At 43.2% G+C, this 121,896-nt stretch overlaps 1 protein-coding gene and 1 long non-coding RNA gene across 2 annotated transcripts; one reads left to right on the top strand and one right to left on the bottom strand.

Moving 5' to 3' along the window:
* Positions 1 to 16,322: 16,322 nt before the first annotated feature.
* On the top strand, positions 16,323 to 100,315 carry CDCA5 (cell division cycle associated 5). Its single transcript, XM_069207975.1, has 7 exons — positions 16,323 to 16,473; positions 34,503 to 34,573; positions 37,227 to 37,283; positions 62,685 to 62,723; positions 65,848 to 65,886; positions 78,797 to 79,378; positions 98,574 to 100,315. The coding sequence occupies exons 1-7, from the start codon at positions 16,431 to 16,433 to the stop codon at positions 98,652 to 98,654; spliced, it is 912 nt and encodes a 303-aa protein (XP_069064076.1). The 5' UTR covers positions 16,323 to 16,430; the 3' UTR covers positions 98,655 to 100,315.
* LOC138259964 (uncharacterized) lies at positions 37,723 to 108,009 on the bottom strand. Its single transcript, XR_011198779.1, has 3 exons — positions 107,941 to 108,009; positions 89,498 to 89,579; positions 37,723 to 41,912 (listed from the first exon to the last, which is right to left on the bottom strand). It is a non-coding gene; the product is annotated as an uncharacterized lncRNA (long non-coding RNA).
* Between the last annotated feature and the right edge of the window lie 13,887 nt (positions 108,010 to 121,896).

Below are 121,896 nucleotides of genomic sequence, written 5' to 3'. Positions count from 1 at the left end.
TGGCAATACCCCCACCCTTTTTTTGGAAAAAAGATCTTCTCTGGTCTCTGGTGGGCTTTCGGCCCCCCCTTGGAGGCAGATGGGCCTTCCACAGATCGGCCAAATTAAAATAGGCCGATCTGCCCCCGAGGGGGGCAGAAGTAGCCCAAAATAAATTTGTCCCCCAGGGAAGTGACCCTTGCCTAAGGGGTTGCTCCCCTTGTGTGTAACTGACATAAAAAAAGATCCCCGGTGTACTGGCCTAATAAAAATAGGCCGATCTGCCCTCAAGGGGGGCAGAAATGGCCTAAAGTTAATTTTGCCCCCAGGGGAGCAGCCCACATGTAAAAAACATTAAAAAAAAATAAAAAAAAATCCCAGGTGTCTAGCGGTTTCTGTTCCCCCTGGTGTCTAATTAGTAAAGGCCGATCTGACCCTGGAGGGGGGGGGGGGGGGGGGGGGGGGGGAAGGGGGGGGCAGAAATGGCCGTAAAAAAATGTTTTCCCCCTGGGTGGCCCTTACCCAAGTGCCGCTCCCCTTATGAGTAAAAACAAAAACAAAAAAAAATCCCTGGTGTCTATTGGAAATTTCTGCTGTCTGATCGCGATCGGGCAGCAGAAATGCCCAGAAAGACATCAAAGGAAAGGAAAGGCCTTTCCTTCCCTTTGATGCCTCTCTCGCCCACTCCACGTGATCGGAGGAGAAATGCTTTTGCGTTTCTCCTCCGATCCGCGCTGGAAGCTGAACTTGAGGTCAGCACGCAATCGCCCACTGATGTCATCAGACGCTACGGGGGTTGGGGGTGGAAGAGGAAGCGATTCCCATTCCATCCTTGCCCATGGGAGTGGGGTGTGAGGCCACCGGGGAAAGCGCTAGACTTTCCTAGAGTTTGCCTACTTCAAAGACAGAAAGGGGATCAGTAGTGGACCCAAAACCCCAGACTTTTAGAGTTATTCTGGCTCAAGAGGAACCTCTGCTAAGGGGAAGAGCTGAAGGAGGAGTACTGCCCCTTTTCTGTGTTGCTTTGCTGGGTTGGCCTGCAGTTGCTGCTTCTGCCTTAAAAGAGAGAAAAGAGTGAACTTTGCTGTGTATCCTGCTTGAGAGAGTTCTCCAAGGGCTTGGAGTAGAGCTTGCTTCCTTTTGGAAGTCCCAGAGACACCAAAGTCTTCAGTTTCATCTGCCTACAGCACTGAGGACTGTGTGTTTTGTGCTGTTCAAGAAGAAAAACCACTGTGACGGCACCAATGAAGCCGCTAGCCTGCACTATGACCTGCCGCCCCCTTGTGGAACAGCACTGCCCTGCTTCACTCCGTAACCATGGTCTCACTGCTGCCGCCATCTGATGCCGCTACTGAGCCGCTGCTTGCACCGTGACCTGGGCATCCCCAACGACGCCGATCCTGCTGACTGCGGCGCCGCTGCCTGCACCGTGTCCTGTGGACACTGCTCATGAGGTACACGAAGCACCGTCCTGTCCAGGTCCACCGAGTCAGCACCATCGACTCCAGTGTAGTCAACAGATGTCCCTGTCTGCACCGTGACCCGTGGACGCCACATGGAGCCCGTCCCCTGCGCGCACCACCGACTTGGGCCTACCGATGACAACGCTTCAGCAATGACGCCGCCGCAGCCTGCATCATGACCTGCATCATGACCTGGTGACACCGCTCGTCACTCCGCCCCACTTCACACAGCAGCCCTGGTCTCACCAATGCCACTGGATGCCGTCACCGAGCCTTTGCCTGCACTGTGACCTGTGTGCACCACACGTCGCATCATCCCACTTCGCACTGCAGCCCCTGATGCCATCCACAACAGCACTTCTGACTTCATCAACCCAGAGGTCGATCTGCAATGTGTGTGACAACCCTCTGACGACCACCGTACTGGCCTCCGGAACCGACACCACAACGTCAGCGACGCCGCTTTCCAGTTCTCATTGTGAGGATCACGACGCCCTGCAATTCCAAAGGTATGTTTTCTGGTCTTTCCGACACCGTAGCTGGCCCATGACGCCGTGTCCGGCCTGAACTGTTGGTTTAGTTGATTGTGACACTGTGATCGTCCCAGGTGGAGCTATCGACAAAATTCATATCTTATTTACTGTATGTTGGATTTTTATCGCATTTGGTCTTGTTTTATACAGATAAATATTGGCTATTTTTCCAAACCCAATGTGGTATCCATTTGTAGTGTTTACACTTATTACTGTGTGTTATGTGCAAACGCTTCTGAGATAAGCCTGACTGCTCATGCCATGCTACCAAGGGGGCCTAGCAGGGGTTATCTGAGCGGGTAGCTCCCATATCCTGACTAGAGTGAGAGTCCCTGCTTCGACAGGATGCAAACCGACTGCCAACTAGAGACCCCATTTCTAACAGAAGGCATGAAATAAGGTTTTATGGACAACCCTTACTTAAAATAGTGTATTCCATATAAAAATGCTAATTGGATTATCACGCACTAGCAAGCCAAGGATTCTCTTTCAACTATGGAGTAGCTGATTTCTGCTCCTTTGATTGGCACCAGTGGCCAACATTCAGATTAGTGTCATGTTACTCAACATCATTACCATTGATACGTGTGTCATCTTGCAAGAAGCATGCTTTATTAATTTCATGAGAATTTCCTGCATTGAAAAACAGCAGCTGTGAAAGCCAGGCTAAATGACATCCTGCAGGATCTATGATCTGGAAGGGGAGGGATGAAAGAAATTCGGTATTGTACATCAGGATACAGCTCAACCTCGTGGTAGGTAGCTCAGAGATCAATATCAGTGAAGTAGCTGGCTTCATGTATTGTGCGCCATAACTTTTAAATCTTTTGTAAGGGATGTCTGTCAGCCAATATTGTGGAATTAAGGTCCCTCAATTCGACACAGAGATGTAGTCCTTCACTGTTAGAAAATGACTCTCTCTGAATGGCCACCCTAAACGTTTTGCCTTCCTCCTCTTTTTCTGACCTAATTTTTGTTTTGCTTTATGACTCTGAGCACTTTAGCATGTGCTAAACGTGGTAACATTGGCTCATACACAATTGGCCTATGTAATTTACTTATACGTCCCTACTAATGTGCATTACATGTGCCCTGGGCCTCTAAATTAAATGTTACTAGTGGACCTGAAGCACTGATTGTGCCACCTACCTAAGTAGCCATGTAATCACGTCTCAGGCCTGCCATTGCAGAGCCTGTGTGTGCAGTTTTAAACTGCCATTTTGGCCTATCAGGTTAAACCTCTTGCCAGGCCTACATCATCCTTTTTACTACATATGTCACCCCTAAGGTAGGCCATGAACATCCCATGGGCAGGATGCAGCATATTTTAAGAGAAGAATGTGTACTTTAAGTTTTACGTGACATGGTGATGAAAAAACATTAAATAAATGTTTCACTACTGCACGGTTTATCTCTCCCATAGGATAACACTGGGATTACCTTGTTACATTTTATAAATGTAATTCACAATCTGGAAGAGATAAGTTTGTCAAGTTTGGTGTCGTTGGATTCAAAATAAAAAATCACAGCTGATGGTGAAGTTGGATTTTAAATTTCTGTGCTGAAAATGCCACTTTTAGAAAGTTGGAATTTTCTTACTTTAACCATTTGGTGCCTTCTGCCTGCCTTCAATACACGTCTAGGTGGGCGACAGCTGGACTTTGTGCATTCCTTCTAGGCAGCCACACACAAAGGAAGCTTAGGTGTGACTGATGGGCCATCAGCATCCTGATGGGCCATCCTGAGCAGGATGGGAGGAATAAGCTGACACACCTGAAGAGACAGTGTTCTGTCCCCACACCAAGGGCTGCATAACCCCTGTACTGAGTCTGGAACCAGGGCAGGAAGAGAAAATCTCTGTGCACTTGAAAGTTCTTTTTTTAAAGTCTTCTCCCACTTCAGAGGCACATCTAGGTTTAAGTACTGGACCTCTGACACCACCAACTCAGTAAATGTCTGGACCTGTTGGACGCTCTGTCTGGAAGAAGGACTGATGTGCTGCTACAACGACTTCTACTGTGCTGGACTGCTGCTCTACAAGAAACTGCTGACCTGCTGCCCTCTTGCCTAGGGAAAGAGAAATGGACCTGCACTTCATTGTGAACCCAGGACCACAAGAGTGACACAAGGGCTAGTCCGCTGGCCTCCGGATCTGAGCCTCAGGGACATAACAGGCACCCCACATGTCCTGGACCTGTATTCAATGAGCTCATAACCCCAAAGAGGTGCCTTTCAGGTCCTGGACCCTTAGAAGTGGTTTTTCGGCTCCTGAAAGCAAGCTTTTGAGCTCTTCGCGAATGGGCCCGTTCACTTCAGAAACACACAGCCCACATGAAGAATCTACCACCGCAGGTTTGTCTCTTTGCGCCGCATGCATCTCCGCTTGTGACTGCGAGTCTCCAGCTTGTCCGTCTGCAATGCCCGTCCAACTCTTTACACCTGCTGACCACCACCAGTGACGCTTTCATTGCTCCCGGCAATATTCTTCCCTGTGAATGGGACTCTTGGCTCAATTCTTGAGAAGGTAAAACTTCAGCAGGACTTATCAGGGACTGTATCCAACCTGCGCTCCATCACGGTCAGCCTGAACTTTGGGATTTAACCAGGTCTAGCATGACCAGCTATATCCAGGTTGGGGTTTATGCTTTTAAGCACTATATTGCATTTTAATCTTTAAAGATTCATAACACAATTTCTACTAATTATTGGATTTTGGTCTTTTTGGTCGTTTTGTTAATTAAATTAAGCTCTATTTGTCTAACGTGGTGTGGATTATTTATGTGTGGTCTTTCTCACTGTTTTACTGTTTGAAGTGTTGTACAAATACTTAACATATTGCCTCTTAGGTTAAGCCTGACTGCTGTGTGCCAAGCTACCAGAGTATGAGCAGAGGCTAACCTAGGGTGTGTTGTGACTTACCTTGACTAGGATTGTGGTTCCTGCTTGGAATGGGTGCATACCTCTGCCACTCAGAACCCCAATTTATAACACGCCCCATTAGGGCATTTAACCAAAACTATTATAGCTAACCACTGTGATGATTCTATTGGTTTAGTTACTCCAATAACTTCCCATCCTTAATGGCTTCCTCAGTATATATGGTATGGAACACACCTCACGTACAACAGATGTATTGTTCTATTTTTATTTAATTTTGTGTTAGAAGCTTTTCAAATGACCTAATTGTTCTGGAAAAACTTCAGGGAACTCCTTACAAATGTCGTTCAACAATACAGGTTGGGTCTGATCTCTTGGGATCAGGTTTTATCCCAAGTGTTTTTTAAGGACCCAAGATAAAAGTTTTGAGCCTGTTTTTGCTAAGTTTTCACTCCCCATAGTGTTTTTTTTCTTTAATGTAAGTATGCATGCGGACTATACCCCTCTAAAGAAATATAGTCTTTGTTGCATCCACAAGGCTTTATGTTCCAGTTTATATTAATCTTTGTCAAATGTTCCAAAAACTCTTCAAGGTCTATTACTGGGAAAGTATTATTTCAGCAAAATATTCAATGCATGATTCTCGTTATATGTTTCACAGCAGGTAGTCTTTGTTAGTGCTTTCCACTTCCATTTAAACTATTTGGAAAAAATCTTGTTTAGCTCTTCATCAATGTTATCTATGCAATTGACTTGTTTAATGTCTCTGTTCTTGCAACTCCTAGCAAAATGCACAGGATTTCTGCATTTATGACAGAGAGTTTTTAGATATACATGCACTACTGTTAACTAAAAAAACTGTGTTTTAACATCGGAACATTTTAAATGTGGCACTGTCATTTATACTTGTTACAATGTGTAGGTTATGTTCCCCAACTTTGGAGTGATCTTTAAGTATTTTATTGTCTTTTACTTCATATACAGGTTGTTCAAAATGTATTTTAATCTCTTTGTCACATTTAGTTGTTTGGATTACTTAATAATAGTTTTTCTTGAATACATAGATTGTTAGTATATCTAAGAAGATGATCTGTTATCAATGAGTCACACACATTGCTGAATTAACATGCATTTGATAACCCTCTTAAGGATGCTATATATGAAACAACATGTTACTCCTTACCTTGAGCACAACTAAAAAACATATGCCACTCAAGTACCACTTTAACTTTGGGTAGTGGTGATGGGGACTTACCTGAAGGCCTGGACCTCTTCACGCTTCAGCGACAGGACCCAGGCACCTCAACAGCTGAATAACAAACTGAAAGCATCACAATAATGAAGAAAGCAGAAAAGGGACAAGTAGTAGTATTAATTCATTTATTAGTTGATAAAAGCCATAAACATCATGAAAAGGATGCAGTTCAAACATATAAATACATTAAAAGCTTGAGAAAATAATCATTCATGTATAGTCAATGTGAACAAGTTTGTGCAAAATGTGCTACCATGTAGATCTTCTTTTCTTATTTCGTCAGTCTATGACCATAGGGCAAGTCAAGCTGGTTAGTTCTAATCCTAGCTAGCATCCCATAACAACCTGCAATGGTACAAAGCAGCAAAGGACATACGATGTGCAACGAAGTGCAAAATTTATGCAGGGGGAACATAGTTAACTACTTCTGTTGTTAGTAACACGTGAAAAATAGAGCAAAAAACCTCCTACTAATTTAGACCATAGCGGTTAAGACAGAAATTGCTGGAGCCTACACAATGAGCATAATTACACAAAAAGTGTAAGGAATGCTAATACTTAATGTATAAAACTGGCAAAAGCCTATAAAATCTCTATTTTCGATATACCCCTCCATGTAGTCTTTTATTTTGTGGTGTTTTCACTGTAACTATTACCTGGGTGTTGCATGAATACTTTACACAGAGAAACATCACTTGCAACGCGATGAATGCAACAAAATGCTTTTACCACAATGCATTTACAACTCATACGTGTTTAACACGCATGGCTTTACCACGCATGCCTTTACCAGGAATATACCTTTACCACACATGCCTTTACAACAAATTTCATAGTAAAGGCATGAATGCTAATGGTGTATGCGTGGTAAAGGTTTTAAAGGTAAGTACAGGTAAGTATTAAGTGGGTTGAGTGAATATATATATATATATATCATATTTAGGGTGGGTAACAGTTATTGGTGGTAACTGCATTTCTAAGTTTTACGGTGGGTATGGGTTTTGGGGTGGTAAGGGCATTTTTAGATTTTAGGGTGGGCATGGGTTTTGCGGTGGTAAGGGTATTTTTAGGTTTTAGGGTGGGTATGGCTTTTTGGGTGGTAGGGCATTTTTAGGTTTTAGGGTGGGTATGGGGTTTTAGGGTGGTTAGGGCATTTTTAGGTTATAGGGTGGGTATAGCTTTTTGGGTGGGAGGCATTTTTAGGTTTTAGGGTGGGCATGGGTTTGGGGTGATAAGGTTATTTTTTAGGTTTTAAGGTGGGTTTGGGTTTTGGGGTGGTAAGGTTATTTTTAGGTTTTAGGGTGGGTATTGGTTTTGGGGTTGTAAGGGCATTTTTAGGTTTTAGGGTGGGTATGGGGTTTTTCAGGTGGTAAAGGTATTTTTAGGTTTTAGGGTGGGTATGGGTTTTGAGGTGGTAAGAGCATTTTTAGGATTTAGGGTGGGTATGACTTTTTGGGTGGTAGGGAGTTTTTAGGTTTAAGGGTAGGTATGGGTTTTGAGGTAGTAAGGGCATTTTTAGGTTTTAGGGTGCGTATGGGTTTTGGGATGGTAAGGGCATTTTTAGATTTTAGGGTGGGCATGGATTTTGGGGTGGTAAGGGTATTTTTAGGTTTTAGGGTGGGTATGGGTTTTGGGGTGGTTAGGGCATTTTTAGGTTTTAGGGTGGGTATGGCTTTTTGGGTGGTAGGGAATTTTTAGGTTTTAGGGTGGGTCTGGGTTTTGAGGTAGTAAGGGCATTTTTAGGTTTTAGGGCGGGTATGGGTTTTGGGTTGGTACGGGCATTTTTAGGTTTTAGGGTGGGTATGGGTTTTGGGGTGGTAAGGGCATTTTTAGGTTTTAGGGTGGGTGTGGGTTTTGGGGTGGTAAAGGCATTTTTTGATTTTAGTGGGGCATGGGTTTTGAGGTGGTAAGGGTATTTTTAGGTTTGAGGGTGGGTATGGGTTTTGGGGTGGTTAGGGCATTTTTAGGATTTAGGGTGGGTATGGCTTTTTGGGTGGTGGTGAATTTTTAAGTTTAAGGGTGGGTATAGGTTTTGAGGTAGTAAGGGCATTTTTAGGTTTTAGGGTGGGTATGGGTTTTGGGATGGTAAGGGCATTTTTAGGTTTTAGGGTGGGCATGGGTTTTGGGGTGGTAAGGGTATTTTTAGGTTTTAGGGTGGGTACGGGTTTTGGGGTGGTTAGGGCATTTTTAGGTTTTAGGGTGGGTATGGCTTTTGGGTGGTAGGGAATTTTTAGGTTTTAGGGTGGGTATGGGTTTTGAGGTAGTAAGGGCATTTTTAGGTTTTAGGGCGGGTATGGGTTTTGGGTTGGTACGGGCATTTTTAGGTTTTAGGGTGGGTATGGGTTTTGGGGTGGTAAGGGCATTTTTAGGTTTTAGGGTGGGTATGGGGTTTTAGGGTGGTTAGGGCATTTTTAGGTTATAGGGTGGGTATAGCTTTTTGGGTGGGAGGCATTTTTAGGTTTTAGGGTGGGCATGGGTTTGGGGTGGTAAGGTTATTTTTTAGGTTTTAAGGTGGGTTTGGGTTTTGGGGTGGTAAGGTTATTTTTAGGTTTTAGGGTGGGTATTGGTTTTGGGGTTGTAAGGGCATTTTTAGGTTTTAGGGTGGGTATGGGGGTTTTCAGGTGGTAAAGGTATTTTTAGGTTTTAGGGTGGGTATGGGTTTTGAGGTGGTAAGAGCCTTTTTAGGATTTAGGGTGGGTATGACTTTTTGGGTGGTAGGGAGTTTTTAGGTTTAAGGGTAGGTATGGGTTTTGAGGTAGTAAGGGCATTTTTAGGTTTTAGGGTGGGTATGGGTTTTTGGATGGTAAGGGCATTTTTTGATTTTAGGGTGGGCATGGGTTTTGGGGTGGTAAGGGTATTTTTAGGTTTTAGGGTGGGTATGGGTTTTGGGGTGGTTAGGGCATTTTTAGGTTTTAGGGTGGGTATGGCTTTTTGGGTGGTAAGGAATTTTTAGGTTTTAGGGTGGGTATGGGTTTTGAGGTAGTAAGGGCATTTTTAGGTTTTAGGGCGGGTATGGGTTTTGGGTTGGTATGGGCATTTTTAGGTTTTAGGGTGGGTATGGGTTTTGGGGTGGTAAAGGCATTTTTAGGTTTTAGGGTGGGTGTGGGTTTTGGGGTGGCAAAGGCATTTTTTGATTTTAGGGGGGCATGGGTTTTGAGGTGGTAAGGGTATTTTTAGGTTTGAGGCTGGGTATGGGTTTTGGGGTGGTTAGGGCATTTTTAGGTTTTAGGGTGGGTATGGCTTTTTGGGTGGTGGTGAATTTTTAGGTTTAAGGGTGGGTATAGGTTTTGAGGTAGTAAGGGCATTTTTAGGTTTTAGGGTGGGTATGGGTTTTGGGATGGTAAGGGCATTTTTAGGTTTTAGGGTGGGCATGGGTTTTTGAGGTGGTAAGGTTATTTTTGGGGGTTTTAATGTGGGTTTAGGTATTGGGGTGGTAAGGTTATGTTTAGGTTTTAGGGTGGGTATTGGTTTTTGGGTGGTAAGGGCATTTTTAGGTTTTATGGTGACTATGGGTTTTGGGGTGGTAAGGGCATTTTTAGGTTTTAGGTTGGGTCGGGTTTTGGGATGGTAGGGGGGATTTTTAGGTTTTACGGTGGGTATGGGTTTTGGGGTGGTAAGGGTATTTTGAGGTTTTTAGGGAGGGTATGGGTCTTGAGGTGGTAAGGGTATTTTCAGCTTTTGGGGTGGTAAGGGAGTTTTTAGGTTTTAAGGTAGGCATGGGTTTGGGGGTGGTAAGGGTATTTTTAGGTTTTAGGGTGGGTTTTGGGGTGGTTAGGGCATTTTTAGGTTTTAGGGTGGGTATGGCTTTTTGGGTGGTAGGGAATTTTTAGGTTTAAGGGTGGGTATGGCTTTTTGGGTGATAAGGGTTTTTTTAGGTTTTAGGGTGGGCATGGGTTTTGGGGTAGTAAGGTTATTTTTAGGTTTTAAGGTGGGTATGGGTTTGGGGGTGGTTAGGTCATTTTTTGGTTTAAGTTTGGGTATGGGGTTTGGGGTGGAAAGGGCATTTTTAGGGTTTATGGTGGGTATTGGTTTTTGGGTGGTAAGGGCATTTTTAGGTTTTATGGTGACTATGGGTTTTGGGGTGGTAAGGGCATTTTTAGGTTTTAGGTTGGGTCTGGTTTTGGGATGGTAGGGGGATTTTTAGGTTTTAGGGTGGGTATGGGTTTTGGGGTGGTAAGGGTATTTTGAGGTTTTTAGGGAGGGTATGGGTCTTGAGGTGGTAAGGGTATTTTCAGCTTTTGGGGTGGTAAGGGAGTTTTTAGGTTTTAAGATAGGCATGGGTTTTGCGGTGGTAAGGGTATTTTTAGGTTTTAGGGTGGGTTTTGGGGTGGTTAGGGCATTTTTAGGTTTTAGGGTGGGTATGGCTTTTTGGGTGATAGGGAATTTTTAGGTTTAAGGGTGGGTATGGGTTTTTGGGTGATAAGGGTTTTTTTTAGGTTTTAGGGTGGGCATGGGTTTTGGGGTAGTAAGGTTATTTTTAGGTTTTAAGGTGGGTATGGGTTTGGGGGTGGTAAGGTCATTTTTTGGTTTAAGTTTGGGTATGGGGTTTGTGGTGGAAAGGGCATTTTTAGGTTTTAGGGTGGGTACGGGTTTTGGGGTGGTAAGGGCTTTTTTAGGTTTTAGGGTGGGCATGAGTTTTAGGGTGGTAAGGTTATTTTTTAGGTTTTAAGGTGGGTTTGGGTGTGGTACGGTCATTTTTTAGGTTTTAGGGTGGGTACGGGTTTTGGGGTGGTAAGGGCTTTTTTAGATTTTAGGGTGGGCATGGGTTTTAAGGTGGTAAGATTATTTTTCAGGTTTTAAGGTGGGTTTGGGGGTGGTAAGGTTATTTTTAGGTTTTAGGGTGGGTATGGGTTTTGGGGTGTAAGGGGATTTTTAGGTTTTAGGGTGGTTATGGGCTTTGGGGTAGTAAGGGCATTTATAGGTTTTAGGGTGGGTATGGGAATTGGGGTGGTAAGGGGTGTTTAGGTTTTAGGGTGGGTATGGGGTTTGGGGGGGTAAGGGGTGTTTAGGTTTTAGGGTGGGTATGGGTTTTGGGATGGTAAGATAATTTTTAGGGTTTAGGGTAGGTAGGGTTTTTGGGTGGAAAGGTGTGTTTGTGTGTATATATATATATATATATATATATATATATAATAATTTTATATATATATATATATACACACATCTATATATATACACACACACACACTTATATATATATATATAATGTATGTTATACTTACCTCTAGTTTTTACCATGCATATGCCTTTACTACGAAATTTTCGTGGTAAAGACATTCGTGATAAAAGCATATGCATTGTAAAAACATTTTGTGGTAAGTGCATGCGTGGTAATGGCCATGCATTGTACCTACCGCATTTTAAACGCATGCGTTATTCCATCATACATCCCTTTACACATTGCCTCTTTAGTTAGCCTGCCTGCTGTGTGCCAAGCTACCAGAGGGTGAGCACAGGTTATCTTTAGTGTGTAACTTACTTACCCCGACTAGAGTGGTGGGTTCTGGCTGGCTTAGGTGAAGACCCTATCCAACCAGAAACGCCATTTCTATCATTAGTGATCAGCGGTGGGGATAGGTCTTATGTTTGTGCAGTACCACATGGTGACTCTGTGTATATTAGAACTCCATACTTAGACCTACTCTTCCTGTTTTTGCCTGACCTACACTAATTGGCATTTTTCCTTTTTGATTTTTTTCTTCAGTTCTCCCTAATTGGCCTTTTGGATTTTTTTCTGCTAAATTACGTCTCGCTCTGGAGAAGCTATACCTGCACATGCAGTAGTTGACTTTGAGCTGACCAGGTTCGATTCTTACAATGTGCAACAGCTAAAAGACTTCTACAAGGACTTTCTAATGTCTATAAAGGGTTTCACAAGGAAGGTGGAACTACAGAAAGCCTTAAGAGCCTCTGAAGAGGCCCAGGTTACATAAGAGGAGATCCCAGAGTGAGAGCAGGAAATCCTAGAGAAGGGGGAGGAGGAGGAGGAGGATGACCTTATCCTGGATCCCCATGAAGAAGTGAAACCTCCTATGGAAAGCTCCAACAGTTTGCCAGAAGCAAGAGTCGTTTCCAGAACAGGGAGCAGTGTCTCTTCTAGTCACCTGTCACCGGAGGAGCTGGCAGACAGGAGGGAGGAAAGAAACACTGAAATTGGAGCTTGCCAGATAAGGGCAGCCCCGCAAGGAGCGAAAACTGGCTCTTAGGGAGAAGAAACTGGCCCAGGAGCTCAGTTTAAGACAGCTGGACATAAGAGCTCTGAAAGCAGGGTCCAGGAATGGAAATGGTGGTAGCATACCAACAGTGCCTGCAAATGAGTCCAGAGTCCACATTCATTTCCCCTGACTCTGAGCATGGCTGTAGGACACCTTCTCACTTTGTTGGCCGTCCAGTTTGCCATACTGCTCTCCCGGCAGGGCTGTTTTTGAGTGTCAGAGAGCAGCTCACACCCGCCTCACTCTACAAGTTTCTGAGCGCAGCTGCTAACTCACCTGACTTCAGGCCGCTCCGCGACAACTCCAGTCACCAGGACTGTGCCCTGAGGATCGGGTGGCCCACCGGCATCCCCTGATCGAGGCGAGGTGCCTCCAACTTACACCAGGATCATGCCGGGGTCACTGGCAAGGGCCGCTGCCCACACGGACCTTAGAAGCCTGGACATGGTTAGAAGAGCCATGACTGCACTCCGTGAGCTACCTGGGGCTGGACAGTAGTTTCACTAAGAGAAGTGCCCACAGATTTTTATTCCAATACTTTGCGATTAGCCTCGTCACACCGGAACAGCGCAAGGCCCATAAAGGGACGTTACCATGGACACCCAGAGATTTCCCACATAAGAGCATAACGAATGCCTGAAAACAATACTTAATACACTTAAAGTGCCTAATTCCTTTCTAAACTCCTTAACCTTTATTGTCTGATTGGAATATTGTCATTTTTACCTTATTTAAAGATGATAGAAAATCTCTAGTTTTGATATACCCCTACATGGAGTCTTTTTATTTGTTGTTGTTTTCAATGTAAATATTACCTGAATGTTGCACAAATACTTTATACATTGCCTTTTTAGTTAGCCTGACTGCTCTGTGCCAAGCTACCAGAGGGTGAGCACAGGTTATCTTTAGAGTGTAACTTACTTACCCTGACTAGATTGGTGGGTTCTGCCTGGCTTGAGTACACACAATAGCCAACCAGAACCCCCATTTCTAACACCGCCCCACTTCAATCCAAAACAATCTGTCCCATTCCAAAACAATTAGCCCCACTCCAGTTTGCCCCACTCCAATCCAAAATAATTTGCCCACTACAATCCAAAACAAACTCCCACTCCAATCTAAAACAATTAGCTCCACTCCAGAACAAAACATTCTGCCCCACTCCAACCCAAAACAATCTGCCCACTCCAATCTGTCTCACTCCAACCCAAAACAATTGGTCCCACTCCAATCTGTCCCACTCAAATGCAAAACAGGCTGTTCCCCTTCAATCTGTCCCACTCCAATACTAAACAATCTGCTCCACTCCAATTCGCCACACTAAAATCCTAAACAATCTGCCTTACTTGAATCCAAAACAATCTGTCAGTCTCCAATCTACCCCAGTCCACTTCGAAACAATCTGCCCACGCCAGTCCAAAACAATCTGCCCATGCCAATCCAAAACGATCTGTCCCACTCCGATCCAAAACAATCTGTCTCACTCCGATCCAAAACAATTTGCCTAAATCCGATCCATAACAATTTGCCTCTCTCCAATCCAAAACAATCTGTCCCTCTCAAATCTAAAACAATCTGCTCCATTCCAGTCCAAAACAATCTGTCCCACTCCAATCTGCCCCACTCCATTCCAACACAATCCACCCCACTCCAATCTGACCCACTCCATTCCACTCCAGCAATCCAATTCACCCACTCAAATAAATTCCACCCCACTCCTTTCTAATCCACTGCAATCAAACCCACCCCACTCTAATCCAAAACAATCTGCCTTACTCCAATATGCCCCACTCCAATCCAAAGCAATCTGCCTGTCTTCAATCTACACAGTCCAATCCAAAACAATCTGCCCCACTCCAATCCAAAACAAACTGTCTCACTCCAATCTAAAACAATCTGTCCCACTCCTAACCAAAACAATCTGCCTCACTCCCATCCATAACAATTTGCCCCTCTCCAATCCAAAACAATCTGCCCCACTCTAACCTGCCACACTCCAATCTGCCCCACTCCAATCCAAAACAATTCACCCCACTTGAATCTGCCCCACTCCATTCCACTTCAGCAATCCAATCCACCCACTCAAATACATTTCACCTCACACCTTTCTAATCCACTACAACCAACCCCACCCCACAAGAGTCCAATCCACTCACCCACCCCACTCCAATCCATCCAATCCACCTTAATCCATCTCACTCGACTCAAGTCCAATCTTCCTTAATCAACCCCACTCCAAACCACCTTAATCCACCCCACTCCAATCCAGTCCACCCCATCCCACTTCATACCCCCCCAATCCAGTCCACCTCAATCCAGTCCACAGCATCCCAATCCAGTCGACCCCACCTCAATCTGATGGACTCCAATTCACTGCACCTCACACCAATTCAATCAACCCTACTGCAATTGTCTCTTCAATCCACCTCACCCCAAGCAATACAATCCACCGTACTCCATTCCACTCCACTCCAATCTAAACCACTCAATTCATTTCACCCCACTCCAATCCTTTCCAGTGCCCCACCCCATTTCAATCTACCCCATTCCAATCCAGTGCATCCCATTCAGTCCACCCCACTCAATCCAATCCCACTCCAGCCTAATCCACCACAGACCAATCCACCCCACTCCAATCCAACCCAACCCACTCTGCTCCAATCCCCCCTCCAGTCTAATCTATGCCACTCTAGCCCACACCTCTCCACTCTAATCCAATCCAATCTACCCCACCCCTATTACTCCAATCCAGACCACCCGCCCACCCTGGTCTAATCCATCTCACCCCATTTCAAACCACTCCACTTGAATCCAATCCACCCCATCCAGTTCACCCCACTCTACCCCAATTAAATACACCCCTCTATATGCCACTCCACTGTATGGCACTGAAGTCAACGACACTGTCACTGAACTCTACTCTCCTCTACTGCCCCTACTCCACTCCCTGCTACCAACTTTTAGACATGCTGGTGTATAACAGGGTAAAAACACATTACCAAGGCCAATACCTCTTGTATAGTCGAGACCTACTGGCCAATGCTTGTCCTTTCCTGCTCTTGACCAAATTGTGTCATCCTCGGCAAATCTCTCTGTCCCCTGCATCGGGAGTGCTTACTTGCGATTTATTTTGCAGATTACACTCTCTAAAATAAATAAGTCTGTAAGTGCTGCAGCTGTAACAAAATGCAATTAGGATTCATTGCGGATTGGCCCGCAGTTGTCTTGCTGCATAATTAAAAAAGTTGTATTTCTAGTTCCCAAGTATGTATCTTTGTCAGTTTTTGTTCCAGCAATATGCACGCACGGCTACCTCACTTTTGATGCGATTGTGAATAATAAGTCAGCACTCTAGTCTTAGTGGGTTTCGATGACGCTGCTTTTTCAGCTAAGCAGTCTCGGCAAATGAAGTGTTCGCCTCGACAATGGTGTGGTGGAGATAGAATTGTAATTAAACCAGTTGACTTTCTTTAAACGCCTATTGTGATAACTGAAAATGACATTGTAGGTTGAAATGTTTCAACCCTGAGAGTTAAACAACGCTTCAACAATCCGGGGGAGGGGAGCATTTTTTCGGTCAACTTCTTATGTTTTTTATAGTTTGAAAATTAAAGTCGCTCGCAGTTGCCCACACAGACCGTTCTCTTCTTACGCTCCACTGAGGTGTGTAGTTTGAATGCGAAAGGTCATCATACCATGGTGGGTCGTCGCTACTCTCGGGGGTATATCCTCTAAAATGCCCGACAACGTATTTACGTTTAGCGGAATCCGTCTCAAGAAGGTACTATTACGAACAACAGGCGTAAAACATGTACACTTTCTTGGTCCCAGACAATTTGCTTACAACACTAAATGCCATCGCTACACCCTTAACGTACGAAGCTCTAGCATAAATGTAAAACGGTAGATACAGAAACCCTGGCCGCCCGAAGACAGTAAAATATTTTCCTGGTTGGTATACACCCCCTGTCAGACTCAACATCAAGTCTTATCGTGCGCGTCACTTCCGGCTCTACATGGGCGGGTAATTTGAACTTTCTTCCCGGCATGCTTTTTGTGTGCGAGAAAGGTCGGCAGAGCTGGGTGGTGAAAAGACAACAAACTAAAAATGCTTGGCTTCAGGAGCCGCAGTGGCGGCAGCCAAACGCCAGGTATGTAGGGAACCACTAAACTTGTTGAAGAATTAGTTAGGGGTGATGTCACGATGGATTTGTTAAGACGTATTAGTGCTGCCGTATGATCTTATAAAGAACCCTAGTTGGCATAGTGTAACGACATGACATCCTTGAATTTGACTGGGAAGTAGACGTGCACAACTGCTGACATAGAAAGATTGCGTGTGATCCCGCTGGTCTTTGATGTTGGTAAGATGGCGTCTTCTGCTTTTGCGACTGGGGAGAAAGGTAAATCTACACCAGTTAGAGCGTAGGGGTGCAGGAAGGCACTGTAGTAAGGCCGATGGCGTGACGCATGAAGGGGTGTACTTTCCCGCATTATCCACATGAACACATGGTTGAGGGTTCACTGGGAGGCGATCTGTTCTGTGGCTGTCAGATTCGATCCGACATTGGTGGTTTTGGATTCCTGGCCTGAGCCTCAGAATTACGCCATCATTATTTAGTCGCAGTTTTATCTTGATCTGTGTCACTTTGTCACAGGTGAGTTGACTCGGAGGATGTAACGGTGTGTACATAACATCCGTCCTTTCTTTAATACACCCCACTCTATTATTATAATAATAAACAGTACAACATTTTTTTTTTAAATGGGGGATTCTGGTCGGCTGGGGTATGCGCCCAAGCCAGGCAGAACCCCCCCCCTCCACCCTGTCCTAGTTAGGGCAAGGGAGTTACATACCTGAGATAACCCCCGATCAACACCTTGGTAGATTGGCACAAGCAGTCACGCTTATCCCAGAGCCAGTGTGTAAAGCAATTACACAACACCTGTGATGCAATAAATACACCACAAAGAAAATACTACAGCCTATATGAAAATGAAACTGTATTACATAAAATATCATTAGATCAAAAGCGACATGTATCTATAATACTCTACTACAAAAGCAGTTGTCAACATCATACAGGTTACTAGTAGTCTGCAAAAATAAAGTTGTCTGGTAAACACATAGGTTACTGGATATTCTGCAACACATGCCGTAGTCAGGTTGTCATTATCACCCAAAACGCACATATGGTGATAAACACATCACGACTGCCTAGGTACCATCATGGATGTACATAGGAGAGGAACCTTTCCCAATGGCGTAAGTCATTTTGTCAACCGCAATGCCCTGCAAACCTCCAACTTTGCTTAAAGTTACACATTTTCCATACATTTCTGTGCTGGAATTTGCAGGGATACACAAAATTAATACCACCCAGCATTGCCCCACATGTGCTGATTTAAAAACTCTTCCCCACTTGTGTGGCTGGTTCTAGTGACCGGAACAGAACCAACCAAGGTCAATAGGAGTCTCCACGCAAGTGTTCCCGTTGTCCTTGGTTTGACCTGTTCCTGTCACTGCACTAGGTCCAGCCATACAAGTAGGGCAGCGTTTGTATTGGCACGAGTGGGGCTGTGCTGAGTGGTAATTTGGTGGATTCCTGCAGATTCTAGAAGTTTCCAGCACAGAAAAGTAAGGACAATGCAGGATTCTGGGGTAAGTTTGATGTTTGCAGGGCATTGTGGGTAAGAAAACCTAATGGGATCTGCAAAAGTCACACCATCCTGGATTTCCCGAGGTGTCTAGTTTTAATTTTTTTTACAGGTTGGCTAAGTTTCCTTAGGTGCCGGCTGAGCTAGGGTCCAAATTCAGAGATGTACAACTAACCACTGCTCCTAAACTCTATACCTTGTGCCCATTTCAGAAATATGTTTCCTTGATACTCATTTTTTTACTCTGCCTATTTTGTTAAAAGTGTTGGTATATACTTGGTACTCAATGAAAAAACATTTTACTATGCGGCTCCGCTGTTGGCTCTGGGTAACTTGGGTTTCTGGAGAACATATAAACCACATATATATAAAAAATATGTTATGGTATATTGTTTTTGTCAGTCGGCCATTGTGACAAAAAGTTACAGATGAAAATATCACAAATGCCACTTTTTTTTTTTTTTTTTTCTACTCAATTTCAATATTTCTTTATTTCAGCAGTTATTTTCCTTGGGAAAACCTTGAAGGATCTACAGATATGACCCCTTGCTGAATTCAGAGTTTTGTCTACTTTTCAGAAATGTATAGCTTTTCTGGATCAACCATTTGCTTCACACTGTTTTCCACCACAAACTAGAAGTAGGTTGAGAGCACAAACAATAGAGCAAATAGGCTGCCTCTTAGAACAGTGCTAAAACTGTGGTACAAAAGCCAGTTTTTTTATTCAGATTTGCATGTTCCTGAAAACTGGGAAGATGGCGACTTTAGCACAGTAAGTAGTTTATGGATGCCATCTTAGGGAAAAAAACAGACACTTTATTTTGTTACTGGAGCACTGTTTCCCTATTTTTCTCAAAACCTCAAAATTGTGCTTATTTTTTCAGTCCCCTATGGGGAATCCCCAGGACGTTTTAGGGGGGAAAAAGGGTGCATATTTGGTGTGGATAGATAATGTGTACAGAATATTATGGATACCTAAGGACAAACTACTCCAAATAGCCAAAAAAAAAGGCCCAGCACTGGGTGAAAAAGGCCTAGCAGCGAAAGGGTTAACTTCGTCAAGCAATGTTTGGCAACACTGATGGTTTAGTCTCCTAGAACTTCCCATGGTCTAAACGAACGTGATGAACTTTTTGGTCATTAATCACAATCTAAGCGTTTCATTACCAGAGCATCTTTTCATGCTGTTTTTTGTGTGACTACCCCCGACTTGTATAGCTGTATCTGTGTGCACGTGGAAACGTGGCGCGCTGCCGGACATTTCCAAACGTGAGAGCCGAATGATCACTCCACTGGGGGCACCCGAGTCCTAACACGATTTGTGGTTTCACTAGGCTTTTGAATCTGGGAGTATTGAGTGACTGGTCACACCTAAGGTGAGGAAGTCCTGACCCTGATGATATGATCTCCCAATATAGCGTTCCGTATGCAGCTAATTGTAATATTCTTGTATTACTTGCTGTGCAGATACAAGAGATAAATGAGAGCATTGCACCTCACATTGGGGATCCCAGGGGCATGTCCACCGATGTCCAGGTGCACGTGAGATACTTAATGTGGACGTGAGCTATTATTTATATCCGCTTGTGGCGGTATGCATGACTTGCTGTGGCCTCGTAGTCTCTTCAGTTGTACTGCGAGCACCGAAGCTGATCAGGCTATGCCACCTGCGGTGTCACCATCTGGATAGTGCAAACTGATTTTTTTGTCAAATTCCTGAGACTGACTCGTGCACCACATCATTTGTAGCTACATTTATACAACACACTTGGAGGTGTCTTGTGGTCCAGGGCTACGTTTTGTAATTGGGGACTGTATCTATATGTACCTATAAAATTATATCTGTGTTGTACATTGTTTCATGATTATTGAATCATGATGTTTTAAAAATATTTTTTCTTTTAAAGTGGTTGTACACACCCTTTTTTGTCTTGAGGACGCTTTGAACAAATGGGCTGAAACACGCCCACCATACGGATTATTAGAAGTCCATTGTATTAAGATCCATAGGAATCAGTTGGATTGTGGACTGTTGCTTTTGATTCATTGATGTTGGACATTAAACTCTTCAGCCGGTCCTTTATGTTGGGCAGACTATCGTTTGACGTTTCATAATTGAAAAACCGGGAATGACAGCCACTGGTTGGAATTATGCTTACACGAGGATTGTGTAGCAGTGACGTAATATGATGGAGAGATTTGATTAGCAATACATTTAACATTTATGATAAACGTCATAAGAGCTCTGTTACATATATTAAATTAGTGCATATATAAATACATAACTTTATAGAATTATTTTAAAATAACATGCTGGAAAGCAATGATACAGCCGCTAACAATAGTGTTATTGGTGATAATGAACGTCTTTGATCCTGATAGAGCTCTTTTGTGTTTTTTTTTGTCTAATTGTTTTGGATGCAGATGGAATGTAAAATGACAAAGGCCTATTGCCTGCACTTTACTTTTCAGATTGAAAGCAGACAGTGTGCAGGTGATACAGAATCTGTCAGGGTGACTGAAAATTACGCCTGGAGCAGTTCAGCATATTTCTGTTGTGCCCAATCCTTGACAGGGGGGATTGCGTCCACTCTGTAAAAAGAGTGGGTCGATGCCGCCTCTGCCTACATGTCCCCGCGACTTGTTCCCAGCTTATCCCTGTCTTTGGGCAGGCTGTTTGAGTGGCAGAACGTGCTCTTCTGCTGTCTCTGTCTGCAATTTGAATGGATGGCTTTGGTTTGCTGAGTGCCTTGACAGGTAATCTGCAGGCTTGTTAGTCTTTGTGATATGTCAGGTAGAATCATATTTCCGTAGGCGAGGAATTTATTTTTGATCAGCTGGCCGAGAAGGGTGAAGGGCTGCCCCAGCAAACGGAAGTGTCAGACGTTTGTGATCGGTGATGACCTACAAATTCTATCCGCCTGAGTAAAGAAAAAGGACAGCGCTCAACTTCAGAGCAAGAGCTTCTTTTTAAATTTGGGAGTGTATTTTTGTGTGTCTAACAGCACCTTGCTTCCAGACTAAATTGTGGCCATGTTGGCCCTTGTTCTGTTTTTGAAGGAGTATCACTCCGAGTCCGTCAAAGCTGGCATCAACAGCCGTCCATTGTTTCCGTTTATGTCCAAGTCGATCATTGTTGAGTTGTGAAGGAGCCTCTCTTATGAGTTAAAACAAGTGTTGGTGTTCCTCCCCCAGCTCACAGAGAGCCTTTGATTTCGCCGGAAGTCTCAGGGGCTCCAGTCTTGCCAAGTTAGGGATACATCTGCTACATTAGTTCACCATCTCCAGAAAACTGAGCTTCACATTCTGGGGCAGGCTTACTTTTTTTTTTTTTTAAATTGTCTGAGGCTTTTAGTGGGTCAACGTTTATGCCTGCATTGGAGAAGGTGTAACAATAGAATTGTCTGCTGATTCTCAAGCACTCGCCCTTGATGCAGTGTAAGAGAAGGAAAGGTTTGATGTGATCTGCAGTGGTGTTCTGCAGTGTTGTTGGTGAATATCAAGATGTCCTCACTGGCACTAAGGACTCCGTCCAGGCCAGAAAGTGCTTCCTTGATGACGTTTTGAACACTAATCACGTGATGCCAACGTTTTGTCTTTTCTAATATTTTGTTTCCCAAATTGTGGTTTGTGACCCACTGGTGGGTTACAAGAGGACTTTCGGTGGATGGTGAACGTCCAAGAAATAAATAACAACGCCATTAAATTTTTTATTTGTCTTGTCACATTTGCTGCGCTTCAAAGACGAGGGTCAAATGGCAGGCGATTCTTCTGACAAACTGCTGCTTTTTGGACATGTGGATTGGTTTTTACAAACTCTTTACACTCTAAAGCCAGACAAATAAAAGTGAATTATGTGACAATCTTGCTAAGGTACATAGAGTGTGAAATGAAAGGCTGTGAGATGTCATTTTTTGTGACACAGCAAAATGTAAATGAACTGCATACATTCAGCAGTTTCGAAAGCAAAAAATGAAGTATATAATTTTTTGTAATTCTGAAGTGTGATGGAACGATTTTAATAGGAAACACATATCGAGACACTTTACCTGATGGTGCACAAATTATAACTATTTAATGAAACCGATTTTCATTTGTGTACAGTATAGTTTTATGTGTAAAACTATACACCTGTGCAAATTTAGGGGTAATTTCAATGTGCTGTCTGTAAAAGAGTGCTCTGCCACAGGATGATTAACTTGCATTAAAAAATAATCCGCCCCATTCCCATTAATTGGATTGTGAAAGTTTGTTCTTGTAAAAGGTTTGGGAAACATTTTTCTAACTTTTCAATTCCACCATACGAGATGAAAATGTGGTGATAATATTTTCACACCCAGCAGTAATTGATGATAGCCAAAATTAAGATCCACTTTAAAAATTAATTCAGCTGTTTAGGTTGTTGTTGACCATCTATGGTTGGCGCCAGGCGCTTGTCTCATTTCATGGCTTTATTTGGTAACTGCAAATTGTGAAATGGATGAGTCCCAGCTCGTAAGCTCTGGCACAGCTGAGTAAGGTTCGGTCCCTGTCTTGGTCACAAAGATTTTGCGTGGCCCGATTAAGTATCCGTGTTTGATGGAGGCCCTGAATGTCTCTGCTTGTGGCAAGGGTGAGTCTTCCATTAGACATGATACTTGTTCTTCCGGGTAGTAACTTCGGACTGTTTTCATTTCAAACACTGTTATAAGTCTATGATGTGCAACAACATACTCCCATCTTGGCAAAGGCTCTGATAGTCAGCCCTGTATCTGACCATTGCACTTAGTCTGCCTTGTATTATGGATTGGAACTGTCGATAGCCCAAATGGGCCATATGGGTTGTCTGCTCTGGGATTACTGCAGTTTATAACTCCAACCCAACCCCCTACACACTATCAATGCAAAGTGATCATTCTGCTGCAGTTCACGCATGTCCTGTCCTCTGCTGCAGAGTGAGGTTCAGCACATCAGTATCTGCAGCTTTCTTTTTCTAGGACATATCCATTTCTTGCTGTGATACCTTCACTTGATCTTGATATGACAAGGCCCCTCCAGTTCTGTTTTTACAGAAAGTTTGGCCAATGCTGATTCCCACAGATAGCTGATGTAGGCTCTTGTAAGGCTAGAATTACATCCAAGGTCATACAGGCTGTATGGTTATCTGGTAACGAGAACTGATAAACACCCCTGTTCGTTTTCCCCTCTGACTTCTTTGTTAGGGTTGGCTTCTGTGCTTGTAAATGTCTTTAGTCTGGCCTACAAGCAACCGACTGATTCGTTTTTATGGTTTGGCTTGACATCACAGCTGTGAGAATCACCATGAAAGGGGCTTTGGCTCCACCCAATGGCCGAGAGCCAGGAGTTTGTTTTGATTGGGCAGCAGTTGTGTGCTTCCACAAAAAAAGTGCTCTCCCCATAGCTATAATTATTTTGTTTATTTATATAGCTCCCTGAGATTGAACTTCAAGGGCGCACACATGCCATTGTAATGCTATTAAAATGTTGTAGATAATTAGAACATTTATGGCAGTAGCACAGATGGGCAGTCCTTAACGTTAATGGATTTTTGGCTGTAGGTTGACAGTGCGTTTATGAGATGACCTATTGGCATCACCAATGCTTGCTTTATTTGAAGTACTCAGTCTCGAATTTGCTGCATGTTGATATGAGCATCCAGGGCCCTGATGGCTCTATCATAGTTCTTTTCACCTCCAGTTTCGGGGTGGGAGATTTTAAAAAAAGTTTGAAGACTTCTTCTCCAGCTTAGTGCAGGATTGATTGTTTCCCCGAATTATTTGTTTTTTGTTCATGACTTTTTAATTGTTCAGCCTTTTTACCCATATGCACCACTGTGGTGCAACTGTGGGGATAGTGACAGGCTCACTCTGTAGCATCTACAATTTGGCTATAGCTCCCACATAGTGGTTAGGAGTCCTGGGGAGGAGCAAAACCCCTCTGCCTGAGGTTCTGCTAGGGTGTTATTGTTGTCTTGCCATTGTCCTCCTTGATCAAATAGATCATGGCAGGCCTGTGGTGTTCTCTCACCTTAGTGAGCTCTATTGATTTGAGGAAGCAGTTCTTTGTCTTGTAGATATCCTTGATGAACCCAGATAGTCTGTGGGATGTAGCGCCTTTTTGCCTCAGTTCTTTTTTAAAGGATAGTACTATATACGCCTTTAGTAATGAAAGCGAATACACCAGTTTGTTTACTCTTTTTTCGCTACCCTTTCTTTGTCCATATTCTGCACCATTTACTTGGTCTCAAACACTAATTTCTGTTTTCCTTGAAAATTCCCTTCCATTTCCTATGAGGTGCAGTTACAAAAAGCAAGAGAGACCCTTATTGGCAACATCCTTCTGTGCTGTTGTGTTGACTGACATGAGCCATCGTCGGGTAGGTGTAAAGGAATGAGGGCCATGCCTGGCTGCTGCATCTGCTGCTTTGGAGCTGAAGCTCAGACATGCACTTTCTGATGCAAGGCGATGGATGTGTCGCCTCCAGTTGTACCATCCTTGTTGCCACTGTAGTGAGGCATCTCACCCAAGAGGTATGATGCAGGCAGGAAATGTGTTCCAGAATGATCCACTCAAAAACTTGTTTGGGGCTAACTAGGCCTGAGCTCATGCTCTCTGTGTGCTTCTATTTGTCCTTGAAGGGAAACAACCTTTTCAACGCGGTTGTTACCACGCAGTGTCTTTACCTTAAAATATATATTATATATGTGTGTGTGTATGTATGTATATGTGTGTGTATATTTATATACACACACACTCCAACACAAGCTCCATCGACGGGGCCCCCAACCCTGCAGGGCGGCTTCATAACAGGGATGGAGCATCCTGTTATATTCATCCACAAGAAAAACGATATTGAGAGCCTTCCAATTCCAATCTGGCACTAGTTTATTTCATTATAAATTGGCAGCAAATTATTCATTCCTTTCCTGACTCGTTTCGGCAAGCACCCTTGTTCACAGAGAGCAGTTGCATACAATCACAGATGTTTCGAATTACATTTATACGTCACGTGATTCTATGGCTGAATACTTCAACCCCCAAAATGCATCCTTTTTATCATGTATCACATTGTGGCATATTTTCATTGTTCTGCTTAAATAGCGTTTCTTAACCACATTTCATATTTAACCTGGTGCAATTTAAAGTGATCACATAGCTCATTTTATTTTTGAAATAAATTGCAATCAAAGTCAAGCAACCCTCATTATCGTAGATGCTGCCATGAACAGTACTTTAGGGTCTCTTACTCATGAAAGTTCAGAATTTTCAATAACGTCCCTGTAACCTTTTTGTATTTCCAGTGATTTTTTTATTTTTAAATGAAATATTTAATTGACATATGTTAATCCAACTCAATAGAGATTGGCCGCGTGCAGCCAACCCCCTTAAAGACAGTCAGCCCTGAATGGGAGCATGCAGCCCACAGTCCTGTGCTGATTTGGGCCCCGGGTACCCCATCTCGTCCAGGCTCCATTGCTTAATTAACGCGGAAGGGGGGCACACTGCCCTCCTCCCCTGGCCAATATTGGATCCCGGAAAAAAATATATATATGTGGAGGGGCCACTCAGATCCTCTTGCCTGGGCGAATATTGGCACTGAGGGCCCCATCCCCTGGAGCCCTTTTAAAATAGTGGGGAGGTGGCACGCAGCCCCTCCCGTGCCGACTTTTGGTCACATGGACCCTCTCTCACGGGGCCCAGACAATTAGTGTAAGGGGAGGAGGGCTGCACCCCCCCCTCCCCCACCTGTTCTGGGTATCTGCTTGGCCCTGTGGAGGTGGTGGTCCTTGGGGCCCACAGTGGCCTGTGTGTGGGGCTGTGTTGCCTACCGCCCCCACACATTATATTGCGTGCCCAGGGAAAGGAGCTGCATACTACCCCTCTCCCCTTATAGTCAGTCAGTCAATCACAAGTGCTTTAGTCCACTGGTCACATTTAACTTACAGCCTTAGGTAACCATAGTACCATCTGCTAAGTGCTTAGAAGTTAGTTACCTCATACCAATCGGGTGTAAACAAATTAAATATATACCTTTTTAAGGAATAGAGCACATTCACTGAGGCCTTATCAGCAGGCACCAGTACACTACAGAGTCATTACACTAGTACTAAATCCAGCAACCGTATGGTAAAAAAAAGGGGTGGCAGTGCACAAAAGGCATTTCCTCACAATAGCAAAATAAATATTCCAAATCTGCTGCTGAAGATTTGTGGAGTTTCTTCTGCCCTTGCCACTTTGCAGCATGGGCTAATGCTCCTCAGCCCTCTCAATAACTGTCAGATTACCTAATTTTGAGAGTCTAGTCCTCATTTTACTAACTGGGAAGAAAATACAGGATTCCTGGCAGTTCAAAATAATTTTGGATGACTCAAATGCACATCAATGGAAAGCACAAGTTTGGTGAGCAGTTCAATTTTAGACAGTTTATTACACTTCCAACAGGCTGAAACCTATTCTTTTCCCTAAACTAGTCTAGCAACTTTGAGACCCTCATGGGTGATTTTCCACGATGTATTGATTGGTAACTCCAGATTAATTTAAACCTACTTTACCGACTTTGAGTATCCACCCTGCTTTTGGCCCCCTCATGGCGCCCCTCTCTAGCTACTCCCTCTGTGTGTGCCCTAACACTACTCTCTTGTCATGCCTTCCTCCCTTACTGCATTGTCTATTCAACCAAATTCATGAGCGCTCTCAAATTACCATAATTCGTATATTCCAAATGTAATTTCACCACAATGCTAGCCTTAAATTATCTTGTGGCCTACCATAATATTTGTATAATGAATTTAAACAAAGTTCATTTTGGACCACCACCAGCCAATTATGGCTTTTCAGCCAATAGAGTTTGAATTTAGGGAGGTATCCCCTTCTGTGCCCTAGAAAGATGCTTTTTAGGGAAAAGCCCGGTCAGCCAGAAGGGTTATATATCATATGGGTCTCATTGACATCTGATGTGTCTGCTTGCCCGCACAGGTAGATGCTAATCTTTCGAGAAATGGGTTTGTGTCCACATAGTCATACCAGAGAGTTCCTAGTACTGTACACATAAGGGACATGCCCACCATGCTACTGTTGAAAGTTCCAGTATCCACACTAAACATACAAATGATTGTATAGCCAGCAGTTATAGCGAAATGTGAACGTTTCTCGCTTCAGAATTGACCATGAAGTCAGTGACAAGGCACGGAGAATTAGGGAGCTGTACATTATAACTAGTATCATACTGTGTTGGCAGTTCAATGCTGTATTGATATTTAGATGGCATGATTTGCTACATGTGCAATACAGATTTCTTTTTAAAGTAATTTTTCTTTGCAAATTACATCATGATTGAAGTGCTTTATAGGACGAATTAAAAAAGAAAATGTATTTGTACTTAATACAGCCATACCTAGCAGGCCCATCGGACCGGGAACAGTAAAAGCAGAGATGCAACGAAATATTATGCATTAAGGCGGCACCAACATAACACAATCATTGTGCAAATATAATGTTGGAACTCTAGTACCATAAAGTATCTTGCGGAAAGACCCTGCAGGTGTAACATGAGCATGTGCCATGCAAATTGGGTATTATGACCATGGAACAGCCACGCCTGGTGAACCCTGGTGTACAGTCGGTTGATGGACAGGTGTGGTGTCCACTATTATGGTGTGTTGTGTGTCCAGCAGACCGCGGTAGGCCCTCCGGGGCCCCAAACCTTATTGAATTTCTGTGAGCAGCCACATGCCAGGTAGTTCCTTGCCTGCCATCATTTAGAGATCCATACCCGCCCTCCATTTTGTCACTGTGGGGGGCTCGGAGAATCCCCAACGTTTAGCTATATTTCTCTTGGCTACCACTAATCCCAGGTTGTTAAAAAGAAGCTTGGGGCATGGCAGGTCTACATCTGCGGAAATACGCAGCAGCTCGTAACGTGGATCAGTCGGGATTTGTGTTTCTAGCACCTCTCCAAATTCCCTTAAAATCCTAGACCAGTAACTTTGGATATTCGGGCATGTCCGTATCGTGTGGATGAAAATCCCCACCCCTTCCACCCTCCCATCTTTCTTTCAGATGCCCAAGTTTATCAGGCATACTATTGTTCAGGGTTTTATATATTCAGGATATTGCCTTCTCTTCTGTTCGGCCCATGAGAAGTGTCCCCTCTAATGGGGCATACTCCGGGAGTCCCTCTGTGTCTGGATTTTCTGTCTGCCTTGAGTGCACTAAGCAAGTGTAGTGATTAGCGTTGCGTCTGTGAAAGGTGGTACTCCTGCCTCAGATTGGATAAGGTCTTGAGCATTACACTGTGTATAAGGTTCCTCATTCTAGGGATACCTATTATGTCCCACGCCTGAAATCCCTTAAGTTTACACAGCTCTCTCAGGTAAGTGCCCTCACGCAGCAGGGTTGTCTCATAGGTTTTGCCTACCAGCCTATCCTCCGTGTTGCCTTATACCATACTTCTATTATTAATTTTGTGGGGAGCAAGAGTGATTGCATTTCCTTCCCCCATATAAGTAACATAGATGTGATTTACGTGTAAACTGGGTCCTCTCTAGCATATACATAGGATGTCTAAAGCCTTTTGAGCTTCCAATGTTAGTAACAGATGAGGGTCGTCCCGGTCTTTGACTTAATCAATCCGGGTGTCAAGTCGATGGAAACTCAGTCCTGACTGCTTGGGCATGAAGTCCATTTGTTCTTGGTGGACCAGGGATGGTATGGTGGCTATTAAGCACGTGGCAAGTACAGTAGCGAGGTTTTTTGCTTCAATATTCAAGTGAGATTGGCCAATAGGAGTCACATTTCTCTTTGGGTTCCCCTCCCTTGGTGATAACCACTATTGTGGCCATGCGCAGGTCCCACTGAAGTGAAGCAACTGGGGGACGAGGATATATATATATATATATATATATCGCTTCAATTTCTGACAGGTCTATGTCTTTATCAAGTGAGTGTCGCCTCTTGGAAAGCTCGTTCGGGGGATCTTAGTCCGCTACTGCTCAATTAACAACACATCCATGTTGTTATGCGTTTGGTAGGGATCTCTGTAGAACTTTTCCAATTCATTAGTAATCTCTAGGTCTGTAGTATAGTGGGAGCCCTCCTTCCCTTTGATGGTGTGTATCCAGCACACTTCCATTTCGCGCCTCCCCAGCCAGACGAGAAGTTTGCCTGCTCTTCCCACCCCCTCAGATAACCAGTGTTGCATTGCTTGGTCTTGGGCTTTCGCCTTTTGCTGCACCAGCACACAGTACTCTTTTTGTCAGAGTATAAGATTACGTTGGGTCTTTGGATTTATCAAGGCTCCTTGGTCTCTCTCTAGGTCTGTCGCTCTATGCGCACCGTTTCCTGCCACTTTTTCTTACGTTTGTGCGCAATTATATTTTGGGCTCTGTCTCCAAGTACTGCCTTATATGCCTCCCAAAGTGTAATTGCGAAGGTCACAGTCTTTATTTTCCTCTGTTGCCACCCGCACCTCGTGCTGTTGCCTTGTCTTTTAGCTCATAAGCATTCAACCTCCAACTACTCTTTTCTTTGCGGGGTCGGGTCATTATTTCTACCCATAGGGGGGAGTGGTCTGACAATCCCCTCGCCAGGTATTCCGCTTCCCTCATCACCACTACATCCCTGGCACGGGCTAGGATATAGTCTAGTCAGGAAAAAATGTTAGGTTCCCCGGAGAAGTAGAACTGGCGGACTCCTGGGTGTTGGTGGTGCCAGAGGTCAGACAAGCCCAAGGAGGACACCGGGCCGGCCAGAGGGGTCACTGTGAGGGGCCTACAGTTTGTCGTGATCTATATAACTCAGGGTTGATGGCCTCGTTGAAGTCCCCTCCTATCAAGTGAATGGGCGATCCCGACTCTAGCAGTACCCCTGCCACTCTGGTGTCTGTCTGCTGCTGAAATCGAGGCGGGTCATAAACACCGTCGTCACCTCCCGCCTGCCCCAGTGTCCCTGCATCGCAATAAATGTACCTGGGGGATCTCTTGGAAGTCTAGTGATCTGAAATGGAGGGGAGGGGGTGTACTTCTTTACCAGGATTGCCACCCCCTGGACCCAGTGGTGAATCCTTCATGTGCTAGCACAAAGTACGTATCCCTGCCAAGGAAACTACAGTATGGGCCTTTAAGCTGGGTCTCCTGAAGGAAAACTATGTCCAGCCTGCGGCTCTTAATATATGTCGCCACCAGCCCTCTCTTAATTTTATTGCTTAGTCCATTGACGTTCTGGGGCAGCATAATGTATCTGCTACTCTCACCCATTATGTGTGTACGGCTGAAGTCTATAGTACCTGTCTACCCTAAACCTGACTAACAGGTGTTTTCGCAGCCTGCTGCTTCTACATCTTGATTGTTGCATTGCTCCTGTCCCTGTTTCTTCATAGCCAAAATGATTATAAAACATATAAATGCCCAATTCCCCCCCTCTGTTCTTTGCAGATTTTACCATACCAAATCAACGAACTGTTCCACAGAGACCACGGAGAGGTCTGTATTCCTACACTTCCCATTGAATTTTATATCTACTTTTTGGGCACCAGGCGGCCAACCTGGCCTCTGCTCGGTTTGGGTGACGGGCTGATCAGAAACTGGGTCGATAAGACGAGCAGGCACTGATGCACGAGCGGGAGGGGTCTCAACTCCATTCCAATGCCCCATGTTCTGTTGGTTGGCAGTGGATAAGGCCAATCCTCCACCCTATGTGAGAGTCTGTTAGGTGGATCCTGCCCAGTCTTGGGCCAGCGTTCCCTCCTCTAGATTGGCTATGACAGATTCCAGTGGATGTAGAGATTCATGGGTTTCCGTCTCGTTGGCACCACCTGAGTCGTCAGTCCCTGATGCGTGTTGGGGGGCCTCTTTGCTCCTCTACACGGTTGCGTGGTCGCCCCCCTCCTGAGTCTGAGGATTGCTTGGGAGAGCATGCCAATGGTTTCGACTGTTGCCTCTGGGATGGCCTACGCCTTCTGGTTGGGTTGGCTCTTTAAGTTGGTGGGGTTGCTGAGACCCATAGTAGGCACCTCCTGTACCACAAGGCAGATAATCTGCTTTCCTTTTCGCTACCTTGTCTGTCAGACGGCCTCTCCTCGAACCACTCCCAGGTCTTCTCTGGGGTTTGGAAGAAGAGTGTCTTCCCCGGGAAAATTACTCACATTGGCCTGGAAGAGAGCATATATTGCAATGGAAGTGTACAAAGCTGTCACAGTGCCCTTTCCTCTGGATCTGCACGATGCTGAACAAAAGGTCCATCTCCCGGCGTCACCAACTCAGAAAGCTATCAGAGCACAGAGTTATGATGAAGCCAGGCAGGGGAAGGGAATTAGGGTAGGGAACTGCAGGGAGAGGGATCTGAAAAGAAACGGTTAGAACAAATATGCATATGCTCATTCATAACAGTATAAACTCACCAATAGCCTCTTGAATAAAGGCGTCTCCATGATATCAGATTGAGACTCTTTGTGAATTGGGCGTGGCCCCTTCTTTGAATCATGCAACAAGAACAAACTGCAACCTCTGAACCTAGAGATGGCAAAAGCTTTGGACTATGGTCATACTCTGAATATCAATCATGTAAAAACTACGTATTCATAACATAAATGTTTGATCTCAGCCTAGAAATTCTCAGACTTAAATATGTATCTCACATATTATGCTTCCCCCCCAAAAAAACAATGAAACTATAATTTGCTTATCTCCAAAACGTTTTCACATTTACTACTAAGGCCTGAAAGTTTTACTCCTTGACCTTGAAGCGCTTTGTTCGTTGGGCAGAAGCGCCTTGTTTGTTGTTCATGAAGCGCTTTGATCATCATACATGAAGCGCTTTGATCATCTTACATGAAGCGCTTTGTTCATTATGCCAGAGAGCGCTTTTACTTGCTTTGTCTGAAGCGCTACGCTCTTTGTGCTAAGGGGCGCTTTACTTATGTGGCCTGAAGCGTATTGATCCTCGTGCCAAAACCGCTTTACTCATGTGGCCTGAAACACTTTGATTGTCGTGCCAAGGGTGCTTTACTCTTGTGACTTGAATCGCTTTGCTCGTTGTTCTAAGGGGGCGCTTTACTCATGTGGACTGAAGCGCTTTGACCGTCGTGCCAAGGTGCTTTACTCATGTGGCCTGAAACGCTTTTGATTGTCGTGCCAAGGGCGCTTTACACGTGTGGCCTGAAGCGCTTTGCTCGTTGTGCTAAGGGGCGCTTTACTTTTGGAAATAAGAAACTCCCTTCAAGGTTGGGCTCATCAAGACCTTACTGCTACGAGTACGACCTACTCTTATCTGAATTCACCATGGAAACAAGGATACTCAGATTTGCTGTCAATCTGCTATGCAGGAAATCTGCTCTTCTTCAGAGGAACCCCCACGAGGTCTGACTGCATCGAAGGCCTTCAAAATAGTGAACAATGTGCTTGGGTGTGGCTGGGCTTTATAGGCTTGCCACACCCCAAGATGGCCGCTGCCTCTAGAAACCTGGGAATTGTAGTCCATTCATAGAATAGCACTGATAAGTGTATCTTTTCCACCAATGTCCTGACCCTGCAGTTACATGAGCTTTACCACAGGGCAGGCGACGCTGATGACCCCTTCTAGAACAAGAAGGGATGACAAGTGCTGGGCATGAAGCACCGCAAATACACGCAGCGGAGTTTCGGGCGGGACCTGGACCGCGCACAGCCTTATTCCTGACAAAAGCTCAGTTTTCACTGCATCAAAAGGGCAATGTTGTTTATGGACTGTCCTGGTGTAGTCAGGGAAGATTTGTATCTGTGTTTTCATGGCGCACCTCCTTCAATCTCCTGGTTTCTGATAGGATTAGGTCCCGGTCTTGGTAGTTTAAGAATTTCTCTATCACTTCTCTCGTTGGGGCCCTGGGGAGCGGTCTGTTACTCTGGGTCCTGTGGGCACACTCAATCACGAAGTATGATGAGCAAATCCCTCTCTGTATCACATGGGTAAGCCAGTCTCTCAGAAACTTGATTGTGTTGGTGCCTTTTGCCCACTCTGGGAAGCCCACAAAGCGTAGATTATTTCTTTGCGTTCTATTTTCAGCATCTTGAAGGCGCCATACCACATCTTTATTAACTGTACAGGCCTCCATGACCTCCTTTCGAAGGGTGTGGACTGCGTCTTCAGGTCTGAAATTCTTGTCTCGATGGTTGTCACTCTATCTGCAACGTTCCGTAGGTCCTGTCTAAGGAGGGATACCTCCGACCTAAGTTCACCGATTCCACCCTCCAGGGCCACCTGGGAGGACTGTATGACTAGCATCAGGGTGGCATTGACCAGGATGGGGATTGTGGGGGACTGGTTCTCGTCCCCTGCACTAGGGACAAGCAGATTTGTCTAATTTCCCTTGACGAGAGGGGAGCCAGCCGCTGTCCTTCGTCATGGCTACCAGGTAGTGTAGAGTGCATCTTGGAATGGGGGGGGGACCCATGTCGCTCGTGGAGGATTCTGCGGTTGTTTCTCCCAGGCAATTTCTCTGCTACACTGCCAGTCCTGTACATCGTGAACGGGGAGCAACAGGAAGAAGGTGCAGCTAATGCTGGTCTCTCGTCCCAACTGACAATTCAAATGAACACTTGTGACGAATTTCTAAACTTGAATTCAACAGCTATACATTCTATCGGACCACACAATACTTTGTAGAGCACTCTATCCCCGATGTGAGTAATACCACAACACTACAGACATCACTACTGATGTGGGGAGGTGATTACAGTCCAACTGGTGACATGCTAGAGACGTGTCAGGTACTTGTTAGTAGTTTGTGAAGCTTGTTTCATAACCATTTTTATTGCACAGCATTGTATATTTACATAACTCTCCGCACATTAAGAGGCTATGTTTTGGTTGCAAATTTTCCCCATGGAACCGGGTGGGGAAGAAGGGTTTGAGCCCTTCTTCTTTACCCCTATCAGTGCATTCATCTAGTCTGGTGGTTCAGTTTTGCTTTGAATGTCAATTTCTCAGTGTCAAAATTAGCTTTTTCCTAGTGAACATGTATTTGTAAGTGTACTTTTGTGTCTGTTGCCTTTGTGTTAGTTAATTTCAATATGCCTGTTTGTCAGCCTCATCCTAGTTTTCATTTGGTCTTCCCATGCTGTTCAGGATATGGTAAGTTCCTTCACATTGGTTTCTGATAGGCAAGCAAATATCACCAAACAATATTCTAACGTTCAAGCATGACTGACTTGGTCAGAACCTTATCTAGGTGCAAGCTAAAACTTCTCTGGATAAAATGCCGAAGACAGTAACAAGGAAGCATGGACTTTAAATCTTTCCGGAAGGAAACCAGGGAGTGCTTTTCTCTCTAGGGAAGCAGGGGTTGTTGAAATGTTCTTTAAGCAAAGTGTTTGACATGATTCGGTATCAACATTGTATCCAGTAGTCATCATGAGACATCTTATCACTGGGTCATACCCAAATTGGACAGTATTAAATTTTTGTAATCTGCTGGTCTGATTGTAAACTATAGCCACTGCAGCATACATGAGGACTGCATATACTCACTGCATTTGGTGCTATTTCCTAGGTGTGGATACTCCACTCAAGAGAAGATCTGAACGCAAATCTGGCAGTGAAAAGCGAGTCCTTGATAGCCCGGTGAGTACAATACCCTTTTCATGCTGTTACTGGGCATCTATCAGTTAATTATCTGCTAATATGTATTTTTAGGTGACACCATTCTGTATTTTTTCTTTTACGAGTTAGAGCAGTGTTTGACTGTGTTCTTACCGAAATTAATAAGTTTGGAAAAAATGATTTCCGAATGTATCTACTCTGCTTCGTTCTCTTCCTGGGTATTGGACATTCTACATTGGCGCTGCACTTTGTAGGGAGTGGGCAAGAATGGTCACAGCATCAAATTTGCTTTAAGTCCTCTGGGTACAGACACCGTGATAATAAATGCTTTTTTATAAAGTACTTTTAAAATTGCTATTAATACCAGTTAATGCAGTTAGCGTTTTTATGGTACTCAATTTACCACTGTCGGAAATGTAAAAATTGGAGTCTACCTTTCCAAAAAATGAATTTATGACCTTCAGGTCACTGTGTCAGCTGCAAGTGTTAAGCTAATTGAGCCATCCTGCCACCTTGTCAAAATTGTAGGATTCTGAGTAAATGTTGTTACCATGCCAGTCTTGGCCAGACTCCAGAATCAATTGTATGGTGTATTTGAACAAAGAGCCATGCTACCAAACGTTTCTAAGGCAGTGTGCGGAATTAAATGGTGGGCACTCGTTAGTAGAGCTGCCAATGTCCTAATACTCCGCTTTCCTAATTCTAAAATAGTGCACAGTTATATTATTATGGGATTAAACCTGTGCCAGGAAATGTATTTGATTTTTGTTTTGAAGTATGTACACACTGTTGGCAAATAAAAATTCCATGTTTAAAGTATGTTTTTTGTACTGTGTTCCTTTAAGAGAAAGCTTAATCCTTTAGGGTACTAGTGTACCGATAATTACAATGTACGAGTTGTTGATGAATTAATTTAATTGAATGCTGTACACCCAGTATGGAATGGATATTTTATTTCTGTTTGCATAAGTACTGAATGTTCAAAAATGTACAGAGTAGTGTGCTGCCCATTTACGTAAGGCATTTTGGTGCCTTGTCAAGGATTTGAAGCAGTACATTATGGTGTTTCAAATCTTTGAAGTGCATGCTTTACTTTTCTTTGCCTGTCATTCTTTCCAGCTGCTAATGTGAAGGGGGAAAGTAGAGACACTATTACATTTTGAAAGGAGCGTACTTAACCATTTATTAGCACCCTAATGTGTTATTTTAATAGGAATGACAAAATACAAGATTGAGGTTGACTTGCTGTCAATGAATTTGTGAGAGAGACGCCAGCATCTGTTCCTTGAAGCGTGCTTTGGTATTGAGAAACCCCGAATGTGATATTTGTTCGTGCTTTTTTTATTTCATTTCACGCTTCAAATAATTTTTTAAGTGGACACTTATAGCGTAAGTCGGATGTTTATCTTTCGGGGTTAGTTTAAAAACCAATTCACTAAATAAATGAGTGCCTAGATTTTCGCAAACACCCTAAACCCACAGTGCCTGCCGTTTTGCTTCTGATATATCTTACTAAAGTTGCTGTGGTACATGTAACATTGTTTTTCCCTCAGCATTGGCCCCATGGTTTGCATCTTGTTTTTATTCAATTTCACACTAACTGGCTTGAGCAGTTTGCTTTAAATTCTAGTGACTCTAGAGAGGCCAAGGAGTGTTTCTTCTCCAGAAAAAACAGTTCAGTACATGGTCCAGTCTGAAGCATCTTGCCCAGCTTAAGCTTCTTTGACTGATGACCTGTCTTTTTAATTCCTTTCCAAAGAAGGTCTGCAGATATTAAAAACAGTTGGTTAGCATGTTTCTTCTTGTACAGTACATTATTGGCCTCTGGTACCTCAACTTGGAGATGGCTCCACCATTTTAAAACTTTGCACTGTTGTGATAGATAATATTTTGCTGAAGGAGTGTCCACCCCCCCCTCCCCCTTTTAAGACAATTTACACTTTGGTAATAGATTTGCCACCCATAGTATTAGCCAAGGATGAAATGTCTTTAAAAATGAACCCATCTTTCCTTGTTCCGCTGCATCTGAATTTTTTTTTGAAGCAGTCTATTCGATTGCCAGTACTCTTCTTGATGCTTCATTGACTGAAGACCGGTTTGAGATTGCATACTTTAAAATTTGAGAGTTCTCAGTCATGTATCCAGATTTGATGAATGCAGAATGTGTAGGGGCAATACTCTAGATTATGAAAGAAGCTTACACCTCTTAAGTAACACTGGTTCTGATGTATGGTGTTTCTGTTAATTCCTTATTTCCTTTTCTCTCCCGTCATAGTCCCATGACCTTTTTCACATCTGCTGAGCATGGAAATTCTTCGAATAAATTTAGTCAGATCAAATGTCATCAGTTATGTACTTGTGTATTATTCTGTCTGTTCTGTTGTGTAATGCCCTAGTGCATAAAGTGCTTCGCGAAAGCATGTGAAATTTTTTGGGGGGTGAGGGGCGCCATCTCTATTTTAGTGATGAGTGATCCGCGGATAGGACACAGTATCCATCAGAACCAGCATTACAGAAGGTATGTAACTTTTTTTTCTAATACCTACTGTGATCAATGGGAGAGGGAAATGTGGTTTGCTTAAGTTTTCACCAACTTATTTTTGCTGAGAACGTTATTCTACAGCGTCGATTCATTAAAAATAAATTTTTCAACATAACTATTTCATTTCTTTAGGCTCCGTTTGTAAAGCGTTCCATAACTGTAAAAAAGATACTTCCTCGTAAGACGCTGGTAAGTGAGCTATACGGATTAAGACTCGCTATTTTTTTTTTTTTATAAAAAAGTTGTGTAATGAGTATTTACTTCCCTGGTGTCCATACTTCCCTAAGGTCAAAATTCTGTATGACCTGGGGATGCCACCGAACCATACTTTAGTGAAGGCAAGCAAAGCTGCATGACCTGGCACTATCATACAGATAAGTTTGTTAGTATGTCAGTCCTTATTTGGTCCTTTTATTGTTTAATTTATAAGGGGACGCGTTAGAGGTTCGATAGACCTTTTGACTATGCTTAGAGTGGTTCCACCATAAGCCCTTAATTCAATGCAATTACAACATCATTATCAATAAACATCACGTATATCTGGAATCCATTATCTTCACACACCATGACCCATTTGGCCATGAATGACCACACCTTTTTAGTAAAGTTAAAATATTTATTTCCTTAGATTAACAATGCCAATATCATGTAAATTAGTCTCAACACCAAATGATAAACATATATAAACAACACTGGTTGACCAAATCTCGTAAAGAATCTCAATTTAGCTAAAGCATTGACTATTAGGCTTTCAAGAATCACAGTACAGATTAATAGCAAGAATAACTGCACAATAGAAATGGCATATATCTAGATTCAGCAAAGTAACGATATCCGCTTTTTATTATTCACAATTTTATTAACACTTCTGGATCTCCTGAACTAACCTGATTAGAATAGCATGTTTGGACTTCATGCAAAACCGTTTTAGTCCAAGTTAATTTGGAAGAGCATCTAACTCTGGCTCTAACAAAATAGCGGATGGTACTTGGAAACAAAGATTAAAATCTACAACCAAGACAATAGCATTTTGCTATACCTCTCCTCAGTATGGATCGACAAGCTGCGATTCTCTTTGTCAGTTGGACATCCATCTGGTCAACTCCAGCAAAAGGGCAATGGAAAGGAATGGCTAAGACACAGCAGTCTTTAAGCAAACTAAACTATTTATGAAGCAATCTCTTAAGAACAGCATTGACCATTAACAATTTAGCTTTAAAGTAAAAGTTTACAAATAAAGTCATCAGGAACTGCTCAGTTCTTCAAACTACGGGGAAAATCAAAATAGAAAAGGTGCCCTTCTCCTCTGTGCATTCGGGCTAAGTTACAGTCTCCTAAAGAAATTCCCATGTTGCCATTGGTCAGGAAATCGTACATTTACAGTCAATCCAATGGAAATTAAACCCCAAATCTAAAATATAACGAAACTATCTTTCACATGTCTGATTGGCTCCTGTTCTCCTGTTCCATCGTCCGACTCGTCAGGTAACTTTCTTGTAACAATCAGTACACCAGTCAGTGCATGGGAACATCGCTGTCTCACGCATCAAAAACTACAAAGTTGCAACTTCTAGGACAAGACATTTTAGCAAAGCAGTTCTCAAGCGAAAGTTAGACATCTGCTAAACGTTTGGTCAACACAGTGTGAACAATAAATCAGTATTTCTCTGGACATGAATTCCCACAAATTTTATTCACACATTGCAGCTTAATATGAGTAGGCCCAAACCTCGTTAACTTAAGGCCTACGATTAATAAGCTAATACATAACATGAAATCATTAATGTAACATACTAATGAAATCTTCTCTACACATGCACTTTGAATAATAATGAATATGCATTCTCTAAAAGCATTGGGTTTTTGACGGCCACTCAAGTGGGCACATTTTCCAAGTCGCACTTTATTTTCTCTGTTGGCCTAATTCTATGCAAATTCTTAACCCTTAAAACATAAAAATCAGTAATAAATTCAGCGTTAACAATCCCTCCTCTAATGATTAAATGTCATCAAACTTTATATCATTTCACACACATTTTTGTTCACCTAAAATTTACATTCCCTATAACTTTTATTTCTTCTACCCCATTTCGATTTTTCCTTGAAGAACTTTTCCATTTTAATTTCTTCCCTCCTCTGATCCTTTTTCAATTTCTTAATTTTAATCACATGACACAATTTATAAATTCCCCATGTTCTAATTATGCAAATCACAATAATCAATATTATCTGTATTATTTTCAGAATTATTCCTTTCCAAATGTTGCCAAGCCAATTTCCCACAGAAACAAAACCCTTGCCAATCTTTTCCCCAACTCCAGGTTCTTTCAGCTCATCCAAACTAGTGCTTTCATTAGTTAGATTAATTAAGCCTCTAATTTCTTTACTATTATTAGGTATAAACGTGCAACAATGTTGCGTTTTCAGCATTTTACAAACTCCGTCCTCCTTTGCTAAAAGGATGTCTAACTCAAGGCGGTTTTGAACTCCTAGATCTTACCACAGCCATGTCTGTATCCATTAGGATCATGGCTCCTGAAAACTTTGTCAGCATGTTATCCACAACTTTTATATTTTCACTGAATTCAAAATGACTCCCACTGAAGGAATCCTTGCTCTCAAAAATATCTCCCACTGTGCCAGAATAAGATTTTCGCTTTTGTCTATCATGATGCAATTCAGTCATTTTAGGTACTTTATTCAGGTTCTAAAGCTGAAAAATCTTTGGGAAAACTATCCCTAGGTAACATGTGCCATACCATCCTCTTGGAAGGCTATAATAGGCATTTGATCCACAGATGTAACAAACTCAAGGAATTGCTGTGACTGGTCCATTTGACATGAAAGTCCATTTATTCTGAAACAGAAACGTGTCTACATTCACTCGTTCCCACAAACAATGAGTCAGTTTTAGATTTAGGCCTATATACACAAAGTTTCCCTACGTATTATTCACCTAAAGCAAATTTTCCTTGCATCTTTATTTCGCTAAATGCATGATTATTTCTAAATGTCCTTTTCTCTGAACCTTTCTCTAACCTCTCCTTTTGTGCTTTTCTACTATCAGTCTGAACTAAGAAACTCTTTTCTGTAGGTGTCAGCAAGTATGTGAGGTTGTTTCTGTGCGCGTAAGCTGTGCTATATGTCAATGTAGGTTCAAAGAATTCTCTCACTAACTCTCTATTATTTTCCTTAGCTACTCTACTCAGGTACTTAATTATAGGAACAAACGAAAACACTACGTCCTGGTGTGAGTAGAAATACTGAATGCATTCCTGGTTATAGAGTCTTGTTAGTAAGAGATTACAGCTTATTCCATACGTAAGAGGCAAACTATGGTAAGTAATACCTTCCTCTACTGATGATGGAATCTGCATTCACACAACATTCCTTCGCATTCATCGTCTCAACATATTCATGCAATAGGCGATAAAAAACATTAGAAGAAAGATCTCCTTGGTTAGTATCTATGTGCAAGTATTTCTCATCTAACCTAAACTTATCTAATTTTGTAAGTGTAGTAGTTGTTTCTAAAGCAGCGGTATGGTTTGCCACAATCTTGGTAAACAGTCATACTCACAATCAATACCAAACACCCTATCATGCATGCATATAATCGCCAAACCAATACCTATGTAATTACAGCACCTATTGTTCCTAACCTGCTGATTTTGGTTATTCATAATCTGTAAAGAATCAGAAAGTAAAAGAGAAAAATTATAGCTATGCAGCAAAAAGCCTCCAATTGTCTTTAGCGGTTATTTACAACTCTAACTTTCTTCCAGGACCCTTTCTTTAAAAATATGTAGCTTGTCAAAATCGGCAATTGGTCAAACTCGGTCTAGCAGCTTGTCAAATCAGGTTATTTCAAAATGTCTTTCGGTTATCTCTAAGTTGTCTCTTTTCCCTAGACTCTTTTCTTAATTTCACAGCTTTACAAAGTTCAGTTCATTGTTCTTCACGTGCCAAAATATTGACCTGGTATTTCTTGATCAAAACAAAAGGACAAAAATTCACTTGCCGTTGCATACGCCCTTTCAGGACCTGCGTATCTTCGATCTGCAATTCGCTTTCTTTTCAATCTTCGATTTCCATTTAACTCTCCGTCACTCAAATCTTCTTTTCTTGTTGTCTATTTCTTCTTTGATTTGTTGTCACTGTAATTGCTTCCTATCTCTTGGACTTGCGATTTCTTCCACTTATCTCCTTTCAGTGGAGCATTTGTCAATGCTCTTTTCAGTGTTGGACTAGTAACTTCTCTCTGTCCTGCAGGATTTCTCTTGATGTACCTGCGACTGGTTCAGGAGGAGTCGGATTGTTCTGGGTTTGATCAGCCTCAACTCCTTACCCTGAGGGTCTGTTTGCTCTGTGGGTCTTTCAGGACTGTCTGCTTCTGGGAGAGCCCTTCCCTGACTAGACTCTCCTGCTACCTCAGTTGAGGTTGGTTCACTGTCACCCTTCTGTATTTCTTGTACTTCCTCTCTCACAGGACTGTTTGAACCGCTTTCGGTTTGCTCAGATTCAGTCTCTGATTCTCCTGCTCCCCTCTCCGATTCTGTAGTTGGTCTGGAAGTTGTTGGTACTCTCAACAACTCTTCATTGTTCAAACGACAAGGTACTTTCCGAGTATGGCCTGCATGAACTCAGTTCGGAACGCCGGTGCACTTCACAGCTGTAATAGTAACCAGTACTACTTGGTATGGGCCTTTCCACCGGGGTTCCAAGCATGTCTTCCTCACGTTTTTTCTGATCGCAACCCACTCTCCCACTCAGGTTGTTCCTTTGATCTTGAGACAGTTGCAGTGTGGTGGCTCCCACCTGATGAGAGAGAGTAAACCACATCAGCCAGACCTTTGCAGTAGTCAAACACTATATCATCTGTTATGTTCACAAGAGCACTGGCAGGAACCGCTGGCAATCTCATTGCTTTGCCCATGAGGACCTCATGCGGTGACAGTTCAGTTTTCATGTCAGGTGTGTTTCTCATACTCATCAGAACGAACGATAGTGCATCTGGCCATTTCAGATTCACGGTGTAGGAAGTTGGCTCTGTATGTGCTATTTCAAAGTAAGGAATAGCATGCACAGAGTCCAAGGGTTCCCCTTAGAGGTAAAATAGTGGTAAAAAGAGATAATACTAATGCTCTATTTTGTGGTAGTGTGGTCGAGCAGTAGGCTTATCCAAGGAGTAGTGTTAAGCATTTGTTGTACGTACACATAGACAATAAATGAGGTACACACACTCAGAGACAAATCCAGTCAATGGGTTTTGTTATAGAAAAATATATTTTCTTAGTTTATTTTAAGAACCACAGGTTCAAATTTAACATGTAATATCTTGTTTGAAAGGTATTGCAGGTAAGTACATTAGGAACTTTGAATCATTTCAATTGCATGTATACTTTTCAAGTTATTCACAAATAGCTATTTTAAAAGTGGACACAGTGCAATTTTCACAGTTCCTGGGGGAGGTAAGTTTTTGTTAGTTTTACCAGGTAAGTACGACACTTACAGGGTTCAGTTCTTGGTCCAAGGTAGCCCACCGTTGGGGGTTCAGAGCAACCCCAAAGTTACCACACCAGCAGCTCAGGGCTGGTCAGGTGCAGAGTTCAACGTGGTGCCCAAAACGCATAGGCTTCAATGGAGAGAAGGGGGTGCCCCGGTTCCGGTCTGCCAGCAGGTAAGTACCCGCGTCTTCGGAGGGCAGACCAGGGGGGTTTTGTAGGGCACCGGGGGGGACACAAGCCCACACAGAAATTTCACCCTCAGCGGCGCGGGGGCGGCCGGGTGCAGTGTTAGAACAAGCGTCGGGTTCGCAATGGAAGTCAATGAGAGATCAAGGGATCTCTTCAGCGCTGCAGGCAAGGGGGGGCTTCCTCGGGGAAACCTCCACTTGGGCAAGGGAGAGGGACTCCTGGGGGTCACTTCTGCAGTGAAAGTCCGGTCCTTCAGGTCCTGGGGGCTGCGGGTGCAGGGTCTTTTCCAGGCGTCGGGACTTAGGTTTCAGAGAGTCGCGGTCAGGGGAAGCCTCGGGATTCCCTCTGCAGGCGGCGCTGTGGGGGCTCAGGGGGGACAGGTTTTGGTACTCAGTCGTAGAGTAGTCCTGGGGTCCTCCCTGAGGTGTTGGTTCTCCACCAGCCGATTCGGGGTCGCCGGGTGCAGTGTTGCAAGTCTCACGCTTCTTGCGGGGAGATTGCAGGGTTCTTTAAAGCTGCTCCTTTGGATAAAGTTGCAGTCTTTTTGGAGCAGGTCAGCTGTCCTCGGGAGTTTCTTGTCGTCGTCGAAGCAGGGCAGTCCTCAGAGGATTCAGAGGTCGCTGGTCCCTTTGGAAGGCGTCGCTGGAGCAGAGTTCCTTGGAAGGCAGGAGACAGGCCGGTGAGTTTCTGGAGCCAAGGCAGTTGTTGTCTTCTGGTCTTCCTCTGCAGGGGTTTTCAGCTAGGCAGTCTTTCTTGTTGTTGTTGCAGGAATCTAAAATCTTAGGTTCAGGGAAGCCCTTAAATACTAAATTTAAGGGCGTGTTTAGGTCTGGGGGGTTAGTAGCCAATGGCTACTAGCCCTGAGGGTGGGTACACCCTCTTTGTGCCTCCTCCCAAGGGGAGGGGGTCACATCCCTAATCCTATTGGGGGAATCCTCCATCTGCAAGATGGAGGATTTCTAAAAGTTAGTCACCTCAGCTCAGGACACCTTAGGGGCTGTCCTGACTGGCCAGTGACTCCTCCTTGTTATTCTCATTATTTTCTCCGGCCTTGCCGCCAAAAGTGGGGGCCGGGGCCGGAGGGGGCGGGCAACTCCACTAGCTGGAGTGTCCTGCGGTGCTGTGACAAAGGGGTGAGCCTTTGAGGCTCACCGCCAGGTGTTACAGCTCCTGCCTGGGGGAGGTGTTAGCATCTCCACCCAGTGCAGGCTTTGTTACTGGCCTCAGAGTGACAAAGGCACTCTCCCCATGGGGCCAGCAACATGTCTCTAGTGTGGCAGGCTGCTGGAACTAGTCAGCCTACACAGACAGTCGGTTAAGTTTCAGGGGGCACCTCTAAGGTGCCCTCTGGGGTGTATTTTGCAATAAAATGTACACTGGCATCAGTGTGCATTTATTGTGCTGAGAAGTTTGATACCAAACTTCCCAGTTTTCAGTGTAGCCATTATGGTGCTGTGGAGTTCGTGTTTGACAAACTCCCAGACCATATACTCTTATGGCTACCCTGCACTTACAATGTCTAAGGTTTTGTTTAGACACTGTAGGGGTACCATGCTCATGCACTGGTACCCTCACCTATGGTATAGTGCACCCTGCCTTAGGGCTGTAAGGCCTGCTAGAGGGGTGACTGACCTATACTTGCATAGGCAGTGAGAGGCTGGCATGGCACCCTGAGGGGAGTGCCATGTCGACTTACTCGTTTTGTTCTCACTAGCACACACAAGCTGGTAAGCAGTGTGTCTGTGCTGAGTGAGAGGTCTCCAGGGTGGCATAAGACATGCTGCAGCCCTTAGAGACCTTCCTTGGCATCAGGGCCCTTGGTACTAGAAGTACCAGTTACAAGGGACTTATCTGGATGCCAGGGTCTGCCAATTGTGGATACAAAAGTACAGGTTAGGGAAAGAACACTGGTGCTGGGGCCTGGTTAGCAGGCCTCAGCACACTTTCAATTGTAAACATAGCATCAGCAAAGGCAAAAAGTCAGGGGGCAACCATGCCAAGGAGGCATTTCCTTACACACGGATGTACACATTTTCCCAATTCTTGACTTCAAGGTACCATTCATTTGCTCAACAAGTCCTGAGGCGTCAGGGCGGTAACTACTATGCGACTTCGGCTCAAGTTTTAAAGCTGATCATAGCAATTTAATTACTTCATTGTTGAAGTGACTTCCCCTAGCTTATTATAAAGAGAAGGGAAAACTAAAACGAGGTATCAGTTGTCTATGCAGTAATTTTGCTACTGTTAGGTTGACATTTCTTTGTGTGGGGTGAGCTTCAATCCAATGACTAAAGATACAATCGCAACACATATCTCAATCCTCCACACACGGGCATCTCAATAAAATCCATCTGCATTCTGCTAAATGGACCTCCCCCTCTTGCAATGTGGCTCATAGTGACCACAGTCCCTTTACTCAAGTTCATCTGCTGACAGATGACGTAATGATGGCAAACTGTTTTGGCAACCTGTCTAAACTTTGTATTGAATCAAAATTGCTTAAACGTGCAAATCATGGCATCTCTTCCAACATGTGCTTGACCCTGATAATATCTAGCCATTAGTAGTCAAATTGTTCGGTAAAACCACTTGTCCCTCCACGGACACCCATAGGTCGTCCTCACGCTGAACACATTTTAACTTTAACCAATTTTTCTTTTCTTCCCTGTCAACATTATCCTGAAGCGCTTTCAGTTTTCCCAAGTGTCAATTAGATGCAAAGCATAATTGGTACAATTTTCTTGCTTAGGTAACAATTCCGTTTACCTTTGAATGTTATACAGTTCAATGCGTAAAACCTTGCACCTTGATCTGCATATCTATTTCCCATTGACACAAAATCTTTTGATTTCAGGTGTGCACTGCATTTCACCACAGCAATGTTTTCTGGCATTTGTAAAGCTTGTAACAAACCATGTATTCTTTCACCATTTCTTACTGGTGAACCAGAAGAGGTCAGGTCTCTCACCATAGCTGGCCAAAATCATGGGCTATTCCAAATCCATACTGGCTGTCAGTATATATGGTAACTTTAAGCTGTGCAGAAACATGGCATGCTGTCATCGGGTCTACCAATTCAGCCACTTGTACAGAATACACTCCTCGAAGCCATGAAGCTTAGAGTATACCAGATATTGTGCACACAGCATATTATCTCTTAAACAGGAACCATCAACAAAAACAACTTGGTTGTTTTCTTCCAGTCGGGTATCTTTAATGTCAGGTCTTGGTTTTGTGTACAAATCGGTAACCTCCAGACAGTTATTTTCAACTTGTCAACTTCAATATTTTCTTTTGTAAGCAAAGTTGCTGGGTTAAACACTGCTCACCTTTTCAGTGTTACATTGGGACAACCCAGGATAACAGTTTCATTGCGCGTCAACCTGACGTTCGTCATGTGTTGTCTTTGTTCGGGCAAGCAAAACGTCAGTGGAGTGAGGGACCATTACAGTTAAAGGATATCTCATCACAATGCTCTCACTCCGAGTGAGGTTCAATCCAACTATGGCTACTGTCTGTAGACAGCCAGGTAAAGTTGCTGCAACGGGGTCCAAAGTAGCTGACAGATATGCCACTGGGTAGTTTACACCACCATGGACTTGTGTCAAAACAGACAAAGAACATGCATCACGCTCATGGCAAACCAACATGAAGAGTTTTGTGAAGTCAGGCATTTCCAAAGCCGGTGCTTTGCACAAACTCTCTCAATTTAGTAAGGGCTTTCATACCAGCTTGATTTAACATTAAGGGATCAGTAACTTCTTTGTGAGTCAGCTTCTGCAAAGGCTTTGAAATGATTGACAAGTTGGGAATCCACTGGCGACAATATCTCACCATGCCCAAAAACATTCTGACATCTCTCTGTGTGACTGGGGGATGCATCTGCAATATGGCTGTAACCCTTTTTCTGGAAATCTTTCTAGCTCCTTTTTCAATTTGGTGTCCCAAGTATTTCACTTCTTTCTGACAGTACTGTAATTTCGCTGGGGACACTTTGTCAATTTTTTCCCCAAGTGATTCAGTAAGGCAATAGTATCGTACTTGCATGCTTCCTTTGTTCCTTTGTCTTGGACGCAACCAACAAATCCTCAATAAAATGGACTAATGTTGATTGGAAAGGCAATTCCAATGACCCCAGATTCTTTTTCAGGATTTGGCTGAAAAGGGACGGTGACTCTGAAAGCGCTTGAGGAATCCTGCACTAACTGTAGACTCGATACAAGAATTTGAAACAGAAGAGAAATTGTCTATCCTCATGAAGAGGTACAGAAAAGAATGCTTGAGACAAGTCGACTACGGTGAACCATTCAGCATCGCATGGGATCTGAAACCCTATCACTACTGGATTTGGCACTATTGGACAACAATTAATCACAATATTATTCACTTTCCTCAAATCCAGAATTTCCCACATTGCTTTCCCATCCCATTATCGGTGAATTACGTGGGCTGCTCAGCACTTCTTTTAAAACACCTTGGTTTACGAATTCTGCAATTATGGGAGCAATCCTCTCAATTGTGTCCTGTGTCATGTGGTATTGAGGTCTCTGGGGAATATCGCATTTGGCTTGGCTGGGACCTTAACTGGCTCAATTCCTTTGATTAGGCCAATGACTTTTCCTGTAAAATGCCACACTTTAACTTTAACTGTTCCCTGTAAATCAAAAGGATGATCTTGTATTGTAAATACTGGAAAAAAAACTCATTCACTGTATCACAATCTGTTTCAGCAGGCAAGTCATCTTCAATATCACTGTCTGAATGGCAGTTCCATCGTTCGAGCAAGTAATCGAACATCATGTTTTGCATAGCAAGTCTCTCCCTTGTGAGGATACTGGACTTGAGTCAGACTATGAATTTGTGTAATCCTTTAAAATTCCCAGTTTTAACCTGAACCGGTTCTGTGATCGGATTTGTCAAATACTGATTGGCAACTCCTACAATCTGCACTGTTTTCCGTGAAAGTGGCAAGTTTGGAACTTCTGCAGTTCTCACTCTAGAGCGTGAAGCTCCTGTGTTAACTAAATATGAGACTTTGTAACCCATCACTTTTCCCTTCACGTATGGACCCTTCTAATCTACTTCTAACAAAGCTGCTAACACTCATTCCTCCTCATCTGAACTCTTAATCACCCAATCATCATTCGCTTCATCCTCCCTGTGTAGTGGATATTGGTATATTGTGCTATTACTCTGATTAAACCTGGGACCTGTGACTTGCTGAGGAAGCATCACCTGCTGCTGCTTCAGCCAGCTTGAAGTATTTGAATTTGTTGCCTAGGTACTATTTGCGCTCGAGGTTACATTTGTTGTGACTGGGGCATCTGCAAAAGTGCCATTTGTACTTGTTGCATGGATTGAAAACTTTGTATCGGGTTCACATTATTTTTGAAATTTAGATTTTGACCTCTCATTCTTGGTCCTCTCATATTTGGGAAAGAATTGATTTTTTTTTAAATTGATTTTTTTGCTGAATAACACCTTCTTGACCCAACATCGGACACTCCTGTTTCCAATGTCCGAGGCCTCCGCAAACATGACATGGTAACAATCTCTTCATTCCTTGCACACCCTCCTGAACAACAACTGTACTCCGATCAGGACCACGGTGCACATTTCCAATTCCACCACGACCTATACCTTTCGCCTGATTCTGCAACTACATGTTTCCTTCTACTGCTGCGGAAAATTTCCCTGCATTCATGATTGTGCCGCTTTAGTCTTCATCACCATTGCCTTTTCCTTCAACTTTCTCTGCTTCAACTCAGTCTCGTCACTACAGTACTTTGCATACTGCAATACTTTGTCAATCAGCTTCTCTTGCCCACAAATCAAATGACTCTTAATCATCTGGCTAATTTCAGGTCTCAATCCTTCAACAAATCTGAACACAAAATGAATCACGTCCTTTGGCTCATTTGTTTCTGTGCTAATGTAATGTTTGAATGCCTGCAACAATCTCTCATAGTACGCATGTATTGACTCTTTCCTTCCTGAGCTGTCCTGTCTATTCTCTGCCAATTGATATTCTTGGGCGAAATTCTAGTTTTAAAAATTCAATCACCTTATAGTAATATTTCATTACGTCAGCAGATGGTGCACCTGTGGTTGGATCGCTCTGAGGTTCTCTTGTTGGCCAGTCTACACTCCTCTTGCATTCCATCCACAAATCTGCTTGAACTACTATTTCTAACATCGTATACAAGTCCTCCCACAGCCATTTTGCGAGTTTCACAAACCTATCTGTTTTCTGGTACCTTTCCACTGGCTTCTGTCTCAACCTGGGATAATCATTAGTAAATGACAATATGTCACTTCTGCTCCAAAGGACATGGACAAAATTCCCTCCCGGAATTTCTCTCATTGGTCATATTTTCACAGGGTCTTCAACTTGCTGCACATTAACAGTAAGATTCCCAGAATCTCTTTTCCTCTTGTCTCTTTTCTTCACCCGTCTGCCTTCCCACTTGTCTAATGCTCCCCATGTTTGAATGCTCTGAACTAGTTCTCTAATGTGAATTTTCATTCCCAGTATTCTCATATTCTCAAAGTCCTTTGAGTCAAATTCTAATTGGTAACTCCTCTTAAAGTGCTTGTTTTTCTCAATTTCTACGTCCTATTTGCCTGCCAAATCTGCTAATTTCTGATGTAGTATTCCTGCTTTGTTGCTGGTCCATTTGCACGCGTAACGTAACTCATCTTCTCTGTATGAGTCAATTCTGTCTAACCCTCTGCTTCTAGTCTTATCCTGGTTAACTTCAGGGCACTTCCTCTACTGGAATCACCTTGGGTGCTACTCAACTTCTCTAACCATTCAGTTAACTGCTGAGCGTTCAAACCTTGTAATGAGATGTTGTTATTGCTTACACTGGGCACTTGCTGTAACGTTAGGCTCAGGGACTCTGGTGTCATTGTGCTTGGATTGAAACCCATATAGAAGCTCCACTGATTAGTTGGAGGAGTTCTAAAAGAACCCAAATCAATTAACTGACCTTTTCCATCAAATGACGGTCTCATAGCTGTCACCATTCTTGCATTTTCATTGAATCTCTCCCTCTCTACACTCGGATTCAGGATTTTCTGCTCACTGCGCCTGTTATTTCCATGGGGAAACAATGGTATGACCGGACCTATGGTAACCAGTACTGACACTGCATCGGGACTTGATAGGGCATTTTAATCTCTTGGGTATATTACTTCTGTATTCTGCCTTATCAATGCCGACATCTGTGTCTGAGATCCTGTTATGGGGCTGTATCTCTGGATTGTCTGAGCTTGCATTGGGGACATTAAATTCAGTGTGGACTCTATCCGGATCAGAGCTGGCTTCTGATAAACTTGTCCTGTCAGCACTACTAAGTTTGTTGCAGTATCTACAATAGGCACATCTGGGTAAATTCTGGTTATGTCAATCTGTGGCATAGGCATTTGAATCGCAGAAATGTTCGGAACACTGGCTAACCTGTATCTGGCTCAGTGTAGATTCAATTGGTATCAGAGCGGTAGGATCTACACCAGTACTTAAACCCTTCTCATGTGCTGGGGGACGATTTCTCAGTAACTGCAAAATAAACTCATCGTCTGAATCGTCATTTCAAGTCAAAGACTTCTTAGACTCTGTGGATTTCTGCTCTTTCATCAGAAGGATATGAATCCTGTTTCTGAGTACTTTTTCTATTCTCACTCTCGTTCTCTTGTGTAATTGCAGGAAACAACTTGATTCCCTGTGAAGTGTCAGTTCTCCAAAATTTCTGCTCACTATCCCATCTCGCCTCAGCTAGAGTCTTCTCAGCTTTCCTCATTCTCCTCTCAAACCTCAATTGCTGTTGCTGTCTGGCTACTAATTCCCAAATAGCTAATGCTTCAAACTGTGCGGGGCTCCGAGAAGGTTTCAAATCATACAGTACTTTCCTCAAATTCTTAAATTAAATGTTCCATGGGCAAGAAATGCTAAGCTCCCATCTCTTTCTGTTCCTTTGCACCATTGTTTCAGCCAAAGACATGGCGCAGCACCTTGTTCTTCAAATACAATATAGACAGGTGTATAGTCTCCTGTTCTAGTTGGAATAAATGTATCTCCCCTTAGGGCACTTTTTAAAGCTTTGAAAAAGTTAATGTCCAGTAATTTACTACTTTCAATCTAATCAGGAAGTGTCTTCCAATCCCAAAATCCTTTTCGCCTACCCCCTCAACCAACGACACTTCACGGTTGTCCACCAATCTGTTTGCGGCCCTTCTCACTAACCAACCTATCCCAGCGCGGCTCCAATGCTGTCACACTCACACCAGCTGACAAAGCTCTTTGGCTTGCCGTCCTAAACTCAGATCCTCACGACAATAGATGCAAATATTGTGAGCTCTAAATAAAATCAATACACAAATTTGTCTATTTACTACAGGTAGGTAACACAATTGCTTCAGAAACCTTACTGATTTTTCTCTTTGGCATGTCTCTCTGACAGCTACTCCTATCTGTTTCCCTAACTCGCAAGCAAAATTCGACCAGAAAATTTCACTCTTAACTGATCATTGGGTTATCCTGGTGCACATAAGACTCGCCAAATCTCAGTCGAAAAACCTATCATTCAGTTTAACACGCACTATTGAGTTTGTCAACCACGCCCGATTGATCTATTAAATGGACAAATTACAACATAAACCAAGTGTCTCATACACTTATTCAGTACTCTGAAGTCTTAGACCACAAAGGGTCCGTATAAAAGCAACCACATGGGCTATTTTTGAACACAAAGTGCCACACATGGGGAATTCGACGATTTCCCTACTCTCACACTTTGGAGTATGCAAACCCCTTAGACAATTTCATCTGGAGTACGCAAACTCCCTAAACACTCTAAAACATCGCAGTTCACCTGCGATTTGCTTAAGCTGTGCAAGCGCAAAACCTATTCCATTCACACAATCACTAAAATCCAGAGAACGTCTTCAAACAAGTATTGGCAAGCTCCAAGGAAAGTCATGGTAGGTTCTTAGGAAGACATAACTTTTCACTTTTGTACCATCAAATCTGGAAATGTTAACCTTTACCAACTTCTCTACCAAATCTGTGAATTATATTGATCTCTTAAGAAGACTACCCATCCGATTTTTCCAGCAAGATGTAGGGAGAAAAAGGTCCTTCTGATGGCCTCTTAAGGAGACTCACCATCCTACTCTGCTACCATTTCTGTTAGTGTGTCAGTCCTTATTTGGTCCTGTATTGTTTAATTCATAAGGGGGCGCGTAGGAGGTTCGATAGACCTTTTGACTATGCTTAGAGTGATTCCACCAGAAGTCCTTAATTCAGTGCAAATACAATAATATCAATAAACATCATCACATATATCTGGAATCAATAATCTTCACATACCAAGACACATTTGGCCATGAATAACCACACCTTTTAGTAAAGTTAAAATGTTTATTTCCCCAGATTAACAATGCTAATATTATGTAAATCAGTCTCAACACCAAATGTTCAACATATATAAATACTGGTTGACCAAATCTTGTTAAAAATCTCAATTTAGCTAAAGCATTGACTATTAGGCACTGAAGAATCCCAGTACAGATGTCAGAGTCACCAGATCCTCTGGGTCTGCGTACGTTCCCAACATGTCCACCCACTGAACAGCTCCAAGACTCTGATAGATAAATCACAGAGGCTAAGAGTTCAAGAGGGGATTAGGAAGGGAAGGAGACCTGTAGTAAGAAAAAGGTTAGAACACACAATATGAAAATTATATCTCCTGAAATCAATACTAGACTATGATTCTAAGCATAGTCATTCTCAAAACATGAACAATCTAAGAATGAAGTTTAAAATTACTAAGATTCAGGATGGCCGGATACCTGTAAGGGAATCATGATGGATTAATTGAAAACTTTCTTATTCAAGTACTTTCCTTTACATGAGAATCAGAAAAACGTTCTGACTAAATTTTAAACCAGTCATATAAATCCGTTTTTGAGAATGCATACCAGGACCATGCAATATTGCATCTAGACACTCTGATGATCTTCTGTGTACTCTTAAAATGTTTCAACACAAATTGCGCATATTGTAGATTTTTATACATATATATAGTAAATACCATAAAAGGATTGTACACCATGAATAACACAATATGGATTCAGGAAAAACAAATCACATAACTTGTCAACTCGAATATTACATGATAAATATCTTAGAATAGTGGCATACAATAAACAACATGAATTAAACTCGAGGAGAGAATCGTGCGTCTTGCCGATTCGAGTGTCACCATGTAAAAAGCCAAGAAATGGTAGTACGCAATGAATATCAAAGTCAAATCATCATTAAACGAATCGCGCGTCTTGCTGATTCGTAAACCACGGTGTAAATGCCAAGAAATAACAGCTCACAATGAATAACAAGATCAAAGTACAATGAAACGAATCGCACGTCTTGCCGATTCTAAGCCACCATGCAAATGTCACAAACACTCAAGCGCATATTTCACACGCGCTAAGTACTCTGTCAAATTATAAAAGAATTAGGCCCAAGAACATGAGAGTTCTCGATAACTGAGTCAGGAGGCCAGCCCAACTACCGGGACAGGAGCTCAGGAAGTAGCTGCTGCTCTGCACCGGGACCTCTGAATAGTGAGCACTTGGAGCTGGGCTGGCTCCTTTTTATAGAGTCTGGCCCAGCCCACAACCACACCCAGGCATGTTGCAGGGAAAGTCTCTAGAAGGCCCTCGAAAGGGACCACACCCTAACACACTCTGAAAGCCAGCAGCAATACATTGCAAATGAACATTATTTGTAAGCACATTAAAAATAAGTCTTCAGGATTGAACTCTGCAATGCAAAAGGTTAAACAACAACATATCAGCACAATGCATAAATTACGTTGTTTTGGGAGTGCTGAGTTTTTGCATTTTAGTCGCCAATAGAGTGCGCACTGCCCTGCTGTTGACAACAGGTTAGTATCAAGAATAACTGCACAATAGAAATAGCATATATATTGATTCAGCAAAGGAACGATATCTGCTCCTTATTATTCATAATTTATTAACACTTCTGGATCTCCTGAACTAACCTGATTAGAATAGCATGTTTGGAATTCATGCAGAACAGTTTTAGTCCAAGCTAATTTGGAAAAACATCTAACTATGGCTCTAACAAAATAGCGGTTGGCACTTGGAAACAAAGATTACAATCTAAAACCAAAACAATAGCATTTTGTTGTGCCTCTCCTCAATATGGATCAGTAATCTGCGATTATCTTCATCAATTGGACATCTGTCTGGTCAACTCCAGCAAGAGGGCAATGGAAAGGAATGGCTCAGACACAGCGGTCTTCGAGCAATCTAAACCATTTATAAAGCAATCTCTAAGGGAGAGCATTGACCATTAACAATTATTTAGCTTTAAAGTCAAAGTTTAGAAATAAAGCCTTCGGGAACTGCTCAGCTCCTTCAAACAGGAAATCGTATGTTTACAGTCACTCCAATGGAAATTAACCCCCAAATCAACTAAACTCTTTCCCACATCGATGATTGGCTCCTCTGCTCCTGTTCCCATCGTCAGACTCGTCGGGTAACTTTCTTGTAAAAATCCGTCCTCCAGTGCATCCATGGTTGGTTCTTGAGAACATCGCTGTCTTATGCATCAAACTCTATAAAGTTGCAACTTCTGGGACAAGACATTCTAGCAAGCAGTTCTAATGAGGAAGTTAAAAACATCTGCTAACTGTTTGGTCATCACAGTGTGAACAAAAACTGTAAATTTCGTACTTGTATAGCGCACTACTCACCCGTTAGGGTCTCAAGGCGCTGTACGCATACCGCTGTGGAACCCCTCCTGGCTTTGCCCCATGAGGTGCCCACTCCTGGGCAACCTCCAAGGTGAAGCCAGGCATCCCAGTGCTGTTGGGGCCGTTGTGGAGATTAAGCAAGCTATTGCCCAGAGTTACAGAGTGGGACCCATAAATTAGATTAGGCACCAATGCGAGAATTATCAGGTCCGAGGAAATTGAGCCCAAGACCTGCCGAGGCGGGAACTGAACCCTGGTCCCGGGCCAGATTTCTGCATCAGGGTCTGCCGCTCTAACCATTGAGCCACACTTCTCCACCAATAAATAAGTATTTCTCTGGACATACCTTCCCACAAATTATATTCCGACATTGCAGCTTAATAGGAGCTTGTGCAGAGTAGGTCCAAACCTCGGTAACTTAAGGCCTATGATTAATAAGCAAATACATAACATGAAATCATTAATTTAACATGCTCCTGAAATCTACATGCACTTTGAACAATAATTAATATGCATTCTCTTAAAGCATTGCATATTTTGCGGCCACGTTCTCCAAATCGCACGTTATTTTCTCTGTTGGCCTAATTCTATGCAAATTCTTAACCCATAATACATAAAAAATCATTAGTAATAACTTCAGTGTGTTCACAAGTTCTCCCTCCTACATACCCTATAGAGAGAGAGAGAGGAGTAATCCCACTATTCCACTAACTCCCTAACTATACTAAACCATCACTTCCAAGGTCAAAGTCACTGCAAGCTTAGCACCTGTGCTTTTTTTTTTGGTTCTACATTGAAAGATATTCTTTAATGGATTGGGAGGCCTCGCCCACATAATAGTGGCATGCTTCATCATTGGTTACCCCAACCTGCCAAACCAAGTTGATACTGGCTTGGCAGTGTCAACCTTAGTCCCACAGGAAAACTAACTCCTATTGGGACACGGAGATCAGAATAATTCTTGTTCTGGTCAGTGACAACTAGGGTTCTAGAAGGATAGCCAAAATACCTTTTGTGCCTGTCTAAAGACAATACTTTAATAATGACGGCATGAGGTAAGAGTAAAAACAAGTCTGTGGTGCAACAATGGTCTCCATAAACCAGTACACCAAAATCAATACCTTATGAAAATGCCAATATGTTTCGGCCTCTTTACAAGTACTCACTTGGGAAAATCTTTTCTCCGAGAAGTCTTGTGGCCTTCGTCGGGACAAATGTCTAAGTCTCATATTCTACTGTCTGTTACATTTCATGTTCTCATATATGCAACTAGGTGTCTCTGCAAATGTCAGGGCAAGGCGTCATCAGTCACTAGGGGATGGGGTTGGTACCACTAGCGGCAGCACAATGTAGGGGCCCTAAGCAGGTGTGAGAAATGGAGCACCTGATTTTACGAATTTGTGACAATAAGTGGTACTCCATCCCCTAGTCACTGGTATAGAAGTAAAAGGATGTCACCTGACAAAGCAAAATTTGTCAAAGAGAAATAACAAACAAAACACAGTCATGGCGATTAAGAGAAGCAAACGTTTATTTGCTTAAACCCAAGGGAGAAGACTCACACAGTGGTGCACTGTGGGGTACTTCAAGCTTATCAAATTGAGAGGAACCTTTTATAAGTTTCAGCACTCATTGGTTTGCATTACAAGCACTATTTCATCGTCTACGAGATGCTTCAAGGCGTATAATTGACTGAAAAATAATTATATTTTAAAGAAAAACAAGCTTATCAGAGTATTTTATGACCGTTTTGACATCTCAAGTCTCCACATACTCGCCTCTTATCTCCGTTTCAATACCCCTGTTTGGGGCAAATTGCATTTCATATGTAAGCACCTATCCTCCCTAAAGGTCACATTCCGGTTACATGGTGTAAAAAGCTATAATTTTGGAACATGTCACTTATCTTAACTAAAAAATACTATTCTCACAAGTGAGTGCTCTTGCAGGATTTGCATTGCAAATTAGCTAATTATGTTCTCAGGTTTCTTAGAGTTCAGGGTTACAAAGCATACACAGAGTTGAGATAAGGCCTTGTGTGCCTACTCTTGCACCTGCATTTTATGATCTATTCAGCATGACTAAAGCTTTGCATCCTATCTTAAGTGGCCATGTTTTACAGGAATGTGAGCATGTCTTTCTAAACTGTTCTAAAAGCACAATTCAAAATGGAGAATCTATTGCTAATGTTTGAACAATAGTTCAAATCTATAGGTCTATATTTTTTTTTCTTCTTTTCACACCCCATAATGAAAAAATTGGGAGAGGATGTAAGTTGATCCATGATTTTCAACTCTCTGGTCCTCCATAGTTCCACATCAACTCTCTAGATCAGTTTTATTTATATAACTCTATGTTCAATGGCATCTGTCGCTGTAGATACACATGGTATGCATTAGCTCGCCATCTGGTGTTGGGTCGGAGTGTTACAAGTTGTTTTTCTTCGAAGAAGTGTTTTCGAGTCACTGGACCGAGTGGCTCCTCCTTCTGTGCTCATTGCTCATGGGTGTCGACTCCATCTTCGATTGTTTTCTTTCCGCCATCGGGTTCGGACGTGTTCCTGTCGCTCCGAGTTTCGGAACGGAAAGATAGCTGAAAACGGAAGATTTTCGACGGTATCGTTGCGATCCGGTTCGAGATAAACACATACGACAACGCATTGAACATCGAAGCGCTTCGGTGCCCTTCGGGGTAGATTTCGGCACACCGTCGGGGCCTAGTCGGCCCGACCGCGTGGAGAACAACGCCGATGGAACGGACCCCGTTTCGATTCTGCCCTGAATGCCACAACAAATATCCTTATATGGACCAACACTCGGTCTGTAACCTGTGCCTGTCACCCGAGCACAGCGAAGAATCCTGTGAGGCCTGTCGGGCGTTCCGGTCCCGAAAAACTCTGCGCGACCGTCGAGCGAGAAGACTGCAGATGGCGTCCACGCCAAAAGAACATCGACAGTTCGAGACAGAAGAGGAACAGGAGGAATCCTTTTCCATCCAGGATTCAGACTCCGACGAACTCGACCATCCAAAAACAGCGAGTAAGACGTCGAGATCAGAAATTAAAAAAGGCAAAAAGGCCCAGGGGACGCCACTGCCAACCGGCCATGGCTCAACCCAAATTCACGGTGACCAACAATCGGCACCGAAAAAGGCCCATTCAGTGTCGAGATCGTCCGACTCCGGTCGAGACACCGGCACGCAGCCTCCTCGGGACCGAGAGAGTGCTAAAGAGAAGCATCGACACCGAGAGTTCGGTGTCGACACGGATCGACGCCGAGACAGTGGCGCCGAAGATCATAGAGGCCAAGATTTTTCGGCACAAAAGAAGAGGAAGGTTACCTCGGAGCCGAAAAAACAAACAACAGGGTTTTCGGAGCCGAAAAAAGCACCAACAGACCCAGTTTCAGGCTCCTATACTGAAGAACTTTCTATGTCTTCACAAATGAAAAGACACAGATTCGAACAGGAACTGCAATCCACTGAAGTGGATCACACGCAGAAGTGTATCTTTATTCAGCAGGGGACAGGGAAAATCAGTACCCTTCCACCTGTCAAAAGAAAGAGAACACTTCAGTTTGTAGCACGAGAGGCTCCTCAGCAACAAACAGCAAAGACGGTAACACCACCTCCCTCGCCTCCACCTGTAACTCCGGCTTCACCAACTTACACCCCGTCACATTCGCCAGCTCACACCGCCATGAGCCACGACGACCAAGATCAAGACGCGTGGGACTTGTACGATGCACCAGTGTCTGATAACAGCCCAGACACATACCCAACTAGGCCATCACCACCTGAGGACAGCACAGCCTATTCACAAGTGGTGGCTAGAGCAGCTCAGTTCCATAATGTGGAACTACACTCTGAACAAGTAGAGGATGACTTTTTATTTAACACCCTCTCCTCCACCCACAGCTCCTACCAGAGCCTGCCTATGCTCCCAGGCATGCTTCGCCATGCAAAGGAGATCTTCAAAGAGCCAGTCAAAAGCAGGGCAGTAACGCCTAGAGTGGACAAAAAATATAAGGCGCCTCCTACGGACCCTGTATTCATCACCTCTCAGCTGCCACCAGATTCTGTGGTGGTAGGGGCTGCCAGAAAACGGGCAAATTCACACACTTCTGGGGATGCACCTCCCCCAGATAAAGAAAGCAGAAAGTTTGATGCAGCCGGGAAGAGGGTCGCTGTCCAAGCAGCAAACCAGTGGCGCATCGCAAACTCACAAGCGCTGCTAGCGCGATACGACAGAGCCCACTGGGATGAGATGCAGCATCTCATTGAACATCTCCCAAAAGATCTACAAAAAAGAGCAAAACAGGTTGTTGAAGAAGGTCAAAACATTTCCAACAATCAAATACGCTCCTCTATGGATGCAGCAGACACAGCCGCAATGACCATTAATACGTCGGTTACCATCCGTAGGCACGCATGGCTCAGAACGTCTGGATTCAAGCCGGAAATTCAGCAGGCAGTACTTAACATGCCAGTAAATGAAAAAATGCTGTTCGGTCCGGAGGTCGACACAGCCATAGAAAAGCTCAAAAAGGACACTGACACTGCCAAGGCCATGGGCGCACTCTACTCCCCGCAGAGCAGAGGATCTTATACCACCTTCCGCAAAACACCTTTTAGAGGAGGGTTTCGGGGTCAGGCCACACAAGCCAGTACCTCACAGTCCGCACCGTCCACCTACCAGGGACAGTACAGGGGAGGCTTTCGGGGCCAGTATAGAGGAGGGCAATTCCCTAGGAATAGAGGAAGATTTCAAAGCCCCAAAACCACTACCAACAAGCAGTGACTCACACGTCACTCACCCCCCCCCCCACACAACACCAGTGGGGGGAAGGATAGGTCAATATTACGAAGCATGGGAGGAAATAACTACAGACACATGGGTCCTAGCAATTATCCAACATGGTTATTGCATAGAATTCCTGCAATTCCCTCCAGACATACCACCAAAATCACAAAATATATCAAAACACCATTCACAGCTTCTAGAGATAGAAGTTCAAGCATTACTGCAAAAAAATGCAATAGAATTAGTACCAAGCACACAAATAAACACTGGAGTTTATTCACTGTACTTCTTGATACCAAAAAAGGACAAAACACTGAGACCAATTCTGGACCTCAGAGTAGTAAACACATTCATCAAATCAGACCACTTTCACATGGTCACACTACAAGAAGTGTTACCATTGCTCAAAAAACACAACTACATGACAACCCTAGACCTCAAAGACGCATATTTCCATATACCAATACATCAATCACACAGAAAATATCTAAGGTTTGTATTCAAAGGAATACATTACCAATTCAAAGTATTGCCTTTCGGTTTAACAACCGCTCCAAGGGTATTCACAAAATGCCTAGCAGTAGTCGCTGCACACATCAGAAGACAGCAAATACATGTATTCCCGTATCTAGACGACTGGCTAATCAAAACCAGTTCGCTCACACAATGCTCAAACCACACAAATCAAGTTATACAAACCCTCTACAAACTAGGGTTCACCGTCAACTTTGCAAAATCCAACATTCAGCCAAGCAAAGTACAGCAATATCTAGGGGCCATAATAGACACGACAAAAGGAGTAGCAATGCCAACTCCACAAAGAATTCACAATTTCAACAGAGTCATTCAACACATGTCTCCAAATCAAACAATACAAGCAAGAACAATACTACAGCTCCTAGGCATGATGTCCTCATGCATAGCCATTGTCCCAAACGCAAAACTGCACATGAGGCCCTTACAACAATGCCTAGCCTCACAGTGGTCTCAAGCACAGGGTCACCTTCTAGATCTGGTGTTAATAGACCGCCAAACTTACCTCTCGCTTCTATGGTGGAACGGTATAAATTTAAACAAAGGGCGGCCTTTCCAAGACCCAGTGCACACCTACTTCACACTCTGGGGAACACCTCAGATAGACTTATTTGCAACAAAAGAGAACGCAAAATGCCAAAACTTCGCGTCCAGATACCCACACAAGCAATCCCAAGGCAATGCCCTATGGATGAACTGGTCAGGAATATTTGCTTACGCTTTTCCTCCTCTCCCTCTCCTCCCTTATCTAGTGAACAAATTGAGTCAAAACAAACTCAAACTCATTTTAATAGCACCTACGTGGGCAAGACAACCCTGGTACACAACACTGCTAGATCTTTCTGTAGTACCCCACATCAAACTGCCGAACAAACCAGATCTGTTAACCCAACACAACCAACAGATCAGACACCCAGATCCAGCATCGCTGAATCTAGCAATCTGGCTCCTGAAATCCTAGAATTCGGACACTTACAACTTAGCCAAGAGTGTATGGAGGTCATAAAGCAGGCCAGAAGGCCGTCCACTAGACACTGCTACGCAAGTAAGTGGAAAAGATTTGTTTGTTACTGCCATCATAATCAGATACAACCACTAGACGCAACTCCAAAACATATAATAAATTACTTGCTCCATTTACAAAAAGCAAGGCTAGCCTTCTCTTCTATTAAAATACACCTTGCAGCAATATCTGCATACCTGCAGACTACCTATTCAACTTCCTTGTATAGGATACCAGTCATCAAAGCATTCATAGAAGGTCTTAAAAGAATTATACCACCAAGAACACCACCTGTTCCTTCATGGAACCTAAACGTGGTCCTAACAAGACTCATGGGCCCACCTTTCGAACCCATGCACTCTTGCGGAATACAATTCCTAACCTGGAAAGTTGCCTTTCTCATCGCCATTACATCTCTGAGAAGAGTAAGTGAAATTCAAGCGTTCACAACACAGGAACCTTTTATACAAATACATAAAAATAAGGTCGTCCTACGACCTAATCCAAAATTTTTACCAAAAGTTATTTCACCGTTCCATCTAAATCAAACGGTAGAACTACCTGTTTTTTTCCCACAGCCAGATTCTGTGGCTGAAAGAGCACTACATACATTAGATGTCAAAAGAGCATTAATGTACTACATTGACAGAACAAAGAACATCAGAAAGACTAAACAGCTATTTATTGCATTCCAAAAACCTCATGCAGGTAACCCAATATCAAAACAAGGTATAGCCAGATGGATTGTTAAATGCATCCAAATCTGCTACCTTAAAGCAAAAAGACAACTGCCCATTACTCCCAGGGCACATTCAACCAGGAAAAAAGGTGCTTCAATGGCCTTTTTAGGAAACATCCCAATGCATGAAATATGTAAGGCAGCCACATGGTCTACGCCTCACACATTCACCAAACACTACTGTATAGATGTGCTATCCGCACAACAAGCCGCAGTAGGTCAAGCTGTATTAAGAACTCTATTTCAGACAACTTCTACTCCTACAGGCTAATCCACCGCTTATGGGGAAATAACTGCTTACTAGTCTATGCATACCATGTGTATCTACAGCGACAGATGCCATCGAACTGAAAATGTCACTTACCCAGTGTACATCTGTTCGTGGCATCAGTCGCTGAGATTCACATGGGCCCACCCACCTCCCCGGAAGCCTGTAGCAGTTCAGAAGTTACCTTCAATTTTGTACATTTGTATATATATTATTTAAACCTTTAATAGGTACATACTTACACACTTCATTGCGCGGGCACTATTACTATAGTACAACTCCTACCTCACCCTCTGCGGGGAAAACAATCGAAGATGGAGTCGACGCCCATGCGCAATGAGCACAGAAGGAGGAGCCACTCGGTCCAGTGACTCAAAAACACTTCTTCGAAGAAAAACAACTTGTAACACTCCGACCCAACACCAGATGGCGAGCTAATGCATACCATGTGAATCTCAGCGACTGATGCCACGAACAGATGTACACTGGGTAAGTGACATTTTCATTATGGTGTTTACGTTTTCCAAAGAAAATTAGACAGCACTCGCTTTGTTCGGAATAGCCCAGTGAAAAGATATGTTTTAAAAGAAGTAGATGATGTGTTAATTTTTTTTATTTATTTTTTTAAGGATTTGGTCAACAAAGAGATTCTAGTCAATTAGCGGGATCAGATAACTGAAGTGATGTGTGCTTTCATCAACCAAGATTCGTAAGTCATCAGTAAAGCATAGAAGGGGTGTTCACTTTGTATCTCTTTCTGTTACAGCCATCTCATGTTGTGGGTGAGCCTCGATCAAGTCCCAGAGTAAGTACATTTGGCAACCTGCATTTTCTTTTTTCATTCATATGGAAGGATGCTGTTTGGGAATGAAGTCTGTAGCAAACGTTTTCTATAATCAAAAAGAATATGGAATCAGTTTTGATTTAAAAAAAAAAAAAAAACTTGTAGCCTGGTTGCTTCTGTATTGGGAGACTTGGCTTAGCACTAGTTGCCCTTTCAGTTGCACATTATGGAGGAAACTTTGATGTTGTGGGCTTCACAAATGTTAATATTAAAAAGTGTTCCTAATTTCAATTTTTGGGGATAGTTATTGAATCTAATGCATCTTTGGCTACTAACCTCGCTGTTGAAAATTTACCCAGGCTAATGGTGATAATTTGAATCTGTAATTCCTTGAGTGACAAGCCAATTACCCCCTTTCTGGAGATTTACAAAACTCAATGTGCACCGACTGCGACCTATGGAAATAGACTTTGGGTTTATGCAGATTGCAGTGAACTGCAAGAAGAGGACAACCGTTTTGCTGGAGTCTTCTTTCCCTCTCCCTCACATTTTATCTGCCATAAAGAATTAGGTTTAGCCTAGATATAGAATTATGTAAAACTTGTCCTCCTAATTTTCACCCTGTCCTAAATCGGGGACCATGGAATGAGAATACCTTGGTTTGCATATGTTAAGCAGAACCTAAAAGAGTTGGGCAGGTTCTCCTTGTTTGAAAAACCACTATCTATGTGGAAGGGGAATAAGACACATGTTAAGCATATGTTCTGGGAACAAAGGTGTCCATTGAATTAAGGTGCAGAGCTGAGCGATCTATTATTGAGGCAAATATATAATTTTACAATCTTGCTGTGGTACGAAACTGTATCTGACCTTTGTCACGTGGTAGTTGGGAGAGAGCTCGGTTACCGAGGTTAAAAGGAAGAATGGTTTGTCATCTTTTACGCTTACCTCTGGGTCAGTTCAGTAGTCCGAGTGTATGTGTAATTCCTAGTGTCAGCGTCTATTTCCAAACTAGTTTGCATTTGATCTTTTTCTGTAAATTTTCTGAAGTTTTTTAGAACATAATTTCTGTGCCACCTTTAAGAGAAAACGAATTTACACAATGCAGCCTTCAGTTTTTACAATTTCTAATTAATGAGAATGTGTGCTACATAGAAGAATGTTTTCCTAATTCAGATGTTTACTGTCGCAAATATATGCATTTTTTAAAAACATTTTTGTCTGTGGCAGTCGTTTTTCTGTGTTTTGTATTTTTATGGTTCTACTATTGATTGTCTCTGACTTAGAGCAAAGTTCTTTATAAAATGTAAAATTGTTGTGAAGAAGAGGCCTTTGTGACAAATGTAAGCTGTGGTGTGTGAGATTGCAGCATTTACGTAGATCTGTTTTTGGTGGATCTATTTTTGGTGTTGCTACTTGTAATCTCGCTGTGCCTGTTTACCTTCACCCTCAGTCATATTCTGAAATATTGCTTGCTAATATTCACTGTAGAGTACTTCCACCCAGGATGCCTAGGGACGAAAAGAAAACAAACCTGTATGTGTGTGATTAGAATCCACTTAAAGTATAAGATGGGTGTATGTTATGTGGGCCTTTCATTTAGTACAGCAGTCCACTGCCTTTTGACTAGGTTTGCACTATACAAATAGCGCACATATATAGATACATACATACAATGCCCTTGAAGTGGCTTCTCTAGCAATCCTGCCCCTTATTCATGCACCACCTTGGTATTTGTTGGAAATATGTCCCCTAAGAAGTGGTTGTTTTGGATTGTTTTTGTCATACAGTAAACAGAGGAATGTTTAATTTGAAGCTTTTAGTGTCTATTTTTAATTAGTTCTCTTATTCTGTCATAGTTTGACTCTTGCTCTAGGCAAGACTGCTGGTTTAAGGATGACAGTACTTAGGTTTGTAGGTGACTATGCCTGACCTACAACAAGTTGCAACTGTCGTCCCAACCCTCCCGGCTCACAAGCAGAACCTCACCAAAAACCCAAACAGGAAAAGGTGATTTGTGGCAGCCTTTACGGATGGACTCGAGTGTAACATCTCAGGGAGTGTCTAGGTTAAACGGAGAGTACCCCTTTCTCACGTGAACAATGATGTCTCAATCAAACACAATGAAGAAGATTCAGTAAGGTTTCCATAGGTTTTATTTAACAAAACTGCAATCTACGATAAGTTGCTTTGGCTGCAATTATTAGGATGATGAATAATGCAAGAAATGGAATGGTAAAGACCAGAGTCATTAATACAAAGACCCCCACCATCTTGCAATGACATGAAATTACATAAGATGTGAAATATGTCCCAATACCCTAATAATGTGAACCTAATATCTAACCTAAAAGAGAGCTAGGTGTGTTTAAACCTAATATGCCAAGTCCAGGAGAAGAGCCCCCCTCCCCCCTCAAAACCCCTCGTTACCATGGAATGAGGCCTCTAGCTCAGATTCCATAGGGAAACGAAGACTGGGATAGGCGTTGACTATCTGTCGAAGTGAGGCACATTTATACAGATCTGCTCAGACCCCTGAAGTAGGTCTGTTCACAAACAATAGATAGCAAGACATGCTTGGTATGGTAATTTATATCTACAATTCCCTCGAAGGTGTGTAGAGGGAAAGTACCTAATGTGAACACCTACAGTTTGTTTCTTTGTCGCTTGATATTGACGCCTTAGCGCTGTGGCACTGATAACGTGAAACTAAAACATAGGCCTAACTAAAAACAAGGCAGCCATCTTAAAAGATATAATTAAATAAATGCGCTAAAACAGAGCAAGCTAAGTAGGTTAAAAGTCCCTAGGTGATGGGGCACGAGTCTACAAGCCAAAGGCTAAGCTATCTCCTGTTTCCTACTAAAACAAACTAGGATTTACTACAATTCTATGATGTTTTTGTGCAATGCGGTGCTACTATTGCTTTGATATAAAATGTGTGCTGTTTTGTAAATTGCTTTATGTTTCTGCCTTGTTCCTTTTTGCCAATCCAGTGTGTGTTGCATTAGCATATGCTACCTGGAGATAGTACCCACTGTCTGTGCTGCTCATGTCATGTTGATTCCATCGTCAGTTTCCTTATTATAATGTGCCAAAGTTTTTATGAGTATTGATATTGGGACACTTTTTACCTTCCTGACAGGTTTCAAATTCCACACCGGCCTCAAGATGCAGTCCACGGGTAAGGTCATTTAATCCGTGTTTGTATAGTGCTAACATCATAACGAGGCAATGCTTCAGTGTCACTTATACTAGCTGAAAAGCAATAGGAAGAAATTATGGCCTTAGACTCTGAATTTAGATAGCAGATTCACATGTTTGTGGGGCTTGGGTGGGGATATTGACAAAACCTTATTAGTACCCTCTTGGCCGTGTCAGTTCCTGCATAGTGAGCCTTTGGACCCAAGAGGCTAATTAGCTGGCTTAGATGTGGTTTCCTAGGTTGTTAAACCTCTCACGTTGCATTTGACTATTCAATTGACATATATAGTAACAGAAGAAGGATTCATCTTGTGGCAGAGGTTCCTTCAGGATGAGAATATGGGCCAAAGAAAGCACCACCCACTCCCTTCTCTCTTTTCCCCTTTCCTTGTCCTATTTTTGAAACTGGGGTGAGGCACACTGGTGAGATGGATCATTTTTGGTAAGCATTTCCTTTCCTAGTAAAGAAAACCTTGTATGTCTTCAGTCTCCAAAGCAGACTGTGTTCATGTGGCGCAGACAGCAACCTTCTTTCCTGAACAGTGACTGCCTCGCAATTGCTGCTTCTCTCGCCTATTTGTGCAACTTTTTGTAGCCTTTTATATGGAGAGTCTCAAATTCTTAAAGAGTTTATATGAAGTGATGTCTGTAATGGTACATACATGTAATTCCTACTTAGGATGGAATCTAAAAATAACTATAATGGAAGAAAAATAATATCATTGCAATTTCATAATTTGGTATCATTTAATGTCAATCTGAAGACTAAACAACTGTCCAATAAGAAGGCATTTGTAGCTTCTTCCTGGTTTAAAAAAGTGATGAGGTGATTCTATAGTTGGGCCACTGGAATTATGTGGCATAATGCACCACTTTTATTGATAGCATTTTGTTCATTATTTTGTCACTTGTACACCTGTTTATCCCATCTGTGCATTGGTTCTACCTCATTAGTAACAGTTTAATACCCAAATACACCAATGAGCTACCGAAAGTTGATCAGTCAACCTTTGCAAATGCATTCCACTGCAAGTTGTTGCATTTTTAGTAACGTTTGAACTAGAAACAAAACATTTTTTGTCAAAATCTGCAGATTATGCAGTAGATGGATTGTTTTGAATGAGGCGAATCTATAATTATGCGAAAACCACTGTGGCCCCACAATCGCAGAATTCCAATAGAATTCTCTATAGTACTTGTAATTAATTATCTTATAATCTTAACACCGATAAAAGGGGCTAGGATTTATTCACTGTTAACGTTTGTAAGTAGTACAACTCTTTTGAGTTTTCTAAGAACAATGTGGAATGGACAAATATATTACCACATGATTAACGAACGTTTATAGGAATTTTCGCCAAACCATGTTTGTATTTTGGAAACATTTAGCTTATCTATCAGCACTGTCAAGCCAGACCTAAAATACATTAGATCATAGACAAGTTACACCATTGTATTTATTTTTGCTGGATAGTTCTAACGGCAGGTTCCTCGCATTAGAGTACTACCCAAGAGCCAAACCTAGACCAAGAGATTGTGGCAGTGATCCCATGCAACTCTAGGCAGTGCCATACAGTTTGGAAGTGATGGAAAAGGGCTGCTCATAAACGCCACTCCTGTGCACTGACATCAGTTCCTTTCTATAAGCACCTTCTGACACAGATCCAGAACTCCGCTTTCAAATTTGTTAGGTCTCCCAACGACTTCCAAACTTCTGAGTATGCTAGGGAACGACGTGCCCAGGTAAAATGACAGGATTTGAAGCTGTGCTGCGATTGCAAAAAAATTTATGCTGGTCACAAATCTGCACCATGTGCCTGATCTTTGAACTCTAGTTGAAGTTGTGTGATAACTGCACTTTCATGCACCTGAAGGAGATTCCAGAATGGGAGGAAAAGCTATATGTTGCCAAATGATAGATGTCCGGGCCTTCCCATAGATCTAGCTCCCACCCCAAGACACGAATCTGGACTTGGTCCTGGTCATTGGGCCATTCCTGCAACCGATGCATTTCCTGCTTGCAGTAGTCTGGTAAGTTCAATCTTGAACACCTGGAGAAAAAAGCGAAGCAGTACTTAACAACATCCTGACACTCTGATGACCAAGAAGGCACCAAGGTGTCAAGATTTAAGCTTCACTCCATCAAGGTCACCAGTCACTGAGCCAATTTCTCAGCTAGTTTCAATGCATTCAGAGTTCCCCAGGACATCGTTGATCTTGCAGCATATTATGACGGCCATATTGAAAAAATTCAGTGCACTTCTGGCTTCTTCTGGCTCAATTAAACCACAGATGGACTCCAGTCTGGTTATCACTAGTGGAACCCTCAAAGTTGCAGTCTGTACACTTTAGCCCAGTTACCAGGCCTGTTTGTACTTCTACTCCTGCCCCAAGAGCCACACTGGTTCCTGAATCCCCACCACCATGAGAGGATGACCGTGTTGGAGTCTGAACTGACGTTTGCCTGAGCTCCACCTGTGTGTGCTTCGAATTTACAAAAGCACAACCAGTTGTCTTGGAGCCTGACTCTAATCATGTACGTCTGCCAAGTTGTAACTGTTAGCAGAGCCTCCATTAACTTTTTTCCTCCTATTCTGAGCCTTTGCCAGAGAAGGAGGCATCCCAGAGGAGGAGGAGGAGGAGGAGGAGGAGGATGGTGATGGTGATGGTGATGTGAGAGACGTCTTGTCCCTACCTCAATATCCTGATGATTCCTTGTTATGTAAGGCAGAATTGTAGAGCAAACTGTTATTCAGGAGGGAATCCTGGCGCTGAGTAGGTGTGAGCCTAGGCATGCCTACTGCAAATACTCAAAGCCAGGTCTTCAGTTTCTTGTAGTAAGCGAGGAGGAGGAAGTTATGTGTAACAGTAGGTAGTTCATGCTTTAGGAGGGATGTAGGAGAAGGCTGGATCTCTAGGTGTGGTTTTCCGTATGCATGGTATTTGTGCAAGTAGAAGTCAGGACGAATGGAGGTGTCTGGATGGTTTGTGAAAGCAGATGCGATTGTTGAGGTAGCTGAGCTAGAGTTATGTAGTTCCTTGAAAGTGTGACAGAAAAGTTTAAATTGTGTTCGTATGTAAATGAGGACTCAGTGGAGCACCTTCAGGTGTGGCGTGATGTGACTGCGACATGGGAGATTGAGACACTCTGGCTGCCGAGTTCTGAGGCTAGTCTGAATCTGAATGGTCTGCAGCCTTCTGGTGAGTTTTATTTGATTTTTTTAAATTTTTTGATCCCGGAATATGTGGTGTTCTCGTAGTTCATCTTGCTTCTGATTTGGACGTTAGTGAAATTTTTCTGGGTGCAGATTGGGAGCCATTTGAAAATCTTCCTCAGTATCTTCAGGTTATGGAAGTATGAATCATAACTGAAATGACACGGGCGGTGATGTTGAGTTTACTGTTGGTGATCCTAAGGTTCTTGGTGTGTCTTGTGAGGGTGGGTGTTAGTCCTAGCTCTGTTGCCCACTAGGTGGAGACCCACTATGATGTGCTCTTCCAGAAGATCACAATTTGTCTTGTCAGTGTTCAGCTTTAGTCAGTGGGTCTTCATCCAGTGGACTTTTTCAGTCATTCAGGCACTGAACTTGAACCTGGTTCTGGTGCCTTGTCCGTGAGTGAGAGGATGAGTTGTGTGCATCGGTGTAGCAGAGGACGTTGATATTGTGAGAGCGGATGATACCGACCAAAGGCATCATATAACCATTGGAGAGAGTAGGGCTCAGGCAGGAACCTTGCAGAAGTCCGCAATGAGGTTGCAATCATCCAAGGTGTACAAAGCCAGGCTGACTGACAGAGTCCTTCTATTTAGGAAGGAGTAGATCCATTGGAATTTTTGTCCTTGGATTCCGATGTCGTATAAGCGTTGGATGGAGATGGGATACTGTAGGATCCTGCGGGGGGGATGAGGGCTGCCGTGTCTCTTCTGTCAAGAGTCATCGCAATGTCAATCATGGCGACGATGAGGGCAGTTTCTATGCTGTGGTTGGACTGAAACCAACCTGAGTGGCATTGTGGGAATGTTAGTCTTTGAGGTATTCGGTGAGGTGTGTGTTGATGATTTTCTCGAAGACTTTGTCTGGAAATGGTACCAGGGAGATCGGTCTGTAGTTGGTGAGCTATAAAGAGTCCGCAGAGGATTTCTCCAGCAACTGGAGGACAGTTGCATGTTTCCAAGCATCTGTGAAATTTGCGGAAGAGCAGGAGGAATTCAGAATCGATGTGAGCTTAGTGCTGATGGGTTGAGGTCCTGTGGAGCAGGAGTAGTGGAGGGCAAGGGTCCAATGAGGCTCCAGAGTGGATGGACTTCATGTTGGTGGCGGTTTCCTCTGGGGTGGTAACAGGCCATGTGTTTAGCACTAGTTCTTTGGATAAGCTCGGGAGGCGTGTGGCGAGGTCAGTCGGGTCCGTTTGTGGGCTGCAGTTAATGTAAATTATGGTGATTTTGTTGCTGAAGAACTGAGAGATTATTTCCGATGTCCTTTGTGGGGGTGATTGACTTGGAGGTGGCCTCTGGTGATGTGACATTTTTCAAGGTGGCGAAGATTCCTTTGATTCGGTTGGTGCTGGCACTGCTGCAGTCCACCAGAGCGAGGTGTCTGGTGGTCAGGATCATTTGGTGATAGTGCCTTGGGGTGTATTTGAACGTGCTCCTTTCTGCATTGTCCTGGTTCATTCCCTATTTGCACTCAAATTGTTTACAGTAGAATTTAATCAGTCTGAGTTCCTCTAAGTAGCAACTGGCCTGGGGTCTGGATCTTGTGGTATTGCTGTGTTTAGGGGTGGGAGGGTGCAGCACGTTTGCATAGGAGGTGATCCAGTTGTTTGAAATTCTTGATGGCTTTGACAAGGCTGCTGTGTTTGTGTTGGTGGCTGTTAAAAAACTGGGTTCCAGATCTTGTCAGTGATGCTGTTCCAGTTTCGGCAGGCTGGTCTGACAGTGGTGTGTATATTTTGGGCTGGGATGGTGATGCTGAACATTACAAAGGTGTAGTCTGTCCAGGGACTGGTGTGAGCTTGTTCACTTAGATGTTGGTGAAAATATGGTCTAGGAGGTGTCCAGCGACATGCATAGGTCCCTTTACACGTTTGGTGAGGCCCATTCCTTCTAAGTCTGAGTCTATTGAGTTGGGAGTCTCTCTGAGTAGGATATAGTTGTGGCTGTAATTGAGGATGAGGTGACCATGGATGTGGTGGTGCAGATGGTGTTCTTGTGGATGATGGCAACTGCGCCTCTATGCTTGTGAATTCTGTCTTGCATGGCAATGTTGTAGATGGCTGTAGCAGTGTCTGGTACCGATGCATTGTTCAGCCAGGTTTCAATATTAAAAGGTTGGTAAGGAGCATTGTTGTGTGGCATGTCCCAGATCTCTGTGGCATGTTTGGCAAGTGAACGGGTGTTGAGGAGCATGCGTCTGAGTACAGACTGTTATGTGTGTATCTACAGGACTGCGTTGCGGTGAGTGTTGGGTTTGAGTAAGTTCATAAAAGTTTGCAGAAACCGCAGGAGAATGCTCCATCAGTGTTGTGTTATACTTGGCTATACAAAGCAAGCTTGACAGCTTCCCATACAGAGCTTGACTCACTTCATGGGCTTCCAGCAGAAGAGTGCCTCATTCGCAGTGTGGTTCAAGGGCAACTTAGGTGGTAGAGTTACAGCAACCTTTCATGTAGAGAACACCCCCCACCCTCCCACCCACAAAAAAAATATATATCTATAAATATGAGGACCGGCCATTGACCGTAATGAAGTGACTATGTGATATTCCTGTGCCAATTTCAGACATTTTGGGGCTTCAGAGTTCGGCCATATAGACTGAGACAGCCTTCCCATCTTGTGATTCAACAGACAACCTAGTCCTTTTGGGCTCGCCAATGTGAGTCTAGCAGGCAAAATGCGAGCTAGCAGGGCCTCCAGTCTTTCAACTCCTCTGTCCCTGCTACAATGGCAAACAGACTGCTTTATTTTGCTGTCTGTGGAGTGTGCCCATCCAGTGAAAGGCAGAATCTGGTACTTCCTTCCAGACTGGTGATTAATCACGTCCAATAGATAGGTTGTGCAAATCATCCAAAACTGTTATGGCTTCCTTTCTGCAGAGCATAATATCCCTCCCAAACCAGGACGAATTTCAGAAGAGTAAATGTCCATCCTGCTCCAGGAAGCACACACCTTGATCTCCTGAGGTGACATCGAGAGGGTAGCAGACTCCGAGAAAGATGGTGGCTTCTCTCGCTGTTTCCTTTTCCTGAAAAAGGATGGTGGCCTTAGACCTACCTTGGAACTCCACGCCCTCTGTCTTCCTATGGAACTGCAGATTTAAAATACTCAAAATGGTCCAGATCCTGCGTTCGACCCAGGCAATTGGATAGTGTCCTTGGACTTGCAGGGCACTTATTTTCATATATCTGTCCTCCAGTCCCACAGGCGTTAGCTGCGGCTCAAGGAGGGCCTGGAGCATTTTTTGGAATTAGCCTTACCAGCTTTCCTCAGAAAAGGGAAGGCGGTGGTTGCTGCCCATCTTTGGAGGTGAGTAGTTGCTGTATTCCTGTACCTCTGCAGCAAGCTAATCTTCAGCAGCTAGTTGCAGTCAGTTGTGGACTAACTCTGGACCTTTCAACTGGCCTTGAAGGCATTCCTGCCTTGCATTAAGGAGAGGCTGGTGCAGGTTCTCTCAGACAACTCCACTGCAATGCGGTACTGCAACAACCAGGGTGGAGTTGGGGTCCTGAACCATATATGATGAAGTTGTGTGGCTAGAGCAGCAGAACATCTTCCTGAATACCAGAGTGGACATATTACACAGGAGTAGTCTGGCAGATCAAGAGAAGCATCTGCATCCCAAGATAGTGCAGGAGTCTTCCACTGGAGTTAAGACTTCTGGCTAGATGTTTTTGCCACCATCGAACCCGCAGTGTCAAAAAATGTGTATGTTGGAGTTTCTTCAAGAATGCTTGTTAGACTCATTCCGGCTGGAATGGAGCATCAGAGTGGTGCACACCTTTCCGCTGCTCCCTCTCCTGCCTAGAGTTTTGAAGATCAAGAACGACTTAGCCCAAGTCATCCTTGACGACAGCCACAGATTGAACTAGGAGGGGATGGTACCTGGAACTCCGGAGCCTGAGGAATAATCTAAAGTGAGGAATCTGTGGTTAGTGTATCCACCAAAAAGAGCAATACTAAAGGTAAGAAATGTGTTTGTTTTTGCGTTTATGATCCTGTAGCCCAGGCCTGGTTGAGTCTGCCAACTTTATTCGCATTTGTGGCCTAGATTGCATGGTGAAAATATTCAAGGCTTTCTACCACTAAATGCCACTCGGAGGGCTGTAGGCATAATTTCACCACTGATCTACTGTTAGGATACCAAGCATTGATGCAGTTTCAAATTTATGAGAGCCAGAGTCCATAAAACAAAAACTATTCATTTTCGTCGGCTAGCGGACTACCAGTGGATATGCCTACATTTCACTAATTAGGATCTTGATTTTTAACTAGTTTTGTTTTTCTGGGCAAAAAAAAATGTCCTACAAGATATGACAAAAGAACAACACCATGGTGTCTGCAGTCTCTCCACTGTGTGTAGCCCCCACATCAATGGTCTTTAAGCTTAGTGCTGCAAGATGACTTGGAATGTACAGTTTGTATGTGTTCTCCATTTGTTAGCAATACAAAAATAACTTCTTGGCTCAGGTTCAGATGTTTCTCTGGGAGGAATCTGGGGTTATGCAACTGAAGTGTGTGGCTCAGTTCCCCTTAGGATTGTGCAAACTGGGAGAAGATATGCAGTCCAGAAAGTTGTAGAGGTTGAAATTGACTTTTTTTTTTTTTTAAGACATCTCATTATAGGTTGTTACTCTACTGAGACAGGTAGCCATATTTGTTTGTGATTTTAACTTTGAGAAATGAATTGACTTTGCTGTATATACTGGAATCACTGTTTCAGACAAGTTAAAGACTTGATCATAAGAGGAAAAGTCTCTGGAGAGCTGTATGTCTACAGCGGGCCAAAGTATGAGGTATCTTGTCCTCTATCATGAAATATGTTTTAGTGATTTGAGGATTGGTTTAAAGATCAGATTGAAAGGTGATTTTCCACTTTGTAAGTACACTGAGGCCACTGTTTGGTGCTTAGTAACACTTTAGAAAATTCCTAAATAAATACTAAGATTGCTTTGAGTATCATAACATGACATTTGATGTGAAGAGCAGTTCCCCATCACTTTATGGTAGTTATGTCTCACAGGTAGCCAACACGATTTACAGTCTTTGATTTGTGTCCATTGCTTGTCCTTTGCTTCCCACTTTTTAAGGGCAGCCATCATTTGTGAGGCAAAAAAAGAACGCAATAAGTCTGGCCCCACTGGAGTACTTGTGTGGGGGTATTGTAAAGATTTTTTTTCTTGGAGATCCTCAGTATTTTACCAGCCTACTTTATATTTTTTTGTCTCCATTATTTATATAGGTTTTTATAAAGTGAGCAAGATGGCAAAGCAGCTGCCCATTACAAATGGTATTTGACATGCTGATTCAGAAAGGCAAGGTTCTGGGTAATACAAATTTTCACACAGCGAGCAGTAGAGAAGTTTCGAACTCCAGTGAGGTTTGGGAATATGTGGCCTGGTATCGCCCCACAAGAGAATTGTGCAGATGATGATCCAGACCAACAGAAGCTGCCGAAAATTAGTACGATCAGCACAGAGAAAATGGATCAGTGGAATTTCAATGCAGCGGCACTGGGCCCCGGCCGCTGTTCCCCAGAGTAAGGGCTAACAATGTATAGGATGGTGACATAGGGCTGAGCTGAACTGGATTTGGGAGCAGCAGGATTAGAATGGGGACTGGACGAAAAAGATAGAGGGGGAGACTCGCGCTTTGAAGAGAGGGTGGGGAGTGGAGAAGACAGAGTGAAGGTCTACATATATGATACTGTGGGTGGGGGGGGGGGGGTCAGATGGAGTGGCTCCAGTGCCCAAGACGTGAGGGAGACCAGGGACATATTTGTCGCACCACCTTCGAAGGACAAAGGGTGACCGCATTGAGCAGCCACAGAGCCTCGTGGTCTGTCACAGTTCCTTGTGATTGGCAGGGGTCCGGGGATCTGTCAGGCCAGACTGTGAATGCCATACGGGATTGTAGAGGACCAGTTAGTGCTAATCTGGGTCAAGGAAGGGGGACCATATGGCAGAAAAAAGCTCCATGCCGTCTTGGGGTCAGTATATAAGCTCCTCATATGATCCTAGTTTGTACATTGCTGACAGTCATTTGTTGCAAGAGAGCAACTTTGGCAACCTCTAATGTCGTAGGATGCAGAGTTTGGTTGTGGGCATTGCCGTGGTGAGAAATATGGGTGTGGCCTAAGGCCATGGATGTCCTTTGTGTCATGCAACATGAAAAGTGCGCATGGTAAAATATGTGGCATGTCAAGTAGATTGAGTATGGATCTGACATGCGACCTCAGCTGGAGTACTTCCAGGCAGTCCTATAGGATGTATTTTATGTCAGTCAGGTGCGGCCCAGCACCAACAGCGGGAGTGGTGATGGAAGCCTTAAGTTGCTAACTTCTGATGTGTTAAGTACCAATTTTGAATTGTTGTAGAAATACAAAACTTTATCCTGGTCTCTCGTGGGTTCCTCTATCAGCTCTTCCAGTTCTGATCCTCTAATTCTGTTTGGAGTTGCCTCTGCCGTTTGGTACGGAGGAGGGGCTGTGAGAAAGGGAGGTGAAATTCCTCCTGTAGAGTCTTGAATGATTTCATGTCTGTGTTTACCACAGTGATTCAGGGACTTGTTCCCTTGGTCTGCTAGGCTCTTTAAAGCATGGATGCACATGTGTAGCTGGGTTGCTGCATAGAGGGCATGACGATGTAGCCATACATGGCATTTCTGCAGTTTGTGGACTTGATTCCATAGCTCCTCCATGGCTTGTATGATGGGATTGCAGGGTGATGCTGAGGGGGTACAATTGTGATAGAGAAGGTCTAGGCCAGCCACAAGTCTTGTCACGCTCAAATTGCATCCATAGGGTTAGGTCCACCACACTGGGTCTCGTGGAGGACAGCTGGGCAAGGTTCAAGGCCATATGATAATGTTCAATACTGGGTAGGTGACATGCCCCAGCTGCATCAGTGGACGATCAGCTTACAAGCATCTAAGCGGGGACATACTGTGCTCCACACAAAGGTACGTATGTCCTTGTTGATACAAAAGAGTGTGGTGGTTTGCACCAAAATGCCAGAGACACAGGTGAATTGGGGTGCACCAACATTTTCAGCACCTGTAAACACTACCCCATAGACAGGTTAAGATGGGTCTACTTGGCGTAGTGTGTGGCGGTCTTAGCAACTACCATGAGCAGTTTCAGGTTGATAGAGACCATCACGTCCACGCCTGTGGGGACAAGGATATCTAGGTACTTCAGGTGTTGTGGTGCCTATCGTATCGTAATGGAAAGTTCATGAAGGCTGCTTCTGTTGTGTCCGTGGACATGAACATAGCCTCACTTTTGTCCAAGATGGCTGGGAAGTCTGCATTGAGGGACTTAAGGGCCAGTAGGGAGTTGTCAAGGCCTGTGATGGTGAGTAAAAGGTCAATTGCATATAAGAAGACTTTTGACTGTCACACTGGGGTGGGGATGCCTTGCCTAAGTTAACTTTGATGAATGGCAACTGCCAGGGGTTCCATTGCCTGTAGGTGTCCCTGCGGACAGGGAATGGATCCGAGAGGAAAACCCTGCAGTTAACTTGTGCCATGGGGGGATGAATACAACCACCTTACTTTCAAAAGGAAGTCCTTGCCAATGCTAAGCCGCCTCAAAGTGCAAAACATGTAGTCCCATTCAGTGAGGTCCCACACCTTTTCTGTGTCTAGTAAAAGAGACACTGTCTCCTCCAGAAAGTACTTGGATATCCAGAGTAGGTGTGCCAGGGATCGTAAGTAGTCTTGGGGCAAATGGCTTGGTATGAACCTCTCCCAAGACCGATGTATCATGGTGGGGGGGGAAGCACCCACTTGAGGCGTGCCACTTGAATGCTTGGAGTATCTTCATGTCTGAGTTAAGAAGAAAAATGGGGTGGTAGCTACAGCAGAGTAAAGGATCCCTTCCAAGTTTCAGGATAACCGCTTTGTTGGACAGGTGTAAAAAAGAGCCTGTGATGTTGGCCCCCTGAAAGGCTGTATTTGAAGACGTTTACGGTCTCCTCAGGAAACAATCTGTAAAAGTCACCAGTAAAGCCGCCAACCCCGGTGCCTTGTTGTTTAGAAGACAGGAGATGTGTGAGGTATTTCATCTATAGAGATCTCCTCATCCAGGAGTGCCCACCCATCGGCGCGGAGGCTCTGCAAAGGCAAGGCAACAAGGAAGGCATTTGCCCTATGTCACCGTCATTTTTCTTTCGGTTCGATGTAGGATGTCAAGCCATTGACGTTAAATGTGACAATATTTAGGGTTCGTGAGGTCAGGGTGACAGGTGGTGAAGGACCAGGCTAATATGGCGTGTGGTGGTAGGGTGGGGAAGAAGGAGGCTGAGGTGGGAATGTGGAAGGAAGTGTAGCCTACCTAACCTTGAATGTTCTTGTTTGCATCTGTTTGATGGGTGTGAGAAGAGATTTTATTTCTAAAGATTGTGCCACTGACCGCAGTACTGGCAGTAGATAAAAATTATCAAACCTACCCAAACATGTTTTCTCTAATTCTCAACTTCTATCAAGGTCTTTAAAGCGTGTGCATCAGGTAAGGAAAGTGTTATTTATTAAGGATTGTGTGAGATTAGTTTGATAAACACCAAAATATTTGATCTGCAATTGACTGGAAAGAGATGCCCTTTGCAAGCAAGTTATTTAATCAGCCAGTCCTCTAGTGTGAACCTGTAGTTTTTAGACTTTGGTGGTTATTAAAACTTTGGAGGAGGTGTTAATCCGTCCCAAAAGTGACGGATATACCACCAGCCGTATTACGAGTTCCATAGGATATAATGGACTCGTAATACGGCTGGTGGTATATGAGTCACTTTACCGTCACTTTTGGACCGGATTAACACCGCCTCCAAAGTTGTAATAACCCCCTTTGTGTTCAATCTGATTCTCTTTGACACAGTTTTCATTATACCTGTGGAAATGGCATGGGCAGATGTAGCCATGATATGCTATACAAGATAAAGTTATGGGCTCAATAATTGTTTTTGATTCCTTTGTACAACCTAGATGTAGCCCCCTGAATGCCGAAGGCCAAATATGAGGTAATTTAGTTTAGCAAGATTCCACTGGTGTGGATCCAGAGGCAACAATAATGAAGGGCTGGCTGTCCTGAAATTCCCTAGGCCCAGGTAATAGGTTGGCCTGCCCCTGTCCTTTAAAACAGGCTCACCACCCTCCCCACAGTCATATTAAGCTTAATAAGTTGGTATGCTGAATTCCTGCTCTTAAAAGAGTAATATTTAATCCTGCTTCAGAAACACCAGTGTGTCTGGTCGCCATCAACTCACCCATTAGTCTGCTTTTATAAGGCAGCGAGATTGCGATGCATTGTGGTTACAGTTGAGATATTTCAATTTCTGTACGCAGGAATGCAGTCTTGCTGCAGTTTCAAGATACAACCTAGATAGGAAACCATTTCAAGGCAGGACAGGGGTGGTGGTAGTGGTGGTGGGGGACTTGAGCCTTGTGGTGGATTACAAAATGGGTGATCAGGTACTTTATACAATTTGTAGACCCTCAAAAGGCAAGGTTTAATCTTAAATACTTCCATTCCTATTGAATGAAAGTTGTTGAAGCATGAGCTTTGAGAGTGCCTGCAAGTCTGTGACGACACGAGCTCTAGAAGAAAAATGCAGCTATTTCCCTCATTTGCTAGGCCATTTATCCTTTATAATAGTTTAAAATATGTATTTGATTGCAGGTTTCTTCAAAGGCTGGGAAAGAAAACACAGAACAGAAACCAGTTAAATGTGGAATTGGCAGTAGGGAAACTGCCCGTGCTTCTGTTGTGCTGAGTACAACCTCATCTTCTCGGCAGAATTCAGCTTCCTTCCCTGATCCGCTTGCAGAGAACAGCAGCAATAATGTACTGTCAACTACCCCTGTCCATGCCTTGTCCTGCTTGGGAGAAGATGACTCTGTCATGGCCAAGAAGGTGCGAAGATCTTACAGCCGACTTGAGATGTCACTCTACTGCAGCTCATTTGCCACAGAAAGTCATGCTACCTCCCAGGATGATTCATCTGATACCTCCACACCAAATCAGTCCAGGCTTAGTCGTAGGTCTTTCTTTGGATTTGATAACCTCCTTTCGCAGGATGTTTTAGCTGATGTCTCCCCTGTGACGACAAAGCCTGGAGTAGGGCGAGAATCTGGACCTTATAAGCAAGTGGAATCTTCAGTGATGATGTCACACATTGCTGAAAAAGAACTAGACACTAATATTCCTGGAATTGCTGTGGCTAAAGAGAAGAGAAAAAGACGAAAGATTCCACAAATTGAGGTGAGTGCAATGGAGTGTCTGTTTTTGTGGATTTATTTTTATTTTTTTAATCTAGTTTAACATTCGAAAATGGGAATTTTTCAAGGAACTCGAAGGATGTGGAATACTGTTAATTCCCCTATTGGGTGGTGGTCCATTGGATTCAGGCTTCTAGGTTTTCTTGTTTATCTTTGGTTTAATTTTTTGGGGGAACCTTCTGGTAGATATCTTCAGTGTTGCTTTTTGATCCTTTGTTGCATTATGTCTTTATGTCCTGTGTCTTGTTAGTTTCAGACTTATGTTTCCAGATTACTTTCTTATGTGCCTTTCTTGGTTGTATATCTTGGTATTACAATGGGTTAAAATTTTTTAGACAATTGGGATCTTCGGACTGGGTTTAGTTTACCCTTATCGTGGGGTTTGTTTCCCTCATGGGTTATCTTTTACTGAGAATAGAAATGTAAGCTGTGATGCCAAGAGAGGTGCATCTGCCAACATAACTGAAAACCTTCAAGGTAGATGGTTATCCTCAAGCTAAGCCTAAGCTGCTAAATCTGACAAGATAGTACTAAAGCAAGTGTGAAAGTGAGATGTGCCCCTAAAGGCTTAGAATTGTATCTTCACTTCCAAGTTGTATCTGAAGTTAAAATAGATTTTTCCCCTAGAATGTGATTAAAGACTGGTCTCTGAAACTTTACCTTCTCAAAGTCTGTACCAAGACTGTAACAAACTGGTGCCTGTTCATCCTTGTTCATTCCTGCGATACCTATTACTTTTAGGAGTTCCAGCCCATTTGTATAGGTATCTGAACGAGGATCACCAGGTGCAGCAACATTTTTGGTTAGGCCCATTTGTTTGACACCTAAAGGAGCTGAGACTTCAAAATGTTCTACAGATTACTTACCTGACACAAATGTGTACGTTCTTTACTCTGTATCCATCGAGCCACCAAGCAAATATTTTATCACTCAATTACATTCTTGGCCTAAAATCCGTTCCACTTGTCCCACTAAATTATGTTTCTGATCATTTTGCTGTTCTGCTTGATGAGCTGCTTTTGCGCAGGTTGTTTTGAGATTTCTAAGCATAGTAGACCTATGTACCAAATTCAGAGTGAAATAAAGCAGTGTGAAATTTCAGCGGAGTCTAAAAATAAATTGCCTGTCTTGATAAATGCCCAGCAGCAGTGCAGCTCTGACCTAGTTTTTCTCTTCACTGTTTCTGCAGTCCAGCCAACATTTTGGTTGGTGCCATTGAAAGTAGTGTTAAAGAACAAAATATCAAGGAGAAATTCAAGAGTGCTGTTAAAATTATCCATGTCTGAGATTTTTATGCAGCATTCACCCAAGAGGAATTTAGACCCATGGTTACGTGACATTAGGTGAAGAGTGCAGTACACATAAAATAAGTGAATGTCGGCAATGACCAAAAGCTAAATTCTTTGTTCAAAAGTAATTATGAAAGAACAAATGGATCAGTTAGGGTATTGTTAGACTGCTGGCGTACGGGTATTGTTACAGACTGCTTCAAAGTGTCTCCTCATAAACTTCCAGTGTTCTTTTGAGTACTTGTTTTGCTTCACCAGTGACTGAGCTGAAAAACTCATGCACTGACAAATATTTCTGGAATGCGCTTCTTAGTCTAAAGAAGAGATTTATTAATTCACTTCACACGGTTCGTAATGTAGATTAGCATGCTGAAAGCACAAGTTTAAAAATTGGTCACAGCAATGAAATGAAAACCTATACAAATGATTCTCCACTGTAATATACACTGCACATATATGTATCTATATTATAATGCAAAGCAAATAATGAATTAAAAAATATGCATCACCATGAGGCACGGGCACATCTTCATCTCCCTTCTATCAGCATCAGATCGCCAGATCCCAGAATCGATCGTGGAGAAAGAGTGATCAATTATCCTCATGGGAAGGATGACACACTTCAGCATCCTGAGCATGTCTGAGATCTGAATCACTCCCCAGTCCATCTGGTCTCGGCCTCTTATACTTTGAACAAACTAGAGAGGAAAATTCTAGAAACTCCCTCTCATAAGTTTATTATTAAAAAAATACTGAATACTTTAGGCCAGCTTTGAAAAGAACACGTCGGGACTTGGCCAAAATCCCAAGGTGCCCCTTCAAAACAAAACCGTTCCCTGCCGTCCTAGTACATTCTTATCAGCCCAAGCTCTTGGTGGGAAAGAACACGAAAACAAGCAGAATAAAAACATGACAACGTGGAAAACTACTTGCTGCTTTTAAAGTGGTGGTGGCTAATGCTAAAATAAAGTCAATAGGCAAAATGAAGCTGGTGGTCATTAATGTGACGGTGTGCTTCTAGGCTAAGTGCAACGTGGAGTCTGTGGTCCAAACACAAATATAATTAGTTACTGGATGGAAGCTGCCACTCCAAGCTAGCTATTGAATAGTTAGACTGTTTCAACTGGACAAGCTATAGCTCTCTACATTGCCAGATGCATCAAGCTACCAGTTCTGTCTTGCCTCCCAAAGTCCTTGGCATGAAGCTGGCAATCTGAATTGAGCTCTGCAGCCACTCAGAACACTGAGTATTCAGTAGATCTTAAAACTGCCTAGTTGAAAGAATTCCTCTAGATAACTTTCGGGACTATAGATAAATATTCAAAGTGCTAGTCTTAGAAAAGCTTGTAATGTTTGTGGTTTCTACAGGTCTTATTCCTATCAACTGCTCATTTCCTTTCAGAGCACTTTTATAATGCAGCATGTAGATTTGATTCCGGGTTAGACAAGTATTTTAATTGGGGTTGAAGGGCAAAAAACAGGATTTATACATGCTCTGTACGATTGAACAGAAATAAGTGGGTAGATGGCAAAACAAACCGCGTCCAAAGCAAGCATTGCGAGTTTTAACAGCTGATGACATTAAATACTCTATCAATTGTATTGTCTTTAAAATTACTGAAAGACTGTGGAAAAAAATGATAGGTGAATTATGATCAAAAATGAAAATTCATAATGAAGATTTGGAAAGCCTCTACTTGGTTAAAAGGCAGATTTGACCACGATGGGGCAGAGTCTCATCTTTAAGCAGAAGCTGCTATTCTCAAAAGACCCAATTAGCTATTATGCGGCTAAAACCCAGTATATCTATCCTATGACTGTGGTACCCATGTTATAAGCACTGTTAACAGGAGGAGCCTGATATCCAGAAAAATGAAAAAAAAAATGTCTGCATGGCCTGTCTGCCTACTCATTCTCAAGGAAATACTTTAGTGAGGTAAAACTTTAAATGCAAATAAAAATAGTATCTATACTTTTATATAGGTAGTACAGTTCACATGCAGCCCTAGAATAGTAAAAAAGTAACCCCAGTCCTGTGGTATTAAATATATATCATCCAATTTTGGGTAAGCATGTCCAGTTTTGTGCATATTTGTTTCAGGGCGGAGATGTGTTTATTTTAGTATAAATCTGTTCAGTAATTTTTGGGAAATAATTATTACAAAAACTTCAGGTGAGCTTGGAAGTGTTAATTGTTGGAGATACTTGGACCATTTGCCCTCAAACCTATTGATGGCTGAAAATTTTAAAAATGAAGAAACTTCTTTGGACAAGTGTGCATTTTCTCTCATAGTCCATTTCAGGCTCCTAGATATGAACCCAGAATCAGGAATTCTGAGCCCCCCTGGCTGGCTGCAATCCAGAAAAGTTTGTTTAAGAAAAACTGATTTATGATGTAGAGTTTCTGAGCCCAAAAACAGACTTTGTGGACATGAAATGGCCCATTTAGATCCTTAAGTTGAAAGAGTATACAATACAATACAATACAATACAATACAATACAATACAATACATGGGCCATGGCCTTTATTAATGGATGGTTGGTCAAACAGCTTGGCAAGGCCAAAGTCATGTGCAGAGGCGGGTGACTGGCCCGAGTTTTGGACGCAGGCACTACAACCTCGGCTGCATTTGGTTGTCCACAGGACCTGACCCAAGGCTAGGCCCTGTGGTCAGCCCTGCTACTCACAGCTAAAGGCTGTACGCAGTGGGGTTGTTTGAATGCAATAGACGGCGGTATAGGGTCTAGCTGCAGGCCTTACAATGCAGCAAGTGGTGGCCATCAGTGACAAGTTGGAGTCCGGGCCTGGGTGCAGAAGGTGCACTTAATATTATGATTTCAAACAGAAACCTTGAAGTTTATTGCCGAGCTTCACAATTTATAACTGCTACGCAAACCCTAACACACACACACACACACACACACACACACACACACCAAACGCAATTCTTATGATCTTGCAAACTTTATACCAATAAGTCACCTGACATCACAAAATATTATATACCACATTCCTAAACAGACCTATTCTATTCTGTATTCATTCACAATTCACTGATGATGTTAATGGCAGCATCATTTGTCATTTCTCCTATGAGATCATTTGTATGGGTGAGGTCATGAGCATGTTGTGCAAATTATGTCTTAGAGGATTTAGCCTGTTGACATCGGAAGCTTGTGAGCACTGGCCAAGCTTCATGCTAGATTCCAAGTTGCAAGTAGCCTGTGAACAACATGAAATGCCATGTGCCTCAGTGGAATCGGTCTCCACTGAGGCCCTGCGTGCCTGCACTCTTGTTTGTGGACTGCCTTCTACAATGCCATGTATTCACTTAGGCCTTGTGCCTCCACCCCTGTATTGCCAAAACTTGTATTCTGCTATGATCAGTGCTCCATCCCTGCGTTACTATGGGTCAAATCTAATGCTAATGTGAATAGCATGCTATTCCCCTACATTGCAAAACACTTCTTTTTTTGGGTCGAAGTCTACAAGACTGCAGAGGTATCTGGTTTGCTAAAGGCATCTTGGGGACATTCTGAAAGCTTACCTGGGAATGCATTCTGCCTGTTGCCTACTGTTAGAAATTAGGTTGTTGGATGACTTTGGTATGAGCCCTGGTCAAGCAGCAACCACTGTCCTAGTCTGGGTAAGGTACAGACAAACCCTAAATTTAACCTTTGCTCACCTTCTCGTAGCTTGGCACAAAGCAGTTAGGCTTAACTTGGAGACAATGCATAAAGAATTTGGGCAACACTTCAAACAGTGAAAACGCCACACAAGTCATTCCACAACAGGTTGGAGAAATGGGACAATATTTAATAAATATATATATATATATATATATATATAAGAACAAAAATCCAATAAGTAGAACTGGAGATATTGAATTTCAAATTTTTAAGGAAGAATAGCACCAAGAAGCACAAAGCGCTATTTGGGATATTTGGTCGCACCGTATCGGGACAAATTCAAAAGATCAGGCTGAAATGGAGTTGTGCAGTGACGGTTCCCAAGGCAATGTGTCGAACCTAAGATGCGGCAGTGATTCAAGCCTTTTGTGACTGGTCCTAGCCATGCAGTATTGGTAGTGCGGCGGTTCTATTCCAGGATATGCTGCTCAGCCGAAGAGATGTCTCTCATCTGAGGATGCAGCGGTTCCACTGAGAAAACACCTTAAGTCCACTTCCAAGGGTCCAGGACTGCGGTGGCATGACTTGTTAGGCTAGACTCCCAGATGGCAGAATCCAGGTACAGAAGTAGGATGGTTGGTCTTTTATGTCCCTGAGACTTCAGATCAGGAGGTCAGTTAGGTAGCTCTTTAAGTCACTCTGAGTTCAAGTGATGCAGGTCCAGTCCTCCTCACCCAGTCAGTGAAACAGCGAGCAGCGAAGCAGCAGTCCAGCAAAGTGGCATTCCTTCAAAAGCACAGCAGTCCTTTCTGGCAGATTATTCACAGGTCCAGAATTGTGCTGAAGTAGTGGTGTCTGAGGTCCAGTACTTCAGAGACTTCAAAGACTTTGAAGTGCACAGAGGTTTTTCCCTTGCAGACCTGGAACCATGCTCACTAGAGATGGGTGGAAGGGGGGGGGGGGGAGGGGGAAGAGTCAGAGTCAGAGTCCTTTGTGTGGGTACAGGACATAGCCTAGTTGGGTGTAGCTGAGGCTGGGTTCAGCAGGGGTGTGGAATTTATTAAAATATCTACTTGTCCAGGTGACAGGTTGCTTCTCAAATCTACTTGTCCTGTAAAAAGATCTACTTGTCCCTTTGGTGCCATGTAGTGTGGCGACAAATTATGGCAGCATTAATAGCCTCTCTGATTATGCCAGGGCTACTACCATAGTAGGGCTTGAATACTTGGAGTTTCAATCCCTACTGTAGCAATTTCCTTATTTTGCCACCTTTCTGCAGATCTGCATACTGGGGCTGGAGGAAGCAGTAAGCAATAGTTCCAGGGCTGGAATGCCTTTGAGTCTGCAAACCTACTAACCTGCATGATTTTTACCAGCTTCTCTCTAATATTTTCCCATAATAAGAAAGGTTGGACATTTACTCCTGACAATGGCAGAATTAGAACTTCTTCCAGGGTTGGGAAGAAAGTGGCTGGAGGCAAAATGAACTTGCAAATGCTCAATAGATTTTCACATGAGCAAATCTACACATCGTATTTACCCACGCTAAAATACAGTTCACAAATATTTTATAGGGGTACGACATATACCATGGGTGCACTTTTGTGACTTTCTTTAAGAATTTGGGGCCACAAGTAGGTAGGTTCAGATTTGTGACCTGCAAATTGTGAGTCGCAAATCCGAATGTAGGATGGTGTCCTTGACACCATCTGTGATTCGCAAGGGCTTCGCAAATGCCCACATCATGAATAATCATGAGGTGGGTCGCAATTTGCGACCCCCTCACGAATGGTGGCCTGCTGGAGACAGCAGACCACCATGTCTGTGACTGCTTTTCAATAAAGCAGTTTTTTTTGTAATGCAGCCCGTTTTCCTTAAAGGAAAACGAGATGCATAACAAAAACGAAAAATGAAACGTTTTCGTTTCATTTTTTCAGAGCAGGCAGTGGTCCACAGGACCACTGCTTGCTCTGAAAAAATGTTTACAGTGACATTCACAATGGGAAAGGGGTCCCATGGGGATCCCTTCCCTTTTGCGAAAGTGTTAGCACCCATTTGAAATGGGTGCAAACTGCGATTGGTTTGCGCCCGCATTCGCGGTCACAAAACAATCCTACATTGCACTGCGAGTTGCAATTAGGAAGGGAACACCACTTACTAATTGCGAGTCGCAAACCCGTTTTGTGATTCGGTAACCAGGTTACTGAATCGCAAAACTGGGTTTGTGCATCGCAATGTGCTTTTTGCACGTCGCAAACAGCGAAAGTCGCTGTTTGCGACATGCAAAAAGCTACCTACATGTGGGTCTTGGTCCCTAATTAGGTCTGGTGTTAACAAAGACATTTTGTTTTTATTAAACTTCTATTTCTCTCTCTTTCGGCTGGCTTTACTGTGAGTGATCGCATTCTGCTCTTCCACAAGGAGCATATTGCCACACAAAGTAGTTTTGTTCAGTGTCAGGAACTACAGTGGCAATCAGTGACGTAACGAAACTGGAGGGTGCCCCTTTGCAAAGAACATGGAGGAGCCCCCTCTCCAGACTCACTCAGGGCAGGTGCTGTGCTGACGGGGCCCCCTGGAGGGCGGCTGCGGTGCCTTTGTTATGCCGCTGGTGGCAACGTGTGCTTAAGAGTTCAAAAACTTTTTGGGGGGGTTTTGCCAATGTTTGTTACAATGTTGAGGGCCTGGTAGCTCCCACAACAATAAAGTGTTACAAAAGCCATGTCAAAACAAGACACGCATTGATGAAACTAAAAGACTTATAAAAATATGTCAGATCAGTTGGCTTTGTCAGTGTTTGTTTATTTTCATGCTTCCCATAATCGTGTTGAAAATGGTTACACTGATTTTCCATTAGAAATATTTTTGGGAAATACTAGCATGCATCAACACATTTTACTAAATGACACTTCATTTGCATATAATCAGAGAGCATGCTGGGAGCATTATACTTAGCCTCTTAGCCTAAACTTTTCAAACATGTGTGTACACGTTTTTTTTTTGTACTGGAACCAACGTCAGTAGTGAAGTGTGACCTTAAAACATTTATTTACAGCACGCACCCTAATAATGAAGGCTTTCAAATAATGAACCATAAATACAAGTCCGAACAGCATTATCCTTTGGAAACACATTACCTCAACTGCAGAGAGTTCAACTCTCTGTAAACAGGCAGCCAAAGGGTTTGTGCTGCAGGGGGTTGGGCCTACTTGTCCCAAGGACAAAGTAAACATAAAAACTTGTTGCCCTTGACCCCAAACAAGATGTCCACATCCTCCACCACTTCTACTCTAGGAACTCTTGCCTGTTTCACCACAACAAGGCTTTCTATCACTGACTCCTGAAATTTAACAAATGTCATCCTTGACTCAGGGAGACAATCCTTTAACACAATAAAAGCATTAAAAGTTGCTAAATGGAACAAATGTATAGCCAACTTTTTATACCAAACGTAAGACTTCCAAACAGCAGTGAAAGGTTCCATCCTCTGATTGACACCACCCGTGTGCTTAATGTAGTCCAAAATGCACGCTGGTTTGTGCACTTCAGCAACCTGGCCCCAAACAGTTACAGGGGAAATACGCTCATCATGTATGGTAGTCGGCATGTAGACATCCCCCCTGTCTGCAAATTTCACAGCTAGCAGCTCAGAATGCAAGGCACTGCACTGTTCCCTCAAGTTATTTTTTTATTTTTTTATTTTTTTTACACACAGGCTTCCTTGGATAGCCTTTACGGTTAGAGCGGATTGTGCCACAAGCAACAGTGTCCACTTTGAACTATTCCCTGAAAAATTGCACTCCAGTGTTACAAGTTATCCAGGTAAAAATGATGACCTTTGTTAAACCCTCGTCTACCAAGTTTCCACACAATTTTCTCACTAACTCCAAATGTGGGCGGACAACCAGGGGGGTCAATACTGGAATCACTACCAGTGTAGACCCGGAAACTATAAACAAATCCTTTACTACTACATCTTAATTCCATACCGTGCCCTCTAGCTAGGAGTGTACTGTTTAAAAACCAAACAGCCCTTGAACAGGTCCAAAGACTCGTCCAGAGATATTTCTGTGCCTGGAATATAGACCTCTGAAAACTGATCTACAAAGTGATCAAGGTCAGGCTAATCTTAAAAAGACAGTCAGAATCAGGGTGATCTTGTGGCAAGGCTAAAGCATTGTCAACAAAATGCAGCATCTGAAGAAGCAAATACTGATTACGAGTCATGGTTGCAGGAAATACAGCCATTGCCATCAAGGGACTAGTATACCAATAAGAAGACAGTGACGGCTTCCTTATCAACCCCATCAAGAAAGTCAAACCCAAGAACCTTTTCAACTCTTCCAGATTTGTGGGAATCCACTGGGTAGCTGTAGACTGTGGCCTAAGTCTGGCACTGTTGTCCCTCAAATACTGCTCTGCATACAAGTTAGTCTTCTCAACAATGTCTTTCAAAAATACATCATCCATAAACAACTGAAAGAAATTGATATGCAAAAAGTTTTCCATATTGACTACACCCTGGGAGAACTGAAAAGGCAGGCAACTCTGGTTGCTCCATGTTTGGGGCAACCCAGTTGTCCGGTCTTCCAATGGAAAACCTTTCAGCCCCAGGCTGCTGCACTTTTGGCACATCAGTGTCCTCTAAAACAGGCTCTTCATCTGAACTGAGAGTGGCTTCTTAATCAGAAGATGCCTCTCGAACAGAAATTCACTGCCAGAATTTTGTACTTCCTCCTCTTCCTCAGATGCATAGTCTGTCTCAGAATCATGGTCAGAAAACGACTCAAAAAGCATACCAACAACCTACTGAGTGGTCACCCTGCGGCTAGCCATGATCCTTTCTAAGAAAAGTAACTTGACAAATGCGCCAACAACAACCAGCACTGTCTAAAATAAGTAATAAAGTGTGGCTTTATCAGAAAGAGTTATGTACTCAAATTATACCCCTCACTTGCCTGAAGAGGCTAGACTCACCAGCAACTACTCTGCACAAACACAGCAATCACGAATGACACCCCACTAAAAAGAAAAGGAAATTAGACATAAGACAAAATAAATATCATTGTGCACAAATTGAAGGGCAATTTCACACATAATCCTGCATTTAGTACACCACTTACAAAAATGTCATTAATGCATGGCAACAATACTCATTTGGAGTAAATTGTTTTTTTCTTACCTAAAACATGCAACTATGCAAACTGCATGTCAAACACTGCCAAAACCACAAGGAGCCACAGCAAAGGAAGCAAAACTTTGAACTAGAACAAAAAGGAGAAATAAGCTGTTATAATCACAAATGCAAATACTTCACCAGTTGACAAACGCCCGCCACCAAACATTAAGAAACAATCCCTGGTGCCTTAGTGGCTTTTACCCCCAAGGGGGGGCAGAAACGGCAAACAGTTATGTGCCCTCTATTGGGGGGGAGTGGGCAACCCTTACCCAAGGGACCGCCTCCCCATACAAACCTAAAACAAAATAATCCTTGGGGTCTTGATGGGTTCCCCCCAGAGGGGCAGAAATTGTGTAAAATAATATGGCCCCCTAAGGGGAGCGAGCCTAGCCCAAGGAGCCGCTCCTTCCCAAATGAAATCGACAAAAACAAAATCCCTGGTGCCTAGTGGGCATTCCTGTAGGAATGCTGAGACATCGAGGGGAAAGGAAAGATCTTTCCTTTCCGCTGATACCTCTTTCAGACGAAACACCCCACCCCCCCTGGCAAGAGGAGAAACTCACCGGTTTACTCCCTGACGCGCTGGAAGCAAATGGCTTCCAGCGCATCTGGCTTCCTCTGATGTCAGCGCACAGTGCGCGCTGACGTAATTAGATGCCTGGGAGGTTGGGGGGGGGTGGGGGGCGGTTGCTTCCCCTTCCGTCCCTGCCAAAGGGAGGGGGCCGGGTGCAGGATGTAACAGTTACGTCCAGGGCACCCAAGGGGTTGTTAATTCACAATAATAGCAGTCCCTTTAGCTATATAGTGACTTCTAAAGCACACTTTTTTGGGGCCTCTCAGGTACTAGACATGTTTACGAGATTTTACTATCAACAATTCTTTTCAGATTGTGATTACAAATCAACTACACACTTAAAATGCGTATAGACATGATCAGATCACTAAGTGCTTTAGTTTAAGCGGCATGGCACAGATCTCTCACCCCCACAAATCCCTCCAGCGGGAGGGGGGGATGGGGGGAAAGCAACGTGAGCCAGGTAGAGGAGGATTTGTAGCAGACCTCTTAATGGGAGAGAAAGAAGTATGAGCATTTGGCTGGTGAATGGAGCAGCTGTTCCCCCCTCTAACGTCCATCTCTGGGGCTGGAAACGTTGATGTCACCGATTCAGATGTTCCCTGCAGATCGTCGCTGTAACCCTGCATATATTCACTCAAATGTCTATCCTATATGAGCAGTGTTCCATTGGTCAAGTCGTACCTGTAGTCTTTGCTAATTACAGTATAAGAGCTCACACTTCCCCAAATAAACAATTTTAACACATCCCTTTTGCCAGATTAAATGTTAAAAAACGGGGATGATGTTGGCTTAAAAGGCTACAAACATGTTAAGTCACAAATTAAATAAAGCACGGTCACTAGCACACAGAGTAAATGACTAGAGGAGCTGCCGTCACGCTAATTACCATCGCTCAGAAAGAGCATCAAATAACTAAATACAAGTGATGCAATGTACAGTAATCATGTTTGTCTGAGGGCGTTCCAAAACTAATGTGCCCAGAAATGCAAACATTATAAAGCAAGTGCCTTAGTAGCTCCCAGCAGATGCTGGGTCTTGAAAAGTGAGTTGAAAAAAACATCCTCGAGTAGACAAGGGTGAAGGCTATGGAAAGCGAGAGAAAGAAGCTGAGCATTTGGCTGGGAATCGGAGCAGCTGTCCGCCTCAGACATGTATCTCTGGGCCTGGAAATGCTGCTGTCTGCGATTGGGACATTTCCTGCAGATGGTCACTGTTCTTACAGTGGTGTCCTGCATGGTGTGGGGGCCGGGACTGCTGCTGGGCTGGGATTCCTGCCCCTAAACCTCTTTAGTAATTCAGTTATAATTGGGGGAGAGGGAGGAGGCCGAGGGGGGCCTGGGCGGGGGCTGATGCTGGCCCGCCAGCGCACACTGGCTGTCTGCTGAATTCAGGCGTTGCTGTGTGGTGAGCGATGGCCAGCATATGGGTTAGACTTGGGCGTGGGTGCTGGTGTGCTCGGGATCAGCAATGACCGGGGAGGCTTCGTACACCACACAGACAAACACAGCCAAAGCAGCACAGGCTACGCAACACTCTCACCATGGCTCTGCAGCCGTTGGCGCCTTGGCCTGGCTCTTCTTCCAAATGAAGCTTTCTTCAGTCTGTACAAGGAATCCCCGTATGAAACTTAATCAGGGAGGAATGTCAGATTGCCACTACAATTGCGCATATATTTACGCGGGGGAAAGCAAAGAGGCACAATGAATATCAAGAAAGGGGGGTTATTTAAGGACATCAACAAGTAAGGGGCTCCTTTACAAACTAGATTTACATGTGTTTACAAAAACTGAGAGCAGAACTGGGAGCAGGTTAAAAAAAGGCCCAATTGCATGAAATGCTTTTCAAGAAAGAAAAAAGTAGTTCTTAAGAGATGCTAAAATGGCGACCAGTGGATGGACGTAGTGCTTGGTCGCTGCTCTCGGAGACCGCTAAATCAAGGAAGAGCATAACAAATGATTGCCATGCACAAATGGGGAGAAAACTTGGAGCCAGCAAATGAGAAGCTTGTGGGCGGGCTGAAGCACACAAAGTATATACAACATGTCTCAAACAGACAGTGCATGCGCCATCTATCCGAGACCTAAAAAACACTCCTCTGAACATTGCAGCAGCACCTCTTTCATTCGTTTCACTCTGGAAATCTAAACCCAACTGCTGCAGAACAATAGAAAAAATAAACTCCGTTTTTATTAGGGGTTACCTTTCCTCTGACAAGAAAAGTGAAGAGGCTGTCACAGAGTAGAAGGGAGGTCTGCATCTGATGAAAGAGCTGCTGCGTTCACAAAAGCTGCCTGCCCTGGAACGGAGGTTAAGCTGCCTTTGGGGTCCACCCACTAGCATGAGGCATTCCAGAGGAGAAGGGAGCTGGCAGCCACAGTTCTGTAACTGTATTTGTTTCCCACAAAAAAAGCACTCTTATTGGCTGTCAAGCTCTGACCGTTGTACTCTGGTAATGTAGAAAAAAGCACAAGAAATTGTAGAGCTGCAGCTGTGGATGAACTTGATGCAGTTAGATATGATGGTCGTTGGCCATTGCTAAGAGCATGGGTGCTCAAATAAGCAGACAGTAGACGTCTGTAGCCCTTTAGTCCGGTTGGAGCCAAAATTAATTTGGGTTTGAATTAAATGTGGCATGTATGCATGATCAGTCCTCTCGCACCCTGTTTTCAAACAGTTTTCAGACATAATTGACAATTTATGAATTTGCTGCTTTATAACCACCACACTTGTTAAAACCCCACACGGTCATGTCAGATCTCTAGGCTTTACTTGTAATCTTGTTTTTACATAATCTGTCTTTGAGGGAGCTGCCTTTCTTGAAAGTGAGGATCATCTAGCAGGTCTGTCAATGTTTTTTGTTTTGTTTTGAAGACATCCCAATATTTGGAAAGTGTACGGGTTATGTCTCTGGCCATGTTGTTAAAAGTAGTAATGGTAGCTACGGGACTTGAACTACCAATTACTGAATCCATCATTAATTTCTCTTGAAACCAGCATGTTGTAGATGGAAATGTAAGAACATTTGTCTAACAGCTCCAGGGTAGGCTGATTTTATTTATTTATTTATTATTATTTTTGTTTTTTAATTTTATGAAGACCGTGTGAAACTTGAATGTCACAAGAGGTTCATTGGTTTTGTCTACTGTTAGGACTTTGAGATAGCTAGATGGAGGCCATATTTATATTAATGTGTAAAGTTATCGAATCTTGAAAGGGCGCACTTTCCTTTTTGTTTAATTTTGCCTAGATTTTTTTTTTTCTTCTAAACCAGCCCTCTAGCTTTCTTTCTAAGGCCAGCCGTCCCATAGTAGTCTAAATGTTTAGGCTAACCTTATAGATGAGAGGCAATCTGCAGATTTTCCTGCAGAATAAACTTTTTAACAAGATTTGCTGGTGATGGGTTTTAGCCTTGCTGTACATGATGGCTACAGTTTGCAAATCATGTGCGTTCCTACAAAATGGTGTGGCACTTATTTTTTTTAAATTATCAAAGTGGGATTGGTAATTTAAAAGAAAATATAAAACTTTTTTTTTTTTTTCCTTCAAATGGACTCGGGGAGGATTGGACGAACAGCAAAGCAACACAGCAGAGGGTGGTGCAGGGGCGAACAGCAAAGCAACATGAAAGGGAACATGAAAGCAACAGGTGGGAACTGGAAGGCACATTAGAGCAACAGGGAATAATTCAAAGGGGGGAGTGAAAGCAACATTGGCTTGGAGAACTCATTTGTGAAAAATCACTCAAAGCAATCAGGCAACAGGTAACTATAGAGTGCAGTTAGAAGCATGCACGAGGGAGGCAGCTCAAAAACACACGCACTATCATGGAGTACTGCACTCGAGAAATAAGTAGTGCTTAAAAAGCAAGCAAGCATCCGCCCCAACCATTCAAATAGATTTTAAGGAGGCAGTGGTCCATGGGAGAGACCAACACAGCATTACCAAGCTGGAGGACAAAGCAGGAAAATGAGTGACAAGGAGAGCCAGCCATTGGAAGCAAACATTGGAATCTAAGCCCCGTTATGTTCTTTATAATACATAGAATGCCTTGCAGCAGACGGTGCATGCTCTGTTTAGTAAGCTTGACTTGACCTAAAAATAAATCTGTGAAGTAAGAGACATCCTCTCTTATCCCAAAACTGTCTCTACTTATTTTCTTAGTCAGCATCTTAGAATATCTGCAGCGAAAAATGTTGGTACCGGTGAAGGTTGCCTCTAAATAATGTTTCCTGATGTCATTGTTTGGCATTGGCTTGTTCCTCCTGCAGTGACTCTTCCCACTTGAAGTCTCATCCCACCTTACAAAAAAGCCATTAGTCTCTGACATTGTAGAAGATTTGCGTGTGAGAGCCTCACAAGCCGCAAAAGTTTCATAATTTTTCATATCATAGTACCACTGTCATGTTTTAAATGAGTTGAACAGGGCACTTCCTGCTTAAAAGTATGCACTTATGTAATTTTAATGGGAGTATATAGTTTTGATTTGAATGTATTTATGTTGGAAATGGCCCTTTCTGCAGGATTATCTCCAAAACTTGTACCTATTTTTTCTGACGATCTTTTTTTTGTTGGCTTTAGGATTATGGCACTTTACTACTGCTAATCAGTGCCAAATGTGCTCTCCCACCTAAAACTTGGTATGATTAGCTTACACCTATTTGACTCATTTAATTTACCTGTAAGCCCCTTGTAAAGTAATATACCATAGATCATGGGCCTGTAAATTAAATGCTGCTAGTAGGCCTGCAGCAATCATTGCGCCGCCAACAGAAGTAGCCTTTAAAACCTGTCTCGGCCTGCCATTGCAGGACCTGCGTACAGTTTACTCCCACATTGAATTGGCATTTCAAACTACTTGCCAAGGCCTAACTCTACCCCCACCAGACCCCCTCCGCCCTCCCCTACCCTTTACATCGAAGTCACTCGTAAGGTAAGCCTTAGGTAGCCCTATGGGCAGGGTGCTGTGTATGTAAAAGATAGGACATGCTCTTTTATGTTTTGCATATTCTAGTAGTGACATAGCCTATTTTGTTTTTCACTACTGTGAGGGCTGCTCCTCTCATAGGTTAGCATTGGGAATTAACTTATATATTTTGAAGTAGTAATTCTGATGTGAAAGGCTTAGCGTTTGCATGTTTGGTATACTTGGAATGGTAGTGAGGTATCCTGCTTACTGGTGTTTTTTAATTTTACACTACTATTTTATAGGAGAGCCATCTGCATACTAATAATCTTCCTGGGCTGGGACAGGGCGATATTGTTCACATCTTGCTTGTCAATAGGTTGTATCCTGTCCTCACACAAAGGGCTGATTTACCCCTGCTGATGTCTGGAGCCAGGGCTGTGTTGAAAGGGGTTGTTACACTTGAAAGGTTCCTTTGAAGTCACCTCTTGAACAAAGACATTTTCGAGTATACGTACAGGGGCTGTGACCCCATGTTTGGAGAGCACCTTTGGAACTGGGACTGAACCTCCGTCAGGACGACTGCTGTGCTAAGGACTCATCTGGACTGCTCTTCTGCTGTTGCCCTTCTGCCTATTACTTGTTGGGTGTGCTAAAGGGCTCACTGGATTGCTTTTCTGCTTGTTGCCCTGCTGCCAGCTGCTCCCTGCCTTTGGGTCCAACCAGACACTGCATGGGCCCTGTAACCAGCTGGCTCTACAATTTGCACACGGCCAGAGGACAGCTGTCTGGAGAAACCACCATTCTGCCAAACTGCCTTATGTGCTGGCCTCCTACCTTCTACCTCCTACCTTCATCAGGTGTTCATCCAGGGCTTGCTTTCTGCCCCCGTGTTTTATTTACCAGTTCAGGGCCACCTAAAATTTGTGCTTATACACCGTTGCTCCGGGACTTTGATTATATGTGAGCCCGACAACAAGGGATGCTAATAAAGGATTTCTGGCTGAATGCGCTCTCTGCCTGAACCAGTGCAGGCAAGTGATTCATAGTTTTAGCCCCAGCACGGGAATAGCACTGTGCATTGCATGTGATACTAACAGATAGTGTGATTTGAGCGCTTCTGGCCTACCTCACTGATAAGGGTCTGTGTCCTCTCCTGTACGGTCCCTCCTGACTGGGAAAATGAAACCTTCAGAGGAGAGGCATTGAGCCGAGGTACCTGAGAGAACCCCCTCCCGAGAGGAGCTGCCGTTGCCAAGCAAAGCCAAGGGGTGGGGCGCGCAGGCACCTTCGCTGATGATGAGCCTCCAGTCCAAAGGAGCAGCACGCCCTTGGATTAGAGATCGCCTCTTGGGATCTCTGACGCTGGTGGCCTGTCTGGAACATGTACCGGGCTGTTGCAGCTGCACTGCATGCTCACAGGCAGCTGCGTTGTGAGAATTGGCAACAGGGTACCTGGTGGAGTCTCCCCTAGTGTTCATTGGCTTAGTGTGTCCTTCTCTGAGGAACGTACCGTGTGGGAGGGTTGCACTATCTTTTTGTTCGTCCTGATTTATTCCACAAACAAGGCGAGAGCTTCATCAGAGGCCTCTGAGTGCAGCAAGGAACCGCCAATAGGAACTTGGTACAAATTACCATATTGCTACTAGTAGGCGCGCAGGTGCGCCTGTGGCCTACATGAGATTTCCCCCTAATTACTGTCTAATGCACATTAGGAGTGCAGATGCGCTACGGTCTGTCTCCTAGGGTTATTTTGTGATTCCTGCATTTATGGTGATGTGGAGATTTATATGTCTATTTCCTAGCCTGTTGTGATTCTTGCGCTAAATATTCACTAATGTTATGGTGCATATCAGGTTGATTCTTCTCTCATCAGGATAACGAGTACTCTTTTAGTAACTGCATAATATACTCGGTACTTATGCTCTGTATTTTTGTTGGTCTATGAGATATATTTACAATATAATAAACCTATTTTTTATATGTACTCCTGTGTGGCATCTCCTTTGTGGTGTATTTATTCTGTCGCTGATGTGAGTGTTATGAAAACCCATTACACATTGCCTCTGGAGATAAGCCTGACTGCTCTGTGCCAAGATACCAAGGGGTGTGCACAGGTAATTTACTTGCGCTGACTAGAGTGGTGGGTTCTGCCTGGATTAGGTGCATACTCTAGCCAACCAAAAAAACAATTTCTAACAATATATTACCATGAATTAGTTAATTGCAGCCATCTCAGGACCAAAACAAGGCATCATACATAACACACTATATGATTTCCAAAAGTACATATTTTATACTTAATTCAATACAAGAAAAATATACTTTTTGATTCAAAATTGCACATTAAATTAATCTTATGACGACTACATTTTGATGCTTCCCAATCAAACTTTATTGGCAACGAATACTATTGTTGTAAAGGTTAAAGTCAGTAGGTCACAGGGATGGCCTTTTAGGGCTAAAGAGCTTTGGTGCTGTGCAAAAAGTGAAGCCGTTCTGAGCAGTTACAGGATTAATTTTAGGGCTTTACAGGGACACTGGAGTAGTGGAAATGACCAATTGAGGAAATGGAGACTGAAGTGGTGTGCAGCGTGAATGGCCACTCCCTTCCCCCACAAAGCTGATCCAGTCAGTGCCACTTCAGTCTAATCTATGCCAGTCCAGTCCAGTCCAGTGGATGCCTTGCCCCTCCACTCAGTGCGACTCCACCCCACTCCATGCTGCTTCACTCCACTCAGTGCTGCGCCACTCCAATCCATTCAGTGCCACTCTGCTTCACTCAGTGCCACTCCACTCAATTCCACTTCTCTCAGTGCCCCTCACCCAAAGTCTAGCCCTGCAACACTGCCACCACCTTGCTCCATCTTCTTTATCTCCAACAGGTAGGATATAAGTTGCTCCATTGCCCACTTGACCGTTCTGGACGAAAATGCATTTATTTCTAGACAAACCAGTTCTCAGACAAAAGGCAGTAGATGTTTACATAGAACGCAGGTCGTGATAATTGGTAACCTTGTAGTATAACTGCATGTATATAGTACGAGGCTTTGAAGCACTATAGGGCAACTCACTTAGACTAGTTGCATCCACTCAATGCCACTCCACTCTCAAGCCCACTCAAAACCACAACCTTCCCCACAAAGTTGATCCACAATGGAACACTATAAGAACAGTGGCTCTGTTTTGGAGTTGTACATCACATTTGTAAGAGGAGAGGAATCTGGTGACTAAGATCGCATCAAGACACTGGTGTGAAACGTGTAACTGGGATCAGCGGTCTTGTGTTCTGTTAACAAATGTGTTAATTCTAGGTACCTGAATGGGTGGTGTAAGCTGTACAGATACATTTCAAGAAGTAGGGTGGTGTTTGAAAATATTCCCTGCTGTAAAATTAGTGTTTAATCTAAAAGCAGAAGTTTGTATAAAAAAAAAAAAACATGGACCAAGCCCAACATCAACACACAACAGAAAGCAAAACAGTAAGATGTCAGCCTTCTGGGTCATAACCTTGAAACAATATTGGAAACCATTTACTTGCAGCTTTGGCACTAAAAAGTAGCACGCTGACTGTTTTTCTTATTTCTTTCTTGTTTCAGAAATCTGACCTGGATGAGTGGGCTGCCCAGATGAACGCACAGTTTGAGGAAGCAGAGAAGTTTGACCTATTGGTGGAATGAGTGAATGGGCATTGTTTTCCTTCTCTTAGCTATAGGAACTACGCATGACTGTTCACGCCCTTAAGCTCTCGGAGCAGGTTGCTTGTAAATATGTACCCTGTGGATATTTACTAACTGACTAATCAAGTTGGGTCTGCCTGACTCTTTCCCCATTATTAGTGGTCTCATTTATTTGTCTTGAGGGATCTGGTTGTGGAAGATTGCTCCAGCTCTTTTGCTACTTGTGTAGTCTTTGGGGACCTCGATGTTGCGTGCCTCTTCTGAACTGTTGGAGATTACTGCCCATCTATGAACCATGATGATTTTTCAAACGAGGCTCCAATGAAATTGCTGACTAGCTCCAATTATGGGTTAGGAAATGCTGAACGGTTTAATTTAGTGATGATAGAGCTGTTGCATTGCAAACTGCTGCAATGATCAACTATTCATGACTTCTGATTCGAATTTTCTTTTCAGTTGCTAAGTAGAAGGAACATGGATTATTTTAGCGTACCAAGGCTGGTATATACTAAGCTGCCTCAAGACTGTTCTGCAAATTCTAATGGCATGGTACATTGTAGAGGCAGTGAAATATCCTAGATGCTGTGTTGTTAAGTACAGTTTGAAAACCACAGTGATGGTAGATTTCTCTTTGTGAAATCTGCATTTGTTGACTTTTTTTTTGGAGTGTGTTTTAACTATAAGTAGTTCTGGTCTTAAACCGTTGGCCACTTCAGCTAACATAAGATGTTCCATGAATTAAAGCATTGTCTCCAAACGAGGTAGCAGGAAGAGCATTCGCTCAGTGTGAAGATAGGAAGCATAGACACTGCGGCTAATGTCTGCAGTCCTGAGGATGCTGGTCTGTGGTTGGCTGCAGCCACCATCTGTACAAGTTATCTTTGCCACAATTTAACTACGGCCAGGATGTCCATGCAAGGTGAGATCAGGAGGACTTGCAGAGCACCAGAGAACTTCTGAACACACCACAAAACAGGCTCGTGGAAAGTGAAACAAGCTAATGTTCTGAAGGGTGTGTTTTGAGGATCAAAGCAACTATCAAGGGACGAACTGCATGCCTAAAGCTGTTCATGAGGCAACATCAAAGTGCATCAGTGTCTCAAGCTACTACCGTCTGTCACAAAAATAAAATATAATAACTGCTGGACTCCTTGATAAGGGAGATGATAACCTGCCTAGCATTGGGCGATTTCTGGCTACTGGAAACCTAGCTTATGCTACTAGCTTAAATCACTGATGTGTTCTTTTGACTTTTCTATTGAATAGATGTATTTTAGTACCTTTTATAGTGCCGGTGCCCTCGTCTAAACTGACTCCATAACACTTAAGTTGATGGAATATACTCAGCGATCAGTAACACTTTTACATGCCCTATAAACATAAGGGCCTATCAAGTGCATATGACTAAATATTTTTGTTCTAATGCTTTAGGAAGGGTTGTACTGAAATGCCTCGGGTATATGAGGAACATCACAAGAGTTTGTTTTGCAGCAGCCTGTTTGTTGGTTGCCATCTTTTTGATCCGAGATGGTATTTTTCTTTGTTCCAGGTGGTAAACAATTGCTTCCTTTGGAGTAATAACGAGGACTGAAACCTCCCCAACTTCCTCAAGTGGCAGCCATGGCATGTATTAAATTGTAATAAATATTTCCTTTAGTTAGTTTCTGTCCCATTACTGAATTATCTTTATTTTAGGTTTCTGAAAAATTTGTGTTTCTCCTTTTAGATAGCAAAACAGGGTGTGTATCGTAGTAAAAAAAAAAAAAAGAGGGGGGGGTTCGGGGGGGGGGGGGGGTGTGTGTATGTATGTATATATATATATATATATATATATATATATATATATATATATATATATATATATATATATATATATATATATGTGTGTGTGTGTGTGTGTGAACCCAAATGGTCTCCAGTATAGATGGTGGAAAAGTATAACCTTGTGTAATATAAACAATAGCTGTTTTACCCATAAAGCCCACTGGAAAACAATGGCAGTAATGAACTCATTAGATTTGACATTCTAATGTGAAATTCTGCTTAGAACAGATTTAATGCAAGTATGTATCTGACATAAGGATATATGTAGACCAGTTGTTTTTGCAAGTGCATACTTGTGTTTTCTGATGTGGACTGGCCTGTAGAGAAATGGGAAGCTTCCCATGTGAGCTGGTGCTTTTACAAAGTCTGTCACGCTCCTGCCTGTACTGTATGTGCAGCTTGACCCCGAGGTGATGTCTGCACACTGCTTGCTTTTGTTGTGGCATTTTCATCCTTTGCAGAAATCAGTGCTCTTCGAGGTGGATGAATCTTTGGATCCAGTAAGTAGCATGGTAGAACCATCAACAAAATTCCAATACAGTTACAAACAAATTAAATACCATGAACAATACAGCCACGGAAGGAAAACTCCAATCATGAAATAAAGTTATGGAATTAATTACAAACACAAGCCCCAAGTCATGTAGATCATGCACAAAAACAAATTGAAAAGATACCTAATCACTATGGGTTGACCAAGACGTTGATATAACATTAATACAACTAAGCATTCAAGAGGGATAATGCATATCATGAACAAGAATATTGAAGTTACAGAGATGATACGTTGCTGAGAGTTAACAATCATCAGTCAGTTCAAAATAGGAGAGACAGTTTTAGGTTGGGCACAGGTCAACCCGACAACTAAGCAAATCAGGGAAATACATGTGTGGGGAGAAACACATGGGGGCCAAATACAAAAAGCATAAAAAGAGAAAAATAATTAGGAAAAAATGTAATCTCGGACTAAGGCAAAAGATAAGAAAAAAGGGAAATCGTCAACATATAACAAGCTCGATCAAGAGTCGTCTGAAGGGAAAATAAAAGAGATTTCTAATTCTAAAAAGGCAGTTCAAGGGGCAATTGCAGAGAGGCAGATACCTCTCCAAGGATACAGCTTTCAGGGAATCTTCGTCAGCAAGCACCAGGACAGCATCCGGAGACTGCTAGGATCTGCTGAACTGCTGAGAACTACTCGGGACTGATCAGCACTGCTGCAAAGATCCAATGTCCATCGATATGTTTAAATTCCTAAAGCATTCTGACTCGTCATAGGTATCAGTTCATGTCACGCTGAATGGGCATCATCTAATAGACATTGATCACCAGATTCCAAGTTGAAATTTAACATTTCTTTCCCAGGATTGTCATGGGAACATCTTTCATCTGTGTGACTCCAAGCACATTTGTAACAATGTGAGTCTTATGTTTCACAAATGGTGAAAATCGCCGTTTGCGTCGCAAAATGGGCAGGTATGTTGTACCGTTGCTATTTTGCAAGTCAGTAGGCAATTACTGACTCGCAAAATAGGGATTGCGGCTCTCAATTAGGAAGGGGCGTCTTGAGGGCGTTCCTTCCTAATTGCTACTCGCAGGGGAATGTATAATTGTTTTGTGACCGTGAATGCGGTTGCAAAACAGTCGCAGTTAATAACGATTTGAAATTGGTGTTAACCCATTCGGAAATGGGAAGGGGTCCACACGTGACCCCTTACCCTTTGTGAATGGGAGCAAAATATTTTTACAGAGCAGGCAGTGGTCCTAGGGACCACTGCCTACTCTGAAAATATGAAAAGTAAACGTTTAATTTTTCTGTTGGGGATGTACCCCGTTTTCTTTTAAGAAAAACAGGCTGCGTTTTAACCCCCAAAAAATGTCTTTATTTAATAAAGCAGTCACAGACATGGTGGTCTGCTGTCCCCAGCAGCCACCATCCCTGCGAGTGTGGCCATTCCCAATGGGATCGCAAATTGTGATCTATCTCATGAATATTGATGAGGTAGATCATTTGCGACCCCCATTGGGAATCGCAATCCGTGTCACTGTTGTACTTTTGGTTTTGCGACTCCCAATTTGTGACCGGTCGTACATCTCGCCCAATGTTCTTCCGTCAAGGATACTATGCTACTTTCTCTCTATACCTAAACAGCAGAGCCTATTACCAATTAACTAAGATTCTCAAGAAAACATAACATTAAAGAAAGTTCATGTTACGAAATGATTCAGAATTTCTAGAACGGTACAAGGGGAATTAGAATAATGCATTTAATTAATATGCAGGCCTCGGAAAATCCTAAAAATTTTACTAGACCTGCAGGCTGAGTAACTTGAATAATCTACTCAGCCTTAACTGTAATGTACTTGACCTGTAAACCGGTCTCAATTGTGTGCTCCTAGGCAAATATTTTACTTTGCAGAGTCACCTTTTTCTTTATTCTCACATATGAGTGTACATTCAAATATGTGGGCTCAGCGTTTCTTCTGTACAAAAAACACTTGTTTGATTAAATTGACAAAATGTTTTCTCCATGTATAAATAGAATCTAGCCCACATATAGCGGACACAAGATCCATTACTTGCCTCTTAGTTTACTAATAGCGTTGCCTCCTGGGAAAAAGTGTTTCTAGGTTTATGTTTAAACACAAATTTTTAACAAATATATTACTAATGCATGATGTGGTTGCATTGTCATTTACAGAGAGAACATTTCCATGAAAAGTCCAAAAACCTTCCCACTAACTTGCAGCTTTACTGCTAAAACTATACAATTTATCAACAAATCTATGACAGTCGGATTTCTGAAAACATTTATTCTTTGCACTTCACCAAGTAAAGTTTTTGGATTTGTTTTCACATCTTTTTTTGGCCCACAGAGGTACAAACAATGGGCTTTCACAACTACTGAAATATATTTTGAAATGTTGATACAGTTGACTTGGCTATTTAAATGTTGTTAGGAAAAAACTGTCAAAATGATGGAACTCTGCAGTCAAAAGGAAAATTAATTGTAAGACAAACTGACTTTTGAGCCTGGTCTTTGAACACAGAGCAAATGAATGTGACAAGAAGAAGATTTAAAGGCCTCCTTCACTTTCTGACTCAACAGAGCACCTGTTTGTTGTCAACTCACGAGTAGGTCCTAAAAATAGTTTGACCTGATAAAATATGACTCGCCATAGTGCGTGGGCGAATTGAATTTTCGAGGTGGATATGTTTGAATAAAACACATATAATATGCAAAATTATAAATTTTGCATCAATAGTAATTTATTAATGAGTAATACATTTAATGTCAAACAAGAAAGCTTTGTTTACTGCATTTCATTAGGTACAACAAAGGAGTACACTTCTCACTTTTACACAGGTTTAACTTTTTAATCATTAAAAATTCAATATAGTTTCCATATGCACTTAGTGTAAAGCTTAATTTTATAGCATGTTGTTTAATTCACATGCCACCTAAGTCAATCTCTGGAATACAAGCAACTGCACATCTAATTGCGTGTCAGTGTAGCTTTCTACATTTTAGCCATTAAAACTGTGATTAACATAAACTATCACATTCTGATGACCTTTGTGAGATTAGGGGCTCTACTAAATGTTAGTCTACATCAGCCCTCCGCCACCCTTTGATAACAACTATGCCATTGTGAATTACTCCCACTCTCATTTTCAGTGAGACAGCATAAAACTTCAGAGGTTCATTTCCGGTAAGGTCTTCTGAAATCCTCTAACTGCTTGACGTTATTGTAATACAGGCTACTCCTAGTCTCCATTTCTCTCTCTTCTCTATTTGTAGTTCTCTTCTTCAGTATATTGTATAATAGGTAAAGTCCAGCTGCAGCTAGGGCTGTTAAGATCACTATCAATAGGAGTCTCAGTATGGTTCCCACAATGCCTCTTCCCAGATTTCCAACCATCTACCAATTGCTGTAAAACTACTTCCCACAGCTTCCCATGCACCTGTTGCTGTCTGTTCTTTCAGGTCTTTTTTCAAGTCCGCCATGTTTGAAAAGTACTTTCTCATCTTTTTACTATTGTCCGGGATGTATGTAGAACATTGATGCACATGTAGCATTTCGCATATTTCACCTTCCTTTGCGAGTAATATGTCTGAAGCAAGGCAATTTTGCAAAATTATTGATCTCCTAGCTACCATTTATGTGTCGATTAACAATATGGTATTAGCAGTGTCTGAAGATAACGTATCTACTATCGTTGACCTCATTCTTATTTTGATGTCATTCAAGATCAAACCTACTGATGGAATTATGGCACCAAAAATATGTCCTATAATTTCTCAAGCACTTGCTCCACTTTTTACTCTGGAGTTTGATTTCTCACTCCAAACTGGATGAATAAAATGTTCCACATGATAAATCTTTGGAATAACTACTCCCAGGTAACGTACCATACCAGCCTTTTGGCAGCTTGTAATAGGCATTTTTCCCACATATGAAATAGACACCTGGTATGGCAGGTCTTTGACCATTAAGCATAAGCATCCAAACACCTTTAAACAACAGCTCACTAGTACCAACAGAACGTGTGTGAGTCTTTGATTTCAACCTGTATATACATAAAAAAAAGCCAGGAATCCTTGATTTCCATCCACTGACTATGGTGCATCTCTCTCCCAATTCGGCAAAACTATCTTTCTGTTTTGGCTCTTATTGCTCTCCTTCTCTCCTCTGCTTTTCCAATGAATTCCTTTTCCACAGGAGTAAGAATGCAGGTTAAATTATTCTTGTGTGCATATACTGTTCCAAATGTCAAAGTAGGTTCAATGAAACCTCCCACATAATCAATGTTATTTGCGTTTGTAATACTACTTAAATGTTTCATGACAGGGCGAATTAAAAACACTGAATCATAATTTGAATAGAAATAATGCTGGTGATAACGTAATTCCTTCACTAATTAATGATGGCAGCTGTGTACACACCTAACAGTTTCCAACTTCCATTGTCTCAACGTATTCATACAACAACTTATAATACACATTTGCTGATAAATCACCTTTAGAACTATCAGTGTGCAAATACTTCTCATCTGTGAGAAAAGACTTTTGATCTGCAAAGGAATTTACGAAATTCAAAACAAGTGTGGGTGCAATCTGATCCGGATCACTTGCTATGGGCAAACTCAAACCTATAAACAATAATACAACCATGATAACTGTAACTGCTGCTAAACCTGTACATATATATTTACACTTACTACTTCTATTGCAGTTAGATTCCACAAATTCTCTAATTCCAGAGCAAAACATCCAAATTCAAAATCCAAAAAATCAAATCAGCTTTTGTTTATCACTCTTTTCAGTCCTTTTTTTTTATTTGTGAGCAAAGCAATTAAAAAAGTCTAAAAAAAAAAAAATGCAATTATTCCTTGATCTTCTAGAAAGTTCATCAAGAGTTTTCTTTACTTGCAAATGCTCAAACACTTCTACTGAAAGTTCAAATGTCTCTAATAAAGGCACAGTTCACAATCACTGATTATCAATTCAAAAATGTAACGTCCCTCTTCATCAACTAACCCTGCATTGGAACCTAACTTTGAAATCTCATTGTTAATCTCAAGAATATTGAGCTGGATTCAGATTATCACAATTCTGTTCCTAGTCATCAGCAGAATAAGATGTCCATTCAGGTGCTAAGTATGTTATGCTTAGCACTCTTTTTCTTTTTGAGTTTCTATTTACTTGACTCTCAGCTTCACTTTCACTTTGACCCAACTCGTCAACTTCTTCAGCAATAGTTGATGGTACTTGTACAGCAGGCAGTTATCTCTTTAGTGTTGCTTAAAAAAAAAAAAGGGGGGGGGGGGGGGGACAAGGGAAATTAATGTTCCAGTGTACAGTCTCCCGAATATGGTCAGCAAATGTGTAAGGTACACTGTTGCAAAACGAAGAAGAAAGAAGACACAGGGTAACCCTACTGTTAGAAGCAAAAGCCCTCACACATCCAATTGGATGTCATGCTTCATCATTGGGCATGCTCCTCGTCAGACCGGCGCTGCAATGTCTGGCGGGCTCCCCATAAAGGGGTCTCTTTGCCGGAGATCTTTTTCTAATGTCTGTGTGCCTTGAGGAATAGTAAGACGGGCAATGCTGCCTTACAAGAGCAACAAGGATAGGAGAGCAGGAAGTGATAAAATTGGCTCAAACCCACTCTTTCATCATACATTTATTAGATCAACAAAATGTTAGGGCAAAGATTAAAAAGCAGGTGGAGTGTGCTGATAGAGATAATGCTCAACCACTGTCTCAATCAAAACAACAAAGGGGAGGGACATTACCTTACACCCTATCTCAATGGGTCAACATGTTTTGGGTCTCACGGGTCCAGAGGGATCCAACAATGCTTCTTCAGGACCAAAACAATCAAATTACTTCTCCTTTTATAACTAGAAGACCTCAATGAGTCTGGAAATGTCAGACTACTAAGCTACGGTCACTTACTTTATCAAACTGCACATCAGGCTAGTCTTAGAAAGTAGGGGTTGCCCTGCGGACAGAAAGGTAAAAAGTGGCAGAACATCACACTTCTGATGTATGCCACAACATTCCATGCACACACAAATGTGAGTGGCATTCAGTGGGCAAAAAGTGAACTTAGTGCTAGTGTGGAAAGGCGTCAATGTGATGGATTACCGTCCCGAATTAAGAATACGGCTCCCTAGGAATCGCTTTCCAGGAGACAGGTGCAATCGCTAAAACCATAAAAAGATAAGTCATCAAAATATTGGTGAAATTGCTGAAATATGAAGTGCATCGTATAACAGGTGTAATGTATTCAGGGAACCTCCGATACCTTGACTAGCTAGAAAAAACATCCACACATATGGGGAATCCTAGTCATTGGAAACCCAGCATGAAAACATCCCTCCCTAATAAGCCAGTAACCACCAATCACATCTTATGACATGTCAGAAAAAATGCAATAGCTTAGTGACCTTTGGAAACAAAAAAGGGGAGGGGGCAACTATTAACCACTGGGGAGATAGGCAACGAAAGGGGGAGACTTAACTACGAATCTCAGACCTGAGTCGTCATTAATGAAGCGGAGAGAGAGTACTGAATACTAAGCTCAAGAATAATCATGCGCGGAGTCGTATGAAAAGGCAACATTTCTGAAGGATTCACAATTGTCCGGAACTCACTCGCTTCGAAATGCAACTGCCCAAGTCGCACTGTCGTTACAAAATGTCCCACTAGGCGTCTGTGTTGCGCTGCATTTCAAAACCTGTGTCACAGTATCCACCGGGCTGGATCCCTCAAGTCGTTCGGAAGGTTTACTAATTGTCAATGTCAGTATGTGAAGTCGTCTGCTAGACGGAGGTCTAATATTATGATAGGGGCCCTATGCCGAAAAGAAGCCAAGAGCCAGACAGACGAGACTCACACACACATGGACCAGTACTTGCTAGCATGCATCTGGTCCTCAGCTGTAGACCTACCCCAGGGCAGCGTTCCTGAAGATGGAATTAAAACGTGGGCGGCCCCGTTAAGAAGACTCTCGAATCCGGAAGTCGGGTCCGGGAGTTGGTTGTTGATAGGTTCCCTCAAGTCACATGGTGTGAACAATAAACATAAAAAAAGGATGTGGAGAAAAGTAACCCATTAACAGAGTCATGGAAAGGGGAAACCGGACTAGTAGAAGTTCGTATTTGATAGTCCATCTAATACAAGGTATAGACTGCGAGTCACATCAACCGAAGTCAGTAATAGAGCACACAAAAGTCAAAGGCTAGAGAAATTTTAAGGTAAATGCTCTAATAGTGGCAGCACACAAGTAATAGTGTCGTCGGCCGGTGAGTGGAAGCAGAAAGTACAAAAATCAACAAAAATAATGTAAGGGTGGGAATAAGTACCCGCAGCCACTAATGAAAATTACAGGCATATCAATTTCGATGGTGGATGTTTGGGGTAAAAAACTAATATCACCACCCAATAAGTTATCAATGAATAGAGTATAATGTATGTAAAGATGCTCAATTTATTAGCCATGCAAATATTTGGTCATGTCATCGGACAATGAGTAAACTACAAAAAGAATAAATTAAAAAAATGTAGGAAACAGTGGTGACATGCACATAATAATCATGACCACAAGTGGGAAAATGCCGTAAATAAATACCAGAGGTGGGGGATGCTTGTCACCTCTGTGGTTTGATCGTCACTAGTACACCTTAATGTGAGAGTTGTGACCAAGGGATTTCTTTGTTTAGCCCTTGGGTATGTTTCTCTAGTTTGAACACACAGCGCTGTTCGGTCTCAAATAAAGCCCTCAGGTTGCTCCCCGTCAATTCAAGGGAGTCTAAAACCACCTCTTTAGGCCAATTGTCTCCAGGTACAACTCTTTTATCTAGCACAACTGATCCTTTGTGAGCATCCGAGCTTGCATGAGTCAACCAATTCTGCCTCAAGCCTTCTGCACTGTCGTTGTTGTTTTTGACTCACTCAGAACTCCATCAGACCATGTCTGTGCTACAGCCACTTGTACAGCCCCACTAGTGTGGGTAACCTGATCCCTCGCACTCACTGTAACCGACCTTTTTGCCATAGGTGCCGTTTCATCAAGGGTACCTGGACCTTTGCTAGTGTGGCAGGCATGTACCCACTTTGGGAGACCAGCGCACTTCACACCTGTTGTCGTCACAAGGACCACTTTCCACCTTACATGTTTCTTAAGCGTAACCCTGTCACCAGGACATAGGTCATGACACAGTTGCTGCTGTACAGTAGCTTCTTGAACCTGATGAGACAAAGAACGCATCACATTAGCTAGCAGTTTGCAATAATCCATCACAAAGTGATCTGCAATGTTCCCAATAGCATTTGCAAGCACTGCTGGCAATCTTATAGTGTGTCCCATGATGAATTCATGAGGAGACAATCCTGTCTTCCGGTCAGGTGTGCTGCGGAGACTCGTCAGAACAAGAAGCAATGCATCTGGGCATTTCAGTGTTGTAGATGCACATAATTTCGCTAGTCTGGACTTCAGTGTTCCAATTGTCTGTTCTGCCAGACCTGAAGCTACTGGATGGATGATAACTGCAATGAAATCTTTGCTCAACTTGTTATGCCACACACATTTTAATGACCTCACTGTTGCAGTGAGTTACTCGGTCTGATTCTAGAGAAGTCGGGAATCCAAACCTAGGTGTCAACTCTCCAAGTAACAGCTGCGCTAGTATGAAACTATCATTTCTCCTAGTGGGTAAGCCTTAACTCATTGTGAAAAAAACAGACTATAACTAAAACATATCTCAGTCCATTGCACACTGGCAGCTCCTTAAAATCCAACTGTATTCTGTTAAACGGTCCACCTGACCTACCTATGTGACTCAGCGTAACAACTGTATGTTTCCCCAAATTCGTTTGTTGCCAGGTGACACATCGGTGACGTGGCTTCAGCATACACTCTAAACCTAGGATTAAACCATGTTTGTCTAAATGTTCTGATCAGTGCGTCTCTACCTATGTGTGCCTGTCCATGGTAATGGCTTGCTATTGGGGACAGTAAGCTAGCAGTCATCAAGAAATTGTGGCTCGTCTCTTCCTGTGTATCACTGTTCCACCCTCCAGTAAAGGAGCTACAACTAAAAGCACACTACCTAGTAACTTCATCTGCATAGGTATTACCCCGGGTACCCTAATCAGTTGATTTCCTATGGGCTAGGCATTTCACAATGGCAATTTTTGCTGGTAACTGTAATGCATTCAACAAATGATAAAGCGCTGTGAGGCCAGGGGAGGGGCAGGAGCCCTTTAAATCGTTATCGCGCTCCCGCCGTCGCGGGAAGCGCTGTGAGGCCAGAGGAGGGGCAGGAGCCCTTTATAAACACTTTCGCACTCCCGCCGTCGCGGGAAGCGCTGTGAGGCCAGAGGAGGGGCAGGAGCCCTTTATAAACACTTTCGCACTCCCGCCGTCGCGGGAAGCGCTGTGAGGCCAGAAGAGGGGCAGGAGCCCTTTAAATCGTTATCGCGCTCCCGCCGTCGCGGGAAGCGCTGTGAGGCCAGAGGAGGGGCAGGAGCCCTTTATAAACACTTTCGCGCTCCCGCCGTCGCGGGAAGCGCTGTGAGGCCAGAAGAGGGGCAGGAGCCCTTTAAATCTTTATCGCGCTCCCGCCGTCGCGGGAAGCGCTGCGAGGCCAGAGGAGGGGCAGGAGCCCTTTATAAACACTTTCGCGCTCCTGCCGCGGGCCCGTCCTGCGCCTGTCAGCGGCCGACAGGCTGGGCTGGGCCACCCCCCTGACATCTATCACCCAAGAAGCCCATATTGGACTTAGTCCCATTTGCTATTGTCAACTCCGTGTCCCCAGTCAGCTGCTCTACTAAATCTGACACCCTATCGTTCAACCTTGCACCTACACCAACACCAGATGGGCAAAAGGAAAGCAATAGAGGCAGGGGCCGGGGTAGTGCTAAAAGCCAAGCGAAAAAGGCATAAGCATGCAGCTAGCAGCTGCGTCATGGATAAAATCGACTCTCTCCTGGGCGAATGCAATGGAATACTAACTAGCCCCCAGGGAATTATTTCTACTGAATCTGAGGGGGGGGGGGCCTTCAATTAACAGGAAGGACGGCCCCATGAAAATCGCTGAGATTTTCGTGAAGCGTGGGCAACAAGTCACTGATACTACAGGGGTGTGCGAAAGTAGGAATGTTATCACCCATACCGCCCCCTCTCTAGCAGAAGACTTGCCACCAATGACTCCATCCAGCTCAGTAACCGTTTCAATCCCTTAACCAACATCCCTGAATCACACGACGACACCAACCCAGACACCCTGGCAGATGGGCCAGCAGCTACCAATGTGCACTTCCCTCATGTAACCCCACAGCATATTGAATGCATACAAGTACTAAGGAAAGAGGTCACAGAACTCAAGCATATGGTTAACACCCTACTTGCAATAGTAAAACAGCTAACCCACGCAAACAACACGATCACCACTAACCTTGCTCAAAACCCAATCCAATCAGGCATCACAACAAACCCGCCCAACTCCTCAGTTTCTAGCTACGTCGGTCCTCACCCCATCGGAGAAAAGACCACGAACTCTCACCAGACACCCTCTTTCTACAATTCAGGCATAGGAAACCCACTAGACATCTATCATAAAACCCCCAAACCCACGAGCAATACTGCCTCAAAATACTCTGCACAACCTGCCACTGATCAGTCCCATTTAGGTAATATAGTTCTAATGGTTAACGTTCCCAAGTTAACCACAATGACATGCAAGGAAGGGGCAGACTCTATCAAAAACAAGGCAATCCACTGGATTCGCCATGTTAGAGGCTGCAGATCCATAATACGCGAGGACCTAATTAATGAAGTACGACGGCCAGACCCGGGAACTCACTTTGATATCCTAAAACTGACACTCAAGAACAGGACCATGGTAAACAATTTGGTGGCCCTAGAGGCAAGAACAAGCCCACCAGCACACTCACGCATCCAGTTCAAACACCCCAAGCCACCCACGCTCCACGAGGAGTGCTCGAGTTACCACCCAGCAGTAAACCTATCCTCTCTTGCTAAATATGATTGACTCATAGCCTCCCCTTAAATCTGTGCAGGCAAACCTTGCAACCTTCTAACATCTATCACCCGCAGATCCTTCTTTTACCCCACCACTGCTTGTCCATGTATTCTCTCCCCTACCCATGACACCGAGACCACTGCCGGTCCACTGAACAATCATGACAACGACGCTCCTCCCATCTTGCAGGCATATTGCCCACCAAACCAAGTGCTGCTGCCTAGGCCTGCACGCACTTCCTGGACCAGGACCAGGCCAGTCCCAACAGAGGAACATCACCAACCACCGCAAGCCTCACGGGCAAACATTGGCACCAACCCATCTCTGCTCACTCAACCACATCTGTCAGACCAACCCCCGACAGCCAACCTTACAAACCCCAGGCATTCAGACAGGATAATTCAGCCACAATCTGGGGTACGACTTGTTTCATGGAACGTGGCAGGTCTGAAATCTATTCTCCCCCTTCCATCCTTCTGCTCCTTTATTGACGAACACGACATATGTCTCCTCCAGGAAACATGGTCACTCAATCCACTTTTCCGAACAGGCTACACAAATTTTCACATCCCCGCTGTGGCCAGTACGAGAGGCAGGCCCTCAGGGGGCCTGACAATCTGGATCAAAACATCACTTAGCTGCCATATATCACAGCTACCTACCGTCTCTCCCGACCTGTTAGGCCTTTGTCTATCCTTTGGGCCTGACTCTGTGGTGAACATCTTTAATATCTACACTCGAGGGGTCAGGGGGGGTCAAGTCTCCAAAACCCTCTGCGCCCTCGCAGCCCTCTTACAAAATTATCCCCGCCATCACAAAACCATTGTGGCTGGGGACTTCAACGTCACATTCGAACCCCTTGACTGGGACGATCTCAGGTCCACCCGCGAGGAAGATCAAGCCTGGTCTATCCCCACCCTGTCAATCCCACCCATCAAGAGATGGATGTCGGTTGCTATCCAGGTCAAATCACTGACCATGGAGTTTGGGCTCAGGGCGCTAAATGGCAGAACCAACTCAGACCCCAACGGTAGTCACACGTACAACAAAACCAACCACACCAGCAGAATCGATTATTGCCTATTCGATATAAGATTATGGCCTCTAGTCATCGATATGACGATCATCGAAAGAACTGAAAGTGATCATAATCCTCTCTGTCCACACATTAGCCCTAGGTAATCTCCCAGCCACGTCTAACTCCGCAGCAGTAGCTACCGAGGGTATTAGCCTGGCCAACAATAAAAGACACCTAAAATGGGACAAGATCGTGGCTCGGCCCGCACTCATCAACGCTGCCAATAACACCCTAAAATCCACACTAATGGGCCTAGAGGCAGGTTCTGCAACTCCCCACAAGGAAATAAGCTCAATCCACACCTCCTGCTTTAGGGATATCGCAGCTCACTTCTCAGTACCCCCAGCCCACAACGACAAACGACCCATAGGCAGGCACCGCTGGTTTAACAAAACGTGTCGGTCCCTAAACAAGCGCCTAGTTCAAGCCATTAAATCCAAGGACCCCACCGCCACCCGCGTAGCTAGGAAGTCCTATAAATCTGCAATACGCATAGCCAAGCGTGATCAAGATAACAAATGGTGGACAGCACTCAGCGACGCTGTGCGCAAGAGGAATTATAGTCTGTTCTGGTCCCTGGCAGCGCGAGGCCCAGAAACTAGTGGTTTGGACATTACAACCAACATTGCCCCAAGCGACTGGATAGTTCACTTTAGTAGTCTGTACTCCCCTGATCATGATAGCTCCACCCCTGTCTGTACGGGCCCCAACCTAATTCACTCATTAGCACCCACCACCGCAGCACCCCTGTTGTTTTCCCAAAATGATATAACCTACTCTCTAAGCACTATAAAACGCGGCAGGGCCCCTGGTTCAGACTGCGTCCCAGCAGACCTGTTCCCAACAGACTTAGCATCCTGGTCAAGATACATCACCATTCTAGCTAACGCAATAGCATCCGGGGCGCCAATTCCCGAGTCTTGGAAAGCGGCTATTGTTATTCCAATTTTTAAAAAGGGCGACAGATCACTTCCCTGCAACTATAGACCTATTAGCCTAATTGCCTGTGTCCAAAAAGTCTTCTGCCACTGCCTCCTAGGAAAGATCGAAGAATGGATGACTGACCGCGATATCCTTAGCCCCCTTCAAGCCGGTTTCCGAAAGAAGATTTCCACCACTGATCAAGCCCTCAGATTCCTATTATTATATTGGAAAACAAACTGTGGGTCACTCTCTCTCGGATGGGAATCCCGGAGCACCTTCTTGCCATTTTGATACGACTCCACGAGGACAACTATGCACAAGTCAGGTGGGGCAAAAAGGGCCAACTAACTGATAGAATCCACGTTTCCCGGGGTGTGCGGCAAGGTTGCGTACTTGCCCGACCCTCTTTTCCCTGTATATCAATGAAATTGTCCCCTTCCTCCTCAGACTGCAGGCTGACGCACCTTCACTTGGCACACAAAAAATCCCAGTCTTACTTTTTGCCGATGACACTCTTTTGATATCCAAGACCCCCAGTGGTCTAAGGAAACTCCTTGCGTGTTTCGAGCATTTCTGCTCATCACAGGGACTCGAAATCAACGCCTCGAAAACAAAATTAATGACCCTTAATCCCCACAGATCTTTCAAAGGGAAGTTTACTCTAGAGGGCTCCTCACTTGAGAAGGTGGGCATTTTCAGCTACCTTGGCATAACATTCACTGACAACATGTCCTGGAAGCCACACATAGGAAAACAAGCCCTTAAATTAAGACAAACAACTGGGGCTCTACTAAAAGATTTCCACCTCTCACACACAAAACCAATTCGCCCAGCATTACAGCTATACGAAGCTCAGGCCGTTTCCTCAGCGCTTTACGGGGCTGAACTTTGGGGCTATACCAAAACCCAAGACCTAACCACCGCTGAAAACAACTTCCTAAGAAACCTTGTGTCCCTCCCGCAAAGTACCCCACTGTTCCCTCTTTTCAAGGATCTCGGCATCAAACGCATTGGTCACAAAGCCCGCCTGCGACCTTTGCTGTACTGGCGGCGTCTCTGGACCACTCCGGAGCTCGACATCTTCACTGAAGCTCTACAGGTCATCCTAAAAGCCGACCATCTTCTCAGAATCCCCTGGCTACGATGCATCAAGGATTTACTTTACTCACTCGGGCTCGATGATCTCTGGAACTTACCAGCCACGTCAGTCTTTCCCTCGAAAAGCGAACTAAAGAAACTATACTGGCAAATGGCCAACTACGAAGACTCAAGGGCTGCACTCCACACTACACTATCTTGTGACTTTGCCAACCTAAAAGAGTCATGCAAGTACGAAGCTTTTTGGGACCTAATCACGGCCCCAAGGGAAAGGAAACTGTACTTCCAGCTCCGCATTGGAACACTCCCATTAAGACTTTTCACCAGTAGCTGGTCACACAATGAATCAACCGCATGCCCAGCTTGCAAAGCCCCCGTCGAGAATCTCCCTCACCTCCTTTTTGCCTGGCCCGCGTATACTGCCCCCGTAGGAAATGGCTGGCCCCGGCATGCAGACTACTGGGAGTACGCTGCTCTGCGCTAGCTCTGCGAATCCTCAGATCAGACACCAGGCCAACGCTAGTGATCGCCATCGCCAAATTCCTCGGAGCTAGTTGGCTTGTCGGAGGGAAAACTCTTCTGGATAAAGACTCCAAATTAGTCTGTCCCAATATCCTGCCCAGCGCATTTCATTTTATTTCATTTTATTCCATTTTTATTCCACTTTTTCCATTTTCTCTTATCTTTTACTCCCTTTTATCATCTTTACCTGCAATTTTATTATGTGTATTTATTTGTATTTATTACTGCTCGTGCTTTTTTGGATCTTGTAGCCGCAATAAAGCTCCTTTGAATTAAATTGATAAATTTTGTCACAGTATTGGATTGGGGAACCAGCAGAGGTCATAAAACCTCCTGGGACCCTAACTGCCCGAAAGCATGAACAACACCAACTTCTTTTTGACTATCAGTGAATATTGTCACTTTACGCTGTTTAAAAACAGCATGCTCTGGTAAGAGCAACCAATTCCTTGAGGCTTCTATCACACTTGAGACCGCAAGCTACATAACCTGCTCTCAGGGTCCTATATATCTCTCAAACAAGAGCCATCAACAAACATGACATAATTTTTGTCTAAGCGAACATCTTGAATATCAGGTCTTGGTTTGGTGCACAATTCAGTCACATCAAGACAGTCATGCTTAACCTCATCTTTGCGGACACTTGCACTTTCAACAGGAATGGGCATCAGGGTTTAAAACTAGATCTCTTGATATTCACATTCAGCGAGGCAATGGTCACTCGCTCATATTGGGTTAAACGGGCACTTGTCAGGTAGTGGATTTTACATGGGTTAACAAAATCTCCACTGAGTGGGAGATAAATATGTTCAGTGGATGTCCCATCACAGTGCTTTCACACTGCTCTGACGCTGAAGGCAGCAATGCCTTTTAACAAACCATGCAAAGCTGCAGCTACAGGATCAAGTGTGGCAGAAAAATAAACCACAGGCTTCTTTTTTTTTGCATTTCCATGCACCTGTGTCAAAACTGTGAGTGAACTTCCATGTCTCTTGCAGCAAAACAAAGAAAAACATTTGCTATAATTAGGCATTCCCAGAGCTGTGGCTTGGCATAAGCTTTCTCTCAGCTTTGTGAAGGCACATATGCAACTTTCATCCAATGGTACGGGATCAGTCACATCTAAAGTTTGGAATCAACTGACGAAAGTAGCCAACCATTCCTAAAAACATTCGGACTTCTGGAGGATTTATTTTCATGATTGCTGTTATTCTTTCATGTGACACTTTCCTCACACGTTTCTCAATGTGATGACCTAAATAAAGGATTTCCTTCTTGTAATATTGCAATTTAGCACGGGAACCTTTATGGCCATTCTCTCCTAAATGATTCAAAAGGGCAATGTATATTTCCTGCGGCTTCTCTGGTGTTTGATGCAACCAACAAGTCAGTGTACTGCATTAAGACTGAATGGTGGCGTATTTTATGGGACTCCAAATTCTTTTTCAGGATCTGATTGAAAATGGATAGTGATTCTGTATACCCCTGAGAAGTTTGGCACCCTGCCAAAACACAACTCCTGGTGTAAATGTAAACAAATGCTGGCTTTTCTCATGGAGTGGTACAGAGAAATAAGCTTGGCAAAGATCAATGACTGTAAACCACTCAGTTCACAGGGAATTTGGAATAAAATCACTGCAGGATTCGGTACCACAGGACAACACTCTTGTCCACCTTTCTCAAATCTTGAACTATATGGTACTTTCAATTGGGCTTCCGCAGACCTAAAATAAGAGAGTTACAGCGACTTCACATGATTTGTTTTAAAATGCCCTGCTCAATCCAACAATAAATCAAAGGGCTAATTTCAGCAATTGTCTCTGGGAACATATTATACAGGTGTGTTTTTGGATACACTGTGTTAGGTTTTACTGTTATTTTATTGGGCTCAAACCCTTTAATAAGTCCTATTTCTTTTCCTGAAAAATCCAAAACATCTGGTGTCACGGTTTCTTTCACATCTTTGGGCAAATCATTACATGTCATCATTAGCTACAATGTGACACTCTGGTATTGTTCTACAATTTTACAGGTCACGTCTTCCTCATTTGTCAGAATCACTATTCCTTTAGGTGTGCAACTGATGGAACAATTCAGCTTGCACAACAATTCACGTCCCAACCGACGTACAGGACTTGAATTGCTAACAACAAATTGGTGCTCATCTTCAAATTAACCTATTTTAACAAGGGCATACTCTTACAGGATTTATCAGTTGCTTATTGGCGACTCCTACAACCTAGATTCTCTTTCCTCAGAGGGGCACATTTGGTACTTCAGCTGTTCTAACAACGAAACACGTAGGTCCAATGTCAAACAAGAATCACACATCATGGTCATCATGATTCTGTTTACATAAGGCCAAACTCTATGGATCCACATATGATGAAGTCCTAATCATCAGAACTGTCACTGAAAGCTTTCCATGAATTCCTTATCACTCAAATCAATTAAGGGAAATTGTGATGCTACCTGATTTACATTTGCATTCTTTATTTGATTCATATTTTGCTGAGAAACAATCAGCTACTACTGTATCATCAAGGCATGTGGTGCCTGCATCTGTTTCCCTGGGGGGACATTCACCTTTTGAACTTGGGGTCTTAGAACGCTTTGAATTTGAGCATGATTATTACCTTGAGTCTGAGCATCTCCAGGATTCTGCACTTGTACATTCTTGTCGCCAAAGACCCAAATTTCCGCACGCATGCAGCAGATTAGTCTTCAAAGGCTGGACATCAAGTACAACTCCAATCTGATCTGTCTTACTACCATGTCATCTACCTCTAGACTGGACAGTATTTGTCACTAACTGCGGTACTCCGTGCATCGCACTATTGTTCACCATCATCTGCGGATTCTGATTTACTTCCTGTGCAGATTTCAGTTCCAAAACCATGACTTTTTCTTTCAGCTTTTTCTGTTTCAACTCTATCTCATCACTACAATACTTTGCATAATGCAGAACTTTATCCTTCGGTTTATTCTGCCAACAAATCAGGTGCTGCTGTATCATCTCGCTTATGTCTGGTCTCAGTCTCTGTACAAATCTGAACACAAAATGACCAGTATCGTTAGTTTTTATAGTCTCATTACCACTGATACTTGACAGCTTGCAACAGTCTCTTGTAATACCCATGAATCGATTCTTACAGTCTCCTGGGCTGATCTATTAATTTTTTGCCAATCAGTATCTTCCTGGGGCACTTTATTTTTCATGAGCTCAATCACCTTGTAATACCTTTTACCTCTTTGCTCATTACCTCTGCACCCGTTACTCGATCTCTCGATGGTTCACATTCAGGCACATCAAAATACACTTTACACGCAGACCAGAAATCAATTGGAACCACAATGTCAAACAATGTATTCAAATCTTCCCACAAGTACTTGAAAGTTTCATAAATATCTCCTTCTGCTTGTACCACGCCACAAGATTTTCTCTCAATCTTGGGTAATCATTGGTGAGTGACAATATGCCACTACTACTCCAAGGCAAGTGAACGGAACCTCCACCTGGTATTTCTCTCCTGGGCATCATTTTCACATTGCCCTTGGCTTGATTTTCTCCTGCCAGGGGCACATTTGTCTTTGCTTTCTTCTGATCTCTTTTCTTGGCCCATCTGCATTCCCACTTGTCTAACGTTCCCTATGTTTGTATGTGTGAGATCAGTTCTGTAATGTGAAAATTAGTTCCAGGTGCTCTCATGCTAGCTATGTCTTTTGAACTGAACTCTAACCTGTAACTTCTCTTCAAGGGTTTTGATTTTTCAAGATCAAGCTAATCTCTCATAAGCCTATCTTGCACATTGAGTCACATCCTTCCACATGAGCTGCAGTTCGTCTTCTGTGTAAGTTTTTAATTGATCTATATCCAATGTCCCTAGAATCAATTTATTCATTTCTAATTTCAATCTGGGCGCATAAACTGACGTGTCCTCAGTTCTAGTATTGCCATTTGTCAATCCTGTTGTACCTTGTCGACTCAAACTATTTCACCAAACTGTTGATTGCTGTGTTGTGAATACTTTCAAACTAATATTATTTCTCTGGGGGTTCATCTTGTGGGGGTACTGCAGTGTTCATTTGGAATCTGATCTGAGCATGGGATATGGTGGGGTTCTCTGAGGAAACCTCACATCAAGAACTGGTCTTGCCTGATTTAACATCTGATTAGGTTCTGCAATGTGTAGGGGTAAAAGGTGGAATAAGAGAAGCTGTTCTCTCTCCATCTCCGAATTGTTTGAATATACTGATCTCTGCATGCCATATAATATATCTGCTCTCCACATCTTTTGTTCTGCATCCAACCTAGCTTTTGAAAGTGTTGTATCTGCTTTCTGCAGTCTGTCCTCATATTTAGCTGACAATCTTTCACAGGCAACAAGTTCCAAAATACTCAATGATTCATATTGTGCATGTCTTGAAAGTGGTCTCATTTCATACATTACTCGGCTCAAACTGTCTAAAATTCTCAAATTAAATGTTCTGTATTGAGGAAAAGCTAATGCACCTTCTTTCCCAGTAATTTTGCACCATTGTTTAAGCCAAAGGCATGGATGAAAACCTTTAGCAAATGACATAATATAACCTGGACTTCCTTCGGGTGGTGTTTCTATACCTTCTCTAACTGGAACAAGTGCATCTCCCCTCAATGCACTCTTTAATGGTTTGAAAAATGTAATTGTCTCACACAATTGCTTACTCTCACCTAATGCAAAATATTGCGAGCAAAAACCAACAACCTGTCTGCACACACTGTGGATAGGAATTCAAACACTTCGAAGCTGTACAGGTTTATACTTCGGCGAATGTAGCTTTCACAACTGCACAAGTGAAATTTGACCAGCAATTCTCTCTCCGGTTGATATAGATCCTCTGTAGGCCCTTAGAATTCACTAAATACCAACCAACAACTCGCACTTGTTTAAGGAAATCTATTGGCACCGTCAATGACGTCTCATGACAAGTACCTCACTGCAGACATATTAACCGAGTGTCCTCTACACTCGTGTTTTATCCTGGGATCTTGGGACGTGACAGACCTGTCAACAACAACCACGGACATTTTTGAGCAAAAAGCACCACAATCACTTTGAGTACGGCGACTCCGCAAAACACTTCACAGCATCACACTTCACCGCACCTTCAAGCCAAGGCATCGCAGGCACAAAACCATATTTAAACTCATGCTCCCAACACTTGTAAGCACAACGCTGGAACTTTCATCAATATTTGGACCGAACCATGGGACAAGATCTGGGGTGGGCAATCTTTAGAGTGGGCAGTCACATGGGATCAATCCTATCTCCACAACACTAAACAAAAATGGTTCCTACCTGCCCCCTTAAGGGAATAAAACTTAACTGCTACCAGAACTGTTTTAGCATGTTCATCCTTCGCAGGAATCAATGCTCTTCGAGGTGGATGAAACTATGGACCCATTAAGTGTTGTGGTAGAACCATCAACAAAATTCCAATACAACTCATAACAATTTAAACACCATGACCAATGTAGCCATGGAAGGAAAATGCCTATCAGGAAATAAAGTTGCATAATTTATTACAAACGCAAGCTTGCAAAGTCATGCAGGCAATGCGAAAAAACAGATTGTAAAGATTCATAATCACCAAGGCATCAAAATAAATTTGGGTGAACTTACATTAATAAAACTAAGTATTCAAGAAGACTAATCCATTACGTGAACAATAATATCTGAGTTACAGAGATGATACCTTGCTCAGAGTTGACAGTCACCAGTCAATTCAAATTAGCAGCGTCCGTAATCTTTGGCTGGCCACAGGTCAACCAAATCATTGAATTACAAGGGTGGGGAGGAACATGTGCGGGCAAATATCTAAAAGAGCAATAACAATTTAGAAAAAAGATAATCTTGGACTGCAGATCACTAAGTTAGGCAAAAAATAAAAAAAGGGAAATGGCCAGCATATCAGAAGCTCGGTCAAGAGTCTTCTGACTTGGAAAATAAAAGGATTTCTAAATCTAAAAAGGAATTTCAAGTGTCATTGGCAAAGAGAAGACCGCTCTCTAAGGGTACAGCCTTCAGGAAATTTTCATTATCAAAGCATCAGGATCAGCAAGTGTCAGGACAGCATCTGGGGACTGCAAGGATATGTGTGGGACTGCTCAGAACTGCTGCAATGTGCAAACGTCCATGAATATTTAAAAATTCCCAAAGCATTCTGATTTGTCAAAGGTATCAGTTCACGCCACGTTG

This window comes from Pleurodeles waltl, chromosome 9, assembly GCF_031143425.1.
Source record: "Pleurodeles waltl isolate 20211129_DDA chromosome 9, aPleWal1.hap1.20221129, whole genome shotgun sequence".
Taxonomy (NCBI): domain Eukaryota; kingdom Metazoa; phylum Chordata; class Amphibia; order Caudata; family Salamandridae; genus Pleurodeles; species Pleurodeles waltl.
The sequence above is the reverse complement of the archived record's forward strand: the minus strand, read 5'-3'. Positions and strand labels throughout refer to the sequence as shown.

Coding starts and splice junctions, on each gene's coding strand:
- CDCA5 (XM_069207975.1), top strand. CDS start 16,431: ATGCTTGGCTTCAGGAGCCGCAGTGGCGGCAGCCAAACGCCAG. Junction 34,574..37,226: donor AGCGAGTCCTTGATAGCCCG/GTGAGTACAATA, acceptor TCATTTCTTTAG/GCTCCGTTTGTAAAGCGTTC. Junction 79,379..98,573: donor GAAAGATTCCACAAATTGAG/GTGAGTGCAATG, acceptor TTCTTGTTTCAG/AAATCTGACCTGGATGAGTG.